This window comes from Myxocyprinus asiaticus, chromosome 10 (assembly GCF_019703515.2).
Source record: "Myxocyprinus asiaticus isolate MX2 ecotype Aquarium Trade chromosome 10, UBuf_Myxa_2, whole genome shotgun sequence".
NCBI classification, from domain to species: Eukaryota; Metazoa; Chordata; class Actinopteri; order Cypriniformes; family Catostomidae; genus Myxocyprinus; species Myxocyprinus asiaticus.
Window position 1 is genome coordinate 11,205,884 of NC_059353.1, and position 105,954 is coordinate 11,311,837.

General features: G+C 41.3%; 4 protein-coding genes across 11 annotated transcripts; 1 reads left to right on the plus strand and 3 right to left on the minus strand.

Annotated features, from left to right (window-relative positions):
* Positions 1-5,143: 5,143 nt before the first annotated feature.
* On the minus strand, positions 5,144-15,880 carry fgf9 (fibroblast growth factor 9). 3 transcript variants are annotated; one of them, XM_051708575.1, is made up of 6 exons: positions 15,346-15,880; positions 13,381-13,465; positions 12,704-13,151; positions 6,600-6,734; positions 6,177-6,280; positions 5,144-5,934 (listed from the first exon to the last, which is right to left on the minus strand). In XM_051708575.1, the coding sequence occupies exons 3-6, from the start codon at positions 12,897-12,899 to the stop codon at positions 5,746-5,748; spliced, it is 624 nt and encodes a 207-aa protein (XP_051564535.1). In that variant the 5' UTR covers positions 12,900-13,151; positions 13,381-13,465; positions 15,346-15,880; the 3' UTR covers positions 5,144-5,745. The 3 variants fall into 3 exon arrangements, with proteins under 3 accessions (XP_051564535.1, XP_051564536.1, XP_051564533.1); XM_051708576.1 differs by lacking the exon at positions 15,346-15,880 and having other exon boundaries at positions 6,600-6,731; positions 13,381-13,475; XM_051708573.1 differs by lacking the exon at positions 15,346-15,880 and having other exon boundaries at positions 13,381-13,475.
* Positions 15,881-17,030: 1,150 nt separating this feature from the next.
* pdxka (pyridoxal (pyridoxine, vitamin B6) kinase a) lies at positions 17,031-55,094 on the plus strand. Of its 3 annotated transcripts, XM_051708562.1 has the most exons (12): positions 17,256-17,328; positions 17,500-17,554; positions 29,240-29,388; positions 34,013-34,117; positions 39,286-39,369; positions 39,637-39,671; positions 39,868-39,953; positions 40,439-40,484; positions 46,696-46,807; positions 53,337-53,473; positions 54,202-54,268; positions 54,955-55,094. In XM_051708562.1, the coding sequence occupies exons 3-12, from the start codon at positions 29,334-29,336 to the stop codon at positions 55,065-55,067; spliced, it is 840 nt and encodes a 279-aa protein (XP_051564522.1). In that variant the 5' UTR covers positions 17,256-17,328; positions 17,500-17,554; positions 29,240-29,333; the 3' UTR covers positions 55,068-55,094. The 3 variants fall into 3 exon arrangements, with proteins under 3 accessions (XP_051564520.1, XP_051564523.1, XP_051564522.1); XM_051708560.1 differs by lacking the exon at positions 29,240-29,388 and having other exon boundaries at positions 17,031-17,328; XM_051708563.1 differs by lacking the exons at positions 29,240-29,388; positions 34,013-34,117 and having other exon boundaries at positions 17,031-17,328.
* Positions 54,934-68,786, minus strand: LOC127447049 (nectin-3-like). Of its 3 annotated transcripts, XM_051708538.1 has the most exons (10): positions 68,518-68,786; positions 66,362-66,703; positions 65,146-65,445; positions 63,083-63,188; positions 62,363-62,508; positions 61,397-61,496; positions 60,814-60,898; positions 60,657-60,702; positions 60,454-60,470; positions 54,964-55,082 (listed from the first exon to the last, which is right to left on the minus strand). In XM_051708538.1, the coding sequence occupies exons 1-8, from the start codon at positions 68,603-68,605 to the stop codon at positions 60,661-60,663; spliced, it is 1,209 nt and encodes a 402-aa protein (XP_051564498.1). In that variant the 5' UTR covers positions 68,606-68,786; the 3' UTR covers positions 54,964-55,082; positions 60,454-60,470; positions 60,657-60,660. The 3 variants fall into 3 exon arrangements, with proteins under 3 accessions (XP_051564497.1, XP_051564498.1, XP_051564496.1); XM_051708537.1 differs by lacking the exon at positions 60,454-60,470 and having other exon boundaries at positions 54,934-55,082; XM_051708536.1 differs by lacking the exon at positions 54,964-55,082 and having other exon boundaries at positions 56,499-60,470.
* Positions 68,787-68,920: 134 nt separating this feature from the next.
* LOC127447069 (uncharacterized) lies at positions 68,921-77,446 on the minus strand. 2 transcript variants are annotated; one of them, XM_051708578.1, is made up of 6 exons: positions 77,348-77,446; positions 71,738-71,895; positions 70,887-71,195; positions 70,657-70,759; positions 70,339-70,387; positions 68,921-70,238 (listed from the first exon to the last, which is right to left on the minus strand). In XM_051708578.1, the coding sequence occupies exons 2-6, from the start codon at positions 71,805-71,807 to the stop codon at positions 70,155-70,157; spliced, it is 615 nt and encodes a 204-aa protein (XP_051564538.1). In that variant the 5' UTR covers positions 71,808-71,895; positions 77,348-77,446; the 3' UTR covers positions 68,921-70,154. The 2 variants fall into 2 exon arrangements, with proteins under 2 accessions (XP_051564538.1, XP_051564537.1); XM_051708577.1 differs by lacking the exon at positions 77,348-77,446 and adding an exon at positions 75,966-75,993.
* Positions 77,447-105,954: the final 28,508 nt, after the last annotated feature.

Consider the following 105,954-nt stretch of genomic DNA (forward strand, 5'->3'; position numbering starts at 1 on the left):
CAGGGTAAAGAGCTGATCCATTTTTCCACAGCTGGGACAGAATCCGGATTGCTCCTCTTCTAGCCGAGGTTTGACAATTGGCCGGAATATTCTTTCCAGCACCCTGGTGTAGGCTTTACCAAGTCGGCTGAGAAGTGTGATCCCTTAATAATAGGAACACACCCTCTGCTCCCCCTTTTTAAAAATGGGAACCATCATACCCATTTGCCAGACCCCAGACACTGTCCCTGACTTCCACGCAAAGCTGAAAAGGTGTGTCAGCCATGACAACCCAACAACATCCAGGGCCTTCAACATCTCAGGGAGAATCTCGTCCAATCCTGGTGCCTTGTCACTTATGAGATTTTTGATTACCTCAGTGACTTCAGCCAGAGAAATGGGCCAAGTCTCCTCTGAGTCCTTTGTCCCTGCCTCCTCCACAGAGGACATGTTAGTCTGGTTCAGAAGTTTCTCAGAGTGCTCCTTCCATTACCAGACTATATCGGCAGGCGAGGTTAGCAGTTCCCTATCCCGGCTAACTATGGCCTGAACAAAGCCCTGCCTCCCCTTCCTAAGCCGTCTGACAGATTGCCAGAACGTCTTTGAGGCTGACCAAAATTAATTCTCCATGGCCTCCCCAAACTCCTCCCACACCCAAGTTTTTGCTTCTGCAACTACCGCAGCCACAGTCCTTCTGGCCTGCTGGTACCTATTAGCTGAATCAGGAGTCCCACGGGCTGACCAATGCTGAAAGGCCTCCTTCTTCATGCTGACGGCTTCCTTCACTGCTAGTGTCCACCAACAGGTTCTAAGGTTGCCGCCATGACAGGCACCAACAACCTTCAAGCCACAGCTCTAAGCAGCTGCTTCCGTGATGGAGGCTTTAAACAGGGCCGATTCGGACTCCATGTCCTCAGCCCCCCTTGGGATGAGGGAAAATCTCCTTCAGAGGTGGTAGTTAAAGACCTTCTGGACAGAGGACACCTCTCAACCTGGGTGACTCCATAGAAGGAGAGAGTCCAACCCCCATCCAGGGTTTGGTTCCAAAGCCAGAACTGTGCGTTGAAGTGATGCCAAATGTATCTAGTTGGTATCGCTCAACCTCTCACACCAATTCTGTCTCCTTCCCCACCAGTGAGATCACGTTCCATGTACCAAAAGCCAGTTTCCGTTGCCTAGGTCCAGTCCTTACCGGTCTACGCCTTTGTCTGCCACCTGTTGAGCAATGCACTTGTCCCCTATTTTCCTCCTTGCAGGTGGTGAGCCCACAAGGATGTGACCCAATGTTTTTTTTTTCTGGCTGAGCCCAGCTGGGCCCCATGGGTCAAAGCCGGGCCACTAGGTGCTCGCCTGTGAGCTCCTCTCCCAGGCCTTGCTCCAGAAGAGGGCCCCGGTCTCCCAAATCTGGGTGAGGTGACTCTGCTGCTACTTGGCCACATCACTGGGGGGAGGTGGGATCGCTTTTTGTCTGGTCTCTCATCTGGGAGGCCCTACCAGGAGCTAGTGCACCAGACAACAAAGCTCCCAGGGTCACTGGGGCACTCAAACCCCTCTACCACGGTAAGGTGGCGATCCATAGAGGGGAAGTTGCATTATAATTAGTGCAAATTTAAGTGTTGGTATCTAAAATTCATTTCCTGCACATGATTAACTGTTAATTCGACAGGGCAACATTGGCTTAATAAATGGAGTGAGTTTGAGGTGACACTATCTGTTTTACGACTAATGGCAGATGGGGAGTGTGTTCAGGACATATGCTTAAAAATATATATTTTTAAAGTAATTATTTTTTGCTATTCCATTTGATGAGGAGTGGCACAGAAATTACAAACTTAACTTTTATTTTGAATAAATCAGTGGGGTGGAGAAAACTAATGTAATGACAGTTTACAAGATGAGAAGATGCATGCAGGCCCAAAACTGTGTGAGGAAACATTTACTCTAAACACTAAATATAGATAAGAGAAACATAGATAGGAATTTTGATGATGTGACCATAATGTACATTTGTGGTACAGTACCTGTAACGAAGGGCTGGACTTTGGTAACTGACATTGAAAGGCTGGACTGAGCTGAGACATTGTTGGGGACTTCAATTAGAGTATCTTGAGGAGCTGTGTCTTCAAAAGCTGGTTTAATGGGGCTGCTGTCTGGCAGACTGGACTGTCCAAGGGACTGGTTTGAGTGCTGTTGGGGTATCAATAGCAGGAATATCCTCCTCTTTTACAGACACATCCTCTATTATTTTAGGATCAATCTGCTCAGTTGCTCCCTGTGCAGAATTAAGACTCAAGACTGTTCCAGAATGGATCTGTGGTGTACTCCTACAGCACTACCAATTACAATAAAATTTACATCCATCTGTATTTTTATTCAAAGTGACCTATCCTGTACATTAATAAGTTTGTTTGTTTCTTGGGAATTGAACCCAAGGCACTGTTAACACCAAACTCTATACTAGTTGAGCAACAGAAGCCTTTTCCAACTAATTCTCATTGTTAATATTAATATTGAATTCATTCTGCAACAAACATGTGCACATAGCTAAGACGCACATGCTCCAAACGATGAGTATGTAATCTAAACCAGCGGTTCTCAGATGGTGGGTCATGATCCAAAAATGGGTTGCAGGTCTGTTCTGATATGGTCATAGACAGCAGGGGAAAACAATGATAAATGCAAGTAATAAAAAGCAAATGACCATAAAAATTATGCATAGCTAGAATGGCAAAATAAATAGGCTTATCAACTTTTAAAAGGGAGGAGAAAACACTTTCATATCTTTTGTTGTTGATGCCAAATGCCGTACGTCCAGTGGTGTTTTGGTTCGAAATCATCTGTTACTTAGAAGAAACTAGCCAAATTAGGTAGATGCCAACATGGACAAGTTGCATGACATGCTTCACCTTCGAAAACCATGAACAAAACTGCATAAGGTAAAAGAAGGCCCAGACAACATTAAATACGTGTTCACTTACAGCAAGGTTGCCACTGGTTTGTGCTTACCACAGTGTGTTATGTGAGGGCCATTATTGGCTGCATAAGTAGCTCATAGTAATATCAATAAATGTCAATCTTTGATTTTAAGGCCATTTTGTTTATGTTTGTAAGATAACTACAAACATTGGTACTTTGTTGGGTCACCAGGTCATGTAAAATCTGGGCCCTAAAGCAAAAACAGTTGAGAACCACTAACTACATAAACTGATCAACAGAATCGATCAAGGGTGAGATATCATTCTTAATACTATCCTATGACCAATATGATGCTCATAACCTAGCCAAAACACATCAACATGAATTAATTGATATGAGGCTTACCTGTGAATCTGTATGTGTGCTCTCTCCATTGGGTATGGATTCTCCATTTACATCAGCACCAACATCTACACCTGCCGTACACTCAAACTCCTCTAGATTAGCCATGTCTTACTTCATGCACTCATCTTAAAGCACTCAATATACTGTATACAGTTGATTTGTCTGGGGAAAGAGGAAGACTCAAATAATTTTCTCAATCAGATTTTCTTTGTCTTTTTTCCATAAAAATATCTAAACAAATATTATTTTTACTTAAAAAAAAAAAATACTGCTTAAAAAAATTATTTAAAAATTAAGATATAAGGGAATGATGGAGTAGGAAAAACACATCGCAGTACAGCGCAGCATACAGCATGATACTGCACAGAATGTCAGACAGAACACAAGGACACAGACATTCAACAAGTATAATTTACCTAATAGTCCATGTTCTCTGATTAGCTTGAAACTTTGTCATTCCACTGAACTGTTCATTTTTGGTCTCCTTTTCGCTCCTTCTCTCCTTGCCTTCTTAACTCTATCACACACAGACTGACACAGACTGTTCTTGTTATAGAGGGACACCTGAGCAGGGAACTGCCTTTGTGAGAGGGGATCAGGTGGCCGAGCGTCTCCTACAAGCACAGGTTACAGAGGCCCTTGGCCCTGATCAAATGCAGAGGTGGACAGAGGGGCTTCACAAATAGGGGACAATATGAAGGCATAGAAAAGGTTGACAGATTTATTCAGATGAAAATAAAGTATAAGGTTTAACACAAACTTTAAATGTTGGCATGGCAAAGCCTTTGTAAAACCATTTAAGGTTATATGGGATTTCTACAGTTTATGGACAGAGATTTGAAGTTTGAAGGGATGTAAGCCTTTAGGAGGTTGTTAAGGTGTTCTGAGTGGTTGCTAGGCGGTTTCTATGGTGTTCTGGCAAATTGCTAGGTGTTTTTTAGACAGACAGACAGACAGACAGACAGACAGATGATAGATAGATAGATAGATAGATAGATAGATAGGTGAACATAATAAGAGAATACATGAATTAATATATAAGTATAAATAATGCATATTTACGCATGTTATTAAGAGTTTAAGCTTGTCTTTATTGAGAAGCATTAGATGTGTTCTTGGAACTGTTGTCATAGGAGAGCTCTATGGGAGACTAGTCTGCTTGTCTACACCTATTTACCTGTCATGTCTTATTCAGTAAAGAGTGAATTAAGCTCTGAAGATTTTATTGTTCGCTCATTCCACCATTAAGTCATTCAACATGTCTGTCTGGTTCTGTCAGACGGAGGTAGGGTTGTTGTGTTTATAATGAAATTATTTAGCAAATATGATTAGGCCTTGACGTTGACATTGAAGTATAATACATGTTATATACACTTACACAATGGTAAGAAAAAACAGTTTACAGACAAACCTATTTTCTATGTTAACATCAATATTAACAGGTAATTTACAGCTAAATTATAAACACATTTAAAAAAAATTAATTAAAAAAAACAACATTTAATAAATAAATACATTTATTTAAGCTTCCAAACTTCCAATATGCGCACTTATGATGCAAAACTGCTAACAAATATAAATAAATAAATTAAATTTAAATATAAAATGTCACATTCAAGTCATTTATGAATTTAAAAGTTGAAAAGTAATTAAAATATAAACTCAAACAATTTGCCTATTTTAAGATGAACAAACATAACAAAATGTTATCAAATTGAATTGTGTACTTTGTAACAAAATAAATTAATACAACTTTATATATATATATATATATATATATATATATATATATATATATATATATATATATATATATATATATATATATATATATTTTGGGTTAAAGATGACTTAATTCAACTGAATTGAATTTTGTTATAAAATTGAAATGCATAAATCTTAATGTTATTTTTTAGTATAGAGAGGACAAGCTGTAAAAGTAAAAGTTTTGTTATTAAACAAAATAAACACATAGAAAAAAGCATTAAAACAAAAGAAGAATAAATTAATTAATAAATAAGTATGATGCATTCAATTGCTCTTCAGTTTGAACAGCTTTATAAGTCAACATTACTGAGGCAAAATCATGCATAAAGATCTAAAGCTTGGGTACAGCTGATGAGATTGCACTTATGAATGCAGAATTTTGCCATTGAAATCATAAACTTCACTACATACTCTATTGACTATAATAGAGACTATTGACTATAACTCTAATGTTAAGGCAAACTTAAGGCCACATTTTGCACAGTGAACCCAAAATGTTGAAATGGTCCATTCAAGATTCAACTTACAGAAAGCATAATGATAGTTATAATTTCAGAATTTATCTTCAGCATTCTAATACTTATGATCTTGGAATGCCATTTTTACAATATAGATAATTATGATAAAATATGATTACCACTGTGTTAAATAATATGATGTGTAACAGTACATGAGTGTTTAGTGTGTTAGGGGTTGACGAGGTAGGAAATGTGTGCGGGCCTGGTGTCGGGTCAATCTGTTGCCCCTCCTCAGCTGACCTTGCTGTGAAAGAGCCAGGTAAAATCCTGGGTGTGCCAGAGAGGAGTAGGTGTTGTAGTGATTTTCCTCCATCCGCTCTTTAAATAGACACTCGATTGAGAACTGCTTCTGTACAACAAATAAATGTTTGAAATGTTAATATTTATACTTCTGTAAATGTGTCATTATTCTTGGCTGCTTTTGATAATGAAAGGGATTATACCTTTCAAGCTGAAATGACCATTATTTCACATGATCTAAAATGAATGCCTTTTACAAAGGAGTTAAATAGATGATAGTGATTTTGAGAAGTGTGATGCTTTGTCATTGTGTTGAGAAACATGTCATGCATAAAATATGTTTTCTCTTACCATTCCATGTGCAATTCCTTCCTCATCCATGCACAAATACAGCTCACTCTTGACACCACGGATACCCACAACACCAGGCCTCATGGCAAATACTCTCAGTGTGCCTTAAAGTCAAAGAGACAATGAGAAAAACACTACATTGTAAGTGATGCAAAGTTTAACTCATTAGATATATGTACAAAATAAACATTACACATTTTCATAAGGAAATACAAATTTCCTGAATGTTTTCCTGGAAGAGCTTTACTACTTGATGAACCTCTGCTGCAAATACTACTCTGAAAACCACTCTTAATAAATATAGACACAAAGATTAATCTGTTTAGACAAAAAATTTCTAACAATTTAAACTGTGCATATGTCTTATTAATCATAGAGTCCAATCTTTTCCCCTTTTATAAATGAGAGTTAAATAAATCATACTGTACTCAGATGGCTCGTGCACTCCTGACACACTTCCATTCGTCAGAATCTGTAGGTGGAATCCAATCCCAACACGGCAATAGAGGAGCTGATGAGTGATGAGCCCTTGAGATCGATTAGAATATTGTACAGCTGCTGGAAGAATAAAAATCAAGAGCAGAAAATATTGAAATCAGAAAATATGTTTACTAATTAATAAATAACATACAGTCAGCCGGTTATTATCGTAAAATAATTACTGGCTGAATGTATATAATCCCGCTTATAAAATTGGCAAATAAATAAATAAATAAATGGAATATGAATTTGAGTTTAAATGATTTTAGTAAACCACATTTATAGCATAATACCCTTGTAATTACCAGTCTGTATCCTAAAAAAAGTCCTATTAAACCACCCCCCCCCCCCCCACACACACACACAGCCATCATCATTGTTTTGCTATCAGTGAAAAGTTCTCAGCATGTGTCACAGATTTGTCCTTGTGTTTTGGATTACAGCCAGACAGGACCTGATGCATACGGAAGCTCTAATCCTGTGCATGAACATCACAGACTGTAGGTGTGCTGACTATCTTCCTGCTGCTACCACAGTAAAACATTATATAGGTCAGTGAATCACCATGATTTCATCTTAAATGTTGTTTTAACTGAATGTCAGGCATATTTACATTTACATTTATTCATTTGGCAGATGCTTTTATCCAAAGCATTTAAGTGAACAAACTTTACAAAAGCTGTCTCTTTAACCTAGTACATTCATTCTGCTTGTAAAAACACATACAGACAATCTTGTTATCTATATAGACATGTTTATGGGTCAGCAGTGAACAGTACTCCTCTGTAGACTTCAACTGTCATTTGTTTAAATAACAAGTGTCAAATCACATGTCATGTACACAGCTCCGTGTTGAACAAAGGTTATTATTATTATAAAAGGTGTCAAAAACGGGTAACACTTTATAATAACAGTACATGAATAATCATGAATTAATACCTGAATTGATAGTTACTTCCGCATAAATTAATAATGAGTTAAAGAATGGACTAATCAGGAACTAATGAAGAGCTAACATTAACTGCAACATGAGTCCTATGAATTCATGCATTCATAATGGTCACCTTAATTACATGTTAGTCCATGTTTGCTAGTTAATGCATTAATTAACATTAGGGAATAAACTAAATCAAACAGCCTTTATTAGAAAGAATGTGAAATACTTTAACCTTGAATTAAACATGCATATTTAATGTTGTCATAATTTGAATATTTTATAAATGTAGCTGTCTGCAGTTTCGCCACAAATGTTTTTGAATGATGCTGTATAATTCTGCAATTTTTTTTAAATGGACATACAAATAAACACAAATATTAATGATCACAAATAATTTGATCTCAACCGATATTACGTTATTCTCCTTCCCTTTCATTTCATACTCACCCTTTCACTCAATTAACTCGTCATCCAGATCATAGGAAGGTTGTCTTTATGTTGCTGGATCAGTATTTGTTTTTTGTTAGATATATTTCTCAATATTTTTCATGGTTACTTTGTGAGTTTAATCAGAACTCAAAATCTAAATTTAAAATGATGATAATGATTGGATCATCATCATCATCATCAACATCATTGTTAATAATAGTAATAGTAATTTGTTTTGTTAATTTTCCCATACATTTTTTAAACATTCATTTATTGTGTGAACTTCATCCATTTCAAGTGCAGATAGTTTGCTACATTTCTGCCCTGAACTACAGTATGTAGAGTGTTTGTTTCTGATGGGGCACTTATAAGCGGCACACTCCAGGTGTTGGCTTGCCACTATTTCCTATGGTAATGCTGACATTTTTATTATTGGCAGTTTTGTTGGACTGAATTAAGGATTGAAGTCAGAGTGTTCATAATATCCGTTTGGACAATGTTTTGTGCAGTATTTTAATATTTTTTTTATTTTAACTTATTACAGTAAGTGCTAACATTTACATTTTTAGCATTTCCGATTTTACATCAGTAGAGATATAGAGAGACAAAACACACATTATAAGTCATTTAAAAGTGTCTTTTATGTCTTAACAGGTATGTTTGGTATTTCTTTTGAGTCTGTATTTGTTTTAAAAGAGATTTCATTAATTTAAAGCATCTTGGTGGAAGATTGACACTTGTCTTTCAGAATTGTTTTTTTTCTTCTCATTAAAGTTATTTATGTTTTTTTATGTCATATATGCTGGTGGCTTTGTATTTTCAAATAGGCAAATCTTTTAAAATATCATTTATTTCACTGGTGCAAAAGGTTAAGAAACAATGCATGTGCATTAAATTACTTGTTAATGCAACATCATGTCTTTACTTGGTGGGGCACATCATTATAAACTTACTATCAACAACACATGTACTACACCAGTATTTATCCCAGTTAAATCACATATTGTTTAGCATCATTTGGTTTGACATGAGGTAAAAGCTGAGATGCGAACATGGCCTGTGTATGGACGACGAGTGAACTAAGTGGTAGGACCCACAGTTGTATGGTGATTATGAAGGGAAAGAATGGAGAATCACACAGAACAGGTTGAGATCAATTATTATTATTATTAAGAATAATTATTGGTGGCAATTATTAAAGGAAAAGTTCACCTAAAATTGAAAATTCTCTCATCATTTATGCACTCTCATGCCATTCCAGAAGTGTATAACTCTCTTTTCTTCTGCAGAACACAAACAAAGATTTTTAGAAGAATATCTCAGCTCTGTAGGTCCAAAAAATGCTGAATGGTGACCAAAACGTTGAAGCTCCAAAATGCACATAAATGCAGCATAAATGTAATCCATATGACTTCAGTTGTTTAATCCATGTCTTCTGAAGTTGTCCAATTGGTTTTCGGTGAGATAAGACCAAAATAAAACTCCTTTTTCACAAAAAGATTTCGTGAAAAAGATTTTTCCTTGGTCATCATGATTTCAAACTCGATTACACTCCCTTGCACCATCTAGCACTCTGTGCATGCGTTAAGCACTAGGAAGTGTAATCGAGCTTAAAATCATGATTGTGCCTAGAGACTGCAATGACAAGATGTTCAGTGAAAAATTATTTACATTTTGGTTTATTCTCACCCAAAACTGATTGCATAACTTCAGAAGACATGGATTAAAACACTGGAGTTGTACAGATTAGTTTTGTGCTGCTTTATGTTCTTTTTGGAACTTCAAAACTTTGGTCCACCTTCACTTGCATTGTATGAGCCTAGAAAGCTGAGATATTCTTCTGAAAATCTTCATTTGTGTTTTGCAGATGAAACAAAGTCATAAACATCTAGAATGGCATGAGGGTGAGTAAATGATGGGAGAACTATTACTTTAATGTGTTCAATATTTGATAAGGGTGATCCATGTAAATTATGCAGAATAATCCTGCGTCATCCAGTGATGTTTGTGGCGAAACTGAAGATATCAAAAGTTATTAAATGTTTTTAAATTATGATCCGATTAAATTATTCACATTTAATTCAAGGTTGAAGTACTTTACATTCTTTCTTATAAAGCCTGTTTGATTTAGTTTATTCCCTAATGTTAATTAATATATTAACTATCAAACATGTACTAACATGTAATTAAGGTGACCATTATTAATGCATGAATTCATATGACTCATGTTGCAGTTAATGTTAGCTCTTCATTAGTTCCTGATTAGTCTATTCCTTAAATCATTATTAATTTATGCCGAAGTAACTATTAATTCAGGTATTAATTCATGATTATTCATGTACTGTTATTATAAAGTGTTACCAAGAATGTTTCTGTACAACAAAAACAACAATCTGCTATGGCCGTGCACAGTTATATGGTGAATATATTTTCGGTCTAATATTATTTTCCGTATCTCAACTTTATATGAATTCGGCTAGAGGTAAGCCATTTGTAGGTTGATTTCCAGACTGATCACACTTGTTATGTCTGAATATGCATACTTCACTACTATATACAGTGTAGTATGCCAAAAACAGTATGCCAATGGAGTGTGTCTAAATCCTCAGTATTAGAAGACATTATATTTAAAAATCTGAATTTAAAAGAACGGCAGAGAAATGCAAGTCGGCCGGTCTTTTCAACCGTAAGAGCTATTTCTACCAAGAAAGTAATTTTTGTGCTTAAATTACAATTTTGATTTCAGACAAAAGGACTGTTAATTCAGCAACAGTAGGTTGAAAGTTTTGCTGCTGAAATCAGTCTGTGCTTACTGAAGTTCGAATCACTGCCCCCAGTGGCCGAAGCTGGAAGTGCTGTTAAATGTACGGGCACATGTGATCTCAATGAGGAAGGCATATTTTATTAACTCAAACCCCAAACCTAAACCTAACTGTCAGTGAAGTAAAAATGTAATTTTAGAGTGGAAATGCAACCTTCAGATCATACTCACCATTGTTTGTGTTAGTGGTGCACCGATCAGGAAATTTGAGGCAGATATCAATCACTAATATTTTAACACTGTAACTGGCCATCACCGATCCAATCACTGATATATCTTTTTAATGTGTACTTTGCCACACTTTTGCAAGTTATAAGGTGCAGTTATACTGTATGTTAATCCCCCACACTATATTTACATTAATTGTGAAATGCTAACATTTATTTCAATTGAAAACTGGTATGAATAGTTCTGTTGTCGCTGTCAATGATCATTGTGACATACTGGCAACCAGTAAAAACCATTAGAGCATCACACACAGCAGAGATACGTTTAAAAATAAGAGAGAAACACTCAGTGAGCACTTTATTAGGAGCACCTGTACACCTACTTATTCATGTGATTATCTAATCAGCCAATCATGTGGCAGCAGTGCAATGCATAAAATCATGCAGATATGGGTCAGGAGCTTCAATTAATGTTCACATCAACCATCAGAATGGGGAAAAAATTTTATCTCAGTGATTTCGACCGTGGCATGATTGTTGGTGCCAGACGGGCTGGTTCAAGTATTTCTGTAACTACTGATCTTCTGGGATTTTCACACAAAACAATCAACGAAGAATAGCCAGACTGGTTTGAGCTGACAGAAAGGCTATGGTAACTCAGATAACTGCTCTGTACAATTGTAGTGAGCAGAATAGCATCTCAGAATGTACAACATGTCAAACCTTGAAGCGGATGGGCTACAACAGAAGAAGACCACGTCTGGCATTTTATTAGGACCAAAGTGTTCCTAATAAAGTGCTCCGTGAGTGTATATCTCCTACAGGCTCCAAAACTGCTCCAGTGTGAAATCATTTGTATCTATGATATGTCTTTGGTGTTTTGTTGTAACACAAATCACTAATTATTATGCAATGTCTGAAGATGCAGTGCCATTATTGAAGGTTAAACTGTTAAATGCTGTCATATGTGGTATTGCAAAAAAACATATATATATATATATATATATATTATTATTATTATAATTATTTAAACCGGGGTTCTCACAAAATAGTGCTGGGTTGAGTGTCTGATGAGAGACTGTGTGCACGCATGATTGACACTGAAAGCATGCATGTTGGAGTAAATGAAACAGAGAGCATGCATAATCGCATAATGCAATATTTGATCACAGATTTATGACGAAGGTTGACCGATAGGGATCAATCGATGCATCCCTAGTTTATGTGAACGCGATTACTTCCTGGTTCCCATGGGACCAGAAACCGTGTCTCTGATTTGACAGCTATCATGCAAAAATGTAAGATGGAGGACTGCACTTAGTCAGTAATTTGGCTAAATGGGGTTGATTTCAGGGTACATTTCGGAAGCAACATGTCAATTTGCTGTGTAATCATTTTGCGATTTTACCTAAAAGTATAACTGTGGTGCAATCAAAACATTCCTATTTTTGTTTGAGCAGCCTGTTGAGGCAGGGCTATCTGTTTGTACAACCAATGGAAGACAGGGGAGTTTTCTGGAATTAGTTTGAAAACAGTTTGTTGACAGCAACAGCGCAGAAATTACACATTTCAGCTTACATGAATATAAAATAAAAATGCCTAATTTTTCATTTTATTTTGTACCTCCAATATATTCTTTAGGATGAAAATTCACTTTAATAATAAAGGTGTTACGACAGAGATTTGATCTTACCTTTCTCTTTCATCTTTGCTTTCCTCATTGAGATCTGCCACATGAGTCTCAAGCGACTTGCCTGATCACCTGATGATTCAGTTTCTTCATCTGTGCAGTAACACTTTACACAAAGTGACAGTATAACTGATAAACATAAAAGCGTCCAATGGAAGTTCATGGGAAAGGCAACAGGTCCATAAATACAATTATACATGCTGTCAGCTTTTTACCACAATGGCCTGCGCTACACTGAGGCCCTCAGCATGTTTCCTTCCTGAAACACCAGTGCTGTGGTTGATATAAACTGTAGAGCCTCTTGTGATGTGAACCTAGCTGAACAAAGTGTCCTCTGCTAAGTGTAAACAGAGTTCACTTCGCAGGGTCAGTCTGCCTCTCTTTTTTTCTCGTATCTCCATCATTTGTGCATATATCTTCCCAGCTCTGATACCCCCACCATATGAACATTCTGAACAGATGTACAAATTGAAAAGAACAAGTGAGTCCATGCAGATACACTTTTTATGTCTGTGTACATAACTGTCAGTATGTCAGTATTATAATCAAAGTTTTATCTCATTCCTGATGCATACACATCTCACGTTGCAAGTATGAAGTGATGTTGGAGACATGAAAACTGTACAGCTTAAGGCAGTGGTTCAAAGGTGAAGTGAAGTTGCAGTAAACTAGTCACCAACCTTAAACTGAGAGGTAGCAGGTGAGCTTGCATTCCTCGCTCTCGCTTAAATTCCAAGGGTGATCAGGCTTTTTCAGTAGCTGCCCCTAAATTGTGGAAAAGTCTTATGTTCAGTCTAATCCTATGCTTGTGATTTTTAAATACATCTTAAAGGCTAACTTTAATTATTTAGCTTTTGAGGTTGTTTGAGGTGTATAGTGGTTTTTAAGTTGTTGTATGTCTTTGTTTTTTTATTATTTCTATTATTCTTTTCATTATCTATCAATTTTTTTCTGTTTTAATCTGTATTATCATTGCTATTTTTTTACTATTCAGGCTTAATTATTATACTTAATATTTTCCTATTTTTTTTTTTTTTTTTGTCTTTCATACAATTGTGCATTACTTTGGCTCAAAATCTGTCGTTTTTTAAAATGTGCTCTAAAAACTTCAAAACCAGTATGACTTTCTTCCTTCCATGGAACAAAAAATGTGTCATTTTTGTATAAATTTGTTATTAGTTATATTAGTTATAATAACTAAATAATCAGTTATTTATTGGTATTAATTTTTAATTAGTTATTAGTATATTAATACTTTAAATTAGTAATTTATAGCAGAATGTCCATGTTGCTCTTTTTTATACAATGAAAGTGAATGATGACCACAGTCTCAGCTCATATCTCTACCTGCCTCTCGGAGATCTCGGCCTAGATAAAGGATTGCCACCTTCAGCTCAACCTTGCCAAGACAGAATTCCTCGGGATTCCAGCCAACCCGTCTGTTGACCACAACCTCACCATTCATCTTGGTTCAACTATACTAATGAAAGCCAGCACAGCCACGAACCTGGGAGTAGTGTTTGAAGACCAGCTAAACTTTACCGCCCACACCTAATCAACTGCCCGATCTTGCAGGTTTGCGCTTTATAACAGGAAAATCAGACCATTCTTGTCTGAATATGCTGCACAGCGCCTGTTCCAAGCACTTGTTATCTCAAGACTGGACTACTGTAATGCTCTTTTGGCCAGCCTGCAGATGGTCCAGAATGCAGCAGTCCCTCTGGTCTTCAATCAGCCAAAGAGGGCTCACGCCACCCCACTCTTGATTTCACTCCACTGGCTACCTGTAGCTCCCCGCATCAAATTACTTCAGTTCTTACTCCTCCAGGTCTATGTACCAATTCGCTCTCTGTGGTCAATGAACGAGCGACATCTGGTGGTCCTGTCACAAAGAAGCCATTGACTGATCATTCACCCCTCTGTGGTAGAATGAGCTTCCAACATCCACACGATCTTCTATACGATCTTGACACTCAAGAACCAGCTGTTCCGAGAGCACTTAACCAATCCACACTAAATGCACTTACTATTTAACAATTGTCTGTCTCTTTCTTTGGAGCAAGCATCTTTAGTACTCCAGCCACATGAGAACTATACAAAAGATATTGTTGACTTTTGTATGACAAAATGCTTATGTTCTTCATTTGTAAGTCGCTTTGGATAAAAGCTTCTGCTAAATGACTCAAAGTAAATGTAAAATGACCATAGAGGTCATACAAGAGTTTCAGTAAATAACTTAAATTTCAGTCTGTTTGTCACACAAAGCTAAAGAAGACTTTGAATAAAGCGCATTAGTCATGTGGTCTTTTCCTCAACTAATTTTATGGAACAGAGCAGCGTGAGTCAGTTGTGGACTGGCCATTGGGAGAACCGGGACTTTTCCGGTGGGCCGACCGCGAAAAGGGGCCGCACGGGCCGCTGCGTTATGCAGAACGCACCACAAAACGGCACCGCGATATGCGGAAAAGAACCCTCCCCCCCACTCCATGAGTGTTCGTATTGTTTGAAAATAACAATATTACACTACATGTCTTTAAAAGCATGATTCTGATTACTTTGATGTCTTTATCCAATGGATTGTGTGATTATACAATAAGACAGGAATAAATTATATAAAAGAGTTTGATTATAAATGGAATAGTTACTTTGTTTATGAATTTGAGGCCGCAGATAGCACTGGATGACGTATGAACTCTTTGTTCTCTGAAAGCACAAAATGTCTTCAAATCATTTAGAAGAGAATGATATGCCTCATATCTCAGGTTCTGTCAACATTAGCCTTGACCCTTAAGTTTCAGCATAGAAGGCAGAAACAGTGGAATTTAAAATTTTTATATTTTACCCCTCCAGAGTTCAAATTTACAAGTTATAGTGCAAATGATTATTAGCTATTGCATGTATATGGCTGGCTGGCCACTGTAAAATTCCTACTTTGAGTGATTTGATATAACACATGCCCCTTAAATACAGCAAACAATGAAACTGTATAATTATTCATTTATAGAGTGAAGTTTGAGGATTAAGGTGTCCTGTCATTAATAGTACTTCTTTTTTTATTATTGGAAATAATCTATAGCCTCAGGCCAGATTTATTAAGTAATATATTTTCTGTAAAAGTTATGTTGCTGTTTTATTATGTTTATGTTACTATAACACCACTGACACAACGGTCAATATGATTAAACAGTTTATGTTAAGAGTTATTTTTTTTTTAAATAAATAAAAAATCTTTTAATTTGTTTATTGAAACTTCTTAACACATGTTGGATGAAAAAAATTAAATGTTTTTACTAAGTAATGTATTTACTGAAAAAAAAAATTATGTTGCTGTATGTTTTTATGTAACACACCACTGATATTATAAATACTGACAATAAATTTGCTGTTGTTAATAATTATTTTAATTAACTGTCAAAAAAAAAAAAAAACATTCTCCCCTTTTCTCCCCAATTTGGAATGCTCAAGTCCTTGTGCTGGCGTAGTGACTCGCCTCAATCCAGGTGGCAGAGGACGAATCTAAGTTGCCTCTGCGTCTGAGACGTCAATCTGCACATTTTAGTGGCTTGTTGAGTGTGTTACCGCGGAGACATAGTGCGTGTGGAGGCTTCACGTTATTCTCCATGTCATCCACCACAACTCACCATGCGCCTCACCGAGAGCGAACCACATTATAGCAACTACGAGGAGGTTAATCCAACGTGACTCTACCCTCCCTAGCAACTGGGCCAATTGGTTACTTAGGAAGCCTGATTGGAGTCAAACTCGCAACTCCAGGTGTGGTAGTCAGCGTCTTTACTTGCTGAGCTACCCAGGCCCCCTGCCAACACATTTTGTTAAAATAATTGTGTTAAGAATTATCTTTTTCATCACTAAAAATATTTTAACATGCTTACTGAAAATAATAATTAAAAACACCAACCTATGTTGGATACATGGAATAATGTCATGCTCTTTAAAACATCTACAAATATATATATGATTGATATGATTGTTGATATGATAGAAATGTATTCCACTGTTACTGTAAGAACATGTGTATTGTGAGAACTAAAACATTTACTCATATTATTTTCAAGCGAGTGACAATCCTAGAAAGACCTTTAAGTATTACAACACACTTCCCTAAAAACTACTTACAACTTTTACGTTTTAAATACATGATTTAGCGTATATTTTGTCCAATACAATCGCTAAGATCCGTGGATAGTATCTAGCACACGCATTCAGAAACTTATTCAAGTAAACGCAGTGCTTTATTTATACACAAACTTCTTGACGTAACGCGATTGGTCAGTTCTTGTCAACATGCTGAAATCCCCTAGGTGTCCGCTTCAAATGCCTGAAGAAAACTCCAGTCGCGCCCCTCCAGCTCAGAAGGGTTCAGTGTCCATTTCTGAAGTGTGTTTTTATTTTACATGTTGCTCGCTCTCTCGTCTTTTGGGCTCTTGTGAAACCGGGTCTAATGAGAACTTAAAAAGGCTGCTTGTGTTTTGCTTTGAGCGAGAGTCATATGCTGTGTGCTGTCAGTGCTGTCAGTGCTGTCAGACATGGACCGCAGAGTTCTTTCCATTCAGAGTCATGTTGTTAGGGGATATGTGGGAAACAAATCGGCGTCGTTTCCTCTGCAGGTAAAGGACAGATACGCTTTTGCAGTGCGTTAGATAACTGCAGCAGATAATGTAATTGCGATATGCAAAGCAGATCCGGCTGTTTTACAGGGACACCTAAGTCTTCAACCCTTAGAAGTAGATTATGTAGTATGTATGTAATGTTGACATAACCTGTCACTGCTCTTATAGGTGCTTGGATTTGAAGTGGACTCCATAAACTCTGTGCAGTTCTCCAATCACACAGGTATATCCCCACATAACAGCTCTTTATTTATTTATTTATTTAGTTTTTGGTATATCTACAGATTCTACACCAAAGTTGTTCAGGTGTTCTCATTGTGATTGATTAGGCATATACAAACTAACTATTTTCATTCTGAATTAATTTCTGAACAACCTTGGTAAAACATGATGGTGTCATGTTAATGTTTAGAGGAGAGAGCAAGAAAATGTTATATAGTTTATCTGGGTGAGTTTACCTCCATATTGTTTAACCCCCTTGATGTGTGAAATTTGTTATCATATACTTGTCTCACTGGTCAAAGTTCAGCTTTTTTTGTGTTTAGCAGCATGTGCCCAGAGACACAAGACAATTAGTTTTCATTTCCATGAAGGCACGCTGTGAGCTCAGTATGAAATATTTTCCCCAAGTTACGTTACTTTTTACACATATTGAAATCCTCTATTTTAACCTTGTTAAAAGGTTAAATTAGGACTCAAGATGGTGCCGAGTATGGCTGCTGTGTTGCGAGCTTCGACACAACATGGTAGTGTTTTGTTTGTTTTGTTCACAATTCTTATGTTTTTTGTCTTGGATGTTGTCTGCCTTATTGTCTACGAGAGACAAACACTTTTGGACATTGGTTCAGCAATTACACACCATAAACTGGACTTCAAATTCCTCAATGCCGACCCGCTGTTTACAAACACGCAAGCGGAGCCCTTTGTCTGGGCAGTCCGGACACGGAAACACAGGAGGAAAAGGGGAAACAGAGCCGGCGTTCTCATCAAAGTAAGATGCCGCGCAAATCGATCCCTGCTACCCAGTATTCTACTGGCAAATGTTCAGTCTCTGGATAACAAGCTCTGCGAGCTGAAAGCGCTGATCTCTTTCCAACGAGAGACGAGGGACTGCTGCATTATCTGCCTAACAGAAACTTGGATGTCTGCGGAGATTCCAGACTCAGCCATTGAACCCGCGGGGTTCTCCATGCTCCGAGCAGACAGAGCGAAAGACCTCTCAGGTAAAAGAAGAGGTGGTGGTGTATGTTTTATGATCAACAAATCCTGGTGTGATCAGAGGAACGTACATTCTATCAAGTCTTTCTGCTCTCCTGATCTGGAATTTCTTATGCTTCTGTGTCGACCATTCTGGCTACCGAGGGAATTCACAGCAGTCATTATCACAGCTGTGTACATCCCCCCACAAGCCGACACAGACCGGGCACTCAAGGAACTGTATGGGAGTATAAGTGAGCAGGAAACCGCGCACCCTGAGGCTGCGTTCATTGTGACCGGGGACTTTAATAAAGCCAATTTCAAATCAGTCGCACCAAAATACCACCAGCACATTAGTTTCAACACACGAGGGGACGGGGTTTTGGACCATTGCTACTCTCCCTTCCGGGATGGCTACAAATCCCTCCCCCACCCACCATTTGGCAAACCACTCTTCCATTCTGCTTCTGCCCGCTTACAGGCAGAAACTGAAACAGGAAGCACCCACCCTCAGAACGATCCAGTGCTGGTCGGACCAATCAGACTCTACGCTACAGGACTGTTTTGATCACACGGACTGGGAGATGTTCCGGTTCGCCTCTGATGACGACATCGAGCTTTACGCTGATAGCGTAATGTGTTTCATCAAAAAGTGCGTGGAGGACATCGTTCCGACCAGAACAACACGGATCTATCCGAACCAGAAGCCGTGGATAAATAGCGATGTTCGCACGGCACTTAATGTGCGGACCTCTGCTTTCAATTCCGGGAACGCGGAAGAGCATAAACAAGCCAGTTATGCCCTCCGAAAAATGGGCAAATCAGAACAAGATTGAAGGACAATTTAACACCACCAACTCTAGAAGCATGTGGCAGGGAATTAACATCATCACGGACTTTAAAGGGAATAAAAACTCTGCCATGAACACCGCTGCCTCTCTCCCGAATGAGCCAAATACTTTTTATGCTCGTTTTGAGGGAAATAACACCGCCCTCGTGGAGAGAGCTCTTGCAGCCGAAGATACAGAGGTTAGTTCACTCTCCGTCTCTGTAGCGGATGTAACCCGATCCTTCCGACGGGTGAATATCCGCAAAGCCGAACCAGCTGGCTGGTGTTTTTACAGACATTTTCAACCTTTCCCTCTCTTTGTCTGTAGTCCCCACATGCTTTAAAACATCCACCATTGTGCCTGTTCCAAAGCAATCAAAAATAACTTGCTTAAATGACTGGCGTCCTGTTGCTCTGACCCCCATCATCAGCAAATGCTTTGAGAGACTAATCAGAGATTACATCTGCTCTGTGCTGCCTCTCTCTCTAGACCCACTGCAGTTTGCTTACCGCAACAACCGCTCCACTGATGATGCCATTGCATCTACAATACACACTGCTCTCTCCCACCTGGAAAAAAAGAACACTTATGTGAGAATGCTGTTTGTAGACTACAGCTCAGCATTCAACACCATAGTGCCCTCCAAGCTAGATGAGAAACTCCGGGCTCTGGGCTTAAACAGCTCGCTGTGCAGCTGGATCCTGGACTTCCTGTCAAGCAGACGCCAGGTGGTTAGAATAGGCAGCAACATCTCCTCATCACTGACCCTCAACACTGGAGCCCCACAGGGCTGTGTTCTCAGCCCACTCTTGTATTCCTTGTACACACATGACTGTGTGGCAACACATAGCTCCAATGCCATCATTAAGTTTGCTGATGACACGACGGTGGTAGGTCTGATCACTGACAATGATGAAACAGCCTACAGAGAGGAGGTGCACACTCTGACACACTGGTGTCAGGAGCACAACCTCTCCCTCAACGTCAGTAGGACAAAGGAGCTTGTGGTTTACTTCAGAAGAAAAGACAGAGAACACAGTCCCATCACCATCAATGGAGCACCAGTGGAGAGAGTCAGCAGCTTCAAGTTCCTGGGTGTCGACATCATTGAGGAACTCACGTGGTCCATCCACACTGAAGTCATTGTGAAGAAGGCTCATCAGCGCCTCTTCTTCCTGAGATGGCTGAGGAAGTTTGGAATGAACCGCCACATCCTCACACGGTTCTACACCTGCACTGTAGAGAGCATCCTGACTGGCTGCATCTCCGCCTGGTACAGCAATAGCACAGCCCACAACCGCAAAGCACTGCAAAGGGTGGTGCGAACTTCCAGACACATCATCGGAGGTGAGCTTCCCTCCCTCCAGGACATATACCAGGCGGTGTATGAAAAAAGCTCGGAGGATCATCAGAGACTCCAGCCACCCGAGCCATGGGCTGCTCTCACTGCTACCATCAAGCAGGCAGTATCGCAGCATCAGGACCCGCACCAGCCGACTCCATGATAGCTTCTTCCCCCAAGCAATCAGACTTTTGAACTCTTGATCTCCCACGATCAAAATACATCAGCACTGCACTTTATTACTCTTATATCTCACACCGGACTGTCATAAATTATATTATTATTATATTATATTCTCTCTTAACAACTTTCAACCGACAGCCTGAATGTCAATACAGTACAATACAACCTACTGTACATTCTATATATACTTTTTTTTTAATTGAATAATGTGTATCTATATTGTGTGTATTGTATACTGTACAGTGTATGTTATTATTTGTATATTGTTGTGTGTAATTATGTGTGTATTAGACTTTAAATTGTGCTGTGTTAATTTGATATTATTGTAAATTGGTATGTCTCATCACTGTCACGACTGCTATGTTGATCGGAACTGCACCCAAGAATTTCACACACCATTGCACTTGTGTATATGGCTGTGTGACAATAAAAGTGATTTTGATTTGATTTTGTTTCAATGACTTATTGAAATCAGACCATTCATTCAGCTAGGCTGTTGAATGGTTGAAAATTGTGAAAATCATCTTTATATTGCTCATGGTCCATTATCATGTTCTTGAACATCTTATTGACAGTTTAACATCTTTTGCATTGAATGAAATGTTGGAAATGATAAACTGTTGCTTTAAGATGAGTCTGCACTTTTCTCCATTGCCAAGGGTTGTAGTGGGCCCCTAGTTAACAGTCTCACTCTGTTTCTCATTCTTTCAGCATTCCACCCTCCTCCTCCTCTTTGTTTTCAGAAACAGGCAGGAACCTGTAATGATCCTCCTCCCACTGTTTTGGGTCATTTGTCGGGGGTCTTGTGTGGTTCTTTCTCACGGTGCTTTCTCTGTAGTTCTCACACCTAAATCCTCACCATAGCATTTCCTTTGTCTTAATACTGATGAAGCTTTCTTTTTCTTCCCATGCATGATTTCACTGACTGGTATCTGCAATTTCAAAAAGTTAAATACTTCTTCAGAACGAAAGCTAGAATTAAACCAAATTAATATCCTACTATTTGGTAAGTAATTCCCTATTTAGTGGCTGTGACTCTATAATCTGATATGAGGTACTTTCATACTGAACCCAAACACAGCAGCATCCACAACTATTATATCAGTCTTTTTGGATTAGTCTCTGTCAACTTTGCACAACATGTTGGAGTAATATTAGCCCATTCCTCCTTGCAAAATTGCTCAAGCTGTACCAAGTTAGTTGGGGATTGGCGATGGACAGCAATTTTGAGGTCTCTTCACAGATGTTCAATAGGGTTGAGGTCAGGACTCTGACTGGGCCACAAGAGGACATACATTTTCTTCATTTTAAGCCACTCCAGTGTCGCTCTGGCTTTGTGGTTTAGGTCCTTGTCCTGCTGAAACACAAACTTCCTCCCAGTTTACACTTTCTGGCAGAGGGGAGTAGGTTTTTATCCAGAATCTCTGAGGAATTTGCAGCATTTATTATCCCATCAATGTTCCCAAGATTTTTAGAAACTACTGTTGAAAAAAGCACCTATAGCATGATACTACCACCAGTGTGTTTCACTGTGGGGATAGTGTTATGTGGCTGATGTGCACTAGTGGTTATTTTGATTCATTTCAGTGACTCGATTCTTTTGAAAAATTCATTCAGATTCGTTCATTGATTAGTTCATTGACCATTTCTGCACGCCTTCGCGCTTGTATATGGCACTAAATGACCGTCTTTTAAGTAATTGCATTAAACCAAAAGCAGTCATTCATGACCAAAACAAGTATAATCATCCATAATTTAAAATGTGCTTGTCGACAATTCCACTAAGAGACTTCAGCACTACAGAGTGTTTAACCATCATAAGCATTTCCCCCAAATGACAACGGAAGAATATCTATCATGCTGTGAACCTCTGAGCATAACCATTTATGAAGCTATACAAAAAAGACAACAATACTAGCATAAAAAATAATCATGAGTTTCAATAACTTTCATATATCATTGTAATGTGTGTTCATCTCTCACTTTTATGCATAATTCATCCGGCCCTTTTTCTTGTTGAACGAGATTGACGAAGTCAATGAATGACCTGCAGCTCCTCCTCCCATTCAGCCGAACTGCAGATCCTTGTTCATGACTGATTCCTTCATGTCATACCAGCACACCAGTACATTCAGTTTGTTCATGAATGAGATGACCAACTGGTTCAATGAAGGGGTGTATTCGTTCAGTGAGTCAAACCAATGATATAGTCCTTTACAGCCAGCACGCAAATACTATTTTCTCGAGCTAAATTCAGTTTTTAAAGTCAACACAATTGGAATCTGCATGTCTACAAATGTACGAAGACACTTGAAAATGTTTGTTTAAACACAACCATTTTCACATAAATGGCAGATCTTATTTTCCTATATTATGTCAAATGCTGGGCTCAACTTTTTCCAAGACATGAAAAATGACTCAAAACTCAAAGCCATAGCAATCCTGGAGTGGCTTAAAATGAAGAAAATGTATGTCCTTGAGTGGCCCAGTCAGAGTCTTGAACTCAACCCTATTGAACTGCTGTGGAGAAACCTCAAATTGCTGTCTATCGCCGATCCCCAACTAACTTGGTATAGCTTGAGCTATTATGCAACGTGGAATGGGCTAATATTGCTCCATCATGTTTTGCAAAGTTGATCGAGACTTATTGTAACAGCTCACAAACAGAAGGGAAGGAGAACACAGGGAAGCAGGTTTTTCCAGGCTCAGGTAGGACTTTTAATCATCCACTTCAATGCTTTACAACTTCACAAACTCGTCAGCTTCACAGGCACGTAGACTTAAATTCATTAGCTTCACAGGCACGTAGTAACTTAAACACATCAGCTTCATAAACATAACAGATTAAACGTAGCAGCTTCAGGAGCACCGTGGCCTTCCTTGTGCCAGACGCTCTCTCTCTCTCTGCTGGTGGCATGGCTGTTTATAAGCCGCTCTCCCCATGCTCACTGGAATTAGAGACAGGTGTTACACATAATCTAGCTCAGGTGCAAGCGCCCTTTACGCTTTCTCTCTCTCCGGACGGACGCTTGACCATGCCCCCACTGCCACATATCCCCACCGCCGGACTCAGGCCGGTGAGACATCCGGCCTGTCTACCACTCCCCCCCATTTCTGGAAAGGAAGTCGGCGACAGCCATCTGCGCTCCCGGTCTGTGGACCACCTTGAATTTAAATGGCTGAAGAGCCAGATACCAACGGTTGTGCCGCGCGTTGGTATCCTTCATGCGGTGGAGCCATTGGAGTGGGGCGTGGTCTGAGCAGAGGGTGAAGACCCGCCCCAACAGGTAGTACTGGAGAGTGAGGACCGCCCACTTGATGGCGAGACACTCCTTCTCTACTCAGCAAGAGCTTGCGGCTAATGTACAGCACCGGGCGCTCCTCCCCCTCCACCACCTGCGAGAGTACGGCCCCCAGCCCTCTGTCTGTAGCGTCCGTCTGCAAGACAATAGGGAGAGAGAAATCGAGTGAATGTAAAAGTGGCCCCCCGTAAAGTGTGGCTACCTGCATGAACACCTGTTGGCACTTTTTATTGAGATCAGTCAGCGGGCTTGTGACATCCGAATAATTAGGCACGAATCTCCTATAATAGCCAGCCAGCCCAATCGAGCAGTGCCCAACCGATCGAGCAACTCATCAATGCGAGGCATTGGATATACGTTTAGACACCGCGTTGACTTTTCTATAATCCACACAGAACCGTACAGACCCGTTGCTCTTAGGAACTAGAACAACCGGGCTGGACCAATCGCTGTGGGATTCCTCTATTACCCCCATATCGAGCATTGCATTAAATTCTTCCCTGACAATTCTCTATTTGTGCTCGGGCAATCGGTAGGGAAGGCTACGTACTACCACCCCTGGCTCAGTCTCGATGTGGTGCTGTATGAGGTTCGTACGACCCGGTAGAAGGGAAAACACATCTGCAAACTCCTTTTGCAACTTGGCAACCTCTGCGAGTTGATACAGTGAGAGTTGGTCTCCGCAAGTGACCAGGGTGAAATGATTGTGTTTTGTATTCACCTCTGGCCCGAGCTCCGCCCTCTCCGGGACTACCGTAGCCAACGTCACAGGGACCGCCTCTCTCCACAATTTCAGGAGGTTGAGGTGATATATTTGACGTGAACCCCCTCTATCGGTTCGCTTTACCTCATAATCGAGATCCCCCACTCGTCGTGTGACCTCAAAGGGTCCTTGCCACTTGGCAAGTAATTTGGAGCTCGATGTGGGAAGTAATACGCGTACCTTTGGCGCTGTCGTTCTTGAGCTTGGGGCAAATTCTCCTGTGTTAGTTGCTCCAAAGTGTGGAGTTTTGCTCTAAGATCAAGAACGTATTGAATTTCATTCTTACTGTTTGAAGGTTCCTCCTCCCAAGCTTCACGTATAACATCAAGCACGCCATGCGGGCGCCGCCCATACAGCAGCTCGAATGGGGAAAACCCAGTGGAGGCTTGCAGGACCTCTCGTACTGCGAATAACAGGGGATCGAGCCATTTGTCCCAGTTTCTAGCATCCTCGTGCACGAACTTACGAATCATGTTTTTAAGAGTTTTATTAAATCGCTTCACCAGGCCATCTGTTTGTGGATGGTAAACGCTGGTGCGGATTGATTTAATGCCCAATAATTCGTAAAGCTCGCGTAGTGTCCGTGACATAAAAGTTGTGCCCTGATCAGTGAGGATTTCTTTCGGAATCCCCACCCGGGAGATTATTTTGAAGAGTGCCTCCGCAACATTGCGTGATGAGATGTTGCGCAGAGGCATTGCTTCAGGATATCGTGTTGCATAGTTCGTTAGGACCAATACAAAGCGATATCCGCATGCTGACCGTTCTAATGGCCCGACGAGGTCCATTCCAATTATCTCGAAGGGGACCTCGATCAGCGGAAGAGGGCGCACTGGCGCTTTTGGGGTGGCTGGTGGATTCACCAGTTGGCATTCGCAGCATGCCGCACGCCACCTGCGGACATCGCCGCCAATGCCCGGCCAATAAAAAGGAGCTATTAGGCGGTTCAATGTTTTTCTTTCCCCTAGATGACCCGCCATGGGATTATAATGAGCCGCCTGGAACGCCATTTCCTGACGGCTCCACGGTATTAAGAGCTGGGTTGTATCTTCCTTTGTCTGAGCGTCCTGTGTCACTCTATACAACCGCTCGTTTATAATTGTAAAATAAAGATATGAAAGGGCGACATTCAGCTGGAGTTGTTGACCATTAATCACTCTCACTTGGTCAAAGGCGTGCTTGAGGGTTTCGTCTTGCGACTGCTCCAAAGGGAAATCCCCTTCGGGAAATCCCCTGAGGACGGGAGGGGCTGCAGCCTCTTCCCCCCCTCACGTCATCCTGACGTGGAGCAGACAAAGATGGCCCTGGCTCCGCCTCCCCTGCCAGAGCATCGCACATTTCACATCTCATTGCTTTAGTGCAGGACCCATCTACTGATACATTTCTAAATTCAGGCCAGTTAGTCCCCAAAATCAGCGGATGGGTGAGTTTGGAACTAACCGCGGCCTCCACTCTATGTTTTGTTCCCTGAAATTTAATCACAAGGGTCACCACAGGGTAGTTGTGAATATCCCCATGCACACACTTCACCCTCACCATTTTAGCTGTGCCCAAAGCCTCGTGTTGAACCAAGCATTGGTGGATAGTGGTTTGATTACAACCCGTATTCACCAATGCTTGGTGAATACCCCCCTTGACATTTACCGGTATCCGGTACGCTCCGGCCCGTTCGGGGGCAGCCTGCAGTGTCGGGGATCCGGACCACCATTCCCATCTCCATCACAGGGCACTGATCCTGGAAGTGTCCCGGATCCCCGCAACTCCAGGCTCCATGCCCGTAACTGTGTCGGACACTTCCACCTGAGGTGGAGAGTGGCGGGGCACTGTTGCTGCTGTGGGTGATGCAACACCCCGGGCGTGGGGAACTGGCTTCAGTGGCGGGACTCCTTGCCTCTGCGGGGCAGGAACAGGCTCTGGGGAGAGAGCAGAGAGAGAGGGAAGAGGGGAGGCGGAAAAGAACGGGGAAAACACAGAGGGAGGGGAGAGAGAGTGGGAGGGCTCTTCTGATATGCCGCCATATGGTCCTCCGGCAATCAAACAGCCTCCTCCAGCGATGCCGGGCGGTGGCACTGGACCCATTCCGCCATTCCTCACGGTAGCCAATGGATGAGCTGCTCCAATACCACCTGATCAATTATTCCCTCGACGTCGTGTTCCCCTGCCAGCAGCCATCTCCGACAGGCGTCTCGGAGATGTTGGGTGAAGGCAAACGGGCGGCCGGTCGTCTCCAACTTCATTGACCGGAAATGCTTGCGATGCTGCTCTGGACTGCGGCCAGCCCGCTGCAGGATGGTCTTCTTCAGGTCTTCATAAGCCAGGAGGTTTGCCGCCGGCAGTTGTTGTGCTGCGAGCTGGGCTTCCCTGGACAGCAACAGGAGGAGCCTGGCCGCCCACTGAACATGCGGCCAGCTCCATATCTCAGCGGTCCGTTCGAACAAGTCGAGGAAGGCGTCCGGGTCCTCGGCCCCCATCTTCAGAAGTGGGGGCATGGGGTTGTGGTTGTCCGGGGAGGCGGCCGGGGCTCTCTCCTGGCTGAGAAGGCTCCGGATTGCATGCCGGTCCTCTGCTTGATGCCCGAAGAATCTCAAAGAACCGGCGTGTGGCAGCGGGGGCATGGTCAAGCATCTTTCTGGAGAGAGAGAAAGCGGTAAGGGCGCTTACATCTGAGCTAAATTTATATCTAACACCTGTCTTTAATTTCAGTGAGCACGGGAGAGCGGCTTAAAAGAACCACACCGCCAGCAGTCGGGGAGAGAGATTGGCGCAAGGAAGGCCACGGTGTTAAATGTTGTTATGTCGATGATGTAATGAAGTGGGACTATTTAAGTAACTATTTGCTTGTTAAACTGTTGAGTGTGTGGAACTGTAAGCGACAAGGTGCACAATTAAACGCCTACCTGAACCAGGAAACCTTGCTTCTCACTGCCTCCTTCCACTGAAAAGTGTTACACGGCGATTTTGATCTTGCCGGAGCTCAAGCAGGGGTTGTTGGTGGGACTGGTGTAAGCCAGCGAGGGATTTGAGGATCTCTGCCAACTGGGAGGATTTCATGGGGTGTACTTCAAGATCCCGGGTTTCGGCACCAGTGTAACAGCTCACAAACAGAAGGGAAGGAGAACACAGGGAAGCAGGTTTTTCCAGGCTCAGGTAGGACTTTTAATCAGCCACTTCAATGCTTTACAACTTCACAAACTTGTCAGCTTCACAGGCCGCTCTCCCCATGCTCACTGGAATTAGAGACTGGTGTTACACATAATCTAGCTCAGGTGCAAGCGCCCTTACCGCTTTCTCTCTCTCTCTCCGGATGGAAGCTTGACCATGCCCCCGCTGCCACACTTATCCAAAAAGGCTGATGGCTGTAATAGCTGCAAAGTGTGGTTCATCCAAGTATTAAAGTAGAGGGATAAATACACTACCTGGCCAAAAAAAGTTGCCATTTGGATTTAAATAAGCAGATACTTAAGAGCCCATGCTTGGATCAGTATAGCAGTGATTAATATGTTTTAGCTGGCAACAATTATTTTAACACTAACTGATGCAGTGTGTAGCTTCTCATTTCTTAAACAACCATTTCGGTAGACTTATCCCATGGTCGTGGAAAAGATGCTACTGTGTTTCAGAAGGGGAAAATTATTTGCCTGCATATAAAACAACAGGAGATTGCTGAAATCACTGGAATTGGATTAAAAACTGTCCAAAGCATTATTAAAACCTGGAAGGATAGTGGTGAACCATCAGCTTCGCGGAAGAAATGTGGTCCAAAAAAAAAATATTGAATGATCGTGATCAGAGATCACAAAAATGTTGGAAGTCACATCGTAATAATTCGACATTAGAACTCACGGTTATGTTTAATAATGAAAGTAAGAGCATTTCCACATGCACAATGTGATGAGAATTTATAGGATTGGGACTAAACAGCTGTGTGACCACAAGAAAGCCACTTGTTAGTGAGGCTAATCTGGAAAAAACTACTTCAGTTTGCTAGGGAGCATAAAGATTGGAATGCAGAGCAATGGAAAAAGGTCATGTGGTCTGAGGAGTCCAGACTGACCCTATTCCAAAGCGATGGGCGCGTCAGGGTAAGAAGGGAAGCGCATGAAGCGATGCACCCGTCATGCATAGTGCCCACTGTACAAGTCTCTGGAGACAGAGTTATGATCTGAGGTTTCTTCAATTGGTCAGGTCTAGGCTCAGCAATGTTATGTGGCAATAAAATGAAGTCAGCTGACTATCTGAATGTACTGAATGACCAGGTTATCCCATCAGTGGAATTTTTCTTCCCTGACAGCACGGGCATATTCCAGGATGACAATGTCAAGATTCACTGGGATTCTTAAACTACTTCAAAGAGTTCTCATCAAAAAAATCCTCCACATGCAGCAATGACAGCTTTGCAGATCCTTGGCGTTCTAGCTGTCAGTTTGTCCCGATACTCAGGTGACATTTCACCCCACGCTTCCTGTAGCACTTGCCATAGATGTGGCTGTCTTGTCGGGCACTTCTCATGCACCTTACAGTCTAGCTGATCCCACAAAAGCTTATTGGGGTTAAGATCCATAACACTCTTTTCCAATTATCTGTTGTCCAATGTCTGTGTTTCTTTGTCCACTGTAACCTTTTCTTTTTGTTTTTCTGTTTCAAAAGTGGCTTTTTATTTGCAATTCTTCCAATAAGGCCTGCACCCCTGAGTCTTCTCTTTACTGTTGTACATGAAACTGGTGTTGAGCGAGTAGAATTCAATGAAGCTGCCAGCTCAGGACATGGGAGGTGTCTATAGTGACATAAATATATATATATACACACACACACACACACACACTGGTGGCCAAAAGTTTGGAATAATGGACAGATTTTGCTGTTTCAGAAGGAAATTGGTACTTTAATTCACCAAAGTGGCATCCAACTGATCACAAAATATAGTCAGGACATTACTGATGTAAAAAACAGCACCATCACTATTTGAAAAAAGTCATTTTTGATCAAATCTAAACAGGCCCCATTTCCAGCAGCCATCACTCCAACACCTTATCCTTGAGGAATCATGCTAAATTGCTGTCAAACACAGTTGAAAGCTATTTGGTTCGTTAAATGAAGCTTAACATTGTCTTTGTTTTTGAGTTGCCACAGTATGCAATAGACTGGCATGTCTTAAGGTCAATTAGGACAAAAATAGCAAAAAAGAAACAGCTTTCTCTGGAAACTCATCAGTCAATCATTGTTTTGAGGAATGAAGACTATACAATGCTTGAAATTGCCAAAAAACTGAAGATTTCATACAAAGGTGTACACTACAGTCTTCAAAGACAAAGGACAACTGGCTCTAACAAGGACAGAAAGAGATGTGGAAGGCCAGATGTACAACTAAACAAGAGGACAAGAACATCAGAGTCTCTAGTTTGAGCAATAGACGCCTCACATGTCCTCAGCTGACAGCTTCACTGAATTCTATCTGGACAAACTGACAGCTAGAATGCCAAGGATCTGCAAAGCTGTCATTGCTGCACATGGAGGATTTTTTGATGAGAACTCTTTGAAGTAGTTTAAGAAGTTCTGAAATTTTTTTTCAAATTCTTAAAGTAATTTTTCACGTTATTAATGTCCTGACTATACATTGTGATCAGTTGAATGCCAGTTGGGTGAATAAAAGTACCAATTTCTTTCCATAAGAGCAAAATCTTTACATTATTCCAAACTTTTGGCTGCCAGTGTGTTTGTGTGTGTGTGTGTGTGTGTGTGTGTGTGTGTGTGTGTATATATATATATATATATATATATATATATATATATATATATATATATATATATAATCATTACATTTTTGTTGTTTATCAATGTTTTTATTAAATTATTATTTTCCATAAATGATTTATCTGCTTTAATGTATAAATATATATAGATATATACATAAATATATATATATACACTATATTGCCAAAAGTATTCGCTCACCCATCCAAATAATTGAATACAGGTGTTCTAATCACTTCCATGGCCACAGGTGTATAAAATGAAGCACCTAGGCATGCAGACTGCTTCTACAAACATTTGTGAAAGAACGGGCCACTCTCAGGAGCTCAGTGAATTCCAGCGTGGTACTGTGATAGGATGCCACCTGTGCAACAAGTCCAGTCGTGAAATTTTCTTGCTACTAAATATTCCACAGTCAACTGTCAGTGGTATTATAACAAAGTGGAAGCGATTGGGAATGACAGCAACTCGGCCACGAAGTGGTAGGCCACGTAAAATGACAGAGCGGGGTCAGCGGATGCTGAGGCGCATAGTGCGCAGAGGTCGCCAACTTTCTGCAGAGTCAATCGCTACAGACCTCCAAAGTTCATGTGGCCTTCAGATTAGCTCAAGAACAGTGCGTAGAGAGCTTCATGGAATGGGTTTCCATGGCCGAGCAGCTGCATCCAAGCCATACATCACCAAGTGCAATGCAAAGCGTTGGATGCAGTGGTGTAAAGCACGCCGCCACTGGACTCTAGAGCAGTGGAGACGCGTTCTCTGGAGTGACGAATCACGCTTCTCCATCTGGCAATCTGATGGACGGGTCTGGGTTTGGTGGTTGCCAGGAGAACGGTACTTGTCTGACTGCATTGTGCCAACTGTGAAGTTTGGTGGAGGGGGATTATGGTGTGGGGTTGTTTTTCAGGAGCTGGGCTTGGCCCCTTAGTTCCAGTGAAAGGAACACTGAATGCTTCAGCATACCAAGAGATTTTGGACAATTCCATGCTCCCAACTTTGTGGGAACAGTTTGGGGATGGCCCCTTCCTGTTCCAACATGACTGCGCACCAGTGCACAAAGCAAGGTCCATAAAGACATGGATGAGCGAGTTTGGTGTGGAAGAACTTGACTGGCCTGCACAGAGTCCTGACCTCAACCCGATAGAGCACCTTTGGGATGAATTAGAGCGAAGACTGCGAGCCAGGCCTTCTCGTCCAACATCAGTGTCTGACCTCACAAATGCGCTTCTGGAAGAATGGTCAAAAATTCCAATAAACACACTCCTAAACCTTGTGGAAAGCCTTCCCAGAAGAGTTGAAGCTGTTATAGCTGCAAAGGGTGGGCCAACGTCATATTAAACCCTATGGATTAAGAATGGGATGTCACTTAAGTTCATATGCATCTAAAGGCAGATGAGCGAATACTTTTGGCAATATAGTGTATATAAAATATATATATATATATATATATATATAATATATATTATACACATGCATTGCTATTGCAGTGATGTAAGCGTAAAAGTAAAATAAGTAAAAGAGATTCACAATGATTTGTGTGTATGGTCACAAGCAGTATGTTGTATTTAATTCCACTGATACAAGGTGGGAATAAATAAAGCTGTTTTACATTGAATTGACCCTACCATGACATGGATGTAAGTGTGCCACTCAATTATCATTGCAGAAATCAATCGATTTGATTAATTGAGAAAATAAATAAATTGTGAAATTTATAAAGCAGTTAAATCATTTATGGAAAATAATAATTTCATAAAAATATTGATAAACAACAAATATTTATTGATATTATGTTTTCATTATCAAATTACAGACTCTATTTATTCACATGATCATAATTGATTTGTACATTTCTCAATTGATTTATTGATTTCTCAAATGATTATTGAGGGGCTTAAATGGGCCCCTATACTACGATATCCACATTACAGCAGAAAGTTTAAGCATATATTTCAGACCAGACAATCCTTTTCCAGCCTTTAATCATCAACTTTTTGTGATCTTGTACCCACTGTGTCATGCTATCTTTAACTGACAGGAGTTAAATAAAAACACATCTTCAAGATTTGAATCATTTAAGATGCCTGTCTACACAACAGTTAGTTGAGTATCTGTGACCTCTCTTTCTGCTTGTTTGAATCAAACCCATCAAGAACAAGAACTGCTGCTCAATGCATATTTTTTTTTTGCTTGGTGTATCCCAAGGGAGGCAATGTCATAAAATCAGCTGTGTCTGAGATGCTGAAGCGACTATCTGACACATATTAATGTACAATCTGTGTCATAAATTATGCATCTTCCACAATCTGCTTCTTATTAAAAGGAATAGTTCAACCAGAAATGTTAATTCTCACATCATTTACTCACCATCATGCCATCTCAAACTTGGATGACTTTTTTCTGCAGAACACAAACAAAGGCATTTTGAAGAATGTATGATGTGTTTTTATACATACAAAACGGCTTAAAGGCAGCATTAAAGTAATATTTACAACATGAGTGCTTTAATCCATGTCTTCTGAAGCAATGTAATCGCTTTGGGTGAGAAGCAAAGCAAAAATTAATTCATGCACGCTTGCATGTTCATATGAGAATTCCGGTTGTATCGCACATGCGGCAGTTCTCGCATGAACATGCAACTATGCATGCACTAAGTGCAAGGACACACGAACAAGATTCTCTCTGAAAGTTTTGGACCCCATTGATTTACATTGTATGTACAAAAATATACATCTTTAAAAAAAATCTAAATCTGTGTACTGCAAAAGAAAGAAAGTCATAAGAGGTCAAGACAACATGAGGGTGAGTAAAAGATGAAAGAATTATCCTTTTAGGGTAAACTTCTCCTTTAACTGCAGTTATATGATCTGATGTTTGTGTTACATAATCTGAGCATGTGTGCCTGTGAAGAGGCCACTGAGTGCATATGAGAGAGAGAGAGAGAGATGCAGATGGTTTAATAGTATTGTTCTGCATTGTGGCCTTGAACGTTTATGTCTACATTTAATCTCAGGTGTTTGCTCTTTGTCTTTCAGTGTGTGTGTGATCAATGTACATGATTTACATCTTGGAGATTTTTGTTTGTAGGGTTTAAGAAGGAGGTTTCTTCATTTTAAAATCCCTGACGGCTACAGATAATGTGATTTAAATGAAAGCATCCTACACAAATCAGTACAGGGCTCAGGCTACTGAATTAAATTTCCCATTGGAAAATAAATGATTCACGTCTGTTCTTAAAGCATTCTCTTTTTGTCAAGAAAAAAAAACATGATGCAGTGAGCCCTGTTTAATTTTTGACCCTGCTGTCTGCTAGGTTATGAGCACTGGAAAGGCCAAGTGTTGACTGCAGAAGAATTGCATGTACTGTACGAGGGGATCAAGCTTAACAATGTGAATCATTACGACTATGTTCTCACGGGTACAGTATTACTTCTGTTTGTTGGTTCATGTTATTTAATTACTGTCAGTCACAAAACAAGCATAGTTTGAAACGAAGATTTTTAGAAGAATATTTCAGCTCTGTTGGTCCATACAATACAAGTGAATGGGTACCAAATATTTAAAGCTCCAAAATGCACATAAAGGCATCATAAAAGTAACCCACATGACTCCAGTGGTTAAATCCATAACTTCAGAAGCAATATGAGAAGTGTGAGTAAGAAACCAAAATTTAAGTCCTTTTTAAAATATAAATCTCCACTTTCACTTTCACATTCTTCTTTTATTTTTGGTAATTTGCATTCTTTGTGCATATTGCCACCTACTGGGCAGGGAGGAGATTGTATGAGGTGAGAATTTTGCAGTTCTCACCCCTGCAAAATTCTCACCCCCTAAATTCTCCTCCCTGCCCAGTAGGTGGCGATATGCACAACGAATTGTGGAAGTGTAGATTTTTAGTTAAAAAAATTTTTAAAAAAATTAAATATTAATTTGTTTCTCACCCACACCTATTATATCGCTTAAGACAGAATAAAACACTGGAGTCATATGGAATACTTTTATGCTGCCTTTATGAGCTTTTTGGGCCTTCAACATTTTGGCCACTATTCATTTGCATTGTATGGATCTACAGAGCTGAAATAGTCTTCTAAAAATGTTGGTTTCTGTTCTGCAGAAAGTCATACACATCTGAGATGTCATGAGGGTGAATAAATGATGAGAGAATTATCATTTTGGGGTGAATTATCCCTTTAAAGGTGCTGTATGCAGTATTGGGGAAGATACTTTGAAACTGTAGCTTCCCTAGCTGCACGCTACTCATAACTTAAAGTAGTTAAACTACAGTGAAGCTAGAAAAACACTATTTAATGTAATTGAGCCGAAATATAGTAATAAACAGCAGTGATTTAGTAAATTATGAAATAATTAGGATTTCCAAATTGGCAGTCCAATGTTTTTGACCACTACTCGTGGGAAAAAGTTGCTCATTACTGGAAATTATTTTCTGGACTAAATTACACCAACTCGCTGTTCCCACATCTATCTGTCAGTGGATTACCAGAAGTTCAACCTGCCACAGGCGCTTCTGATATAGTTATACTCAGCAGTCATTGAGTCTGTCCTCTGCACTTCAATAACTGTCTGGTTTGGTTCAGCTACGAAATCAGACAGCAGAAGACTACAAAGGACAGTTCGGACTGCTGAGAGGATTATTGGTTGCCCCCTGCCCCCACTTCAAGAACTATACACTTCCAGAGTGAGGAAAAAGTCTGGAAAAATCACTCTGGACCCCATTCACCCATCCCACTACCCTTTTGAACTGTTGCCTTCTGGCCGACGCTTCAGAGCTCTGAGAACCAGAACCGTCAGGCACAAGAACAGTTTTTTTCCCCCAGGCTATCCATCTCATGAACAGTTAAAACTGCCCCATTGAGCAATAATTAATTTGCAATACACAGTTTAGTCTTTTTATATTATCCAACACATCCAACATCTGCCATTACATTCCCTTGCATTGTATATAACCGATTTGTATTTAGATTTGCACTACGTATGTGTATGTATGTGTGTGTATATGTATATATATACACACTACCGGTCAAAAGTTTTGAAACACTTGACTGAAATGTTTCTCATGATCTTAAAAATCTTTTGATCTGAAGGCATATGCTTAAATGTTTGAAATTAGTTTTGTAGACAAAAATATAATTGTGCCAACATATTTATTTCATTACAAAACTCAAATTTAATAATAATAAAAAAAAAAAAAGTTTTTGAAATTGATAACTTGGACCAAATAATAAAGAAAAGCAGTCAATAAGTGCCCAACATAGATGGGAACTCCTTCAATACTGTTTAAAAAGCATCCCAGGGTGATACCTCAAGAAGTTGTTTGAGAAAATGTCAAGAGTACATGTCTGCAAATTCTAGGCAAAGGGTGACTACTTTGAAGATGCTAAAATATAACACAGTTTTGATTTATTTTGGATTTTGTTTAGTCACAACATAATTCCCATAGTTCCATTTATGTTATTCCATAGTTTTAATAACTTTACTATTATTCTAAAATGTGAAGAAAAAAAAGTTATATAGATAAAGATATAATAAAGAATAAGTGTTTCAAAACTTTTTGACCGGTAGAGTATATATATATATATATATATATGTGTGTGTGTGTGTGTGTGTATGTATATGTATGTATACAGTTGTGCTCAAAAGTTCGCATACCCTTGGAGAATTGGTAATGTATGTACTATTTTTAAAGAAAACATGAGTGAGCAGGCAAAACACATTTATTTTATTTCTTATGGGATTCATATTCAACTGTAGGTTATAACAGAATGGCACAATCATAAAACAAAACATGGCAACAAAGAAAAAAATAAAATGACCCCTGTTCAAAAGTCTGCATACCCTTAGTTCTTAATACTGTGTATTGCCCCCTTTAGCATCAATGACAGCGTGCAGTCTTTTGTAATAGTTGTCTATGAGGCCCCAAATTCTTGCAGGTGGTATAGCTGCCCATTCGTCTTGGCAAAATGCCTCCAGGTCATGCAAAGTCTTTGGTCGTCTTGCATGAACCGCATGTTTGAGATCTCCCCAGAGTGGCTCGATGATATTAAGATCAGGAGACTGTGATGGCCACTCCAGAACCTTCACCTTTTTCTGCTGTAATCAATGGAGGGTCAACTTGGCCTTGTGCTTAGGGTCATTGTCGTGCTGGAATGTCCAAGAGCGTCCCATGCGCAGCTTTCATGCAGAAGAATGCAAATTGTCTGCCAGTATTTTCTGATAACATGCTGCATTCATCTTGCCATCAATTTTCACAAGATTCCCCGTGCCTTTAGAGCTCACACACCTCCAAAACATTAGTGAGCCACCACCATGCTTCACTATAGGCCTTGTTGACCCCTCTCCAAACATAGCGCTTATGGTTGTGACCATAAAGCTCTATTTGGTCTCATCACTCCAAATTACAGTGTGCTAGAAGCTGTGAGGCGTGTCAAGGTGTTGTCGGGCATATTGTAACCAGGCTTTTTTGTGGCATTGGTGCAGTAAAGGCTTCTTTCTGGCAACTCGACCATGCAGCTCATTTTTGTTCAAGTATCATTGTATTGTGCTCCTTGAAACAGAGCAGTCTTTTTCCAGAGCAGCCTGTATTTCTCCTGAGGTTACCTGTGGGTTTTTCTTTGTATCCTGAACAATTCTTCTGGCAGTTGTGGCTGAAATCTTTCTTGGTCTACCTGACCTTGGCTTGGTATCAAGAGATCCCTGAATTTTCCACTTCTTAATAAATGATTGAACAGTACTGACTGGAATTTTCAAGGCTTTGGATATCTTTTTATATCCTTTTCCATCTTTATAAAGTTCCATTACTTTGTTACGCAGGTCTTTTGACAGTTCTTTTCTGCTCCCCATGGCTCAGTATCTAGCCTGCTCAATGCATCCACGTGAGAGCTAGCAAACTCATTGACTATTTATACACAGACACTAATTGTAATTTTAAAAGCCACAGGTGTGGGAAATTAACCTTTAATTGCTATTTAAACCTGTGTGTGTCACCTTGTGTGTCTGTAACAAGGCTAAACATTCAAGTGTATATAAACGTTTTATCAGGGCCATTTGGGTGATTTCTGTTATCATTATGATTTAAAAAGGAGCCAAACAGCTATGTGATAATAAATGGCTTCATATGATCACTATACTTAAATAAAAGACAATTTTTTTTTTTTGCATGAATGGTCATATTTTCAAAAACAATGCCAAAATTTCACAATTTCTGCCAGGGTATGCAAACTTTTGAGCACAACTGTGTGTGTGTATATATATATATATATATATATATATATATATATATATATATATATATATATATATATATATATATATATATATATATACACACACACACACACACACACACACATATATATATATAGTGATCATTTTCCACCCTGTCTCTGGCCCTCTGTCTGAAACGCTCGGTTTTGTCCTAAGCACCTCAACGTAAATGCCCACTGTTATGATTGGCTAACATTGTGCACCCCCTCAAATACAGGCATATTTAAAACTCAGTGGAAGAGAAGGAACATGGTCCACCTCACTATAAAACTACATTTCAGGGTTTACACAACGCACATCCAACACATTGCATTTGAATATATTAAACTGTTCATCTCAAGCACAACTGTTAACACTTAGCACCATAAACTATCAAACAGTCATAACATTTGAAATATTCATGAATGAAACGGTTTACTTACTGTTTTTGACAGCCCCATCCTTCAATAGCAGTTCTTTTGCAAAGCTTGAATTGTATTATGACTGGTTCACAACCAATCCACGCTGAGATGAGCCAAAAAAACATACAATCCATGCTGATATGAGCCGTAAAAAATGCATATACACAGTCCAAAGCGCAGTGAATAGATGCACACACATCCAGTATCATCCTGCACTGAAATGCACATCATCAGAAACGCATTAAGATGGGCAAAGACGTCCATCTAGTGCATGTTTGCATACACCAACAATTAAAAATAGTGCAGATGAGGTCTATTATGCGTTTGTGCTAAAAAAAAAAAAAGCAAGAAGTAGAGCAGCTGAATGAAACTGAATGGGGTCTGCTTTTCAGAGTAACTTGACACAGCGTCTTTTAAAAGCAGAGCCAGATACATGACAGTGGTCAAAGATGTCTGTTTAGTGCATGCTTATGTTAAAAATTATTCAAAAATGTCCAGATGTGTCCCCTTTGGTGTTTAGGAATAGTGAGGCCACACTTGGCCTGTTGTCTTGCTCTCTCTATCTGTTTCTGAACTGAAGCAACAGTGGGCGGGGCCAAGGGTGCGATAATGTAGAGGTGGTCATGAATTAATGGGCCCCCAAATGACGTAGGGTAGTCGAGGAAGTAGAGAACGATGCGTTTTTGCAGCTTGGTTTCAATAAATGCTTTTATTGCATTGGGGATTAAGTTTTCAGTTCTGAAATTTACAGTATGTTTTTATAGTAGAAAAGACCTCTTATATGTCAAAATATCTAGGAAAGTTTGATTCTTCATGACATGACCCCTTTAAATGTAATACTATTATTCACAATTTGTTTAAGGAAAAAAATTACTAGATATGTTTTCTTACCTTCTTTTTTCAGGGTACACTAGGGATGATACATTTTTGCACATGGTGGTGGACATTGTACAGGAGCTGAAGAGGGCAAACCCGAACCTGGTGTATGGTGTGTCACTAATAAACCTGTAGCTAGAGACTCAATGTGTCCTTATATAGCTTACTCTGTAGGAATGCATGAACCACTGGTGATTTTACTGGTAAATTGTAAGTTAGTCATATGATTGGAAGGGGTAGTTGTTTTGCTTTTGGCTTGACTGGGGAGGGGGTGTGCAGATGGAATTATGATCCAAAACATCTTAATAATGATCCGAAACATTTCATGAAGCCAGTAAGACTACACTATTTATTGTGCAGATTTTTGTTTCTCTTGTAGTGTGCGATCCTGTACTGGGAGATAATGGGGCTATGGTGAGCATGTCTATGTTGTTCCCTTTTTGCCAAATGATTAAAAATCTCCTTAAAATAATTGACAAGTTATTAATTTTACTAATAATTTCATTGCCATAAATGTAATTCATGAATCACTTAAATGTGGTGAATAATGTGGAGTTAAGAGTAGTTTTGAAAAAGCTGATCACTTTGTCATGGTCTCCTTTATTTCTAGTATGTTCCTGAGAATTTGCTACCCATCTACAGGGACAAAGTAGTGCCAGCTGCTGATATAATCACTCCCAACCAGTTTGAAGCAGAGTGAGTGCCTTGTTATGGATTTAATATGGTTTTAAGTTTGGACACACCTACTCATTCTTTATTATTATAATTTTCCACATTTTAGAATAATAGTAAAGTCATTAAAAATTATGAAATAACATAAATGGAAGTAAAGCGATTATGTACTCACACAAATGTTGAGCAAATCCAAACAATTCCCTTCACTCGCCAGTCCAATTCATTCATTTAAAGAAAGTTAGATATACATTTTAGTTTTGTGAAGAAATTCAGGTCCCAATTTATATTTGCATACTACAACACTAATTTCAAGCATTCAGATACAAGCTTTTAGATTAAAAAGTTTTAATTGTAGGATCAACTAATTATCTTACTGGGATGAAAACTGTTTTTGCATGTTTTGCATCTATTTCAAGCATGCAGCTCAGCCCAAAAAACAGCTGTCTGGGTGAGACTCACAATGCTGATGGCTGCGAATATTTCAGTTTCTTTTTTTACTCTCACAGATTGCTCACTGGTAGAACCATCTGTACAGAAAAAGATGCAATTGACGTAAGTTTTCACCATCTGTTTCCTTCACAACTGCATATATTCACAGGTGTCAGGATGTAACGTTAAGGATTTTTTTCTGTTAGTGCGGTTGGGCCAGTAAAATTATACATCTTTCACAATTCATTGTTGTTTGTACATGTGCCAGGAATAGTATTTGTATTCTTCATTAAATGTTAAGTTATTCTTTACAATAAACAATGGCATACAATGCAAAACATTATTGATTCATTTTAAATTTTCAGCCCATTCTTACTGATGCCTCCAGAACTTTCACAGATAGCTGTGAAAAACATCTCTAAATGTAATAACAGTGTCACAAATAAATATAAAAGATGGTGACTTTTATAACATTGGAAAGTTTTATCACAATTGATGCATTGTTATTTAATATACAAGTCCAAAACTAGGCACGGGTTCATATGTCAAATCTTAATTAACTGACAGACAATAGCTTTGTATGCTTTTGGGTGTTAAGCGCAGCATTTGGGTTGCACAAAGCTCCAGTCACACAGCTCATATCATGTGGGGCTCTCGCATTACATGACGTGTCTGACATAGTTGTCCAGTAGAGTTTTGTATACACAGCATGAGTTTACCAAAAATACATTTGGCCGGTTATATATGTTCCTGGCCTATGTAAAGTCCTGGTTACTTGCGTAACCTCCGTTCCCTGATGGAGGGAACGAAACGTTGTGTCGATGTAGTGACACTAGGGGTCACTCTTGGGAGCCTGAGACACCTCTGGTCTTTGATAAAAGGCCAATGAAAAAATTGCCAAGCTGGTATGCAACCACTCATTCAGGTTTTATGCTGAGGAGCCGAGACAAGGTCCTGGCCATTTCACGGGTAGTTCAGCATTGTGGCAGGAGGGACACAACGTCTTGTTCCCTCCGTCAGGGGATGGAGGTTACGCAAGTAACCAGGACATTCCCTATCTGTCACTCACTCTACATTGTGTTGATGTAGTGACACTAGGGGTCCCTATACAAAATGCCACAACTGGCTGAACTGTGTTACGTGAACTGGCGATGTGTAACGGGCAGACCATTGTGTGCCTCGTAGCCAGCGCACCAGGCCGACACGTAACCTCCCCCAACACTGTTATGAGTGTCGAACGGCCCTCTGGGGACAGTCGACTACCCAAAAGATAGAGACGGGCTAGCCCAGTCGTGGCCTCTTATCCCCTTTTTTTTCCCCCACTCCCCCCAAAAAAGGGGGATTAACCGACTGGGCCGACCAGGTCTAGTCGGGGGGTGTCCCTCCCAAGGGAGGACACCGCAGAGACCACACCCCGCCCAGAGAGGGGAGGGGGGGGTAGGTATTTAAGTGGAAATACATCACATGGTCTTGCTGAGCTATATCAGAAGTATGCCATGTGGAGAAGTCCCATGGTAGGTCCTACCCTATGGGGGAGGAGTTACTACAAGCATTATGACTGGGGCAGAGGGGAAGACGCAGTTTGCCAACAGGGAAACGAATTAGCGGAAGATATATGTTGCATGGGATTACCTACGGGGAACCGCCACATGTGGAGCACCTACCCCAGTACAGGGCTTTAGTTTGCACGTGTACTGGGCCGGCAGCGAGTCTCTCCGCAAACTCATCTGCCACAGGACTCGGAGGAAATCAACAAGGGAACACGGTTTGTGAACACTACTGGGAGTTAACGGCGCACATCTTCAGCACAGGGGAGGTGAAAGGCACTATGCGCAAGCGATACACCTGGCCGGCTGTCCCGGACTTACCTGCCACTACACGGGACGAAACCGGTTCCACCCGGAGGTTGTAGAACCTCGCAAAGGTATTGGGTGTTGTCCAGCCCGCTTCTCTGCAAATGTCTGTTAGAGAGGCACCCCAAAACAAAGCCCAGGAGGCCGCTACACCCCTGGTAGAATGGGCTCTTAGCCCAACCGGGGGCAGCACGTCCTGGGCATGATATGCCATAGTTATGGCGTCAATGAGCCAGTGGGCGATCCTCTGCTTGGAGACAGCGCTTCCTTTCCGCTGTCCACCAAAGCAGACAAAGAGCTGCTCAGAGACTCTAAAGCTCTTGAGTGTGATCCAAATAGATGCGTAAAGCACACACCGGACATATCAACGTTAGGGCTGGGTCTGCCTCCTCCTGGGGCAGCGCTTGCAGGTTCACCACCTGGTCCCTAAAAGGGGTCGTGGGAACCTTGGACACATAGCCCGGTCGGGGTCTCAGGATCACGTGAGAGTAGCCCGGACTGAACTGCAGGCACGTTTCGCTGACAGAGAACGCTTGTGGTCTCCTACCCTCTTGATGGAAGTGAGCGCAGTCAGGAGGGCAGTCTTCAAGGAGATTGCCTTAAGCTCAGCTGACTGCAAAGGCTCAAAGGTGGCTCTCTGTAGACCCTGAAGAACTACAGAGAGGTCCCATGAGGGAACGAGGGATGCAGCCTCCTGGTGCCTCTCAGGAACCTGATGATCAGGTCGTGGTTCCCTAAGGACTTACCGTCCACTGTGTCGTGGTGTGCCGCTATAGCAGCTACATACACCTTCAAGGTGGAAGGGGACAGCCGTCCTTCCAACCTCTTTTGCAGGAAGGAAAGCACCGATCCGACTGCACATATCTGGGGGTCTTCCCGTTGGGATATACACCACTTAGCGAACAGACGCACACTTAAAGGCATACAGGCGCCTCGTAGAGGGGGCCCTAGCCTGAGTGATCGTGTCTACCACCGCGGGTGGTAGACTGCTTAGGTCTTCCGTGTCCCATCCAGGGGCCAGATATGGAGGTGCCAGATGGTGCCCCGTCCCTGAGAAAGAAGGTCCTTCCTCAGGGGAATTCGCCGGGGGGGGCTGTCACGAGGAGCGTGAGGTCCGAGAACCATGTCTGGGTGGGCCAGTAGGGTGCTACCAGGATGACAGGGTCTGTGCAAGTAGGCTCACTGGGGGAAACTCATATTTGCGCAGTCCAGGGGGCCAGCTGTGTGCCAGCGCATCTATACCGAGAGGTGCCTCGGTAAGGGCGTACCAGAGCGGGCAGTGGGAGGATTCATGGGAGGCGAACAGGTCTACCTGTGCCTGTCCGAATCGACTCCAGATCAGCTGGACCACCTGAGGGTGGAGTCTTCACTCTCCCCTGAGGGTAACCTACCGTGACAGCGCGTCCGCTGCAGTGTTGAGGTTGCCCAGGATGTGACAGGCTCGCAGCGACTTGAGGTGCTGCTGACTCCTGAGGAGGAGACGGCGGGCGAGTTGTGACATACAACGGGAGCACAGACTGCCTTAATGGTTGACATATGCTACCGTTGCCGTGTTGTCTGTCCGAACTAAAACATGCTTGCCCTGGATCAATGGCCAGAACCTCCGCAGGGTGAGCAGAATTGCCAGCAACTCGAGGCAGTTTATATGCCAATGCAGCCGCAGGCCCGTCCATAAGCCGGCGGCTGCTTGCCCATTGCAAACAGCTCCCCAGCCCATCTTGGAGGCATCTGTCGTGACCACGACGTGCCTGGAGACCTGCTCTGGGGGAACGCCTGCCTGTAGAAACACGAGGTCGGTCCAAGGGCTGAAGAGGCGGTGACAGATCGGCGTGATGACCACGCGATGTGTCCTGCGGCACCATGCCCATCTCGGGACTCGAGTCTGAAGCCAGTGCTGAAAAAGATCATATGCTTCAACCCGAGCGGAGTGGCCACTGCTGAGGATGCCATTTGCCCCAGGAGCCTCTGAAAGAGTTTCAGTGGAACCGCTGTTTTCTGTTTGAACGCCTTCAAAGAGGTCAACACCGACTGTGCATGCTTGTTCGTGAGGCGCGCCGTCTTTGAGACTGAGTCCAACTCCAAACTGAGAAAAGAGATGCTCTGAACTGGGAGGAGCTTGCTCTTTTCCCAGTTGACCCGAAGCCCTAGTCGGTTGAGGTGCAAGAGCACCAGGTCCCTGTGTGCACACAACATATCCCGAGAGTGAGATAGGATTAGCCAATCGTCGAGATAGTTGAGAATGCGAATGCCTACTTCCCTTAATGGGGCAAGAGCTGCCTCTGTGACCTTCGTGAAGACGCGTGGGGATAAGGACAGACCGAAAGGGAGGACCTTGTACTGATACGCCCGACCCTCGTATGCAAACCGCAGGCAGGGTCTGTGTCGAGGTAGAATCGAGACATGGAAGTACGTGTCCTTCGGGTCTACCACCGCAACCAATCTTGAAGCCGGAAACTCGCTAGAATGCGTCTTTGCGTCAGCATCTTGAACGGGAGTCTGTGTAAGCCCGGTTCAGTACTTGCAGTTCCAAGATTGGCCGCAACCCACCGCCTTTTTTCGGTACAAAGGGACAGGCTCTATCATATCCTTCTGTAGAAGGGTGGCGATCTCCGTGTGTAAGGTAGCAGCATTCTCGCCCTTCACCAAGGTGAAGTGGATGCCGCTGAACCTGGACGGATGCCTGAATCTCGTCGGACGTACCGGCAGGTGGGGCCTCGCGGCTGGGTGGAGCCTGAGGTGCAACACCGTGTCGTGGCCATATCGAAGTACTTACCTGGCTCCTTGTGACCACCCCCGGAACAGCCTGGGACGGGGGAGGAAGAGGCCTGTCCTCGTGACCCGTGGAGACTGTCACATCGGGGGCGGATTTGTGCCACAGCTGGGCGCTCAGGAGTGGGGAGACTGCTGCTGGAGTGCCAAACCTGCCCAAAAATGAAGTGGTGGACGGTGGTCATGATGACGGCCATGCACACCGGATATGTGACCCAGGGAACAAGGAAACCGCTCTTGCTGAACTCTTGGCTACCGCAGCCACTTGGGCATGCAGCACAATTAAATGCAAAGGTAACAAAAGATTCTCCTCCCGGCCCTCCACCGGTGGATGGAGTGGTCTGCTTACCAGCTCCAGAGCAGCGGGTTTCGTCGTCCCTGGGTCGCCCATCTCAGGGGCGCTTCGAAGCCTTTTGTGGGTTTTAGTGGCCGCGAGACGGCTGGCGTCTGCTTCCTGTGGTGGGCTCCACGCCAGGGCCGGGCCTCAGGAGCGGGCTGCGGTGGAGCCGGTGCAGTCACCGCAGGGGGATGCCCTTGGCGACGAGCAGACAGGGCGCGGGATCTTGAGCCGTGCCGGGGATGTGCCAGATAACCTCCATCTGCTGCTTCACCGCTGAGAACTGCTGGGCAAAGTCCTTGACGGTGTTGCCGGACTGGCCAACTTGGGAAATGGGGGCAGCAAGGAACCATGCCTTTTTGGCCTCTCCCATCTCGACCAGGTTGAGCCAAAGGTGGCGCTCCTGGACCACCAAGGTGGACATCGCCTGCCCGAGAGACCGCGCCATGACGTTCGTCGCCTGGAGAGCCGCGCCCGACTGGACGAGCCCGCTCTCCGATACTGCGCTCGAGAGCTCAACCTTCCTGGGCCAGAGGACTCATCTGGAAGCCCGATAGGGGCAGACGAGTGTGCTGGGGAATGGGAGGTCTGTGGGGGGGATACCCGGTGGAGGTGGTCCCATTGGGGTCCCCAAATCGCCCCCAGTGCTAGCCGCGCTGGCCTCATACCCGTGGGTAGAAGGATCGAGGCGGGGAGCCTCTGGGGTGGCTTGCTTTCTTACGAAGGTAAGCCGTGAATGCATCGCTGCCATGGACATGTTCTCGCAATGAGTACATGACCATCCACGAACACTGTCTCCGCGTGAGCAGCGCCCAGACACGAAAGACACTGATCGTGGCCGTCAGAGGGCGAGAGATAACGAGCGCAACCAGGAATAACACACAAACGGAAGGCATCTTTAAAAAGACGCGTCTTTAAAAAGACATTCCGTGTGTGCCGCTCTTTTAGATAAATATACTGTTTTCGAGAAATATACTCTTATTTCTGCTGAAGCGCCCAGGGGCATTTTCTGCAGTGCACCAGTGCAGGGGGGGAGAAGCCGCTGAAATGCGCCGTCAGATCCAGCAGAGGTGAATGAACAATCGTGGGAATTCAGCTCAGTGAGCATGACCGTTCGGCTCCGAAGAGAAAATCTGAATGAGTGGTTGCATACCAACTCCTTTTATACACGTATGTCCGGGGGAGTGGTATGCAAATACCACTCGGCAATTTTCATTGGCCTTTTATCAAAGACCAGAGGTGTCTCGGGCTCCCAAGAGTGACCCCTAGTGTCACTACATCGACACAACGTCGAGTGAGTGACAGATAGGGAACCCTGTATGTAAAACTGCAGAGCATTTCAGAATGAACAATCAAACAACTGGTTGTGTTTCAGGTGATGAACTTGTTGCATTCAAAGGGTCCAGACACAGTGGTCATCACTAGCTCGGATCTGCCCTCTCCTGTGGGTGATCAATACTTGGTTGCCCTGGGGAGCCAGAAAAGAGGTAGATATTGTCTTATACTCATTTAAACTCCCACCAAACAATAAAGAGGCTAGTGCAAACAAACTCATAACCCTTGCTATGCCTTCCCTCATTTCCTCTTCCTTCATTTTCTGCACAGAATAAACGGCAAAGGTACTGTCAAAATGTATTTCTCTTTGTGCCGTTAGGCAAAGACGGACACAGACAAGTTGTGTATTATTTTTTAAAGACAACATGAAATTGTTTGAGTGGCGTTTTCTCCTGTATTGACATATTCCGTATTTAAACAGGCAGGACATATTAAAGGGCTTGTCCCTTTTTTATATATATATCCAATAGACTTAAGTTATGTTGCAGTCATATACCATGATTTGCTAGTTTTCTGCAGATGGTATTAGAGGGAGGGACATTCTCATTCTAGAGAGCATTTGATCAGGCAAAATTTTGTGTAGTGCAAGATGACTCATCAGTAGTTTTGGTCTGTTTTTCTGGATGAGAAAGACTGCACATTTTGTATATTGGCTTGAGGTTAATTTTGACATCTTTTATAGGCTTATTGGCATATAGATGGCTTCAAAACTAATAGACATAGACTGAAAGCCACAAAACTCCAATGTTGATTATATTTATCTCAGAGCTGCAGGTCTGGCAGTTTATCTGTGTTTACAAAACTGTTAATACTAACTTCTGATTGGATGAGCCATGCTTGAGGCCGTTGTGAAATGCAAATAAACGCACGATTAAAGGTACACTGTATATTAATGTGCCAAGTTGCTACGGTACTTGGCAAATGTAAACAGCCTACAGCTAAAGTTACAGTACAAACAATGATAACCAGTGTTTGTCATACTATGTGCTGCCTTTATCTCTCCTGCTGCATATTGAATGGACTCTTACTTTATTAGAAGACATTATAATCAATATATTTAAATAAACATCAAATTAGTCAATATTATAATACATTTTATGTCACTGGATTACATGTGGTGAAATTGACATTTGTGTACATGTATGTATGTGCTCGTATATAGTATGTGGGTGTTTCTTCAACTTTGGGCACTTTCATGTCTCAGGAATTGATTTATATACTGTATATATATATATATATATATATATAAAAGATTTCAGCTTGTTTTATTTTTGTTATATGAAGGTTTCATTAAAAATAAATTGGAAACTTTTTACAAGGCCATCATCTTTTATTTTTTGTACTTTTCAAATGTAAAATACAAGTTATTACATGTTTAAAACTGAATAAAGAGTGAAATAATCAAACCATTTCAAAATTAAATGTGTGGCAGTTAAAACTGTCCCACAGTTGTTGTGTCTTTTCTACCACAACAAACGATTTTAGCTCTAAAAAGTTTTTTTCTTCAAAAGTTAGTGTTAACCAGGTCAAAAAAAAGTTTCAGTGAACAGCATGCTTGAGATAAAATATAAGACAAGTGATGTTCGAAGAAAACTGAAATCAAGTAAATATCAATCAAAATATCAAAAATAGCAGAATATTTTTATTGGGTGTCATTTCCAATCAAGCTGTAATTTTTTAAAATTACACAAAGTGTGAAAATATTGTGTGTACTTGGGATGCATAAGATCTTAGCTATGAAATTAGCCTTAGCAAAGAAGCCATTTTTAATGTCATTTCCATCAGTGTAATTTTCACCAAAGATTTCAATTAAACACAATACAGAATTTTCATAACTTTCGGAAAAAATGAAAAATTACATAAATCTCCTGTGATGCATGTACATATTGTACACTGTTGGAAATTTTTAGTAGACAAATAAAATAAATATATGTTTAAAAAAAAAAAAAAAAGTCCACAGTGCTAAAAAGTGCCTGAAGTTAAAGAAACATCCTGGTTACTTGCGTAACCTCCGTTCCCAGATGGAGGGAACGAGACGTTGTGTCGATGTAGTGACACTAGGGGTCACTCTTGGGAGCCCGAGACACCTCTGGTCTTTGATAAAAGGCCAATGAAATTTGGCGAGTGGTATTTGCATGCCACTCCCCCGGACATACGGGTATAAAAGGAGCTGGTATGCAACCACTCATTCAGGTTTTATGCTGAGGAGCCAAGACAAGGTCCGGTCATTTCAGTGGGTAGTTCAGCGCTGTGGCAGGAGGGACACAACGTCTTGTTCCCTCCATCAGGGAACAGAGGTTACGCAAGTAACCAGGACGTTCCATATCTGTCACTCACTCGATGTTGTGTCAATGTAGTGACACTAGGGGTCCCTATACAAAATGCCACAATTGGCTGAACTGTGTTACATGAACTGGTGGTGTGTGATGGGCAGACCACTGTGTGCCTCGTAGCCAGCGCACCAGGACGACACGTAACCTCCCCCAACTTAGTTAAGAGTGTCGAACGGCCCTTTGGGGACAAGTCGACTACCCAGAAGATAGAGACAGGCTAACCCAGTCATGGCCTCTTTTCCCCTTCTTTTTTTCCACTCCCTAAAAAAGGGGGATTATACGACTGGGCCGCCAGGTCTAGTCAGGGGGTGTCCCTCCCAAGGGGAGGACACCGCAGAGACCACACCTCGCCCAAAGAGGGGGGGATATTTAAGTGGAAATAGCAAAGCCAGTAATAATACCATGTGGAGAGTCTCATGGTAGATCCTACCCAACGGGTGAGGAGTTACTACAAACATGGAGACTGTGGCAGAGGGAGCTCTGCCCAAGGAAGTTGCAGTTTGCCAACATGGAAACAAATTAGCGGAAGAGATACATCGCATGGGGTTGCCTTGGCGGTTGACATATGCTGCCGGTGCTGTGTTGTCTGTCCGAACTAATACATGCTTGCCCTGAATCAACGGGCAGAACCTCCGCAGGGCGAGCAGAATTGCCAACAACTCAAGGCAGTTGATGTGCCAATGCAGTCACGGGCCCGTCCATAAGCCGGTGGCTGTGTGCCCATTGCAAACAGTGCCCCAGCCAGTTTTGGAGGCATCTGTCATGACCACGACGTGCCTGGAGACCTGCTCTAGGGGAACACCTGCCTGTAGAAACGAGAGGTCGGTCTAAGGGCTGAAAGACGGTGACAGACTGGCATGATGACCATGCGATGTGTCCCGCGGTGCCATGCCCATCTCGGGACTCGAGTCTGGAGCCAGTGCTGAAGTGGTCTCGTATGCATCAACCCGAGCGGGGTGGCCACCCCTGAGGATGCCATATGCCCCAGGAGCCTCTGAAAGAGTTACAGTGGAACCGCTATTTTCTGTTTGAATGCCTTCAAACAGGCCAGCACCGTGCTCGTCCATGAGGCATGCTGTCAAAGAGACTGAGTCCAACTCCAAACCGAGGAAAGAGACGCTCTGAACCGGGAGGAGCTTGCTCTTTTCCCAGTTGACCCGAAGCCCTAATCGGCTGAGGTGTGAGAGCACAAAGTCCCTGTGTGCACGCAACATGTCCCGAGAGTGAGCTAGGATTAGCCAGTCGTCGAGATAGTTGAGAATGCGAATGCCCACTTCCCTTAACGGGGCAAGGGCTGCCTCTGTGACCTTCATGAAGACGCGAGGGGACAAGGACAGGCCGAAAGGGAGGACCTTGTACTGATACGCCTGACCCTCGAATGCAAATCGCATGAAGGGTCTGTGTGGAGGTAGAATCGAGACGTGGAAGTACGCATCCTTCAGGTCTACCGCCACGAACCAATCTTGATGCCGGACACTCGCCAGAATGCATTTTCGCGTCAGCATCTTGAACGGGAGTCTGTGTAAAGTCCGGTTCAATACTCGCATGTCCAAGATTGGCCACAACCCACCACCTTTTTTGGTACGATGAAGTAGGGGCTGTAAAACCCCTTCTTCATCTCGGCCGGAGGGACAGGTTCTATTGCACCCTTCCGTAGAGGGTGGCGATCTCCGTGCGCATTGTCCTTCACCAAGGTGAAGTGGATACCGCTGAACCTGGGCGGACGCCTGGCGAACTAAATTGCGTAGCCGAGTCGGACGGTCTGGACCAGCCATCGCGGTGGATTGGAAAGCGCAAGCCACGCATCCAAGCTCCGCGCGAGGGGGACCAAAGGGACAATCTCGTCAGACGTACCGGCGGGTGGGGCTTCGCGGCGGGGCGGAGCTTGAGGTTCCACACCATGTCGTGGCCGTGCTGAGTTCAGGGGCATCGAAGTACTTACCTGGCTCCTTGTGACCACCTCCGGAACAGCCTGGGACAGAGGAGGAAGAGGCCTGTCCTCGTGACCTGTGGAGACTGTCACATCAACAGGATTTGTGCCACAGCTGGGTGCTCAGGGGCGGGATAACCGCCGCTGGAGCGCCAAACCTGCCAAATAAAGTGGTGGACGGTGGTCGTGATGACGGCTGTGCACACCGGATACGTGACCCAGGGAACAAGGAAACCACTCTTGCTGAACTTTTGGGTACTGCAGCCACTTGGGCATGCAGCGCAATTAAATGCAAAGGTAACAAAAAGATTCTCCTCCCGGCCCTCGACTGGGGGATGGAGTGGTCTGCTTACCAGCTCCAGAGCAGCGGGTTTTGTCGTCCCTGGGTCACCTGTCTCAGGGGCGCTTTGAAGCCTTTCACGGGTTCTTGGCGGCCACGAGACGGGTGGCGTCTGCCTGCGGTGGGTTCCACACCGGGGCTGGACCGAAGGAGCGGGCTGCGGCGGAGCCGGTGCAGTCACCGCAGGGGGATGCCCTTGGCGATGAGCAGACGGGGTGCGGGATCCTTAGCCACGCCGGGGCAGGATATGCCGGATAGCCTCCGTCTGCTGCTTCACCATCGAGAACTGCCAGGCAAAGCGAACTGCCGTGTCGCCGAATAGGCCAGCCTGGGAGATAGGGGCAGCAAGGAACCGTGTCTTGTCAGCCTCATCCATTTCGACCAGGTTGAGCCAAAGGTGGCGCTCCTGGACCACTAATGTGGACATCGTCCACCCGAGAGACCGCGCCGTGACCTTTGTCGCTCGGAGAGCGAGGTTGGTCGCTGAGTGCAGTTCTTGCATCAATCCCGGGGTGGAACTACCCTTGTGCAGTTCCTTTAGCGCCTTGGCGGACTTGCAGGAGAGCCATGGCGTATAGGGCGGAGGTGGCTTGTCCAGCGGCACCATAGACCTTGGCCGTCAGAGCCGACGTAAACCTACAGCCCTTGGACGGGAGCTTTGGGCACCCGTGCCAGGTGGCAGTGCTCTGCGGGCATAGGTGCACCACGAGCGCCTTTATCCACCGGGGGGATTGCCGAATAGCCCTTGGCCACCCCACCATCGAGGGCGGGGAAGCTGAAAGATCAGGACCGGGCAGTAAAAAGTGCCTCCCACGACCTTGTCAGCTCTTCATGCACTTCCGGGAAGAAAGGAACGGGGGCGGGGCGTGGCTTTGAGCGCCTTCCCGGGAATGCATGTCGTCATCTCTGCATCAGCCTGTCGCCGGGCAACCGCACCCAAAGGGAGGAGCCCAGCTGAGGCTTCCGCGTCCGACTGGACGATCCCGCTCTCCGATGCTGCACTTGATAGATCATCACTTTCGCGGGCTCCGGGGGCGGGGCGTGAGACGAGCCGGCGGACTCATCTGGAAGCCCGATCGGGGCAGACGAGCGTGCTGGGGAATGGGAGGTCTGCGGTGGAATACCTGGCGGAGGCGGTCCCATTGGGGTCCCCAAATCGCCCCCAGTGCTAGCCGCGCTGGCCTCATACTCGTGGGTAGAAGGACTGAGGCGGGGAGCTTCTGGGGTGGCTTGCTTTCTTATGAAGGTAAACCACGACCGCATCGTTGCCATGGACATGTTCTCGCAATGAGTACATGACCCATCCACAAACGCTGTCTCCGCGTGAGCAGTGCCCAGACATGAAAGACAGTGATCGTGACCGTCAGAAGGCAAGAGATAACGAGCGCAACCAGGAATAACACACAAAGTAAAGGCATCTTTAAAAAGACACGTCTTTAAAAAGATATTCCGTGTAGTGCCGCTCTTTTAAAGAAATATACTCTTATTTCTGCCGAAGCACCCAGGGGCATTCTCTGCAGTGCACCAGTGCAGAGGAGGCACTGGTGCACTGCGTCATCAGATCCAGCAGAGGTAAATGAACAGTCGTGGGAATTCAGCTCAATGAGCATGACCGTTTGGCTCGGAAAAGAAAATCTGAATGAGTGGTTGCATACCAGCTCCTTTTATACCCGTATGTCCGGGGGAGTGGCATGCAAATACCACTCTGCAATTTTCATTGGCCTTTTATCAAAGACCAGAGGTTTCTCGGGCTACCAAGAGTGACCCCTAGTGTCACTACATTGACACGTCGAGTGAGTGACAGACAGGGAACACCAATGCTTGCATTTATGCTTTATATACATTTGTTAAAATATTTGCCAGCCTACGGAGGAGTGTTCCTCCCAAAGTTTGCTTACTCACTCACTGGGGGGTTTGTAGCAGCTATTCTTAGTAAAGCTACTTTAAACAATATTATGTATTGTGAAAAGAGCCACACTGATATTTTCAAAAGCATAATTCTTGAAAAGTGGTTTCTGTCTTGGCTGAGGGCTTCAGCCCCATTTTGCATCTGACTATATACTTCTGTTGTTCCTCAGTAAGACCAGATGGTACAAAAGTGACCCAACAGATCCGTATGGACATCCCCAAGGTAGATGCTGTGTTTGTGGGAACAGGAGACCTGTTTGCTGCAATGCTGCTAGCATGGACACACCACCACCCAAATGATCTGAAGGTAAACAAAATTATATTTATATATAATTTATATAAAGTAGTTTTACCTTTGCATTTAGAAAATTGTACACAGTGACCCCAAAAAGTATTTGGACACTTAAAAAAGTATGAATACCATCGCATTAAAGGTGCTGTTAGCAATTTTTTTCACGGAAAGGCATTCAAAAAAATGTCCTACTCCCTGAAAAATATTAATGAAATAAGTGTCATGAGATATCTCACCAGTCTCTGTGACAGCTCTAGACTTTGTGGCTGCGGGCCGCGGTCTCTGGTGCTTTCTACCTGTCAATTATTTAGCATGTTCTCATTGTATTTTAGTTGCAGCAAATTATTGAGGCTTACTGCCATTTTTATGCTGTGTTGTTCATAACCGTTGTCATTTGAGGGTGCTGTTTTGCTGCTGCTGTTTTTAACAACTGTTTCTGCAGGATATGTCAGTCTTAAAGCTCATTTTGGTATCTTTGGAGTACAGGGTTTTGGAAAGAGGGGCGTGGCTAATCCAATGTTCTTAGTCTCTTAGAAGTAGAATGGCTAAAATCGCTTACAGCACCTTTAATAAATGCCAAGTGGCATTTATTCGAAACAAAACGGCACAAGCATAAGCAAAACATTTCCAAAAAAGAATTTTTAATTTTAAATATATTGACAAGTTTTATAGATATATTGACAAAATACAAAACGGTGGAACATTTTAATTATAACCCAGTGCTCTTGATGTGTTGTTTACAGACAGCCTGTGAAAAGACTGTTTCAGTCATGCATCATGTCATTAAGAGGACTATTACTTATGCTAATGGTAAGAGCTTATGATAACTTACTGTATGGACCAGATACTGTTTGTCTGTGTATTGTGCAGAGTGTGATGTATCTTGTTAATATATTGCATTTGTTTAAAAGTGACTTTAATAATATTAATGATAATTATGATAATGCTAACTGAAATGTAGTATGAGTTACAGATATGTTTTAAACAAATGTATTTATTTAAAATTATCTTCAATGGAAGGAATAGTTCATGAAAAGTCTGTCATAATATACTGAACCTCATGTTGTTTTAAACCTGTATTTCTTTCTTCCGCTGAACACAAAAGGAGATGTTAGGCTGAATGACAGTCTCAGTCACCATTCACTTTCATTGGATGGATAAAGAAAAGATGCATTGAAAGTGAATGGTGACTGATTTTAACAGACCGCCTAACATCATCTTTCTTGTTCTACAGAAGATAAAGTCATACAGGTTTGAGGGTGAGTAAATGATGACAGAATTTTCATTTTTGGGAGAACTATCCCTTTAATGGCAATGCTTAATGAAATCCACTATATTTTGAGTTGAAAGGAACACATTTCTGTTTTGGTGTTGATTACTTGAGCCTTAATATAGAAACACTGTTATAGAGTATCTTTAATCTAGCCACATTTGGTATTATTAGTGAGATATTCATAATGTAACTCATACTCCCTTTCCTTTTGTTCATCTGTCAGAAATGGCAGGTCCCAATCAAAAGCCCAGTCCTGCTCAACTGGAGTTGCGGATGGTCCAGAGTAAAGCAGATATTGAAGATCCTGGCATAGTTTTGGATGCTGTTGTATTGTAGAACTTGCACTACGTTCTGTAGGAGACAATATTAATTTCATATATTTAACAAGATGACCTCAGAGGTTATAATCATACTGTAGATGCCAAATGGCACCACTTGTATTACACCGATCAGCCACAACATTAAAACCATCTGTATAATATTGTGTAGGTCCCCCTTGTGCTGCCAAAACAGCACCAGCCCGCATCTCAAAATAGCATTCTGAAATTATATTCTTCTCACCACAATTGTACAGAGCGGTTATCTAAGTTATCGTAGACGTAGTCAGTTCGAACCAGTCTGGCCATTCTCTGTTGACCTCTCTCATCAACAAGGCATTTACATCCACAGAACTGCTACTCACTGGATGTTTTTTGTTTTTGGCACCATTCGGAGTAAACTCTAGAGACTGTTGTGTGTGAAAATCCCAGGAGATCAGCAGTTACAGAAATACTCAAACCAGCCCGTCTGGTACCAACAATCATCCATGTGATCCATGTGCAGTGCATAAAATCATGAAGACATGGGTCAGGAGCTTCAGTTAATGTTCACATCAACCATCAGAATGGGGAAAAAATGTGATCTCAGTGATTTGGACCGTGGCATGATTGTTGGTGCCAGATGGGCTGGTTTGAGTATTTCTGTAACTGCTGATCTCCTGGATTTTCACACAACAGTCTCTATAATTCATTCAGAATGGTGCCAGAAACAAAAAACATCCAGTGAGCGGCAGTTCTGTGGACAGAGAATGGCCAGACTGGTTCAAACTGACAAAGTCTACAGTAACTCAGATAACCGCTCTGTACAGTTGTTGTGTGAAGAATAGCATCTCAGAATGCTATTCTGAGATGCGGGCACATGGAGGACCTACATAATATTAGTCAGGTGATTTTTATGTTGTGGCTGATCGGTGTATATAGTGCACCAATTCCTCGATAAGAACAATAATGTGCTTAGAAAAGAAAAAGAATAACAGTGTTTACAATGCATTTATGATATTAACTCTTATGTTCACATTCCAGCCACATTGAACATGACAATCCATCCATAATTCTTAAATAATTTTTGCAACTATGATTATGCATGTGTCTATCTGCATTAAACATTCATAATGATTTTTTTTATTAACATTAAGAAAAATGTATTAGAAGTGTTCTCACATTTGATTTGATTAGTCTGTCATACTCAAACATTTAATCATTTAAGTTTGAGTCATTATAGTCCTTTATTTAACAATCAGGCCAAATTTGTGAAAATGTCTATTAAACAATAAAATGGTAAACATGCTTCTATACCAAGTGTCAAACTTAAATGCTACTCTGATGTGGTAAAAACAAAAAAGATTGAACTAAGTATTTATATTTGTAATGGTTACCAATAATTGCCAAGAAAACATATTTTAATATAAATTGTAATAGAATTGTAATAACATGTAGTTACAGTCTGTAGTTCTTTTAATGTTTATTCAATAATTCCATTTTACAAGTTTGATTTCACTCATTTTAAAGGTGATGTATTACTATTTTTTATGTGAACATTCTTGCCCAACTTAATATGCATGCTTAACTGTAATTAAGCCATTCATATGTGGATTTCACCTAAGAGTGTTAACTCTGGTGCTATCAAAACACTGCTCTGTTTGTTTGAACAACCTGTCCAGCCTGAAACACATGCAACCAGGTAAATTACAGGAAAATCGTTGGGTTGTCTTTACTGGTAAATGTACCAAATGTGCTGTTCGCACATACCATCAATAAGGAAATTTATAGGAAATAATACAACTTCGCATTAAGGAAAATTTCCAGAGCAAAATTTACCTGTATTTTCAAAAGGGTTGTGTTCACACATGAGCTCTAAACTGAAGGTGCCAATGTAAAATTATTTAAATTCTAAATTTTTAGTAGTACTTCAGAAAATACCAAGTGTAAGCAGAAAAAATCTAGGACTTTTAGCAATGGGTAATGTTGTTTGTGTAGTCTTAAACATAAAAGAATAATTCACCCAAAAATTTAAAATATATCATTATTTACTCACCCTCATGTCGGTCCAACCCATGTGATTTTTTTTTTATGAAAAACGAATGAAAGAATGTTTCAATCACTGATTTCTATGCAATGGCAGTAGATATTGCCTCACTTTAAAGCTTAAAAAGCTTAAAGCTTTAAAGCCCAAAAATCTTCAGGTAGTACAGCGTAGAGTATTGCTCACTCTTTATAATTACATTGCTAAGACTAAGACATTGACAATGAAAAACAAACAGCCGGTTTGCCATAAAGATATGTTAAAAAGAACAAAGGTAACATTTAAACTACAGTTGAAGTCACAAGTTTACATACACTTAGGTTATGTCATGAAGTCGTTAAAACTCATTTTTTAACTACACAGATGAATTTGACATTTTGACATATTAGAAAAAATAGATTGTGTCAAAAATAAAATTATAAAGACCACACTCCAACATTAGTGCAACAGTCCAACCCCGAACTCCCCCCCAACAAACAGAAAAAAGAAAAATGTGCGCGTTAACCCTTTGCATGACAGGGCCAACTGGCGTCCATCGCTCTAAACTCAAACAGTCCATGTAAGCCTACGAGAGTCCCTGTGATAACTTTGCCATCAGATTGCTCAAGTCCGGTGACTCTATGCAAATGTTGTGAGACAGAATTACATAATGGAAGAAAATCTATAAAACAAACTCCAGAATTTTGTCTCCATGGCAGTGATCAATGGACGTATTAAAGCAAGATCCTCCAAGTCAGCAAAAACCTTCGCCAAGCATTGCTGACATGCTCGACAGTTGATGCTGAATCTCTCCCACCGCACCATCCAAATCAAGTCCCCGGTCTGCGGTCTTGTCAGGGGTATCAGCTTGAGCACGTAAGTGTCCTTCAATGTCTCCAGAGCCTGAGGATTTTGAATTCTTTGACATATTGTCCTCATAGAACAGTTATGGAACAGGGTGTATAGAATCTCACCAGTTTATGACACAAGTATTAAAAACTAGCAAAGTGCGCAGAGCTCGCCGTTCACATGTCTGACCCTCGCATGGCACCCAAGACAGATCGTGCCTTTAGTATCTTAATTATACATATGCTGGTTAGATTTCCTTCTAAGGAAATGAGAAAAACTATACGCACACACATTTGACATTAAAGAAAATGTATAAGTTTTTATAGTACCATTTTTTCCAAAGTCTTTATAGCACCAATCTCGCAACCCCACAAGGTGAAGTTGCGCTGTTTTTAGAAAAAGTGACACAGAACATAAGAACGACTATTGACTGGTACATTAATCTATGTATCTTCTTGAATTTCTGCACTTCATGTTATGAAACGTTAGTGGAACATGTTCATTATTAATGCGATAACTATCAAAGGTAAATGTGACCTAGCCTTTAAATACAAAAATAGCAAATTTAGTTCCTTAAAAAAGTTATAAATTTTTGTAAATAAATACCATTTTTAAATGTGCTTTCCAAATACTTTTTGGGGTCACTGTTTATAATTAAAGCTGAAGCAGTCCAATCCCAGCTCAGCTATTAAGTGAGCCATTCGAAGGTTGATGTCCTCAAAAACTGTGCCAGTTGGGCAGAAATGACACACTTTAGCTAAAAATAAAAGCTAAATATAACCATTAACAAACTGTGTGAATCAAATTGAACTAAAAACAGCAAGAAAATATTTCTGGCTCTGAAAAAGCTGTGTTCTTTCAAAATAGTAAAGAAAGAGAGAGAGAGAGAGATAGAAAAGAGAACTAATGCCAACGGTTTCCCCTCCCTGACGGTTAACAGATAAACATGTCATGCACCCACTCCCTCTTTGTAATCCAACTGAAAGATGTTGACACACTGTATGATATCAGGCTAATGAATAACTCTGAACAGACCAGAAGTGAAGCTGTACATATTGCTTTTAAACAGAAAATTATTAAAATTAAAATGATAGGAAATTAGGAATTATAGAAAAAACAGGATGTTTCTTATGCATGGTTTTGCAATCTTAACATGATCTTTTTACAGACAACACACACAAAGGGAGCTTTTTCAGAAGGTACTTTCCCAGGATTTTAGTGTAATATGACCTTATGAGAGCCTTTGTTGGATCACGTTATGGGTTAGAGAGGAATAATATAGCCCGTAAGGTTGTGGACATCCCCCTTTTCCTGTCCAAGCACTTTAAGAAGCAGTTAACTTTTACATTAACAAATGCAAAATATCAAAACCAACAAGCAAAACCACAGCTGTAACTAATGAAATCTGATCAACTGTTTAGATAGTGTAGTCAATATGAAATGTATTTAGATTGTTTGCTTTAGCTGCCAAAAGATTCTCTAAAACAACAGCAGAGAGTAGCGATTAGTGTGGAAATATAAGACAGAAAACTCCTGGAAATGAGAGTAAGGGAACGAGATACTGTGTCAGTAACTGATGCTTTGGGAATATATATACAGTATATATATATAATATTCTCTCTGACCCCCTGATAACATGCAGAGAACACAAAGCAAAGTTGAGTCTGTTTGCAGAATAACAAGATGTAATCGCAACCCTGGAAACAGATAATCTGAATAAAATGGTGCTGGGCTCTGGTTAGACAGAGTTGTCAAGCTACGCACATATGGGGTGGAGCTTAAGTGTCATCTGGTAAATAATTGTGGAATAAGGAATAAATAATTGTGATTCTTTATGGTCATCAGTGATTGCTACTCATGGGTGGAGTTCTCATAGCGTCAGCTACTGACCCAGCGTCAAAGAGACCGATTTGAAAGAGAACTGGACACTTTACCTCTGCTCATGTGCCAAACACTTTATATGATGTTACATATACCTCATGCCCAGTATAATAATACATAAATAAATAAATAATAAAAACTACAGACTATTCATTGCATTACAAAAACATCACTTTAAGTTGGATTTTAAACCACATATGGATTTTTACTGCCTGTCTGAACAACGCAAAGAAAAAGAAGAGTGCAAACAAAATTACAGAAACTCAACTAACTCCCATACTAACTGGAAGTGGCAGAGACAACTGGATGACACCACAAGAATGTGCACAGTCCCAAGCCCTCAACTAACAAGTACCAAAGAGAAATTAAACACTTTTAAGAATAATAATAATAAAACAATTTAAAAATAAATCATAATAAATGTAAAAAAAAATAAAATAAAATAAAAAAATCAGCCAGTGGAAAAATATCTCCCCAAATATAATGAAATGCTTGCAAAAAAAAAGTTAAAACATCTACTTTGGAAGAGCAGTCAATAGAAAGAGGCTTTTGGTTCCAGATGGTCTCCTTATGACATCTAGTAGCAATGACTAAATGGGCCATGAATATCAGCCAAACCTCACTCTCACTGACAAATCACACCAGTGATACCACTGATGTTTATGGAGGGTACCTGGGCATCAGCAGAATCTACCGGAGGAAAGTGGGAGGAGCAACAGAAGAACAGGACGAGAGCAAAACAAGCACAGACACCACAACAGTTGGTTTAAAGCCATACATCTTTGTATGTAAAAAGCAAATAAACAAAACAAACAAACAGAAAATAGTTTCCTGAATGCAACAGTTGTTAGAACCAAATCCTAACAGATCACTGACCTGATCATCGCCTGACCTCATCTTGTATTTCTTGGAGTTCTTCACTCTATAGGGGCAGTTTAGGCAAATTTAGCCCATATGAAAACAAATACAATATAAATAATTATGATATGAAATGATATGTAAACATCCATACATTCTGGTATAACAAACACACCTGTGCTTCTCTTGGATTCGGGGAATCTGTAGGTACTTGAATCCTATCTGGAAACAAATCTTGAAACCTATCCTGAATTCTATTCCTACAATTAAGAGAACTTTAAAGTGGCAGCAGCAGTATTTAACTTTCAGGGTAACACTGCATCCTAACAAGGCACGATACAATAAATTGACAAGCAATAGCAAAAAAGCAAAAAATCTCTTCCATGATATGAATTTGTATCCTACGACCATGAAGAGCAACAAGACAGTTTGATGGTCTTGGTTTCTATTTCTGCGGTGGTTTGCTCGGTAGCCCCACCCACTGTGAAACCTTATTGGTCCACAATCCTGCTCCTTATAACTGTATATTAAACATCAAATTTCTTCCGACTGTCTGGGACAAATTGCTTGTCGCTGGAAACTTGTCAAATCGCACTTGGTTAGGACACAGTGCAATACTGAAGGGCAAGATTACATTGTATATTACACTTTATTTACGTACATAAATTCATTCATGACCAAAGCAAAATCACAAAAACTTAGAATACAAAAGCTCAAAATTCTCAAGTTAAACTATTAAAATTTTTGGACAAACTCACCAGAGCCCCTTTCTCCATATGTGCACAACAATGCCAAGAACAGCAGTGATAAAGAGAGCAACACCAAACAGAACCCAACAGGCAGAACAAGTGCTGGATTCTAGGATAGATGAAATAGATGGATAGAATGAAAACTAGAGTGAAAAAAAGTACAAGTTCATGCTTCAACAATGTTGATGTTCTTCGGAAAATGCTGATAAAGAGGACTGAGATTCACGTTAATACAAGAATACCTGGTTAACAAATGAATGTATGCCCACATTTACTAGTTATCAAATAAGGTTTTTTTAAGGTTTTTTTTTTCTGCTTACACTTTGCAGAATTTAAAATTAGTGAGGATGTCTTCAAAAATAATGCCATAAATAGTTTTCATTTATCAATTAATGTCATACAAATTCCAGTAAACTTAAAAAAAAGCTAAATCAATATTTGGTGTGACCACTTTTGCCTTTAAAACAGCACCAATTCTCCTAGGTACACCTGGATACAGTTTATCTTGGTTGTTGGCAGATAGGATGTTCCAAGCTTCTTGGAGAATTCACCACAGTTCTTCTATCTATTCAGGCTCTCTCAATTGCTTCTGTCTCTTTATGTAATCTCAGACTGACTCGATGTTCAGTGGGGGGCTCTGTGGGGGCCATGACATCTGCTGCAGGGCTCCCTGTTCTTCTATTCTATTCTTTTCTATTTGCAAAAGTAATGTTTGGGAGTCTAACATTTATATTTCCTATTGACACACTAAAGCTGAAGATATAAATATCCATCTTAAGACAAATGCTTTTGTGAAACATCTTATGTGCCTAAGACTTTTGCTCAGTAATGTATGTATAGATTGGTTGTTTACATACCGTTTAAAGTTAAATATTTAATATTGAATTTAGCACAAAAAACAAATAGAGTGCAAAACCTTTTTCAAACAAAAACATTGATCATAAAGCCATAAATTATTTAGAAAAATAGACTCACCAGTATGCACATGCAAATACAGGGATCCTGATGAACTTCCATACTTGTTTGAAGCTTTACAGATGTACAAGCCATTAAAGTCAGAGGACAGTTTGGGAACTAGAAGTTTGCTGTCTTCATAATTTGGAGAACTTTTATTCTCTTTGCTAGAAGGAGAGATGTAAGTGGTCAATTAATGTGTTTTAGTAGATTTAGTACATTTTAATTAGAGAGAAGGTAGTATTGAAGTACAATATGTGATGGGTTAAAACAAAGTTGGAAAACATCCAGAATGAAAACAAAAATTAACATTTTAACTGCTATCATCGGATTTCAGTTTTGCCAAAATCTATATGCAAATGCGAAATGTGCCTTAAAGTGCTGTATTTGCATTAGATAGATGAACTTGTCAGATTTTTGCAGAGAAAACAGCATGTTTGGAGAAAAACAACTGCCACTTCGAGATTCAAAGTTCTTATTTATTATCAATCCAATTATCTCCCTAAAAGTCTGGTTGACTCGCATAACAGCCCACACCATTACTCTGAGTCCACCCTAAATGTCAGTTCTTAAACGTATATTTAACATATCAAACCCCACAAATAAGCAAGAAAGCCTTTCCAATCATAGGCCCATTTAAATTATGAGTTTAAACTGTTGGAGGTAATGCCCTGTTACGCTTCTGTCTGCACATACAAGAAACCTGTGAGTGGTTTTCCAACTGTGAAATGTTTCTATTACCTAGTCCAGATGTAGGTTGGGATTGGGTTACCCTCAACTTTACAGAGAAAATCTTTGCCTCCTGTTAAACTGGAATCAGGAACTATCATCACTGATTCTGGGGGATCTAAGAGGAGAAACCAATAAGCAAAAACACAAACTTAATAATTTAGCATAAAGTATTCAAAAGAAGGAGATTTGGTCTTCTGCAAATCTCAAATTTCTTGGGAATATTCAGGGTTCAATACAAAACCTCAATTGACAGCATTTGTGGCATTATGTTGATTACCACAATAATTAATTTCGACTCGTCCCTCCTTTTCTTTTAAAAAGGCAAAGAAGTTACAGTGAGGCACTTACAATGGAAGTGAATTGGGGCCAATCCATAAACGATCAAATACTCAAAATTACAAAATTATAGCTACAAGACATAAACAATATGTGTGTTAACATGATTTTAGTGTGATAAAATCACTTACTAACCCATTCTGTGTAAAATTATATCCAATATAACAACTTGCCAAGACGAAGTAACGTTTTAGAAAATCCTACAGCCTCTGACCTGACTGAAGCCCCGCCCACTACCAACCGCTGCTACTCATTGGTGTAAACCCTGTAATCCCAGCAAAAACGATTTAAACCACTTTACAGCTCAATTAATTTAATGACATAATTTTCAACAGAATAATTAAAATACTTGCTTTTATACAATTATAAGCTTCACATTTCTGTCTTTAAAACCTCAAAAATTGGCCCCATTCACTTCTATTGTAAGTGCCTCACTGTAACCTTGATTTAAGCTTCTTTTGGTCCTAGGAGGAATGAGTCGAAATACATTTTTGTGGTAATCAACATTATGCCACAAATGCTGTCGACTGAGATTAATGGAAAATTTGCTGATAATTTACTCACCCTCAGGCCATCCATGATGTATCTGAGTTTCTTTCTTCATCAAAACAGAATTTATGATTTTTAGGATTTAATTTCAGGCCTCCTCCTCTAAACAATGCAAGTGAATGTCCTCCATTTTTTGACGGTCCTAAATGCATATTTAGGGTGCATCAAAATAATCCACACGACTCCAGTCGACAAATTTCTTCTGAATGTAAACGATTGATTAATTTGAGAAACAAAACAATACTTATATACTTTTTAACTACAAATGTTCGCTTCCATACATCTCTGTGACCTGCGCTCATGAGAGGGATGTCGTAAGCTCGTTGGTTATGGTCACGCGTCACGTGGAGGAGGCGGCAGGAAGCGAGTCATTATTTAATTTTTTTTTTTTTATTGTTATTATTTGGAAATAATTTTTTTATTTTATTTTATATTGTTTTGAAATGGTTTTGGACTGTTTTGGTTTGTGAACGGCACAAGTTTCTCTTGTAAACAATGACGCGCTTCCTGACTCCTCCTTCACGTGATGCGTGACCTTACCAACGAGCTTACATCATCCCTCTCATGAGCGCGTGTCACAGAGATGTACTGAAGCAAACATTTGTAGTTAAAAAGTATATAAGTATTGTTTTGTTTCTGAAAATAATCAATCGTTTGGGTTCAGAAGAACTTTATTTGTTGACTGGAGTCGTGTGGATTATCATTTTGGACCGTTAAAAAATGGAGGACATTCACTTGCATTGTTTAGAGGAGGAGGCCTGAAATGAAATCCTAAAAATCTTAAATTCTGTTTTGATGAAGAAAGAAACTCAGATACATCTTGGATGGCCTGAAGGTGAGTAAATTATCAGCAAATTTTCATTTTTGGGTGAACTATTCCTTTAACTAGTATTGAACACGGAATATTCCTTTAAGGGTTTTATTTTTTATTTTTTTTGCAACCAGATTCTGGACAGATATTCTTTCATTAAAGATAGATTTGACATTAAATATCAATTGCTGCTTTATAGTAAAACTATGTCTGCAACTGCAGACTCATTCTTCACCATTAAAAAAAGTCATTGTTGCACCAGTGACTCACAGATATGTATTTGCAATTTGATTTTTTTAAAGAATGGCACATAATGCAGTCCTTTGTATGCAGGTTGTTAGTTGACACATCACATTTTCACACATACATTACTTACAATGGATGTTTAATGTGGAGTCAAATTCCTCTGTCAGGCTGTTGTGTTTTACAACACATTGGACCTTCCTCTCATTCAGATGTTTGACTGGTACACCAAGTAGGATGGACACAACAGTAACTGTTCCATTTGGGTGAACTGTATGACTGGTTTCAGTCCTCAGTCCTGAGATATTCAGAGCTCCAAATCTCCAGAATACTTCTGCAGCAGGTCGTGCATTAGAGGCGAAGCATGATGCTAATGTAACCTCTAATTTACCAGCAACAGGTGCCTCCTTTTTTATATTAACTACAGGAGGGACTATTTTTGAAATGGAGCAAAGAAAGAAAAAAAAAAGTAAACTGTGTGACATCTGACCAAATTTCCTGTTGCCAACCTGTTCTGGGACTTCCTATATTTAATAAACAGCACTGTCATTTTACTTTCAAAAGTTTTGTTTAGCACATAGTTTTTTTGTAGTTGGGAAACCCTGTTCAAGGAATAGTTTACTAAAAAATGAAAATTCTGTCATAATTTACTCACCCCATGTAATTTCAAACTTTTATTTTTTTTCTTTCATGGTGCTCAAATAAGAGTCCGATTTGTAAATCACACCATATATGTAGTCCATATGTCTTGTGCACTTTATTCTAAGTTTTCTAAATCATACAATAGCTTTGAGTGACAAACAGACGGAAAAGTAAATTCAAATATACCATTACTGACATTAATGATGTGTGGTCACGAGACACGCAATGGCATCATGGCGTCTGGCATCAAAAAGCATCATTTTTGTAATCCATGCAACTTTTCGCTACGGTGGAAGGGGAAAATTACCAGTGAATGTGTTTTTTTTTTTTTTTTCCTCAGTCTGTCCCTCACACATTTATTTGTCAATTATTTATCTGTAATTTTGGAGCTTGACAGCTCCATTAAATTGACAGAAATTCTTCAACATTTCTCCTTTGTGTTACACTGAAGAAAGTAACACTGAAGAAAGTAAGTCACTATTTTGGAAAAGCATGAGTAAATTTTGACAGAAAGTTTATTTTTAGGTGAAGTGTTCCTTTAGCCTGCTTAAAAAGCATGACGCAACAGATTTCTGATTCTGAAACATTTGAAACAATGGTGAAATGCAGTATTGGCCAGGAATCAAAACAGAAAGACATGCTTATACAGACATTATGAAATTAGTTTTTCATTGCTGCAAATCAGAGAATAACATGAACAATCATACCAAGAACTGTAACATTGATGTTTGTCTCAAATGTCCCACTAGGATAAAGGATGTAGATGCATGTGTATATCCCTTCATCCAGGAGCCTCATTTCCTGCAGCTGAATAGATCCATTTTTCTCTGCGGTGTTCCCAATGAATTTTACCCTGTGCCCTAAACCATTTACATGTTCTGTTTTGCCATCGGGCCAAATATTAAAGAAGGTCTTCTCTACACGTTCTTCTCTTGTCTTTTTTTGCCATATGATACGAGTAAGATCGTCTTTAGACTCAGTCAGCTGAGAGAACAAAAAGGCGTTTTCTCCATATATGACTGCTGTATCGTGACCAATAACCTTTACACCTGAAAAACAATACATGAATTTATAAATATTTTACATGTAGATGTTCAGTTGGGCAAGTAGCATGAAACAGAGTCTTTCAAAATGGGCAGTTAGAGGGAGTCAGGCCATGTCTGTGACTACACTCCCTGTTAATAGCCCCGCCATCTGTTGAACAAGTCTCTTTAAGACAAGTCAGTCCACTCAGTAGCCATTAGCAATGCTCCCCATCAGCTATTTTCTGTCTACAATTACTGAAATCTACAAAACTGCCTGCTAAGTTCATGCTTCAGTGACAAAAGTTAACATACACATAAGTTTGTCTTCTTTAGCTGAAATCAAGCTAAAAGGCTGCTGTATTGTGAAAATCTATTTTACTACTTTATTTCTTGATTTTCATAACAAATCTATTCACCCCACTTGAAGGAATAGTTCACCCAAAAATAAAAATTCTCTCATCCTTTATTCACCCTCATGCCATCCCAGATGTGTAAAACTTTCTTTCTTCTGTTGAACACAAATGAAGATTTTTAGAAGAATAGCTCAGCTCTGTAGATCAATATAATGCAAGAAAGTGGAGATCCGAACTTTGAAGCTCCAAAAAGAACATATGGGCAGTAGAAAAGAAATCCATACGACTCCAGTGGTTTATTCCATGTCTTCAGAAGGGATACATCAGATGAGGGTGAGAAACAGATCAATATTTAAATCATTTTCTACTATAAATCTCCACTTTCACAAACTTCTTTATTTCTGGTGATTTCATGCATATTGCCACCTACTGGGCAGGGAGGAGAATAGTTTTATAGTAAAAAAAAGAAGAAAAAAAAAAAAGATTTAAATATTGATCTGTTTCTCACCCACACATATCATATTGCTTCTAAAGACATGGATTAAACCACTGGAGTTTTATGGATTACTTTTATACTGCCCATATGTGCTTTTGGGATCTGCAAAGTTCTGGTCAGTATTCACATGCATTGTGAGGACTAACAGAGCTGAAATATTCTTCTAAAAATCTTAATTTGTGTTCTGCAGAAGAAAGAAAGTCATACACATCTGGGATGGCATGAGAGTGAGTAAATTATGAGAGATTTTTCATTTTTGGGAGAACGATCCCCATAATGCAGAATGTGTGATCACGTATGATTACTCAAATTAAACTAGTTTGTCTTTGCCCCCTTCGGCATATCGCGGCGCCGTTTTGTGGCCCGTTCTTCATAACGCGGCAGCTAATTTCAGTTTATCGCGTCCCATTTCTACCGATGGCCAATCCGCCCCTGATCGGCCCACAGTGAAAATGCCCGGTATACCAGATTACCAATCCAGCCCTGACAATAATTTTTGAAACCGCTTGTCTTTGAAGCATTTTTCTTCAACGGTGTAATGCTTTTGACAGCACTCATCCTTCAAAACATAATCTCCACGTAAAAAGACGGTCAATATCCGCATCATAAGAGTCAGACAATGTCGTCATCTTTGCAATACAGACGGCTTGACTGGACGGTCGATTTTAACAAAGACTCGCAAATTTAGGGACCGTCTCTAAAGATACCGTGACATTGGAGTATATACTTCTGACTTCAATAGCATTTGAAACAAACTTGCAGCCACACAACCAACTCAGCAGAGGGCATCTAGTTGTATGATTACAAATAATTTGCTTCAAATGCAATTGAAGTTAGAAATATTTACACCAATGTCACATGTATCTTTAGAGACGGTCCCTAACATCATCCTTCCAACGCCAAGTCATATTTATTACAGTCTTTCAGCACAAAGGATAACTGTACTGATGCAAATCTTTAGAAGATCGCCCATTTACACATCTACTCACCTGCAGTGCTGATGCAGTTGAATAAAATGAAAAACAGATCAAGCAGCGACGGCCCGAAAGCTTTTATCCAAAAAAGGGAACCAAGCATATTGTTTCTGTTTAGGAAACTCCATCCATAGCAAGCACTACTGTGTAGTTGTAGTAGGAATGTTTCGTCTCACATTGTTAATCCGCATCGTGAATTTTCCTTCATTCATATCATGCATAGTTTACTAATTTGAGAAGACAGCGACAGACGGTGAAGCTATGATGATGTGACAATGTGTTCAGTGTGTTGAGCTGCTGGATTATCTCGCTCATGCGCAGTATAGCCTCTTTCATTTTGCGAAGAATGTTTCATAAAACACCACTTCTACTATTACCACCACTAGTAATAATAATAATAGCCTAATAATAATAACAATAACATTTTTTGTTTTGTTTTACTTTTTAATGCTAAGGACTCCAAATATGATCGTCCTTCCTAAAACTACATGTACAATAGTAGGCCTATAGTCTGATTGTCTTGGCAACACTGAAATAAATGATCAAAAATAATATTACATACTATAGCGCTCTCTTGCGGCCTCCCCTGGTCTAAAAAAATGTCATTAAACAATAAACTGCGTTTTTTTTATACAGTACACACAGTTTGAAGTTGCACCATTTTAATTCAGTTTTATCCTCAGAATGAAGATCACATTTTTTGTGAAATGAATTTTCAGATAAACAACATACAGAACTTCATTTCCCATTTGAAATAAAATGTTTTATTCTTTTAAAGCTGAACTGTGATGTAAACCGTGATTAGTTGACAAGATGATGCCGGTCCTCACATTTAAAACATGTAAAAATGGTCAATTAAAGGTAACGTTTCACCTACACTATGTGACCAAATGTTTGTGGACACCATATGTGCTTGTGCTTAAACATGTCATTTCAAAACTATAGGCATCAGTTCTCCCTTTGCTGCAATAACTGTGTCCACTCTTCAGGGAAGGCTTTCCACTATTCTGTATGTTGCAGGGATTTACTCTCATTCAGACACAACAGCACCAGTGAGGTTAAGCACTGATACTGGGTGATGAGGCTCACAGCTGGCATTCCAGATCACCCCAAAGGTCAAATCGTGGTTCAGGTCAGGACTTTGTGCAGGCCAGTCAAGTTCTTCCACACCTGACTCTGTTAACCCTTTCTTTATGGACCTCGATTTGTGCAAGGGGGGATTGTAATGCTGGAAAAGAAAAGGGCTCTCCCCAAACTGTTGCCACAAATTTGGAAGCACACAATTCCCTAAATCCCACTGTATGGAGTATTATGATGATTTGTGTTCACTGGAATTAATGGTGGAACTGAATGGTTGTATTTGTCTGTCTGACTCTTATTATCTTAATTATGAAAGATTAAATAAACAGGGGAAAAAGATACCATACACATTAAGTAATACTGAGAACATTCATATTATTCAATTTTACACTGACCTGATCCCATTATTTTAATTCCATTTGTGTAGTGATTTGTATTGCATAGTTCTTCCTAAACATGACAGATCCGAAAGGATAGCATAAAGTAAAGTGGTGCCTCCACTGATAAGTTCAGCAAAGCGAAATGTCACAGATTTAGTTCCAGAAAGTTCGTACATTTGATCATCTTCAGTTTCATACTTGTCCATACACTGAGTTGTATCTTTCAAAGTACTGGCTGTTTTGAGTCTGTATCCGTCCTCTGGTTGGTGCCTGTGACTAATATGAAGTGAAAAATTAAAATGTCACTCATTGTTTGTACGAAAATAAAAATTTACTACTATGCAAGCTATTCATGCAATGAAAGAAAAAAACTCACAAAATCCAGCCCTGTTTCTCTGTGACACGAGTCTTTGTTTTTCCATGTCCTGTAAATATGACAAATCATGATTTGTTCTCTGCTTTTACATTTGACAAATGCTTAATGATACCAAAATAAATACTAAAGAGATGGCTCTGCTTTGTAGAAATAATGGAAAAAAACCTGGGATGAAATATTCATACTCATGAAAATGTGATCAATTATTTACTAGCACATACTATATGAAAAGTCAAAAGTTACTGTCACTTCTTTACTGCCACATAACCAGGAATCAATAAACATGCTCTTGACACCGGAGTCATCTGTACATCTCACCTGTGAATCCAGATGCTGAGGATTATTGTTAGACACATCATAATGACTCCAGTACATGAAATGATGATGTTGAGGGGGATTTGTTTGTCTTGTCTGGTCTGGTCTAAGAGTCATACAAATCTGATATCAGACAACCAGCATTCATCTTACTACTGTAGTTCCTCTATAAAATAAAACAGTTTTTTTCACAGACCTATAGAAAATCTGATAAAAAGAAAACAAGGAATAACCTGTTATTGTTAATATCCATCTTATTGCTGCTGGATAACAGGAATAGTTGCCTGCGTCAGACATTTCTATATTATAGATTTTCAATTCCCTTGAAACTGCTGGATCAATATACATCCTGTCTGAGGTGAAGTTTCTCATACTTCTGTTTAAGTATGGGCTATGTATAAATATAAGGGAGTTGTTCATTTTCCATGACATTTCTTCATCACCCAGAGTTCTGTTGCACTGAAGTGTAACTGTTTCCCCCACAAATACAGTTTTGTTGATGTGCTGCTTTATCTTTTGCACTTGAATAGATCTTGAACAATCTGATAAAAAGACACAGAAGATCACAGTCACTGATTTTTCAATGCATGCTTTTTCAAAGTATGCATTGGGTGTTAAAATTCTGAAAACTATTATAATATCATCATGCAGTAACAATGAACACGTAAAAGCTAATGAGACACACATGCAGCACATATCCATAGACACTGCAAGCAGAAACAAGGACACTGCAGACAAATAGAGCAGTGGTTCTCCAGTGGCTTTGCTTTGGGACCCAGATTTTACATTGGACATCAAGTAGCGACTCAACTTGCAACACAGTACCAGATTTGCCTGGTAAAATCAGACCGATCTATTTATAAAATCAAATGATTTGATTAATTTTTACCATGAACTGTATAGGCAAAGTGTGATTTACAGAACAACCACTGGACCAAATAATATTGTATTAATCTTTGCCGTATTATTGCACCTGTGGAACAGACTCCTGACCCACCAGTTGAGTTGCAACCAACCACTGAAATAGAGGACACAAAACGAAACAATCAATGACAAAAACAATGTTAAAACATTAAAGCAATACCTGCATAGGTCAGTAGAGTAATGATGACACACAGATACAGATGATGAATCCTGGCTTGGAAAACCTCCATAACAAGAATTCCAATTTAATATGTGAGACAGAAATCAGCCTCTAACTCGTTCAGCATTTTAAAACACTTCTGATCTACTAGAGAGTGCCTGCAGACAGGAAAAAGGGGAAGTGGTTACAAAAGAGTGGGACACCACTGAGAACCACTGAGCTCAAAAGAGCAACGTGATGATCAGTATGAAACAGGTTAAGATGATTATCATTATGTACCTTTTGAATAGGATTCACATATCCATAATATATCCATAGCATGTTCAAACTCATAGTTGTATATTGCATACATTAAAGTTACAATATGCAGTACACAATATGGGTGGATTACATATAACATTCCAAAGGACGTAAATGCACATGAATAAATAGAGGAAACTGTAAATCAAAAGTCTGTAACTGGTCAACATTTATTTAATGTTTTTGTCCATTTTAATAACTTTTTTTTGTTTTGTTTTTTGCCTTTGCTAGTTCATGTTAAATGGCCCTGCAGTGTGACAAATATGTTTTAAAAGTACAAATATTCTATGTAGTCTCTACATTACACAATATAAAAAGGACATAAAGAATTATAATTTTATATGGAGTATAGCATTTCACACCACAAAAATATCTCAACTTCCCAAATGTATTTCATGTTAATATCCCTTATTTGTATTTATATATTGCTATATATGGATCGAGCAATTTCCCATGTTTGTACAAAATGGTTTTGTATCTGAGATCTTGTGTGAATTTAGGCACAAAGTAGCACCTCAAACTCTGAGCATGTGTTTATGTCTTGCATGTGCATTTCTGTAGAGCATTTGGTGAAAATGCCCCCAAATTTATGTGCATAATGTAGTGACTTTACATATTTTAGCTTACATTTAGACACTAAACTCAGTAGTCAATGCAGCACATTAAAACAACCTGTCTGATGAGTTGCGAGACAAGCCTCATAACCCACACATTTCCTGTCTTCAAGGACCACTGAGACACAGAGGATTATTTTGATAAAGAAAACTCTCAACGGTACATTTTATGCTTATTTCACAAGAGCATTTTTGTATATGTTTAAAGATTTAACATTAATGCTACTTACTATGATGTTTAAACTATTTGACTACTTCTTCAGTGTGGGTGAAAATGAGAAAAGGATCTAAGAATAAAATGAGCATTTAGTTTTAAACAACATTTATTTTTTTATTTTTTTGTAAGACTGAAAAGAACTGTAGAACAACATGTCTTGAGCATTAATATGTCGAAGCAAAATAATTCAACCAGTGACCTTTGTATGTTCTTTCCATTTGGCTTTTCTTGATACTAAAAGTAGACATGAAGCAAATAGACCAAATGCCATTACCACGTGTGGTGGTGTACAGTACGTTGTTAGAGATACAATTGTTTAACTGCGCTAATGCTAACGGCAGCACAACACATTCAGTCACCTCTTAAACGACGAATGCTTTTGTGTAGTAAAAAAACGTGAAAGGGATAGTTCACCCAACAAATAAAAATGATCTAATCATTTACTCACCCAAATGCCATCCAGAACTTTAAAGCTCCAAGAAACACATACAGGCAGCATAAAAGTAATCCATATGACTCCAGTGGTTTAATTCATGTCTTCAGAAGTGATATGATAGATGTGGGTGAGAAACAGATCAATATATAAGTCTTATATATATAGATATATATATATTTTTTTATTTATTTTTATTATTATTTTATATATAAGAAAGAAAGTCAGACACATCTGGGATGGCATGAGGGTGAGTAAATGAGAGAATTTTAATTTTTGGGTGAACTATTCCAAAAATAATTATATATTTATATATAAGTGTTCCAGTTTGGACGGTACTGCACTTTTTAAATTCATACGGTAAATGGCTGAGAGTATAGTGTATATTGTAATTGTATAGTGTGTCATTTGGGACACACTGGGCTTCATTCATGAAACAGAGCACAGCAAATTTTTGTGTAAATCCCTCAAAGTCTCTCTGACATAAATTCTCGGTTCATGAAAGTATTCGTATTTTCAAAAAATTAGTTGGTACAAACAACCTGCTCCCGACCACGTGTAAATAGTGCACAAGACATCTGAATGTTTTCTGTTCTTTCAGACAAACTGTAATGACTATGTTTTGATAGAAGTGAAATTAAATAAGTAATGAAAACAGTAACTAATAATCAAATGAGTGAAATTAACCTTAAAAAATAACAAATTAGTAAAAAAAAAAAAAAAAAAAAATTGTTTCTTTTAAACAATACCTATACTTATTTACAAACATTTCTTTACTACTTAAATTCATTTTTTCAAAGTAATTTTTTCCCCAACTCTGCTTATCATTTTTCCAGCAGAAGTGCTCGATATTTCTTGAAAAAATGAACATGACTGGTTGGACATTTTTTTAATGAGCTCTATAATTTAGGTTTCATAATTTTGTATAGGCATCGATAAACTGCATTCAGTTGATAATGTATGGTCAATCCTAATGCTGTTAAATCCATAAATAAACACCGTTGACAGGTGCATACACAATACAACAGGGAACAAAAATAGAAAAGACTGCACACTGTCGTATAGCTTGCAAAACTATATCTTACAGAGTTTCAGTCAAATAACTTCTTCAGGCGTTCTATTAATTTCTCTGAATATTCTTCCAGTTACAAGTATATCACTGTTACCATCATGATGTATCTGAGAAGTTTCACAATGATGCTGGCACACTGTGAACTGAATCAGAGAAGGTTAATGGTGGTGGACATCCTCCTTCTGGCGTTAACTGAACATTTTGTTTAATGTTTAATAAAAAGTACAGTAACAATAAACCTTCTATAACATACCATCTGCAAATATGCAGATATCTTTTTTAAACAAAAAAAATTAATATATTTTAAAAATTTATTTCACAAACCTCACAAAACTTGCACAAATTCAGCAATTTCCTAAACAGAAACCAGAAGCTGCAATCTGCCATCTAAGCACAAAAATCATATTTTAAAAAAATATTTTCTATTTCTACAAAATTTTGTGATTTATGTAAAAAAAAAAAAAAACTTTTTCAATTTTATGAACGTCATTTTTAACCATATTGAATTGTGTGATTTCATATGTATATAGTCTTTAGTATCTGCATTTTATCGGCCTATATCAGGCCACCCTGCTCTCTAATTATAGCTGTTAAAAAACGCAAAGTAGCTGAAAATTAATATGTAGTACAACATGATATATACACTACAACTGTAACCACTGTAACAAATAATTAACAATAGTAGATATTAGAGTTAAATGATAGACTCTGTTTAACTCTTTGTAATTGTGATAAAACAACAGATTTTTTAAACACCTTATACAGTCCATTGATGGCAAATTTTTGACTTTCGTTACAATGCCTGGTCTACATTGCAGTTTATTCTGGCCAAGAGCCACCCATTTAGACAGCAAGGGTCTGTCTGACTGATATGTAAAGCTGGCATCACACTAAACAATTTTTCCTAGAATGTTCAGGTGTAACCTTCATTTACACCAGGCATGAGCAACTTTGATGTGATGAGGGCCTGTATTTTTTTCTCCTTTCTATCAAAGGGTCGAATTACAAGTCCGCACTCATGCAATGTGTTTTAAAGATTTTAATAACTATAAAAACTAATTTTCTAAATTTCGAAGAGGGCACAGCTTTGCCAGTCTGAAAGGCAGTGCGAGCCTTGGCTTTGATAGATATGCACTTGCATGAGCTTAAATGATACATCACACGTTCGAAATGAACAAAATCTATTAAAATGAAAAAAACTTTAACAGTTACAGTTTCTTATATGCTCATTTTTTCACTTTCCAAATAATTAATCATTTAAAAATAAGCATGATGCAAATGTTAATTAAAAAAATCAACAGTAAATAAAATTAACAGAAATATAACATTCCATTTAAATAAACTGGATTGAGGTGGCCAAAGTCTTTTTAGCAAGTCAGTTCACTCGACGGCCATCTTTGCTATTTTTCTATGTAAACAAGCGGCATGCCAGTGCAGCTCCTATCTACTTGAATGGGGAAAGACTGAAATGTCAAAAACGCTTGGTCAAGATTACAATCAAAGAACATATTTCAAATCAGCAGTAAAATCTGACAACACTGATAAACTGTGCTTCTTTACCTAAGATTACACTAAAAACGAAATGTTCCCACCTTGAATAGCTGATGCACATGTGCGTTCTCAAGTTAATTGTCAGGCAATGTCTGTATCTAAAAGGTGATTGGCTCTTTTACCTGAAGGCGGGATTTCCTTTCTACATCTGGTGACCGTTAGAAGTGACCCATTTCTGCTAAAGAGTCTCTGGGCTTGCAAACCACACAAACCTAAACACCTCCTAAAGTAGAGTGCATGATATATGTTCACTTCCTGGTCACTGTTGTGAAGCAGAGGCTGCAGCCAGAAGACGCTTCTTTATCCCTTGCCTGTACATGTGTCTGAAATTGTGGCATGTCAGCACTTTAAAATATGCCAAAAATATACAAAATTAATAAAAAGTGAAATCTACAAATGTTTTTCTAATAAATGTCTAATCAAATGATCCTCTGGGGAGCACACTCCAAAAACTTGCCTATATTGCAGATTTATGCATTTAAATTTCAAAACAGAATTCCATGAAATGTAACTGAGTAACCTTAAACAAAATTGAAATGAATAAAACCTCAATATATTTAAATGTTATTCATTTAATTTTTATAAACTTAATTCAATTTGATGGAATTTTGTTATGAATTTTGTTTAAGACAGCTTCACTTATTTTCATTAACAAAACACAGCAAAAGGTAGTAAACCGCTGTACTCACAACTAGAAACTGAACGCAACGTGTGTCCTCTTGTCTTGAGGACCGCATCTCTCCACTTATGCTTGCACTTTTTAGTTATATCATTTACATCATTCATTCATCCTTATCCTAGGTAAAATCATTTTCTTAAATCCATTTCCTTCTTTTAACCTTTGAGCCTCTGAGCTCTGACTGAATTATATGGCAGAAAACATCTTTCTAATTAAGAAGAGAGCAGTCAATTGACCAGACAGCGTAACTCCTGTCCCCACCTTCCACCCGAAATGTTCAATTACTCACTACAAATAGTTTAAGGATTAATTTGCTTCATTTATCTTATTTATTTTACAATTTAGTTATATATTTAGGCTTGCAAAACCCACCCGTAATTTACTGTAATGAAATTACTTTTTCATTGAAAAAAGTCAAGTAAGGGACTACACTACATTTTTCAGTAAGTTAATTAGTTACTTCTGATGTAATTGCGTTAAATACTGTATAGACTATATGACAATTCTATATAAAACAATAGTGAATTTAAAATCTAAATGTAACATCTAATGTTAAAACAGCCCCCTACAATTCTTTGGCCTGTTCATAAATAATAGATTTAATGATTTTATGATTTATTTGAAAGAATTAAAAGAACAGTTTCATGTCTATCCTTGTATTTTTCATCTGGTCGAGGTTGATAAGGGTTTTAGAAAGTAATTAGTAATATTGGTCCTGCCGTATATATTTTTAGAATAACTTACCCAACACTGATCCTGCTACACTAACATACATAAATGTATGTGAAAATGTTACTTTCGAATACCTAAGAATAATAGATCAGGCTTAAAGACCTGCTGAATCATTTTGTTTCTTTAACCAGCTAACTGAAACGGGAACTGAATCAGACCTCCCATCACTAAGTCAAACGCAATAACCAGTTTCATAAGCATTTGTCACTTCTTAGTTTGCCATGCGAGAATGCCATTTTGCTACCGATGCTTTTTATAACTTTGACAACACTGCTATGGTACTCTCCTGCTCCATCTCTGATTACGACAGTACAATGGTTTCTAAAATTTCTAAACAGAATAAACTCTGAAGAGAGAAGCAGGAAGTCTGAATAGTTTACCTCAGAAAGATGACAGTCTGATGACTCATATCTGTTTCACTATGACCAAAAATACCCAACTGGAACAAATTTAATGGAACTGAACTAATGATATTACCTAAAACCCTAAAAATTCTGTTATGTGAGAGGGGGCAAAAAGTAAAAATAGAAAAGTGCAATTAGAATTATGTTTGTTATACATGAAACATAAACACTAGAGACACACAAGTATCTCTTTGGTCACATGTTTAAAAACACAATACACCACTCAACACATGATATGACAAATTTGAATGTACACCTATACATAATTTTTCCTGTTCTGTTCCATTTGTCTTCGATTTTTATTTTAGTTGTGTCTTCTTGTATACACAATAAATGCAATTGCTCCTGTAAAACAAAACAAATTCCTGATGTGTGTGAGCACACTTGGTGAATAAAGCTCCTGATTCTGAACACATTTGGGATGAACAGTGCACTGTTCAACTTCACCATAATTTGAGGGATAAGTAGCCTCAGAAACATTTGCTTTATCATCCTGGAGCACCACAGTAAGTACACAAAAACTGTGACCGCATTGAAGAACTGATGTCAAAAGTGTGTTTGAATGGAGTTGAAAGGAATTGTCTGAACATATTGTACAAAATGTATGTTTAAAATTATCAAGGAACACTAGGTAAAAGGCTTAAATTCAGTTAAAATAAACTCTGAAGTTTGGAAACCTTTGGGTGTATACTTGTACCACCACAAAATTAATGAAAATTTCACATGACCCATTCACTGAGTTGCTTGTGTACAAAAAGATTCAGATATTATGGAACAAAAATACTGTATCAGTGGCCTACTTAATGTGTGGTGTTAACTGGAAACTATTTCACACCTTAACCATAAGGCAGAAGTGTGATGTGCCTGTGCAGCTTTAGTACCATTTAATGTCAAAAAGGCCTACAAAAAGAAAACAAGTTGGTATTTGCAAGTATATTATAAAAAACAATTAATGTACACTGTTGCAACAAAGCTTTTGATAATTCAGAAATACATTTTCAATAGTGCTTGCATGGTTGCACTCACTAAGAAGCACACAATAGATAGAACTACAAACACTACTAAGTCTTCACTGTTACTACTAGTAGTGTTAGTAGAATACTACAAAGCAACCATGAAGACATACCTATATATTGATATAAACTCCTTTTAATCAAGAACAGTTTCATATGGAAGTTTTACATCATTTATTTTAATATCTGACTAGGCTCATATGGACATAATTTAATATTGCATAATAAGCAGAAGTTGTAAAGATGTGGGTTTTAGCACCCTGTAATATGAAACCCCTGCAGAATGATATTGCCAATAATACATCCTGAGCAAAGACAAGTGCCTTTCACATTTACTAGCTTACTTACTGTAGCTTACACGATAAAGAAATCTTGCTGTTTTAACCAAGTGTTTGTGCTGCCTTAACATTTTAAGTTTTTCTTAAAAGGAAAAGTCTGTCAGGGTCCTGTCATTCTGTCAGGTTGAGCTTTTGTCTGGCGGGACCATGACATCATCATCCCACGTTATGTCTTGTGTTTCATGTACGTTCGTTGTGTGAGCTCTTCGGTCGGTCTTGTTTGTGTCCAGAGCATGCTGTCTGGATCCTGACTTCCTGTCTGGTTCAGTTGGGATCCGGACATTCATGCTCCATGCTCCATGTTCTGTTTGTTTTGCTCTAATTGTGTTGACGTTTTCTCCCTCCTGTGTTTCAGGTGCCGCTGGCATGCGGAGTCAGCATTTCCATGGGAACCCTGATTGTTTCCATGACGCAAACACTCGCCTACAAACACACTCTTCATGGAGGATTCCTCACAGATCTGCTCACTGCGTGGCGATGGTGTGCACGCATCAATGAACACCTATCTCTTGCTTACTGCAGCTGGTGCCGGGTTCTCCACTCTTCACCAGCCCAGTTGAAGTTACAATTTATTGTTAATAAATCCTTTGAACTGTTCCTCTGCTCTTGGGTCTCTTTGTCTCGCTTTCTTACAGAACAATCCATCCATGATGGACCCAGCGGAGGAATCTACTCTTCACTCTGCCCTGTCTCAGCAGGGAGCTTCACTGGGACGTCAGCAGGATCAAATCTCCGCTAATAACCAGGCTCTGGAGATGATGGCATGGCAGCTTGCTGAGCTCACCTCAGTCATCCAACAACTCCGCCAGTCTCCCGATACTGGCCTCACCCAGAAAGTGCCCTCACTGTCTCCGGCAATTCCCCACATTTGTGGATGCTCCAAGACCTGCCCCAATCCTCCAGCCCCGCTCTCAGGTGAGGCGGACTCTTGTTACACCTTCGTTGCACAATGTTCCTCATACTTCTCATTGCAGCCCACTGCTTTCCCGTCAGAGACAATGAAGGTGGCATACGTCATCACGCTCCTCACTGGAAGGGCTGCTGATTGGGGAACCGCCATGTGGGACAACGGATGTCCCTGCTGTGCTTTGTTCCTAGTATTCGCCACGGAGCTCTGCCGAGTGTTCGATCCAGCCCTGTTGCAGTGTTGATCAGCCAGTCACGCTGTTCCTGCATTGGTGGACATCAACATGGCTTCCATATGGTCCAGTTGGATGAACCTATTACTGCCTGAAGGAGGCGGAGGAGGAGCCGGGCGCTTGCTCTTCAGTCGCTGACAGCGTCCATGGCCACAAAGGCAGTTCCTCTGCTGCTGCCAGTGTCCACAGACACACAGGCCATTCCCCTGCCACTACCAGCATCCACAGCCACGGAGGATGTTCCCCAGTCCATGTCGGTCTTCACAGCCACGGAGGCTCTTCCCCGTCACTGTCAGTGCTCACAGCCACGGAAGCTGTTCCCCTGTCACTACCTGTGCTCACAGCCACGGAGGCTGTTTTACTGTCCCTGTCGGTCTTCACAGTCATGGAGTCTGTTCCCTAGTCCATGTCGTTCTTCTCAGCCATGGAGGCCATTCCCCGGTCCATGTCGCTCCTCACAGCCACGAAGGCTGTTCCCCAGCCCATGTCAGTCCTCACGGCCATGGAGGCCATTCCCCAGTCTCTGTCGGTGCCCACGGCCATGGAGGCCGCTCCCCAGTTGCAGCTCCTAGTGCTCATGGCCACGGAGGCTGTTCCCCAGTCTCTGTTGGTACCCATGGCCACAGAGGCAGCTCCCCAGTTGCAGCTGCCAGTGCTCACAGATGCGGAAGCCGCTCCCCTGTCGCAGCCAGTGTCCACAGCCACGGAGGCCATTACCCTGCCGCGACCAGCCCCACTTGAGCCTTCCATGGCTCCGCCCCTGAGCTGCTCCCCTGAACCTTGTCTAGCTACCACCGCCCAGTCCGTTGCCCCTTTTTCAATGGCCGCTGATGAGTCCATTTCCTCCTGTCCAGCAGCTAATGTCTCTGCCCTGAAGCCGCCTTCCAAGCTTCCAGATCACGCCTCTGCCCTGAGGACTCCTCCCAGGCCACCGGACCACGCCCCTTTTCTTATACTTCCTCCCTGGTTTCTCTCCCTTTCTTCCCTTTCTGTTGTGTTTTCTGTTCTTTGTTAGAATCTGTTTGGTTGCCTGTCTCTGCCCATGTGTTGGGAGTGTGGTTAACTTCCAGTCTGCTGTGCGCTTATTCTCTGCACCCACAACTCTTCAATGGAGGATTCCTCATTTATCTGCTCACTGCGCAGTCACAGCACCCATGCATCAACGGACACCTAACTCCTGCCTACTGCAGCAGGTGCTGGGTTCTCCACTCTTCGCCAGCCCAGTTGAAGTTACAATTTATTGTTAATAAATCCTTTGAACTGTTCCTCTGCTCTTGGGTCTCTTTGTCTCGTTTTCTGACAAAGTTGTTTAAACAGAACATAAAGTTGACTTAAATCAATATAACTTGTTAAATGAGTTTCTTTTTAAGTAAACGACTTTCTTAGTTCAATATTTCAAGATAGAATTTCAACTACTTATATTATCATTTAATATTATTGATAACCATAAAAGTAGTTAGTGCTATCTAACTGTCAGATCAAATAGACTGCCATTTAATGATAAACAGCCAGTTGATGATCAGAGACCAACAAGTGATTCCTCTACCATACACAGATTTAAGCTTGCAAAGGAGACACGCATGGGCCTCAAACGCAAGTCACAATGATGGTGGCAATCATCAAACACATCGAGTAAAAAGATGAGCTTTGAACTATTGCTACATGACAAATAACTGAAAGTGACAACAAACACAACAACCAACAACATAAATAAAAGCAGCAAACAGGAAGAACAAATTAAATGTAGGACAGTAACACTGAAATTCCCATAATTTATTCATGCCACAGTGCATGCTGGGAATCTGAAAACGTGAGCATGATGTGCATAATTCTCATGACTTTTATTTTTTTTATTTCAGCTGAATAGTTTTTCTAAGTTCAATAACTTATCACAAGTTCAGCTAACAAAAACTTGGATAATTGAGTTCTCTCAACAAGATTAGTCCAGGGCAGTTATTCTAACTCTACATTTTAAGTAATAACAACTAAGGCAAAATAATTTTTTACAGTGTACAAAAAGTTCTACACACAGTCATGCAGAAACTTGCAGATTTGGACAAGCACAGATACTGTTGTAATATTGTCTCACTGCTGTTTGATAATCAAAGGCTTCCCATTAAGAGCCCACAGTTGTAGCATACTATTGTAACCTGCAGGACTTTTGTTTCACTGGTGGTTATTCATATCATGACTAGGGTTACCAGCTGTCTCCTAATAGCCGGGATGTCCAGTATTTTGGTCAAAATGAAGACGTCCCATAAGGGATGCCTATTTGTCCTGCATTTTAGAGGCAAAATGCTCAAGAGGAACCCCACTAAACCCCACTCCCCCACCCCTTCCCCCAGCCGACGGCTAAATTCTTGAGGGCGCCCCCGTCCCGTATTGAAGCAATCAAAATGCTGAAGTGTCCTGTTTTCATGTGGTGAAAAGTTGCCAATTGTTAGAAATTTGATTGGATGAGGCAATCCAAGTGTGCTGATATACAGTCCAACAGCACTGGGATGATTTAAGCCCCATTCACACTGTCAGCAATTTTGTCCTTAGATGTTGCTAGTCTCTGTACTCTTTGTCGCTAGAGGGTGTTCCTACTGCTGTCGCTCTAATGTTATTGGTCGGCTGCACAAATGGCCATAACTTTAGGAAATATGATCACAGATAAGATTTACTGCCAGTAAAACAAATATTTCATTCTAATTTGACTAGGAATCATTTGTTTTGCCTCTTATAATAATCATAATGCAGGGTAGAGTTTTTCTTATATAAACTGCAGCTGTGCTCAAGTATTATATCATGAACAAGACAAACAATCTATTAATGTATGAATCAAACTCACTCACAATGCAGACAATATCCAATACATAATCCAATACTGGAACATAATCCAATTTGAGAAGAAATCAGTTCACTTGCCACTAAAAATTAGCATTCTGGAGGGGAAAGTGTTGTAAACTGCAGCAATGCTCAATCATATCAATCAACAATCTTTCAGTGTATCAGTCAAACTCACTGAAAATGCTGTCAGTTTCTGAAATGGTTTTCCATGTATCGTTTTATTATATCCATGTATGTGGATGCAGACAAATGACATAGAACAGTGACATTGATGACAACAACTCCTGCATCCTGCAACTTATAGGAGACAGATGACATGAGCTCCACTGTCTTCTCTCATTGGTAGTCGCTGTGCGATATCGCTCTGAATTCGCATAAAGTTAAACTTTTCTCAGCTTTGTTGCGTCTCTTGACACGCCCACATCCTGTTGCCAATGGGTGTTGCTGGAAGTCACTAGCTCTCATTGAAAAAGAATGGTCTCCTGTCACATTCAGTGATAAAATCGCTGACAGTGTGAATGGGTTTGTTTTACTCTGTTGGTGTTCGTGTGAAAGTGCTACATTTACTGTCTTTTTTGTGTTTATTTGGAGTACCGCAGCAACTCTACACCTACCCCTATCCTTATACCAAACCCTAACCAAAAAAGTTTGTGAAATTCTTAAAGATGCACATAGTAATTTTCTCCTCACTAAAAAAGTTTAACTCTAAAGACATGAATTGCAATTTTGCCATATATATAAGAAATCATGACCACTCACATTAAAATGAAGACTCCAATTATATCTGTAACCTTATAAAAGCTGTTTTATTCTACATGGAGAGGGTCCTCACATTGGGGCTGCCATGTTAGAATCACATGACCAGCCAAATACTACTCGCATAATCTCAGTAACCATCCTGTTATTTGACACTTTCACTCATTGATTAAAGTCATCATGGCTGACTGTGAATACTAAATTTATACATTGGCATCTCAAACTGAAAACCATTGATTTTAAATAATGCTGCACCCAAGCCGCTAGGTGTCAGTGTAAGTGCAAGATGACACAAACACAAAAGTTACTGAGTGCACCTTTTAATATACCACAACTTAAAAGTTCTAGTAAATACAATCATACCACTGTATCGCTAGGGGGTGACAGTGAAAAGAAAATAAATAAAAATTAAGAGGAAAAGAAGCTGTACTACTGTTACTAGCAGGCAAAGTAGCTAGCTGTGTGTTAAGCTACTAGGCTAATTGGTTAGTTTGTGAACTAACTGAAGAATACAGAACAGAGAATTGTTCAATTTCACCATTTATATCTTCAATATTTTCAATATTTCAATATTTTCCATTTTCAACATTCAAGTTTTTCAAAAGTTATTCTTTGTCATATTTATATCATTAAGAAAACAGGAATCGGGGACCTGGGTAGCTCAGCAAGTAAAGACGCTGACTACCACACCTGGAGTCGCAAGTTAGAATCCAGGGCGTACTGAGTGACTCCAGTCAGCCTTCCTAAGCAACCAATTGGACCGGTTGCTAGGTTGGGTAGAGTCACGTTGGGTTAATCTCTTTGTGGTTGCTATAATGTGGTCCTTGCTCTCAGTGGGGCACGTGGTGAGTTGAGCGTGGATGCCACGGAGAATAGCGTGAAGCCTCCACACGCGCTAGGTCTCCACAGTAATGCGCTCAACAAGCCACGTGATAAAATGCGCGGATTGATGTCTCAGACGCGGAGGCAACTGAGATTCGTCCTCCGCCACCTGGATTGAGGCAAGCCACTACGCCACCACGAAGACTTAGAGCACACTGGGAATTGGGCATTCCAAATTGGGGAGAAAAAGGGAGGAAAAAAAAGAAAAAAAAGGAAATGAAAACAGGTATCATACAGCGATTACATAGGATTTTGAAAGTTCTTTCAGCCAATAGAAGCGCTTTGTGATCAAAAAGGGGGTGTAATTTAATTGGCATGCTTCTTGCAGTTTTGCGGGATGCAGACAGATATACAGTACATTACATAGGAGTTGGATGTTATAATTTATCCCAGTGACATTACATATTTACGCTAGTAGTTGCTGACAATTGAGCGTCTTTTATGTGTTATGATGAGTGAGTTTTCATTGAGAGCACATCTGCATTATTTGTCAGTAAATGGGTTTCATGAAAGCAAAATATCTGCATTTTCCCTCAATCCATCATCACTTGGACTGGTATACTAACACTCTAAAGATGAGAAATAGAGGTAAACTAACAGCTTCACCAGCCTCTCCTCATAATACAACAGCTTTAAAGAATTTTTAAGAATATGTGATTAGAGAGTCATGTGACGCCATGCGAGGTTCGGACGTGTGAACGGCGAGCTCTGCACACTTTGGTAGTTTTAACACTATTAATGTCATAAACCCGTGAGATTCGATACACCCTGTTCCATTACTGTTCTAGGAAGACAATATGTCAAAGAATCATTAAAGAATGGAAAGCTTCCGCTAACCATGACACAAGCCCGGATCAGTCTGATTCTTAAAACAGACAAAGATCCAAGTGAGTGTAAGAGTTACCGTCCAATTTCCCTGATCCATCTAGATGTTAAAATGTTGTCAAAAATTTTGGCTAACCGATTAAGTAAGGTTATGACAACTCTTATACATATTGATCGGGTGGGGTTTATTTGGGCCGTAGCTCTTCTGATAACATTAGGCGTTTCGTCAGTATCATGTGGTCAGTGGCGAATGATCAGACCACGGTCACTTCCATCTCATTTGATGCCGAAAAGGCGTTTGATATGGTAGAATGGGATTATCTTTTTAAGATTTAGGAAATGTACGGGTTCGGGAATACTTATATTGGATGGATTAAGTTACTTTATAGACACCCAGTAGTGGCATTACAAACAAATGGATTAATTTACGATTATTTTACTCTGGATAGGGGTACCCGGCAGGGTTGCCCTCTTTCCCCATTACTGTTCTGTCTTGCCCTGGAACCTTTAGCAGCCACGATAAGAAAGGAGAATAATTTTCCAGGGGTGGTGGCGGGAGGTGTGTCGCATAAACTTTTGCTTTACACAGATGATATTTTATTATTCATCTCCGACCCTACTAGATCTATGCCTTGCCTCCACAGAATTATTATTTCCTTTTCTAAGTTCTCAGGATACAGAGTCAATTGGTCTAAATCCGAAGCTTTGGCTCTGACAGCATACTGCCCGGTAACGGCTTTTCAGTCGGGCACCTTCCAGTGGCCTAAACAGGTTAATACACTTGGAGACCTATATGAGAGTGGAGTGTTGAGCTCCTTTGAAAATTTGGTTCAACATTTTGGGATTCCCAGATCTCAGTTCTTTAGGTATTTACAGCTGCACCACCTGCTCTGCACTATTTTTGGGAGTAGCATACACCCCCCTAAAGCGGCAGACACTCTGTGAGTGGTGATTACTGCGTTTGGAAAAAGTCATGAGGCATCACTAATAGTTTTACTCCCTGCTAATTCAGAGTCTGGGGGACAGAGCTTTAACTTTTGTCAAGAGATTATGGGAGAAAGATTTAAACTTGGTATTGAAGTGGGCTAGGATTCTAAAAAATGTCAAGTCTGCATCTAGAGATGCAAGGGTGTGCCTTATGCAATTTAAGTTTTTACATCGATTCTATTGGACCCCCTCTAGATTGTATAGGCTTGGTCTTAAAGACATACCCACCTGCCGGCGATGCCAATCAGAGGATGGAGACACAACCCATGTTCCCTATCTGTCACTCACTCGATGTTGTGTCGATGTATATCTTCCGCTAATTCGTATCCCTGTTGGTAAACTGCATCTTCCTTGGGCAGAGGCCCCTCTGCCCCAGTCACCATGTTTGTAGAAACTCCTCCCCCGTAGGGTAGGACCTACCATGGGACTTCTCCACATGACATACTTCAGACAAAGTTCGGCAAGACCATGTGATGTATTTCCACTCAAAATCAACGTCGTCGAGTGAGTGACAGATAGGGAATGTCCTGGTTACTTGCATAACCTCTGTTCCCTGATGGAGGGAACGATACGTTGTGTCCCTCCTGCCACAATGCTGGACTACCCGCTGAAATGGCCGGGACCTTGTCTCGGCTCCTCAGCACAAAACCTGAATAAGTGGTTGCATACCAGCTCCTTTTATACCCGTATGTTCGGGGGAGTGGTATGCAAATACCACTCGCCAATTTTCATTGCCATGGGAGGGGGGAGAGACCAGTTACAAAGTCCATGGCTACATGCGACAAGGGTCTTGAAGGGACAGACAGCAGTAGCTGGTGGATTACAGTAGGTCTTATTCGTCATGCAAACTGAACAAGCAGCAATGAACTGGCAAACATCCCGTGCAAGCGATGGCCACCAGAAACGCTGTCTAATGAGCGCCTGGATGTGAGTAGCCCCTGGGTGCCTGGGTCACACACAGATGCATATTTCCATCTGAAGTAGAGCGCTGTGAGAGGACTGCTCCAACAAAAACCTCAAATGCATCCATCTCCACCATGAACGAAGCTCGTCCAATCAGACCCTGAGAAGTCACCATTTGGAAGCTGAGTCAATGTCAGTGAAGTTCCCTTCAGCACCGGAATCCACCAAAGCCGAAACAGTATGACTGTCAATATCATTCTGCAACCGGGCTGGGAGAAGTTTGCGAAGTCCGGGGGCTTTGTCTAATAGAGTTGTGGTGTCTTTTAACGGGCATGAAGCAGAGAGATGGCCTGGCCGAGCACAAGAGAAGCATAACCCCATAAGAAGTCATCGCTGCCTTTTTTTATGGGACATTGGAACCCTACCAACTTGCATGGGCTCAGTGTCAAGGCGGGAGTCAGGTGACTTGGTAGAAGGAGTGGGTTGTGGGTGATGATCAGCTGCCCAAGAGGGCAATGAGCATCGTTGACAATGATCACGATGCTGAGTCAGGCGTTGATCTTCTTGGATTGCCAGGTCCACCAGATTGTCAAACCGAGGGGGAAGGTCCAAAGGATAAATCTCATCCTGAATTCTGTCTGAAAGTGCCTGCAAGAATAGGTCACACATAGCATGATCTTTCCAATCGCTGGAAGCGGCCAGGTTGCAAAACTCTATTGCACAGTTGGCAACTCGTCGATTACCCTGGGACAGTCTGGATAAAACCCTCCCAGCCTCCTGACCTTGAGCTGCACAGTCAAACATTCAGCGAAGTTCAGAAGGGAAAGGTTCATAGGTTGTGCAGCACGGATGACGGTTATCTTAAATTGCCATTCACCATTCTTCGGCCCTTCTGGAGAGGAGTGTGATTACACACACAATCTTCAGTGTGTCTGAGGCAAACATAGAGGGCTGCAAGCAGAAGAATAGTGAGCATCGCTAGAGAAAAGCACTAACAGATCCCTCACCTGAGAACGGAGCTGGAGGGAGGACGCATGCCTCAGTGCACCATGGGGAGTGGGAAGCTGTCAAAGAAGATGGGGGTGTGCCCTGAGAGGGACTGTGATCAGGAGGTTGGTGGAGCTGCTGGACCACCTCAGTGAGGCCATCATCTCCTGTGCGTGGTGAGAGGAGGAGATTTGACCTTGGTGCCGTCCAAGCAGGGATCCTTGTTGCGAGAGGGCGGCGCGAAGAGTAGACTCCCCCGCTGGGTCCATGTTGGCCAGTTAATTCTGTCAAGAGGGTGAGGGGAGACAAAGGGACCCAAATGCAGAGGAGAACAGTCAATGAGTTTAATAACAACAGAAAGGGTTTTCAGCAAAGCAATGACTGGCGAACCTGGCACCGGCTGCAGTGGCGAGATAGGTAGGAGCAGTAGCCGCGCAGTGGCCTAAGGGAGGAGTGTGTCCATAGAATGAGTGCGTGATTTGTGGAAGTCAGGAGATATCTGAGGGATATCCGTTGAAGCTGGTGTGGTGTGAAGCAAAGCCCAGACTAAGGTTTCCCACAACACACGGCAAGAGATGTGGAATCCTCCTCCAAGGAATCTGGGAGGTGAAGACAGGCGAAGGCGAACTAGAACCACACTTCCCGATACACGGGCAGAGACAGGCAACCAACAGACACATGAGAGATCGCCATCTAGACAAGAGAGCATGGTAACACTTGACAGTGCAAACAACAAACTGGCAAAGAATGAGAGGAAACACAAGGAATAAGTAAGGATTGCAATCAGAGTGAAGCAGGTGTAGCGAGTGAGTAATCATTGGCATGATCAGCGCCTCCCCAGGAACGTTTCCCTATGGAAATGCTGATCATGCTTGCCGGCTCACCTGTCAAACACAAGGGAGAGAGAAAAACAAACAACAGAATGAGCCGGCACAGATGCCGGAACCATGACAAAGGGGATCTAAAATATTAATATGATTGTATAATGTAATTAAACTTATATTATACACAAGCGATCAATCCGAAAACTGCCGAGCCTGTGACGAAATCATCTGAACTGAGGTGAGAATGGCATGACAATGACATTTTGATGATGCAGGTAAAATGTCGGTACGGTGAAGTTCTTGTCATGAGACTGTCCTGATCAGCCACGTGGGAGACTGAGGTTCTTGTCTTGTGCTGAAACCAGGAAGTAAGATTAGCATATTTCTGTGTATTTACATTTGTTAAATAGTTATTTTAATTTAATGAAAGCTTCATTCACTCTTTTACCATCATCAAACCTGTTCTGTATTCTTTTCACCTGCTAACTTTCTGACTTGTGAAAATGATGAATGATCAAATATCTAGTTAGTTTAAAACCTTGATATTCCTCTGTCTGAGTCACAGAGTTAAGCAAGTCCATGTCAATGTGTCTGACACATTTATTTGGTAAATCTGAAATCAAATAAGCAAATAGCATTTATAGAACTAATACACATCCACATACAGAGAAATCAATCATTCTGGGACAGATTATCTTGTGCAGAAAAAGTCATGTTCTTCATTGAGCTTTTGAAGGCTGCAGACCTGGTAATAAAAAAGATAAAGCAAGTGAGAACTGTTGAATTATAGGTTATTCACAATTGTTCCCACAAACACATGCTGACTGTACAAATGGAGAACAATAGTTTATAATGTATGTCTATAATTGTTCACTTATAAAAATGAGACCATTTTCAAAATAGTTTAAATTTTTTCATCAATACTGTGGCTCCATGAATTCCTGTTGAAGTTAAGCAGCATCTGCAGTTAAAGGCCCAGTGACAGACAAGACACAGTGAACAAATTTGATGTGGTAAACATGCGATGTGGTGAGGGTGTGTAAGTGGGTGGGTGGGTTGTGCAACTGACTTACACATGCTGTTTCTGTTTGTCTATCAAATTAAGAGTTCATTGAGATCTTCACCTGATTACAATAAACAAAAAACAAAATAATAATAATTTTGACTCATCCCTCCTTTCCTTTTAAAAAAAGCACAAAAATGAGTAATCAGCATTATGCCACAAATGCTGATGATTGAGCTTAATTTGTATTGAACCCGGAATATTCCGTTAACAAAATATGAAGAACAATTGTCACTGGATTTGCATTAAGCATAGTGTATGTGTAATGTTACTTGTGATGCGTTTTTTAAAATATTTTTATTCTTTAATAAATTATTTATTAAAGGGGTCATGAAGTGCTTTTTTAAAATAATTTTATATCATCCCTGAGGTCCAATGATAATGTTATAAAAGTTTTTTTTGCACCAAAACAGTCCCAATTTAGTAGTATATGATCATTTTCCACCCCGTCTCTGGCCCTCTGTCTGAAACGCTTGGTTAAGGCCTAAGCGCCTCCTTAAAACTTCAATGTGAATGCCCACTGTTATGATTGGCTAACATCTTGCAACCCCTCAAATTCAGCAAACTTAATCAGAAGAGAATGAACCTCGACATTATAAAACAAAATTGCAGGGTTTACACATAACACACATCCAAACCATTGCATCTGAATATATTAAACTGTTAATCTCAAGCGCAACTGTTAACACAAGGCACCGTAAACTATCAAACAGTCATGACATTTGAAATATTCATGAATGAAACGGTTTACTAAGATTTCGAAGTGTTTTTAAACTGCCCCATCCTTCAATAACAGTTCCCTTGCAAAGCTTTAATCACATTGTGTCTGTTCACAAGCAATCCACGCTGACATGAGCTGCAAAAAATGAACACATCATAGTCCAGGGGTCAGGAACCTATGGCTCGCAAGCCACAAGTGGCTCTTTGTTAAAAATCAAGTGACTCGCCGGGTGTCTCACCATTCACCAACACATGATCATTTAAAACTTTCTAGAGAAAATTTTCCTGCAGAAAGTGTGGGTGCGATTGCAAAGCTTGAAATCAGTGACACTGTTTTGAGTTCCTTTCTCCTGAATTTGTCGTACAGCTACTCCTGGCAAACAAGGTGTGAAATTAACACCCTCCACATGCAGATTTTTCATGTGCAATTGTGGGTAATTTTGCTGATGTACAAGCCACTGTGGAGGGCGCCCTGTAAGACATCTCGGAGTGATATATGACAAGAATTATACACAAACACGTGCGTTTGAAGAAGCATGTGTGATTATATTTTGAAGAACCAAATGCAGGTATTTCATGCACTTGTAATTTTGCTCACCTACCCACAACAGGCGGGTAACCTGTAAGACCTCTCGGAGTGACACATGATGTCGGATTCGCTGTTTGTTCAGAGGCGTGCGGGACACTGTCTCGTGGAACACGCGCATGAAAGTTATCACTCCTTTTTCTCTGTTTCATTCGTCTGAAAACTGTTTGCAAGAATAATGTTGTCTATGAAAATGCTGAAAATGATCTCCGATCATCTCGTGAGGTGTTCGAAGTTTAGTTTGCTTTATTTCCACAGAGCAGTTCGCTCTTACACATTGTGAACGCAACTCTGCAGGTTCAGTAATATACATCTTTGTATTAAAGAAACAAAGATGAAGTGATTAAATCATAACTTAATACAACACCTTGAACATAAAATTGAGTTATATTTTATTTTCTTTAGGCGGCATTAAGTGTATTACCGAAACGCAATACAAACACATTCGATAAGAACACACATTTCGCAGCATTATTTTGGGAACACAAGGGAATTTATTAGGCTTAATTATTATGATTATGATTATTATTATCTTTACATTTATAATTGTCTTTAGTTCTTAATTTGTAAGCTATTAGTAATTTTTCACTTGGTGTCATGACGGATGCTTGCGTGATAGCAAATGGGGCCGTTGGAGACGGTAAATGTTTGGATTTGGGGAGGTGGTTATATATAAGATTTTTTAATCATTTCGTTATTTTTATTGCTTTTTTCATTTTGTTTAATGTGCCATTTGAATTTAGAAATGTCTTTTAAGTTTTTCATGTTTCAATAATTTCATTTAATTTTTAAAGCAAAATCAATAAATTAAAAAAATTCACCGACCCTAGGCAGGGGTGTTGAGGATATAATCGGATATCGCGATATTTTTTAAGCTGATAATCGTTAAAATATTTTTTACATATTGACCAGGCCTATAGGGAAGTTAACTTTTTATGAACATATGTAAAATGAAGTAATTTCATGGAGACCCGCACAAACACGTGTACTTAATTCTATATGGCAACATGTTAATTTTAATTGTTGCATATTTTTTTTATTTTTATTTTATTTTTATTTTTATTTTTTTTAATAGTAAATTACTAGTTTTTACTATAGCTCTTTCGAAAAAAATGCATCAACCAAAAAAAGGTTCCCGACCCCTGTCATAGTCCATAGAACGGTGAAATGATGCACAGATGGGTGAAAGAATGCGTCTATGATGCATTTGTTCTCAAATAAACAAGATGCAGCAGCTGAATGAGAGAACTGCTTCTCCCTTTCAGAGTTGTAATTTGACACTTCGTCTTTCAAAAGCTGCGAGATACATGGTAGCAGTCAAAGAGTCTGTGTAGTTCGTGTTTATATACAAAATACTAAAAAATAGTCCAGATGGGTCCCCTTTGGTGTTATGCAAGGCCTGCCATTTGGACTTAAACTGCACGCCATAGGGCAGGGCCAAGGGTGCGATGACGCATGTTGTGGGATGTGTAAATACAAATGAGCAATGTGTGGTGACGTCATTAACACAGAGATTTCAAAAGAGACATTAAAGTAGGGTGGCAAATATAAATTATCTTTTCAGACTGGGGAGGAAGATTTGAGTTATGAAATTTACAGTATGTATTTGTAGTACAGTTAACTCTTTTATTTCTAAATATCAAGGGAAATTTGATTCTTCATTTCATGACCCCATTAATAATTTATTGTTTGATTTACAATATGCTTAATAGCTGGACATGTGAGAGCTGTAAACTTCATAAAAAATGTTACTGGAAAATGATGGCATGCGGTTCAAAACCTTATGTTTATGTCAGCCACATGATGTTATATCGGCTAGATATATAACATTATCTTATTTAATTTAAACAACAATGTTCAAAACATCACAATTATTAAGGCATGAAAATACTTGTACATGACCAGTAAATGTAAGTCCGGTACAATACCAGAGCGTAAACACTGGCTTGGGCCATGCATGTTGTCGAGCCTTGGAACCTCTTGAAAAATACAAAAAAATTCTCTCACCTGTGAATGCAGATGCTAAGGATGATTATCAGACACACTATAATAACTCTAGTACATGAGCTGATGAAGTTGAGGGGGATTTGTTTCTGGTCTGGTCTGTCAAACAAATGTAATAATCTTATAAGTCAACCAGCACTCTACTAATGATGTTCTTTAAAGTTTCTTTATATTAGTAATAGTTACATTTACAACTGCTGTATATTTACTTCGAGACCTTTTATGCTTAAAAAGTTATTTTTGTCAGGGTTTATAGTTCTTTACACTAGCACTTTCAAAAATTGTTCTTTATGGAAACAAACGAAGACTATTTAGCACTAAAATGTTTCTGCTATTGTCAAATAACTATTATCAGGTGCCATTTAGAAATTTTTTAGAGACAAATTGCAGAAGACAAAACCAGCAGCCCTGTTACAATTGCTGTGTTAGAGTATACAGGGGCCGGTTCAGTAGATTGTAAGCCTGCAGTAGTACCCATAAGTGTGAAATCTTCCAAAGGTACTTGCGTGGTCGAGACTTACGCAAGGAAGGTCCATGGAAGCTCTGCAACATTCTGTACCGAGAGGCTAATCTCTCTCCGGAGAGATGCTTGACCATGCCCCCGCTGCCACATATCCCCACTGCCCGACTCAGGCCGGGGCGACATCCGGCCTGCCTACCACTCCCCTCCCATTCCTGGAAAGGAAGTCGGCGACAGCCATCTGCGCCCCCGGTCTGTGGACCACCTTGAACTTAAACGGCTGAAGAGCCAGATACCAACGGGTGACCCGGGCGTTAGTATCTTTCATGCGGTGGAGCCACTGGAGTGGGGCGTGATCCGAGCAGAGGGTGAAGGCCCACCCCAGCAGGTAGTATCGGAGAGTGAGGACCGCCCACTTGATGGCGAGACACTCCTTTTCCACGGTGCTGTACTTAGTTTCCCTTAACGAGAGCTTACGGCTAATGTACAGCACCGGGCGCTCCTCCCCCTCCACCACCTGCGAGAGTACGGCCCCCAGCCCCCTGTCTGAAGCATCTGTCTGTAAAACAAAAGGGAGAGAGAAGTCAGGTGAATGTAACAACGGCCCCCCGCAAAGTGCGGCTTTAACTTGCGTGAACGCCCGTTGACACTGCTCCGTCCATTGGACCGGATCTGGAGCTCCCTTTTTAGTGAGATCAGTCAGCGGGCTGGTGACGTCCGAATAATTAGGCACAAACCTTCTATAATAGCCAGCCAGCCCCAGGAACTGTCTCACCCCGTTTTTGGTCTTGGGTCTCGGGCAGGTCGCAATCGCCGCTGTCTTGTCAATTTGGGGACGCACCTGCCCGTGGCCCAAGTGGAACCCCAGATACCGTACCTCCACCCGTCCAATCGCGCACTTCTTCAGGTTCGCTGTGAGTCCCGCTCGGCGCAGCGATCTCAGAACCGCCCTCAGATGTTGCATATGCCGCTGCCAATCATTGCTGTAAATGATGATGTCATCTAAATAGGCAGAGGATTCGGTCCATGAGACACTGAAACGTAGCTGGGGCTCCAAACAAACCGAACGGAAGTGTCACAAATTGGTGTAATCCAAACGGTGTGGAGAAGGCGGTTTTCTCACAGGAAATTGGTGTCAAGGGGATCTGCCAATAACCCTTCGTCAAATCCAATGTCGAATAAAAACGAGCAGTGCCCAACCGATCGAGCAACTCATCAACGCGAGGCATTGGATACGCATCAAATTTAGACACCGCGTTGACTTTCCTGTAATCCACACAGAATCGCACAGACCCGTCGCTCTTAGGCACTAGAACAACTGGGCTGGACCAATCGCTGTGGGATTCTTCTATTACCCCCATATCAAGCATCGCATCTAATTCTTCCCGAACAATTTTCTTTTTGTGTTCGGGTAGTCGATAGGGGCGGCTACATACCACCACCCCCGGCTCGGTCTCGATGTGGTGATGGATGAGGTTTGTACGCCCCGGTAGAGGGGAGAACACATCTGCAAACTCCTGTTGCAACTTGGCAACCTCCACGAGTTGGCTCGGTGAGAGGTGGTCTCCGCAAGTGACCGGGGTGAACTGTTTATGTTTTGAACTCACCTCCGGTCCGAGCTCCGCCTTCTCGGGAACCACCGTAGCCAACGTTACGGGGACTGCCTCCCTCCACAATTTTAGGAGATTGAGGTGGTATATTTGATGTGCGTCCCCTCTATCGGTTCGTTTAACCTCATAATCGAGATCTCCCACTCATCGTGTGACCTCAAAGGGTCCTTGCCACTTGGCGAGTAATTTAGAGCTCGATGTGGGAAGCAATACAAGCACTTTATCTCCCGGTGCAAATTCCCTTAGCTGAGTTCCTCTGCCATACAGTCGGCGCTGTCATTCTTGAGCTTGGAGCAAATTCTCCTGTGTTAGTTGCCCCAAGGTGTGGAGTTTTGCTCTAAGATCAAGAACGTACTGAATTTCATTTTTACTGTTTGAAGGTCCTTCCTCCCAGGCCTCTCGCATTACATCAAGCACGCCGCGTGGGCGTCGCCCATACAGCAGCTCGAATGGGGAGAAGCCAGTGGAGGCTTGCGGGACCTCTCGTACTGCAAATAACAGGGGGTCGAGCCATTTATCCCAATTTCTAGAATCATCGTGCACGAACTTACGAATCATGTTTTTGAGGGTTTTATTAAATCGTTCAACCAGGCCATCCGTTTGAGGATGATATACACTGGTGCGAATCGATTTAATATTTAATAATTCGTACAGTTCGCGAAGTGTTCGTGACATAAATGTTGTGCCCTGATCGGTGAGGATTTCTTTCGGAATCCCCACCCGGGAGATTATTTTGAAGAGTGCCTCCGCAACACTGCGTGCTGAGATGTTGCGAAGAGGCACGGCTTCCAGATATCGCGTTGCATAGTCCACTAGGACCAATACAAAGCGATGTCCGCGTGCTGACCGTTCTAATGGCCCGACGAGGTCCATTCCAATTCTCTCAATGGGGACCTCGATCAGAGGGAGAGGGCGCAATGGCGCTTTTGGGGTGGCCGGTGGGTTAACCAGCTGGCATTCGCGGCATGCCGCACACCACCTGCGGACATCGCCGCCAATGCCCGGCCAATAGAAACGGGCTATTAGATGGATCAGTGTTTTCCTTTCTCCTAGATGACCTGCCATGGGATTATAATGAGCTGCCTGGAATACCATTTCCCAACGGCTCCTTGGAATCAAAAGTTGGGTTGTATCCTCTTTGGTCCGAGTGTCCTGTGTCACTCGATACAACCGCTCATTTATAATTGCAAAATAGGGGTATGAAAGTGCGATGTCGGGCTGGAGTCGTTGACCATCGATGACTCTCACTTGGTCAAAGGCGTGTTTGAGGGTTTCGTCTCACGACTGCTCCAAAGGGAAATCCCCCTCAGGGAATTCCCTGAGAAGGGGAGGGGCTGCAGCCTCTCCCCCTCTCTCGTCATCATGACGTGGAGCTGTCGAGGACGGCCCCGGCTCCGCCTCCCCTGCCAGAGCATCGCACATCACACATCTCCCTATTTTCACACAGGACCCATCCGCGCAAATTCCCTTTAATAAAACTCTAAAATCAGGCCAATCGGTCCCCAAAATCAGCGGATGGGTGAGGCGGGAACTAACCGCAGCCTCCACTCTATGCTTTTTCCCCCGAAATTTAATTGTCAGGGTCACCACCGGATACTTGTGAATATCCCCGTGTACACACTTCACCTTCACCGTTTTGGTTGTGACCAATGCCTCGGGTTGAACCAGGCGTTGGTGGATAGTGGTTTGATTACACCCGGTATCCACCAACGCTTGGTGAGTACCCCCCTTGACACTTACCGGTATCCGGTACGCTCCGGCCTGGTCGGGGGCAGCCTGTGGGAGGTCAGAGACCCGCACCACCGTCCCCAGCTCCATCAGAGGGCACTGATCTCGGAAGTGGCTCGGGTCTCCGCACCTCCAGCAGGCCGGCCCAGGCACTACACCCGCACTTGCGTCGGCGGGCACCCCCCCCCCTGAGGGGGAAAGCGGCGGGGCATTGGAGTAGGGGAAGGTGTCGCCTCCCACACCCGGGGAACTGGTCTCAGGGGCTGAGTTCCTCCTCGTCTGCGTGGGGCAGGAACGGAGAGAGAAAGAGGGGAGGGGGAAGAAACAGAGGGAGGAGAGAAAACGTAGGAGGGATCTTCCGCCCTCGGGATCGCCGCCATGTGGTCTTCCGCAAGTCAGATGGCTTCCTCCAACGACGCCGGGCGGTGGCATTGGACCCACTCCGCCGTCCCTTTTGGCAGTCGAACTATAAACTGTTCCAGTACCACCTGGTCGATAATTCCCTGGATGTCGCGATCCCCCGCTAACAGCCATCTTCGGAAGGCGTCACGGAGCCGCTGAGCAAAGGCAAATGGGTGGTCGGAGCTTTCCAACTTCAAGCTCCGGAAGAGTTGACGACTTTCCTCCGGAGTGCGACCAACCCGTTGCAAGATGGCTCTTTTTAGATCTCCGTAGGCCAGGAGGCTCGACGCTGGCAGTTGTTGAGCCGCGAACTGGGCTTCCCCGGACAATAGTGGGATCAATCGAGCTGCCCATTGGCCGAGCGGCCAGCCCCAGATCTCGGCGGTCTGCTCAAACAAATCCAGGAAGGCCTCCGGGTCGTCCGTCGCCCCCATTTTCTGTAATGCTGGCAGGGGTAACGGCGTGGTGTGTCCGGGGTCGTGGCTGAGCATGCATGAGCTCGACAAACCGGCGGTCTTGATCTTGTCAAAGCTCAAGCAGCGTTTGTTGGTGGTTCTGATGTAGGCTGGCGAGGGCTTGGAGGATCTCCGCCAACTGGGAGGACTCTACGGGACGACCTCCATCCATCTTCGACCCAAACTTCAATCCCGGGTTTTGGCACCAGTGTAAAAGATGAAGCGAGGAGCAGTTTTTCCTTCTTCAGGTCAGGCTTTATTTTCCCCTCTTGGCGACACCAATTTACAGTTTACCTTCACACACTAACCTAACACACACAGCTTTCATAAACAAACTTTTACTACTAGAAAAATCTTTGCTCGGCTCTGTCGTATCCAGTCTCTCTCCCGACTGAGTGTTGTGTCGCTCTATTTATGCCGCTCTCCCCGTGCTCACTGAAATTAGAGACAGGTGTTAGACATAATTTAGCTCAGGTGTAAGCGCCCTTACCACTTTCTCTCTCCGGAGAGATGCTTGACCACGCCCCCGCTGCCACATTCACCTGCTTCAACTGTTGGGCTGTCCATCTTGAAATGGCATATTCTTTGAACACAGACTCCTGTATACATGCTATCGGAAGATAATCTTCAGAAGAGGACAAGTCAAAGAGATTGTTTCTGATATAGGAACCAACTTAGTTGGAGCACAGTGGGAATTGAAAGAAGTCATTACTGATCTAAACCAAGAAAAATTCAGAACACAATGCTGAAAGAAAATGTCATGTGCAATTTAATACTTCTTCAGGATCTAGTATTGGAGGCGTATGGGAGCGTCTTATCAGAATCGTTAAAAAGGTTCTATTATCTTTTATGAGACAACAGAACATAGATGACGAAAACTTGCAGACCACATTTGGTGAGGTGGAAGCAATACTCAATGATCGCCCAATTACAATTATATCTGAGGATTTCAAAGACTCAGAAGCTTTGACCAGCAGTCATCTGCTTCAGCATAAGGGGATGACTGTCTTGCCTCCTTGTGTCTTTTAAAAGGAGGACATCTATTCTAGAAGAAGATGGAAGAAATTACAGTACATTAGTGACCTCTTCTGGAAGAGATGGATAAGGGAATACCTCCCACTTATACAAAAAAGGCAAAATGTGGAATAAAATCAGAAGAAACATCACAACAAGCGACAATACTTATTGTTGATGGTGCTTCACCTTGGAATTCATGGCTTTTAGGATGAGTATTGGAAAACTTTCCAGACAACAGAAGACATGTGCGTCATGTCAACATCATGACAAAAACCAACATTGTTGAGAGGCCTATCAGACTTCTTGAAAGACATGACTTGACAATGTCGTGTTAGCACACTGAAACAGCAATGTGATAGATTGTGAGCAGACTTATAAAGCAATGGCTTACATGTGATTGGCTAGGAGTTACCTAGCTAATGGTGCGATGATGTACAGCTGCTAGTCTTCCCACTAGAACTACGCTGCACTTACATTTCTGTTTACCCTGCTGACTCATGACTGTGCTGCAAAATACAGTTCAAATCACACCCTCAAGTTTGCTGATGACACAACAGTTGTGGGCCTCATCAGCAACAATGATGAGTCAGCATACAGAGAGGATGTGAACCAGCTCGCAGAATGGTGTAGAAACAACAATCTATCTCTTAATGTTGATAAGACTAAAGAGATGATTGTTGACTTCAGGAGGACCCGAGCAGACCACTCACCACTGCATATCAACGGGACAACTGTAGAGAGAGTCAAAAGCTCCAAGTTTCTTGGTTTTTATATGATGGAGGGCCTCTCCTGGACTCTCAACACCACCTATCTAGCCAAGAAGGCCCAGCAGCGTCCTGTAGCACTGCTGAAGAGAGCCAAACTCCCCCTCCCATTCTCACCACCTTCTACAGAGGGAAGGTAAAGAGCGTCCTGACCAGCTGTCTCACCGTGTGTTACGGGAACTGCACAGCCTCCGACCGCAAGACCCTACAGCGAATTGTGAAAACAGCTAAAAAGATCATCGGAGGCTCTCTACCCACCAATGACACCACATAGAACAACCGCTGCTTCTGCAAAGCCAGCAGTATTGCAGACGGCCCCTCTCACCCCTCTCATGGACTCTTCACCCTCCTGCCATCTGGCAGAAGGTACAAGAGCATCCGTGCCACCACCAGCAGACTCTGCAACAGTTTCTTCCCTGAGGCAGTCAGATTACTCAACACCCTACTGCCTCCCAATGCTCACCTGGCCTAGTCAAACACCTAACCCAGTACGACTCAAAAACATTGCACACCTGCACTTTACAAAGCTGCATCAGTCACTTATTATTAAGGAACTTGTTTATGCTATACTTTTGCTATACTTAAATATACATATACATATAATTATGCTATATTTATTGCTGCTACACTACAAAATCATTTACAGTCTACAGCTCATGTTCTGTATATTTATTGTCCTGTGTGTTTATTGTCCTGTGTATCTATTGTTCTGTTTTGTGTATTTATTGTCCTGCACTCATCTCACACTGTTGTGTATTGCACTTTATGTAGTCTTGTGTACTGTTCTGTGTTGCACCATGGTCCTGGAGTAACAACATTTCGTTCCAATGTATATTAGCTATATAGAGGAATGACAATAAAAACCCACTTGACTTGACTTAGCTTGACTTTTATTGTTGGAATATATTCTGACTTTAATTTGTTTGTTCCGGGTTTATACCTTTATTTTATTTATTTTATTAATTTATTTGTCAGGGACCATGCACAAAAAAAAAAATTATCTCACAAGAGAAGAGATGCTTTGCACCAGATTTAGCTACTAGCTAATTTCCATCTGCAGTCCCTGGGCAGATAAATAAAATACTATAGATAAAAAACATGCAAATACATGTACATACAAACACACATATACATTAACAGTATTGGTTAGACAGACAGAGTTGAGGGAGGTCCTAACTGGAACCGGAAAATTTTTTAAACTGTGTTCGACTACCGATCGTTTAAATATTTACCTGTGTTTTCTTTTCTTTTTTTCTTCATGTTTTATGTATCAAATGGATTTGCTAATAAATCTTAAGATGCCCACAGATTACACATGTCATTTCTTCACATGGTTAGGACTGAGTGGCTCAGAAAGGAAGATGAGCCACTACATTTCTTTTAATAAGAAAAATAGAACATTATTGTCAGCGTACATAAGCCCTTACTACTACTCAAATTGTTCATCATATTTTTAATAGTTCTGCAGTTTTATAACTTATAAACCATTTCATATTATTTGCTGTAGTGCATACTACACTGAAAAAATGTTAACCTAAAAAAAATGTGCTTCATGTTGTAACAACTAAATTACCTAGTTTTATTATTCAAAGATATAATTTACATCACTGAATCAACCTGAATACATTAGGTATCACTGAAACTAATTTTAGGGGTTACATCAGGTAGAAAAAGCACCTTAAAGTAACAATTGCAGGTTACCACTTTTTACAGTGAACCTGATCAGCAGAAGAGCAAACTACTGTGACAAGGGTTGGGACTGAGCCCATATTTATAAAACATCGAAAAATGTGTTTTAGTGAGTTAAGCAGTAATGTTTCACTGAGAAAAGCAAGAGGAAAAGATAAGCAGGAAGCAACTAACCACAAAGAGTTAATAACTCTGAATAGCAAAATGTTTACCATTAAAAAGTTTGCTACCATGTGATAAAAAACCTTGATGTACATCAAAATTACTTAAAAAATTACAACATTTAAAATCACTTAAAATCAGAAATCTGTTGTTCTCATGTTCACATGTTCAGAAACCTTTTGCAAACCTTTATTGAAGTAAATAAAATTTAATGTAATAACCTTAAATTGTATGTGTTTAGTTACATGACTTTAGAACTTTTTATACAGGTTGGCCAATATTGACTATATACTTAGCATCTGTATACTCATTTAAATGGTTTGTGGTAAAAGTATCACCACATAAATTTATTATTAATGTGCTGTTTTTGGAAGCAAATTCTTAAAAATGTCAATGCTTAAGGTTGAAAATACTAAGTGGAAATGCAAATCCATGTCTTAAATACAAAGCTCACTTATATACATTGCTTGTATATAATGCATGTAATTGTTGTTAGTAATAAGATTAAGAATCAGTAAGTGCTGCTGTCCGCAGTGACCAGTAAAGCCACAGAGCACATTTTCCACAGTAGCATTGTCACATCCTGTCACTCTCTACAACAGTGTGTTTGCTTTAATCATATAAAAGAAACTTACACTTGTTCACATTCTGGTTTGTGTCTGTATTTTTAGTAATTTTCTTAAATTACAGATTACTATATATTACACTATTTTGATCAAACATCATTCTAACTACATTTCCATTTTCCTGATCTTCCATTTTCTTCCCTGTTCATTTGCATTATTTATTGCATAGGCTACAGTAAATGCTTATTAGTGTTCTTTCCTTACTTGTGTTCAATGATTTTGCATTTTGAGGAAATTTGCATTGTTAAAAAAAAAAAAAAACACACACATTTAGGAGGGAATTAACTAAGAATGAATTGTAAAAACACCGGTTATTTGCACATGCATTCTGTGAAGGTTTAGCGCCCCATTCACTAAATAAATTATGCAGATCAGGCAATGGCACAAACACATCCACAAAATTGCTGTTGAATGCAATTTGCACATGCAATTCTAATCTTGTGGGACAATTCTGAGCGCTATAGTGGAGGATGCAGCAGACCACCATTTTCTGACACAACTTGGCAGGACTGAACAGCCTCACTGACTACTGTGATCCAGACACCTGAATCATCTCCATAAAATGCCGAATGTGTGCTCAACTACAATGCGCATCATGTGCCCTCTGGCCCGCTATCCGGATTTGTGACCTGTCTTTTAGGGATCTCCAGCTGGGTACTTATCACAGCCGTACATTGCTATGTGCTTCAGTTCGCGAGTCGTCCGAATGGTTTGTGTTGATCGATCTGAGGCACATACCTTTATGTGTAGATAACTCTTCTTCACAGGTCATTCTTGAGATTTGCATTCAAAGGGACTGCATACCAGTTCAAAGACATGCGCTTCGGCTTGTCCCTGGCACATTTATAAAATGGGCATATTAATGAATCGGCCGCTTTTCCATAAATCTTCAACATGTTTTACACTAAACAACCCTTTTGGAGTGAACTATGTGTGAAGTTTACTACGGTAAAATGTATAATTTAGAAGGTATGTGTCAGTTTAAGGCTCTTCCCATTTATTTGAATGGCATCCGAAAACGTCATGGTTACTTTCGTAACCTCCGTTCCCTGCTGGAGGGAACGAGACGTTGTGGCGATGTAGTGACACTAGAGGTCACTCTTGGGAGCCAGAAACACCTCTGGTCTTTGATAAAAGGCCAATGAAAATTGCCGAGTGGTATTTGCATGCCACTCCCCCGGACATATGGGTATAAAAGGAGCTGGTATGCAACCACTCATTCAGGTTTTATGCTGAGGAGCCGAGACAAGGTCCGGACATTTCAGCGGGTAGTTCAGCGTTATGGCAGGAGGGACACAACATCTCGTTCCCTCCATCAGGGAATGGAGGTTACGCAAGTAACCAGGACGTTCCCTATCTGTCACTCACAGCAACTGGCTGAACTGTGTTACGTGAACTGCCGGTGTGTGACAGACAGACCACTGTGTGCCTTGTAGCCATAGTTATAAGTAGTTATATCATAGTTATGAGTGTCAAACGGCCCTTTGGGGACAAGTCGACTACCCAAAAGATAGAGACAGGCTAACCCATTCGTGGCCTCTTTTCCCCTTCTTTTTTCCACTCCCTAAAAAAGAAGGGGGATTATCCGACTGGGCCGCCAGGTCAAGTCGGGGGGAGGACACCGCGGAGATCACACCTCGCCCAAAGAGAGGTGGGGATATTTAAGTGGAAAAATACGTCACATGGTCTTGCCGACCATGTGGAGAGTCTGATGGTAGATCCTACCCAACGGGGGAGGAGTTGCTACAAACATGGAGACTGTGGCAGAGGGGGCTCTGCCCAAGGAAGACGCAGTTTGCCAACAGGGAAACGAATTAGCGGAAGATATACATCGCATGGGGTTACCTTACAGGGAACTGCCACATGCGGAGCACCTACCCCAGAACAGCGCTCTTAGTTAGCACGTGTACTGGGCCAGCAGCGAGTCTCTCCGAAAACTCGACTGCCACAGTGGCTCGGAGGAAGTCAACCAGGGAACATAGTTTGTGAACACTACTGGGAATTAATGGAGCATGTCTTCAGCTCAGAGGAGGTGAAAGGCGCTATGTGCAAGCGATACACCCGGCCGGCTATCCCAGGCTTACCTGCCTGTATTGCGTGCCACTACCTGGGACGAAACCCTTGAGCTTGTAGAACCTTGCAAAGGTGTTCGGTATTGCCCAGCCCACTGCTCTGCAAATGTCTGTTAGAGAGGCACCCCCGGCCAGGGCCCAGGAGGCCGCTACACCCCTGGTAGAATGGGCTTGTAGCCCTACCAGGGGCGGCACGTCAGGGGCATGATATGCCATAGCTATGGAGTCAATGAGCCTGTAGACGAATGAACCATTTTTTGTCAGGCTTTTGGGTGCCGCAGCCTCCTGGGCATGCAGCAACAAATGATTCTCCTCCTGGCCCTCCACCAGGGGATGGAGTGGTCTGTCAACCAGCCCTAGAGAAGTGGGTCTCCTCGCCCCTGGGTTGCCCATCTCAGAACCCACCTCGGGTTCTTAGCGGCCTGCCACGAGATGGGTGGCATCTGCTTCCTGCGGAGGGCTCCACACCGGAGCCGGGCCACGGGGGCGGGGTGTGGCAGAGCCGGTGTTGTTGCTGCAGGAGGATGCCCTGGCAACAAGTAGACAGGGTGCGGGGTCTTAAGCCGCGCCGGGGCAGAATATGTTGTAAAACCTCCGTCTGCTTCTTCACTGCCGAGAACTGCTGGGCAAAGTCCTTGACGGCGTCGCCAAACAGGCCAACCTGGGAAATGGGGGCATCAAGGAACCGTGCCTTGTCCGCTTCTCCCATCTCGACCAAGTTGAGCCAAAGGTGGCACTCCTGGATCACCAGGGTGGACATCGCCTGCCCGAGAGACCGCACAGTGACCTTCATCACCCGGAGAGCGAGGTCGGTCACCGAGCACAGTTCCTGCATCAATCCTGGGTCAGAACTACCCTTGTGCAGTTCTTTTAGTGCCTTGGCTTGGTGTACTTGCAGGAGAGCCATGGCGTGCAGGGCGGAGGAGGCTTGTCCAGCGGCACCGTAGGCTCTAGCCATCAGGGACGATGCAAATCTACAGGCCCTGGATGGGAGTCTCGGGCGCCCACGCCAGGTGGTGGTGCTCTGCGGACACAAGTGCACCGTGAGCACCTTGTCCACCTGGGGATCACCGAATACCCCCTGGCCGCTCCACCATCGAGGGTAGCGAGAGCAGGGGAGCTGAAAGACCGGTACCGGGCAGTAAAAGGTGCCTCCCACGATCTTGTCAGCTCCTCATGCACTTCTGGAAACAAAGGAATGGGGGCGGGGTGTGGCCGTGGGCGGCGCCCCGTGCCCAGGAACCGATCGTCGAGCCGTGAGGGTTCAGGGGAGAGTTCCACTCTAACCCGACGCTCGTGGCCACCCGGGAAAGCACATCCATAATTTCCGTGTCGGCGCAAGACTGGCGGACCGTTCCCGAAGGAGGAAGC

Coding starts and splice junctions, on each gene's coding strand:
- fgf9 (XM_051708575.1), bottom strand. CDS start 12,899: ATGTATAATTGTATTTATGGACCTGTTGCCTTTCCCATGAACTTCCAT. Junction 6,281..6,599: donor GCACGAGCCATCTGAGTACA/GTATGATTTATT, acceptor TTTGACTTTAAG/GCACACTGAGAGTATTTGCC. Junction 5,935..6,176: donor AAGGAATTGCACATGGAATG/GTAAGAGAAAAC, acceptor TTTGTTGTACAG/AAGCAGTTCTCAATCGAGTG.
- pdxka (XM_051708560.1), top strand. CDS start 17,248: ATGGACCGCAGAGTTCTTTCCATTCAGAGTCATGTTGTTAGGGGATAT. Junction 39,370..39,636: donor AAACCCGAACCTGGTGTATG/GTGTGTCACTAA, acceptor TTTCTCTTGTAG/TGTGCGATCCTGTACTGGGA. Junction 46,808..53,336: donor CCTGGGGAGCCAGAAAAGAG/GTAGATATTGTC, acceptor GTTGTTCCTCAG/TAAGACCAGATGGTACAAAA.
- LOC127447049 (XM_051708537.1), bottom strand. CDS start 68,605: ATGCTTGGTTCCCTTTTTTGGATAAAAGCTTTCGGGCCGTCGCTGCTT. Junction 66,704..68,517: donor CAACTGCATCAGCACTGCAG/GTGAGTAGATGT, acceptor ATTGTTTTTCAG/GTGTAAAGGTTATTGGTCAC. Junction 62,509..63,082: donor CCAACCTACATCTGGACTAG/GTAATAGAAACA, acceptor CTCTCCTTCTAG/CAAAGAGAATAAAAGTTCTC.
- LOC127447069 (XM_051708578.1), bottom strand. CDS start 71,807: ATGGAGGTTTTCCAAGCCAGGATTCATCATCTGTATCTGTGTGTCATC. Junction 70,760..70,886: donor ATGGATATTAACAATAACAG/GTTATTCCTTGT, acceptor TATGACTCTTAG/ACCAGACCAGACAAGACAAA. Junction 70,239..70,338: donor GAGAAACAGGGCTGGATTTT/GTGAGTTTTTTT, acceptor ACTTCATATTAG/TCACAGGCACCAACCAGAGG.